Source organism: Carassius carassius, chromosome 21 (genome assembly GCF_963082965.1).
Source record: "Carassius carassius chromosome 21, fCarCar2.1, whole genome shotgun sequence".
NCBI classification, from domain to species: domain Eukaryota; kingdom Metazoa; phylum Chordata; class Actinopteri; order Cypriniformes; family Cyprinidae; genus Carassius; species Carassius carassius.
Window position 1 is genome coordinate 25,643,411 of NC_081775.1, and position 109,908 is coordinate 25,753,318.

General features: G+C 36.2%; 6 protein-coding genes and 1 long non-coding RNA gene across 15 annotated transcripts; 3 read left to right on the forward strand and 4 right to left on the reverse strand.

Annotated features, from left to right (window-relative positions):
* Positions 1 to 8,130: 8,130 nt before the first annotated feature.
* Positions 8,131 to 20,278, reverse strand: sap30bp (SAP30 binding protein). Of its 4 annotated transcripts, none has more exons than XM_059504055.1 (11): positions 20,123 to 20,278; positions 19,473 to 19,591; positions 18,595 to 18,639; positions 16,433 to 16,475; positions 12,828 to 12,916; positions 10,335 to 10,426; positions 10,160 to 10,220; positions 10,014 to 10,065; positions 9,862 to 9,920; positions 9,639 to 9,720; positions 8,131 to 8,829 (listed from the first exon to the last, which is right to left on the reverse strand). In XM_059504055.1, the coding sequence occupies exons 1-11, from the start codon at positions 20,214 to 20,216 to the stop codon at positions 8,651 to 8,653; spliced, it is 915 nt and encodes a 304-aa protein (XP_059360038.1). In that variant the 5' UTR covers positions 20,217 to 20,278; the 3' UTR covers positions 8,131 to 8,650. The 4 variants fall into 4 exon arrangements, with proteins under 4 accessions (XP_059360038.1, XP_059360037.1, XP_059360040.1 ...); XM_059504054.1 differs by having other exon boundaries at positions 8,131 to 8,832; XM_059504057.1 differs by lacking the exon at positions 8,131 to 8,829 and adding an exon at positions 8,842 to 8,867.
* Positions 20,279 to 22,271: 1,993 nt separating this feature from the next.
* Positions 22,272 to 25,006, forward strand: LOC132097993 (uncharacterized). Of its 2 annotated transcripts, none has more exons than XR_009422811.1 (7): positions 22,272 to 23,008; positions 23,175 to 23,336; positions 23,641 to 23,687; positions 23,950 to 24,071; positions 24,333 to 24,465; positions 24,504 to 24,672; positions 24,873 to 25,006. It is a non-coding gene; the product is annotated as an uncharacterized LOC132097993 (long non-coding RNA). The 2 variants fall into 2 exon arrangements; XR_009422810.1 differs by having other exon boundaries at positions 23,953 to 24,071.
* Positions 25,007 to 31,671: 6,665 nt separating this feature from the next.
* On the forward strand, positions 31,672 to 50,416 carry dennd2da (DENN/MADD domain containing 2Da). 2 transcript variants are annotated; one of them, XM_059504058.1, is made up of 16 exons: positions 31,672 to 31,920; positions 39,265 to 39,321; positions 39,435 to 39,512; positions 39,638 to 39,712; positions 41,295 to 41,390; positions 42,346 to 42,521; positions 44,441 to 44,553; positions 44,644 to 44,713; positions 45,003 to 45,080; positions 46,010 to 46,150; positions 47,498 to 47,646; positions 47,754 to 47,925; positions 48,019 to 48,069; positions 48,176 to 48,257; positions 49,342 to 49,590; positions 49,912 to 50,416. In XM_059504058.1, exons 2-16 carry the CDS (start codon positions 39,273 to 39,275, stop codon positions 49,974 to 49,976), a joined length of 1,644 nt encoding a protein of 547 aa, XP_059360041.1. In that variant the 5' UTR covers positions 31,672 to 31,920; positions 39,265 to 39,272; the 3' UTR covers positions 49,977 to 50,416. The 2 variants fall into 2 exon arrangements, with proteins under 2 accessions (XP_059360041.1, XP_059360042.1); XM_059504059.1 differs by lacking the exons at positions 31,672 to 31,920; positions 39,265 to 39,321; positions 39,435 to 39,512; positions 39,638 to 39,712 and adding an exon at positions 40,493 to 40,685.
* On the reverse strand, positions 50,064 to 54,390 carry LOC132097995 (DNA damage-regulated autophagy modulator protein 2). The gene is made up of 7 exons (XM_059504060.1): positions 53,808 to 54,390; positions 53,427 to 53,494; positions 52,401 to 52,543; positions 52,147 to 52,324; positions 51,944 to 52,026; positions 50,859 to 50,951; positions 50,064 to 50,708 (listed from the first exon to the last, which is right to left on the reverse strand). The coding sequence occupies exons 1-7, from the start codon at positions 53,936 to 53,938 to the stop codon at positions 50,586 to 50,588; spliced, it is 819 nt and encodes a 272-aa protein (XP_059360043.1). The 5' UTR covers positions 53,939 to 54,390; the 3' UTR covers positions 50,064 to 50,585.
* Positions 54,391 to 55,640: 1,250 nt separating this feature from the next.
* On the reverse strand, positions 55,641 to 67,192 carry LOC132097996 (choline/ethanolaminephosphotransferase 1-like). Its single transcript, XM_059504061.1, has 10 exons — positions 66,997 to 67,192; positions 66,773 to 66,875; positions 65,258 to 65,665; positions 63,680 to 63,827; positions 60,450 to 60,591; positions 60,127 to 60,211; positions 59,792 to 59,923; positions 59,171 to 59,329; positions 58,724 to 58,849; positions 55,641 to 57,373 (listed from the first exon to the last, which is right to left on the reverse strand). The coding sequence occupies exons 3-10, from the start codon at positions 65,606 to 65,608 to the stop codon at positions 57,236 to 57,238; spliced, it is 1,281 nt and encodes a 426-aa protein (XP_059360044.1). The 5' UTR covers positions 65,609 to 65,665; positions 66,773 to 66,875; positions 66,997 to 67,192; the 3' UTR covers positions 55,641 to 57,235.
* Positions 67,193 to 68,591: 1,399 nt separating this feature from the next.
* On the reverse strand, positions 68,592 to 91,659 carry LOC132097997 (kinesin-like protein KIF2A). Of its 4 annotated transcripts, none has more exons than XM_059504064.1 (22): positions 91,437 to 91,659; positions 82,222 to 82,303; positions 82,020 to 82,114; positions 81,657 to 81,779; positions 81,514 to 81,568; positions 80,423 to 80,551; positions 78,560 to 78,660; positions 78,362 to 78,457; positions 77,907 to 77,961; positions 77,667 to 77,829; positions 77,465 to 77,555; positions 77,304 to 77,367; positions 77,128 to 77,219; positions 76,890 to 77,032; positions 74,712 to 74,916; positions 74,487 to 74,597; positions 74,322 to 74,389; positions 74,012 to 74,095; positions 71,291 to 71,441; positions 70,029 to 70,130; positions 69,711 to 69,846; positions 68,592 to 69,624 (listed from the first exon to the last, which is right to left on the reverse strand). In XM_059504064.1, the coding sequence occupies exons 3-22, from the start codon at positions 82,095 to 82,097 to the stop codon at positions 69,539 to 69,541; spliced, it is 2,133 nt and encodes a 710-aa protein (XP_059360047.1). In that variant the 5' UTR covers positions 82,098 to 82,114; positions 82,222 to 82,303; positions 91,437 to 91,659; the 3' UTR covers positions 68,592 to 69,538. The 4 variants fall into 4 exon arrangements, with proteins under 4 accessions (XP_059360047.1, XP_059360046.1, XP_059360045.1 ...); XM_059504063.1 differs by having other exon boundaries at positions 82,222 to 82,279; positions 91,437 to 91,454; XM_059504062.1 differs by lacking the exon at positions 82,222 to 82,303.
* Positions 91,660 to 92,592: 933 nt separating this feature from the next.
* LOC132097999 (solute carrier family 2, facilitated glucose transporter member 6-like) lies at positions 92,593 to 96,523 on the forward strand. The gene is made up of 10 exons (XM_059504066.1): positions 92,593 to 92,723; positions 92,830 to 92,983; positions 93,069 to 93,275; positions 94,005 to 94,104; positions 94,249 to 94,460; positions 94,748 to 94,894; positions 94,986 to 95,094; positions 95,193 to 95,369; positions 95,633 to 95,778; positions 96,047 to 96,523. The coding sequence occupies exons 1-10, from the start codon at positions 92,665 to 92,667 to the stop codon at positions 96,206 to 96,208; spliced, it is 1,473 nt and encodes a 490-aa protein (XP_059360049.1). The 5' UTR covers positions 92,593 to 92,664; the 3' UTR covers positions 96,209 to 96,523.
* Positions 96,524 to 109,908: the final 13,385 nt, after the last annotated feature.

Below are 109,908 nucleotides of genomic sequence, written 5' to 3' on the forward strand. Positions count from 1 at the left end.
TCAACAGCTCACACAAAAATGTCTTTCAAATGTCACTGCCACTAAAATGTGCCCTAATTCAAGAGGGAAAAGAGAGAGTGAGACAGCAAGAGATGAAGAAAGAGATACAGAAAACAGACAGGGAGAGAGGTGGAGAGAAAGTGGTGAAAACATGCATTCCTGTGCGGTAGGAACAAAGCAAAAGTTTCCAGAACGACCTCTATTAACAACTTGACCAGGTCAGTGACCTCAGCCAGACCAGCTTAGAGAAAGAGAGAGAGAGAGAGAGAGAGAGAGAGAGAGAGAGAGAGAGAGAGAGAGAGAAAGAGAGAGAGAGAGAGAGAGAGAGGGGATAAATAGAATGATAGAATGAGACATAATGACAGACAGACAGACAGACAGATAGATAGATAGATAGATAGATAGATAGATAGATAGATAGATAGATAGATAGATAGATAGATAGATAGATAGATAGATAGATAGATAGATAGATAGATAGAAAAGCAGACAGACAGACAGACAGACAGACAGACAGACAGACAGACAGACAGACAGATAGATAGATAGATAGATAGATAGATAGATAGATAGATAGATAGATAGATAGATAGATAGATAGATAGATAGATAAAAGAAAACAATCTAGATACCCCAAAACAAACAAAAACACACAGGAAAGTGTACAGACACCATGGCAACGTAAAATCATGGGAAGCACATTCCCGTGGGGCTGATGCACTAACATAACACTAAACACACAATGAGTCAGAAATAAGGTGTGTCCTTCCCTGAGTAACAATCAGACTGCCTGGCACTCAGTAACACGTTAGAAAGGGATGTGTGTGGTACAGCTGTCCCTCGAGAAAGACCTGTGGAAAAACTTAGCTGCTATTATTGCCTGTTCTGACTACCGGACATCAGAAAAGTTCCAACTGCATTTCCTCACATGCTTAAACATTTCCATTTTCTTTTAAACATAAATGTACTTAAAGCATTATTTTAGGGCTGCAACAACTAATCGATAAAATCGATTATTAGCGATAATGAAAATCATCAACAATTCTCATTATCGATTAGTCAGGTCTGCCCACATACAACTGTAGCCGGTCGCGTCAAGTTACAGCACTGAATAACACATTTCTATTGACAAAACTTATATACAAATATTGGAGGAAATATAAGTTCCTGCAGGAAAAGTATGTGATCCAAGCTGCACACAACATGATAAATCTTTATTTTAAGCTTCAAGCTGATGCATTAGCATAATGGCGCTTTTAAAGATATAGCATGTGTGTGTGTCCTCGGTGCATAAAACTTTTAGTTAACGGCCATATTCTTATCTGTAAATATCACAAATTCACAAAAGCCTTTGCATTTCTGCATAAAAAGGCCCACCCTGTATGCGTTAAGTTGAAATCTTTACTGAAAAAGTGGCGGGCGCATGCGTTAAACAGGCGGAACACAGAGAGGCGAAGGAGACAATATTCAGCGCAAAAACATTTATTTTGCTGAAATATCTGTTGCTTAACATTTATATTTAGTTTAAAAATCAATATGCCATGCAAGTAATTTATGAGAGTAGGAACTGTGAAGGGACAGCAGCGTGTAATTGTCTGAATATAAATATCAGACGCTTTTAGAAATGAGGAGACTGACTGTGATCAAAGTGATCCTGACGCATGATCCTGCAGAGCATTACTAAGATTTTATTCGTCTTTATTATCTTTATTGTTTTAACTATTTAAAAATTTTGATTTTTTTTTTTTTAAGCTCAAAAAGGTCAAAAGAAGGTTTTGCATCCAAAATTTGTGTCAGGAATAATTACTATTTACATTTTTGTAATTCATCATAAATAGAAATAAACACTAACAAATGAAAAAACAACAACAAAATAAATTAAAATAGTATTAAAATATTAACTGATAGGTTTGCAAGTTAGCCTATACTAAGCAGCAACAAGAGTCAAGACATTAAAGACATATCATGTGTTACAACTAGTTGCTTATTTTGTTGCTAATTGAATGCTAGACAACATTAAGGCTTCATTAAGGCATTCACTTCTTCATTGAATGCCTTAATGAAGAAGTGTGTAAGAAGCTTTCAGAATCAATTGCTGACTACAAGTAACTAATACCAATTTACCATGGTTACCATTCTTGGCAGGATGTATGAATGGTTCATTCCTTAAAACCTGCAGCATATGTTTTATAACATCGCAGATTTACATAAACACTTCTCCAAAACAAATATTGTTTTCCCCCTCAGCGGTCAAAAAATGTCTCTCAGGCTTCCTCCCGGCAAATCCGACCACCCATAACGCGTATGAAGTCTACAAACAGTTTAAACGTGTTTTTAAAACACTTACAATATTAAAAACTAATTTTATTTGCTCAAAGTGATTTAACTCACCAGTGGAAGTCCGCTGTCGACTACAACCGTCAGGCTGTCAAAAATCTTCGAGCCCCTAGAAAACATCTGTGGGCATCTTAGGCGCGTTCCGAATCGGCTCAAATGTTATGTATCATACTTCCAAATATTCATGCATTTTCAAATTCACATTTTCCAAGCACTGGCAAACGCCCTGGACTGCGTTACGCACATTTCTGGCAACCGCTCTTTTGTGAGGTGAACGGTTCTATCATTTACATGACAAAAGATTCACTCAGAATTGATTACTTTCTTTTGTTATTTGTAATCAAATCGGACAAATGAAAAGGGAAGTCTGTGTCTTTGAAAGCAGACCAAAAACTAGCAAATAAGAAGAGCTAGACAGACTCCAAAGAGCTATTCTAGGCTAGGCTACTCAACTTCCCAAAAAATATATACTATACCACAAACTTGGAAAAGTGCAGTACTGTGAACAGTTGCAGTCATTTGTGTAAAAATGCTGTAAAGTGAGCATGCTTTTAAAAATAAATCCATTAAATAGGCTAGATTTCATTTATTGATTAATTTATATATTAACTAAATCTAATCAACATTTAGTGTGACCACACTTTTTGTTTAAAACAGCTTTTGTCCTGTACATTTTCCAGGTAGCTTTGTAGGAAGGTTAGGAAGGTTTGTTTAAATTTCATGGAGACGTTGCCACAGTTAATTCCAGACTGGATGATGGTGAGATGGTGAGCACTGGCTGTTGTCAGACTCATTGTGAATACAATAATCTCACTGGATTATTACAATTCTATCCTGACAACTCTGAAGATTTTAGCCTGGTAGTGGATATGACGATGTTTATGTATTTGGTGTTGACGGAATATATCTGCTATACTGCTGCTGCTGTTGGTTATTGCTATAGTTGTAGATTATTGCTAGTGCTGCTGCCAGCAGGAACTTGCTTGTCAGAAGATATTTCCTACTGACCCCACCAAAAAAGATAGAAATAACTGGCTCAACACCAGTTTTTTTTTTTGTGTGAAAATACTGCACGCGCACACACGCATAAATATATTACTCTTCAGGGTCACATGATCCTAACATGCCGTTTTGCTTCTCAATGAACACTGTTATTATTATCAGTGTTTTGTTGTTGTAATAATTTATTGTAATAATAACAATAATCTTAATTACGAAAACAAATAGACAAAATTTGTGAGTTCATAAGTTCTTCCTTCACAACTAACACAGGAAGGTAAAAAAAAAATATGGTCAAGCTCTGGGTTTATTCACTGAATCACTATGCATGTTTAAATACTTGGTAGCAACATACAATTATGTGCACTGCATGAGTAAACCGTGTTGCCTGGATTCACAGAAGATCAGTGGAGTCAGGGCCTGTACAGGGTGTGTCTTCAATCTGAGTCACCCTGACGCACAGTCAGCACATACTGCACTCGCACAATCTCTTCTTGCAAACAGTGTTTTTACCTGGGGCCATGCAAAAGTCAAATAATAAAGAAAGCTCCATTTGTTATAACTAAGAAGTCTTGCACTGGATTAAAAATGCCATCTTGGCAGGCCAGAAGAAAAGAGTGGGGTAAGATGTGCCACCAGAATTGCCCTCTAGGCATGAAAAATGACTTGAATTGAGCTGAAACAAATGCACTTAAATATTATAGTATTTTATATATTATAGTATCATACTATTTTATACTATATTATAGTCAATACTTGGGTTGTTGGGTAATCTTTGCCAAACCAGATAAAAACAGATGCCCTGAGGGGAAACTTCCTGTGAGAAAACTTCCTGAGGGGAAACTTTCTGAATGAATTTCAGGACAAACAAAGTACCATAAAAATCATCCAGGTAATAACACAGCATTAAGAACTTTTAAGAAACATTTGAACGGAGTAAAAATGCAACTACTATTTTCTCTTGTGGACTATATGTAAACATCTTTTATGTGTAATATCATATTCAAGTCCTAAATGAAGTAGTAAATAAAAAAATAACATGCATTTTGTATTATGCCTTTTATTTTGGTAAAATAATTAACATTTTGCAGATACTACAAACTAAGCTTGTCAAATCCTGACCACAACTGTAAATGTCTACAGACCAGATGGCATGAGGTAAAGCTGTTTTTGATGTAACTTCAGTCATGTTAGGATTGGACAAAATTTGACCGAGATGCAATTGTTTGAAAATCTGGAATCCGAGGGTGCAAAACAATTTAAACATGGAGAAAATCTCCTTTAAAGTTGTCCAAATGAAGTTCTCAGCAATACATATCACTAATCAATTTTTAAATTAAGATTTGATATATTTACAGTAGGAAATGAACTGAACATGAACTGTTCTTGTCCTATATATACACAAATCAGATTTTAGAGTATTTTTCTTTTTTTTTTAAAGAAAAACATTCAATGACTGACCCTGAAAGGGTTGTTTTTAACCCAGCATTTTTAGAGTGTATATTTATTTAAATATTATAATATGTAATAAGAAATCATCCAACATATTACAGGTAAGTTGAGCCATTTAAAGTGGTAAATTGGGGAATTCTACAGCATTCAAAACTTTAATGTAGATTTTTAAAATAAATTTATCTTTATTTATTAAATTGATCAAAAGTGACAGTAAGGACTTGTCAACTAAACACTGGAGTTTCAAAAGTATGTGAAAAATGTAAAGTTCGTGGCATAGAATCTTTTGAATACGTCCGAGAGTTTTACACACTGGTCTGTTATTGTGGCGACATGTCCATGCCCCAAAACATGACGCTGACCGATTGTTTGACATGTCAATCAAATGGCCTCATGGGTGGGCCTTGGCCAATTAAAGCTGCCATGAATTCCAGACATTCAGTCGTCAGTCTGAAGGTCTGGCTACGCGAGACTAACTAAAAGGTAATACAGATCCTAAGAGTTAAGAGATATTTTGCTCACTGTAGAGGGTGTGCCATTTCATAATGTCTTTCATGCAAAATGCCTTTTGTCTCAAGAGGTTATAAATACATGACCAATGCAAATTCCAATTGTTAATTCCTGTCTCCATCTCGGGGAAGTTTTTCTTGGTCTGAAGTACTTAAAGGGATACTCCACCCAAAAATGAAGATTTTGTCATTAATCACTTACTTCCATGTCCTTTGTCAACGGTCTCCTCTGTGTCTCTCTGCATGCTGTATGCTCTTCTGTATCAGCTGCTAAAAAATATTATGTATTTTTCTAAAAGTCAGGTGTATCTTGCTCTTAGATTCATCTTTGAGAATTTGATGTCTTGTATTGATTTGATATCTTTGAACTTGGTATGTAATTGGTATAATACATTTTTACCTGACTGATTATAAATTGTTACATTTGATTCTATTCTGTTTTACTTTGTAATTATTGATTTACGCTTTATCCTTGTTACTTAATTTCCTGCGTCAGGTTAGTAATGGGACTATAATTCAGTTGAGATGGAGCATAGGGTACACCAACTGTATCTTTAGAGATCCGACTAACAATTGGTATTAGATCAAGTGTACTTAGATTGTAAGGCCTTATAGGGAATTTCCGTTTAACAACTGGATGTTGTTCGACCAACCTAAATAGGGTGAGCCTAACCTGTGTATTGTAATATTACTCTTGTTAAGTGTACATGGGGAAACCATGGCTTGACCATACCAAAACTACTATCAGGGAAAGTAATGTTGGTCATCTTATATCTGTAGTGCTCGGGACCTCCGACTAGAAATAATGTTGATTTTTCAAATGTGTCCAAATCTGTGGGGGCTAATTAAAAGTACTTTTAGAATTAGCAAACATAGATGCGGCCGTCAAAAGTATTAGCCAATTACCTCTGTTTAATAACCAAGACTGATGAGAATGTGACCAAAAGATACACAAAGGCCAAAGCAATATCTTTGAGCGACATGAGCACCTGAATGAACGAGTACAATAATATTAGAGAATAAATAGAAAAATCAAATATCAGAATAATAATTAGAAATTATCAAGCAACCAATTCTAAGCCAATCTACATTCAAGATCATATTAAAATAGAGTCAGATTAGAATTGAACTTAAATTGAATAATATTGCTTGCTGAAAAGTCAGAACATGCAAGAAACCTTTAACCACCACTGGATACCTTACCTTGGGCCAAGTACGTGGACCTGTTCTTTTGAACTTTCTATTCATCAAAGAATCCTTAAAAGATCCACAAAAATAACCAGTAGAACTGTTTTTAACTGATGATAATTATATTTAAAATTGTATTATTTCACAATACTACTGTTATTAGTACTGTATTTTAATTAAATAAACAGAAGACACTTATGTCGAACAGAAGACACTTATGACGAATAAAAGACGTTTCTTTCAAAAAACAAAAATATACTACAAACACAGAACCTTGAATAGAGTAGATAAATTACGGTTTCAAATTCAAAATTGTATTTTTAAATAAGTGTCTAGATCAAGGGTAGAACCAACAAACTTTTGATAACCAAGCCCATTGTGAAAAAAGCCCAACAAAGGTTGTACTTCCTTCGCCAGCTGAGGAAGTTTAACCTGCCACAGGAGCTGCTGAAACAGTTCTACTCAGCCGTCATTGAGTCAGTCCTGTGTACTTCAATTACTGTCTGGTTTGGTTCAGCTACAAAATCAGATATCAGAAGACTACAGAGAACTGTTCGGACTGCTGAAAGGATTATTGGTGCTCCCCTGCCCACCCTCCAAGAACTGTACACATCCAGAGTGAGGAAAAGGACTCAGAAAATCACTCTGGATCCCTCACATCCAAGTCACCCCATCTTTGAACTTTTGCCATCTGGCCGGCGCCTCAGAGCCGCAAATACAAGAACAGCAAGGCACAAGAATAGTTTCTTCCCCCAGGCAATCTACCTCATGAACAGTTAAATGTTTCCCACTTAAACTTATGCTTATGCAAAAATGTGCAATATCCTTATATTTATTTGTTACCCCTCCATCCTAGAACATTCCTGCATCTCACTCGATCCTATTCCATTATCATTTATAGCACAATTGTTTATACACTTATTTATTTGCCAATTTGTAATTCTCCCGTAATTTTTTTTTTTTTTTTTTTTTTTTTTTTTTCTCTGTGTGTTGTTGTGTGTCTGTTTACTGGAAGCTTATGTCACTAAAACAAATTCCTTGTATGCGCAAGCATACTTGGCAATAAAGCTCTTTCTGATTTCTGATTTCAGATCTATAACCACTAGGCTGCACAACCATATTCCCAGCGGATGGTTTTAAATATGACCAAACGAAATGCCATCAATGAACCTCACTGCCCAGCATTTCTTAGCCAAAATGAAAGTTTGGATGGTTCAAGTTTAAAATTAAAAAAAAACGGTATTGGGTGAATATAAATCAAAGATCCATCTAGTAAACACACACTATCTTCCAAATTCAGAACCTGAATACAGATTCCTCAATACTACCTGACATCACATTCTATGGCTGTTCTTCATTCCAGAGGGAGATCCTTTCAGATTTGAATTAAACAAAGAAAGCAGAGTGATTAATGCAATAAAATTCAACAGATTTGTATTTATACAAAAAAAACTTTTATTTTTACACTGCTGAGCTATAGAGAACCCAGAGTCATTTTAATATATACATGTTAAAAAAACTACTTGCATTGCTAAAATGAAATAAAAAGATAGAAATGACAGAAAAAAACTGTAAAAATGAACTTGCTCCAAAATAAGTACATAATAAATGCAATAATACAGTTGGTACAATAATACAGTTGGTGTTCTATGTGACATGACCTATCCAAAGCATTAAAATGGAAACACTGATAGTAGAGAGACCGGACTGAGTATCCATCAAACACTGAACGATTATTTAAGAGAAAAATCAAATTCGCTTATAAGCAATAAATGATTGTAAGTTTCAGTTTTCATACGTTGGACATGAAAGTTTAGATGACTTCACTGCAACAGACAGATATGATCGTTTTTACATACAAGAATCATGACTTCAATGGAAACCATCTGAGCAAAGACAACCAAGAAGTTTAAAACAAAGAATCAGCCATCAGATAAATGCATTTGAAACAGCAAGTCAAAACAACAAAACAGAGATGTCTAATATAAGCTACATCTAGAATTGTCCACTTTCTGAAAAAGAGAAAACACCATCTATTCCAGTTGCCAGACTGTTAAAACCAACTGTTGCTCAAGCAAAAACAGCAGAGCTTATTATGTTTACATGTACAACAGCCATTCATTTCATCTGGCAAACTGAAGTGAAATCCCCCAGCCTTTTTTGTGTCATTGCTTAGCTTTTTTGAGAATGGTTCCCACTGCAGAGATGACTGTGGTCTTGGTGCCGCTGGCTGTTGTGGTCACAGAGACGACTCCAGGGAGGGTGGCTGTGGTGGTGAGGAGGGTGGGTTGTGCCAGGGTCACTGGTACTGCGGAGTCCCACTTGCTCTTCCTCTTCTGAGCATCTGCTAGCTCATCGAACTCAAAATTAATTAAACTAGCACTAACAGTAAATTTGTTATTATAAGCTTGCATAAATGTCACATCCTTTTGAATTTCCAGGCAAAACTTTCCTGAGACCTTCACATAAAAAGCCTATAGGATTAAATTGACAAACTGGGAAGTTGAGCAAATGTATGTTTTTTTTTTTTTTTTTAAGTTTCCTTACTAGCTCTTCACACATTGGCAATACAAAAGTGATTAATGCATGAACATTCACATATATAAAAATTATATAAAGCCTCTTTAAATTCTTTATAAAAGACAACTTTATGTCAACTAAAATCCCCAAAATTAAAATATAAATAAAGTAAGATTTGAACAAGAAAATGAAAGAGATCTCATTTGGTCCAGTTTAGTAATTGATTTTGTAGATTTAGTCGATTTGATCAATGTTTTTAGGAACTGGTACCATCTAAATATTGTCTTGCATTTAATTACATTTAATATGTTATTATTTACTAATAAAAGAGACTAAATTTGCAAAGACAATTTTCATACAGATTAAATATTAAAATATATTTTCATATTTTTCATAATTATATATATATATATATATATATATATATATATACATAATTCGATAATAATAATAATTATATTTAAAAAATAAACAAAATATATAATAGTAATAATAATAGGCTAATAATAATTTATTCTTATTATTATTGAAGGCTATTATCATAAGTAATTTATCTTGTTATAATTTTCTTATTTTAAAGCAGCATTACACCCTCAAGTCCTCATTATCTGTGTCAAACACTTGAAAGTGTACCTGTGGAAGAGGCAGTTGTGTTCGTGGCCAAAGCTGCTGCATTAGTAGTGGTACCTTTTTTGGTGCCCGTCACAAATTCAATCTACAGACACATTGGTAAAAAATAAAAATAAATAAGACCACACATTAACAGTCTGTGATGTTGTGGCCCAGACAGTACAAACAAATGTTGTAATATAATTTTTATTTCTTTTTCATAAGTGGAGTGCCTCAGGGCTCTAACCTTGGTCTTTTCCTTTTTAGCTTTTTCCAGCTTATCCATCTCCACTTTCTGAGCTTTGGCTGTGGAGAGGACAGCACACAAACAGTTAACGGATGTAGTCAATTCAATCCTTATGAGTTTAAACGTCAAACATAATTTAGAGATAAACTTACCTAGTGACTCATAATACGAATCCTCTGACCAACCATGGGGATCAAACATGTCCTGTGGAGAAATAAACACAAAAATATTATTTTTGTAACAGAATAATACACAACATGTATTTTTGTGGTATTAACAGGTAAGCACTACCACCTACTTTTGGATAATTGGTTCCGAGTTCGTCAATACCACAGAACTGGATAAGCTTCTCATAAATACTATAAACACAAACACAAGGTTAGGTTGCAAACAAATAAAACAATATTAAAAGTTAATTTATTTCAGGTTATGTCTGGTGCATTGTGGGTCATAAACACTTCTTATCTCCAGACCTTGGATTGCGAAACTCTTTCTTCTTTTGAATATGGCTGTTTGTATCAAAGTCTCCGTGAAGCTTCCGCTCGTAAAGTTTAAAGATCTTTTCCTACAAACAGAAAAGGAATCATCATTATTATCATTAAGAATCATTATTTTTCCCTATCATTACTGATATTAAATACATGTATAATATTGATAAATGAACAAACTCCATTTTAAGCCCACTTGGGTCCATTTTAAATTCAAAATGTGCTGTACAAAACAAGAGAAAAACTGCCTCTTTGCTCCAAGTGTAGTGAGACCCTAAGAATGAATTAAGTCTTTGTGCTAGTGTGAGTTTCTAGAGCTAGAGGGTGATTTTTGACAACCAGACTCCAAGAAGCACTTGGAGATGTGCCATTTTCAGCTCCTCGATCCGCTTTCCTTCACATTCCAAGTAATCAAATAAATTGAAAAGTCCTTTGTTGACGGTTTAGACACTGATATTAGTTAATTTGTACAAAATGTGCAACAAGAACGTTAGCAGCAAGGCCAACTCAGATGTATAAGGAATGAGGATCATGTCTGAGCAGTGATTGAAGCATAGCCACAGGGACAGGATATTCATCATAACATGGAAAAAGAACCCAGCCCATTTATCAGTACTATGCTGTACTGTACTGGAGTGTGAAAACCACACCCGTGTTCACCTGTCCCGACAGCTCAGGAGAGAGAGAGAGAGCTACAACAGGAAGTGGTAGGATTATTTGGATTTGATAAAAGATATGAATAAATACTACTGCACTTAAACAAACCAAATAATTATAACAAAAATACATTCAAAATAGACCTTGGTTTCAACACGGTCTAACATCACTGACCTCAAAAGTTTGTAACTCTGGACATGTAGTGACAACATGATGCAAGTTGCATGATTTAGGGCAAACTGCCATTCCTTACCTCTGGGTGGGGCAAAACACCTGAAAGACACCTACAACTTTCCACCCCCTCAAGCCCTCCAGTGCCACACCCTGAGATAAAACATGTCAGCCAGGATCTGAACATGTGCTTTAAACAGCTTGCCAAGAACTAAAACAATGAAGCCATAAGAAATCTCCTTTTATGACGGTTGACAAGGAGCAGCAGTCCAACCAAAACAAAGCAGCTGAAAGAATGTTTTTCGGCTGGCATATGGGGAAAAAAAACAGCAGGAAACTGATACTGTTGATAAAAATGTGTTTGCATTAAATTGTGCCAATTTTTAAAAGAATAAGAATAAAAATACTAAAAAAAATACAGATAAGGATAATACACCAACAATTCAACCACTGTTTTACATTCATGTTTCTATTTGCGTCTATTACAGTTTTCTTTTCTCTCTTGCTCTGTTTTTCACAAGTTCAAACAACTGTCATCAATCACGGTAAGTAATGTCTTCTCCTGCTATTGTTATTTGCACTGCTTGCCACATGTACAGTCTAATGAAAGTCGTGACATTGAAAGTCGTACAGTAACATTTGGGAATTGTCAGAAATGTCAGACACTGTAAGATGCTCTGGTCTAGTGGTTGAGTGATATATTGCCAAAGCCAATATATCAGCCATTATTTGGCACTTTTTTTTCATAGTTTGGCTGGTCCTGCGACTTATAGTCAGGTGCGACTTATTTATCAAAATTATTTTGACATGAACCGAGAGAAATGAAACTAGAGAAAACATTACTGTGTGCAGCCGCTGTGTACGGCGCTCTATGCTGCTCAGTGCTCTTGTAGTCTAGACTGAAAACATAGAGCGCCCTCTCGTGGCTGTAGACGGTAATGTTTTCTCTTGGTTCTTGGTTCTAAATAAATGTGACTTATAGTCCAGTGCGACTTATATATGTTTTTTTCCTCGTCATGATGTATTTTTGGACTGATGCGACTTATACTTAGGTGCGACTTATAGTCCGAAAAATACGGTACGTGATGGAAATTTATCGTTGATTACAGAACCGGCTTTACTGACAAGATGCACATTAAATATCGCATGTGATTTATCATGCAGCTCTAGTTCACAGTGGATTAACTAATGTCAATGGACAACCTGTTATTTTAATTAAGTATTAATTAGTTAAAATTAACATAACGCCCCCTTGGAATTATAAGGTTCTATCTGACATTTGTCAAAATTGAGTTATTCCCATATTGTTATTCTGTGACAAATTATTTACATTATGTGATAGATTCGTTTTATGTTGCATACATTATGGGATTTTTATTTAAAAAACAATAAGGTACCATCTACACAGTTGAATGGAATGCAAAAACTTTGAAGCTGAATATCTCAAAACTAGTCGGAATGCAGATAGAACTTTATAATTCCAAGGGGACGATAACCAATATGCACAATGCCAGCCTGGTAATGGTCAGCCGACAAGCTAGCATCTATCAGAAAACAAGCACAGTGAACAAGTGCCCTCAAGATTTCTCTCATTGGAGCCAATGGCAGCAAGTCAAGAACATCTCAAACAGAATACAGCAACCATCTCACCTGCAGATGACTGGAACAACGCCCGGGAGGTTCAGGAGGAATTCTGATCTCATCTGGAGACATATTCCGAACCTTCTCCGAAAACTGTGCTGTGAAGAAGGAAAAAAAAAAACTCAAAGTAAGCAAATACATACAATTTACTTGAAATATAAAATGCTGCAGTGGAGTAAAGATGGTGTAAATACAGCATGTGCATAAAACTAGATTTTTATATTTTCTCAAGAAAACATAGTAGTGCTCAAACATGCAAAAAGAGTATTTTTCTCATGTTGTTAAAATGCAAGCTTATTTATTTTGTTTAATTTTACTTATATATTTTATATATAATAATATTATTTGTTATTTTTTTCCATCAAAATATATAAAAAGTTAAATATTGTTTATTTAATAATTAAATAATAATTATATATATATATATATATATATATATATATATTTTTTTTTTTTTTTGCCTTATTTATATAAACCAAGTTGTGCACTTACATCAGTTTTCTCTGATATATACTTTTACATATTTCATATAGGCAGAAATAAACTAATATAACTATAAAAAAAAAAAAAAAGCACATGAAGCACATTTTATATATAAATAAACATAGAAACCAACTGGGGAAAAAAAATACTCCCATCAGTGGTATGAAGTTTCCAAACAAACATTCTGGATTCTGTATGCAACTTTAACCTCAAGCTATATTTCTTTTTTCTTTTTTTTTATGACACTGAACTACTTCAATTTCGTAAGCATTTGCAATAATTTTTTTTTATTTTATTCCCTCGAACTAGAAGCATCCATCACTAGTCTTTGTCAGACGTCTCTGGAGCGAATTACCAAGAAATGGAATTTGTGGTGGCGTACACATGCAGCAGTGAACACTATTCAAACCATACTGGTTGGAACAGGCTACTGCCGACTTCTCTTTCACCTCAACTCCTCTAGTCTCAATCACACACTCTTCCTCCCCCATCTGCCTCTCTCACACCCCCTGGCTGCTGTTCTGGGCAAGTCTGAGGCAGTGACTGTGGGCCAAAACATGCCACCTTTTGTTAAAACGCATGCTAGACAAACACACACACACACACACACACGCACGCACGCACGCACGCACACAGAAGCAGGGAAGGGCTGGGTGGGGCCCTCTAGATGTGGCATGCTTCCCTAAGCAATGCAGAGTATCACACACAGACATAAAAATTTAAAAAACAAGCCCCTTTAGCAATGGAAACTTGCCGAGGTACTTCGGAAAGGTAAAAGCATTTTTCAGCTAGAACAGCCTTACGTAAACCGTACTTATGAGAAAAACCCTGTGGCAAAACAGATCATGCACACTTGTACTGTACTTATGGGTTAGAGATTTTATACTCCGTGTTAAACTTTAACGCATAGTTCGTCCTTAAATGACACCTCAAATTGTTATCAGAATTATTTTTCACCTGATGGATGCTATAGTTACACTGAAGGAGGTACCTGTGTCATAAAGACTGCAACAATCCCCATCCACTATTTTAGTGGCCTTGGTTTTGGAAAGTATTTTTTCCCATTTATTTTTTCCATAGGGATTTTCAAGTAGTCTTTGCTAAAGCCATGAACCAAACCAACCAACTACGAGGTGAATAACAACATACATTTCAGACAAAAAAAAAGAAAAGTACATTTACATGTATTATTTTAGCAGACACTTTAATACGAAGCAACAGTCGTGTGGGCTCTTTTGACTGCAATTGACCACCCAGAAACCACCCAGAACACCCTAGCAACAAAACCAGAACAACAAAGACAAACACCGCTCAAAAAACTTCAGTATTAAACTGTCATTTTACAAGACAAGAGTGTCTTATTATATTTGTGGCGGTCAAGGATTCAGCTTCATGAATTTGGTCTGAAAGCTGTGTTTTATTAAGCATTAAAGCATATCCTAACAATAACAGTGTGATTAGAGTAAAAGTGGAAGCAGCAGGCAGCAAGTGTGCACAGGAATGCTGGCAAGATGAGGGTCTTCTAAAAAACAAAAACCTCTAAAAACCCCACTGCTGCTTTCAGATTTTCTTTATCCCTGACCTGATTTACACTGTGATCTTAGAATAGTAGATCTCTCTCCATCGGTCTGTTTTTGTCATTTCCTCTTCATCAGAGTAATCATGCGTTGACTGTAAGTGACTCATTTCTCTGGCATCTTCAGGGTCCAGTGTCCACCCAGACAAGTGGCACAATCGCACACAAAGCCCATACACCAACTCCCATCTCCGAAAGACTCCAAAAACGAGAAGGAGGGACAATTAGAGACAAATCTAAAGATCTTCTGTCTAGCAACCACAAAGAAAATCTTTGAGTCTCCGACAAGACCTTTCTTTCTATGGTCTATTCTGATACTTGCACATTTTAATGAGAAGAAAAACAAGACAAAGTGGAACGTTCAGTTACTCGCCCTAGTGTCTTGTTTACTGTATTCATTAAAAAAATAATATTCAGTCTCTAACTGCATCAGAAAGATATGTAGCATTATAAATACAAATTTTACATAAATTGTTAAGAGCCCCACATCACAAATGTCCAGTGCAGCCTCCATGTGTTATGAATGTTAATAATGCTGCTCATTATAAAGCTTTTTTTTCCCCACTCTCTCTATATCAGGCTGAAATAATAATACCAAAAAGACATTAAAGTTGACGTATAGTATATTAAAACAACTTCCTGTTTCAGCTTCATTTACAGAGACAAAGTAATTCATAAGCAAGATTGGTGTGAGACTACTTCTTTCATTCAGAGCTGCTAGTGGCACAGATACTTGCACATGACAGCTTTCAGTACAAAACAAAACATAAAAAAATGATAAATGATAAAATAAATAAAATACAATCTTTGACTACTTTATGAATTGGAAAGGAGACGAATCACAAAGGTCTATTCACACCAAGGATGATAACTATAAAGTTTTAATAACTATTCTAAAGCTAAGAGAAAAGTGAAGCCAATGACACAATTATAATATGATTATCATATTATAATTGTGCCATTGGCTTCACTGTTTTCTAATTGTGTATTATAATTGTAATTATCATTATCATATAATGATTATAACAGAGGAACAGTATTCAAGATTCCACCTGATTTTAAAGTGCTTGAGCATTTAAAGCAGCAGATTACAGAACTGCAAGTTGAGTTTATTATAAAAGGGGCAATATGAAGCACTTTTGCATTGCATTTTTTAATTGTCAGGACTAGATTTATCTGCAAAATACTCCACAGATTACATGATTACTAAAATAATAACAGTCCTAAATAAGAAATCATTGTTGCCAGAATCAACCAGGATTATACTTATTAGGTTTAATATAGAATTGATGATCCTGAGGTCTCACTATTACGTAATCCAACTAATCACACAGGATTTCCATAAAACACGATTGAAGCAATCCAACCTGGATCACTCATTTCCTGGGCACAGTCAATACTCACACACTTCAGCCACTTTCTCACAAGGCGATTACACAATGTTTCCTGGAGCACATATACACATCTGTGCTCTCTACCTTATCTAAGCTAAATTTGGAAAAAATATTTATTTTGAAGATGATTTATGAGTATAATGTATTAATTTTATACTTACCAACAAGCTCATTGGGGTCTTTAACCTCCACTTCAGTGACATCCTACAAAAGAAGAAAAGGTCAAACATGCATAATTGAAAATCAATAACACATTTTACTTCCGATGTTGTTTCAAGTCAGCATGTACGTGTACATAAGATGAATTAAGACAGACCAAGTAAAATATTGGTAGAACGGATTAATACTTGGCCATTTTGACATTATCAGCATGGGCTTATAACAATGTATGCTTGTTCATTTAACAAGTATTAGTGCCCCCTTGTGCCAACTCCAAATCCAACAACAGCAAAGCCAAAGGATACACATTTTATTAATAAAACTGAGTAAAAAAAAAAAAACAACAACAAAAAAAATAATATCCTAATTCGCTACTAGCTGTTCAGATGAGAAATATAGGTTTAATCCTGTGCTGTAAAAAACAACACTTTTAACACACAATATATTTCTCTTGGGAGGCTTAAAAACTGATGGTGATGAAAACAGCATCACAGCGGAAAAGCCCTGAAAATTAAAACTGTGCATAAAAAGTCTCACACATAGTGTCACTCAGCAACAGGATGTGCAGATGGAAGAACGGTCTCGTAAAAGTGCCCAAGTAGAAAATCTGTCTAGGACAGCAGAGAAAGAGCGATGTGACTCATAAGAGATGAATCTCTTGTAGCCAAAAGCACAAATCCTAACAACAGTCCATTCACTTGAAAACCCAACATGGCAAAACAATGCGAGACAAAAAAAGGGCCCATCTATCTCCACTGAGGCGGGGGCCTGCCCTAAAAGAGGTCTTTTTCATTTAGATTAGCCTAAAAATGGGACCAGGGGTTAATGGATCTACTTGCCATTGCACTGGCATGCACTTGCATGCACTTTTACAACAGCGAAGACAAAAAATAGTCTGAATCATAAAGTTATGACACTTAAGTGAAGATTACAGCCTGCATTTAAAGGAATTGTTACGTTCATGTTATTCCAAACCCATATGCTGTTGTTTTTATGCAATAGGGGCATAAAGATTCTTCAAAATTCCCCTTTTTAGGTGATAAATGACATTCAAAAAACCATATCGTCTTGTTTAAAACAACAAGAGAGTGAGTAAATGTGAATTGTAGTTTTTGGGTGAATAACAGTCAAAAGGACAGAAATGAACTGAACCCACATAAAAATAAATAAAAAGCACCATAACTCTTACATTTGAAAAAGCCATTATTAAAAAGCCACAATCAATTTAATCAAATTATTCTATTACAAAACATGCTTTGATGCGCTTTAGCAACAGAATGATGAGCAGTGTTCTGTCTTTGGGGTGTGGCTCTAAATTTATGCAACATCGCAAGCTGATGATAAAAAGTAATGTTAGTGCATGAAATAACTTGCCACTGCAGTGCTTTGCACATTTGAAATCCTTTTAGATGGAATTGGAATTTAGATTCTTGCTCTTGGAACTTATAATCAAAAAAATGTATTATAAAACAACAACATAAATGTGCTTATCGACACTTTCCTGATAGTGCCATATGAATTCCATATAGACTACTGTTGAAAAGTCTGGGGTCAGTAAGTAATGACAAATTAATTCTTTTATACATCAAGGATGTATTAAATTGATAAAAAGTGACAGTCAATACTTTTGTATTGTTGTTCTTTTGATCCATTTCTCAAAGAATACTGGAATTAAATATTTGATTTTTACAAAATACTAAGCAGTACAGATATGAAATGTTTCTTGAGAACCAAATCAATCACTGGAATAATGGCTGCTAAATAATTTTAAATCATACTTTTTTTGTTGTTGCTGCATTATTACTGTTTTGACTGTAGTTTTGATCAAATAACTTTTAAAAACATCTAATACATTCAACTGTCCCCAAAACATTTGAACACGTTTTGTACATTTTAAATGAATGTATAACAAAAGTCACTGTGCATAACCCTCATTTTCCATAAATATGCATGAAAACATTGAGGACATGCTGTATTACTCTCATATGAACCTTCTCTGCAAGTTCAAACACACATGTTGTTCCTCAGTTGGAATGATGCTGTTTTGTGCTCCCTTGGTTTGAGACCAATCATAACACTGCAATAAGCTGAAGAAGGTGTGTCTTGGGTTTGATACCTTGAACCCCAGAGCAGTCAAATAGGGAATTTAGGTGGGGTCACATACCTTCACATCATCTTGGGTCCGCCCCGAGTCGGACTCCTCCTCTTCCTATATAAACACAAATTAACAAGGGTCACCACAGCCACATTAAACCCAAAAGCACACTCAAGAGCTCCCCCTTCAGGTGTACAAAGTTTCAACCATGGTGCTCTGAGAATGACTGTGAATAGTGTTCTGAATGTGGACTTTTTCTGATTAATCGAATTATAGTTGATATCATACCAGTTATATAGGTGATACCATATCAATTATAGCCTGTGCCATATAACATCCTTGACACAGAGAGTACGAAATGGCATTAATCAAATAATCTTTTAGTTTTTTGCAACTAAGCAAACTTTTAACGTTTAATTTAAAAAATATATTTCTACCAAATATCAGAACTACTAAATCATAACCTTTATTCAACAAATCAGTGTGTTGCTAAATTATGGAATTTTTTTTTTACTTTTATATGGCACGCCACTAATCCTATTAGCTGTCAAGAACAATGTGCATTAAAAACTGATTAAAATTTGTATATACTTTATAATTATCTGAAACAATTAAAAAAATGATTTAAATGTTCCTTTTTTTTCTAAAGAGACTTAAAAAACAAATTATATATATATATATATATATATATATATATAATCAAATCAAGTAATATGATCACAATTATTGTTTTGTATTGTTTGTGTAATTATAATTTGTATTCATAATTGTTTGTTTTGCAAAAATGTAGTGTTACTTCCTTTTACTACAACTGGCTATGATCTTCTCTAAATGATAGAAGGTCCATTAAAAATGTGAATTTTGTGAATTACATTCCACGTGAATGTAATGGTCTGACACTTCTAGAAAACCCCTGGCCTGAACTGAAAGTTGTGGTTAAGACTGACCGAATTTCTGGTGCTGTCACCATCACTGTCCTCATTCCCAGAGGGCTTCTCATCTGCCTCCTCCACACGACTCACATCTTCCTCTCCGTAACCAGCCCACACCAATCCACCATGAGATTCTGACAGACAAACATAAAAAAGCTCTTTCAATTCCACCTAGGCCACAGTTACAACTGTATACACCATAGTTAGTTATTAGTTATTGTTGCTACTGTAAATCCATAAAACACTTATATGAGATCTTTTGTTATAATAGCTGAGGCTAACTGTCCTGTCAATGAAGGTTACAAGCGTAAAGTTACATAAAGTATCAATCAGTTACGATACCTTAAGGTAGATTAAAACAAATAAAACACATTGTGCATTCTTTTCTACATTTGAAAACAATAAGAACACAGTATGCTTCTCGTAATTGTGCTAAATCGTTAAAGAACTATTGAAGATTTCCGAGGGTGAATTTCTGACAAAATGTCAAACGTCGAATCAACTTTATATCGGTCTCTAAGATTTATAGAGACGCGTAACGTTACGTTAACTCTAATGTTAATTTAACGTTACCCCTAACGTTACATCGACAACAAAGCCGCCAGCGTTGCAAAGTCCCAATATTAACATGCTTTTCCTAACACTAACGTAAATAGAGTTTATACCTTGATCATCTGTGTCTGGATCTGAATCCTGCTCAGAATCATCTCCATAAGCCGCTAGTGAAGTGAGAATAGCATTCTTTTTACCGCTCGCCATCTTCTGCGCTGGCGCACAATAATGACGTCATGCTATATTCAGTGCGCGCATGCTCGGCGTTTTGAAACGCGCGTCGCAGGGAATACGCAGAGCTGTGTGGTTGCCATAGGTTACCACGAAGATTTTGGAAACTTTGTTACCACATTCAAGTAAAAGAACAACAACTAAAAATAACTTAATGGTCGTATTCATTACATCCGACGTTATACTGACAGTGGAAATAGTGAGTTTAATGAAGTTTGCCCCCCAAACGGAATAAAAGTGCTACTCCATCCGGGTATACTCCAGCTGGGCCAGCTGCTGCTAATAAAAACAGAGAAACAACTCTTACTTCTGTTTAGAGGTAACATATAAATGATCCTCAGGAAACCGTTGTTTCTTCTTCCTCCTCCTCTTCTTCATGTTGTTCTATACATTTTGACCAAATGTGTGACAAAATGTCGATCTCAGTCACCATCCACTTACACTGTATGGGAATATATCAATACGCAATGAAAGTGAATGGTGACTGAGTGACCAGTCACCTATCACTAATCTACTAAACTAAAGTCATACAGGTTTGGAACCACGTGAGAGTGAGTAAATGGTGCCTGATTATCTTTTTGGGTTGAATTATGCTTTTAAATAAAGAAACAGACGTTTATTGCAACCAGGCATGTCAGGAGCAGGGTTAGTTTAGTTCTAACCCTGCTCCAACATACATGCCATGTTGTTTTCAAGTAAGTCTGAAGGACTAGCTGGATCAGATGCATTTAATTCGGATTAACTCTAAACACTGCAGGGCTGTGGCCCTCCAGGACCCGAGTTTGACACCCCGTCATAAGCCCATACAGATTGTTTTCTTTTAATTATTATTAGACAAAAAGTAATGTTTTTCTCCTCTATGACTAGAATGACTGGAAGGCCAGTCTGTCTATGGTGCAGGCAGAAAAAGCAGAGGACGAACAGCTCATCAGCGCCCTCCTTCAGGCAGTCCAGCAGCCCCTGCGCAAGCTCTTCAGTGTTCTGTCCTGGGAGGACACTCTAGAAAAGGTCTGAAATATGGTTTCTGTTCTGTGATAATTCACATTAGATCAGTGTTTCCCAAACGTTTTTTTCTGGGGACCCACATTTTAAAGTCGATAAGTCCTTGTGACCCAATAAACATTAGGCCTATATAGTTCATATATCACAAAGATAATTTATGCATTAACAAAATATGTATGACCATTTTTAAGGTCAGTTAAGCTTCCACTTAACTATTTAAAAGAGATACAGATATTTGACAAAGCACAATTATTTTTTATTTACCTGTTGTTGACAATAAGTAAAATGCAGAGGTGAAATGAGAAAGGAAGAGTTGACAGGGCATCTCATTGTTTTCATATTCTCATCATTACAGTGTACACAATTTATACTTAATGAGACAAAGTGCAAAATAGGGCAGTTAATCATTTATTTTTCTTCCTATCATCAATAAAACCAGACAGAATCAATGCATGCCTTTCATATAACATTCAATGCTTTGCACATCTACCAGAATAATATGAACAAGTTTCTTACTGAAATATTTTTTGAGAACTTTTTTATGCACCCACTGTAATATACACATTTTATAAAGTGCACAGTATGACAGGCTCTCATTTTTTTGTACATGAGGAGAATGCAACACTCTCAAACATATCAGGTGCAGCATTCATTCTATTCCTGTATTTTGTCTTTATTTTTGTGAGAACTGAGAACCCAACTTCACATTCGTATCTAGTTGTAAAAGGAATAAACAACAGTATGCTTGCCTTGCTTAAGACAGGGTATTCAGATGAAATGCTTACCCAAAATGATGATGATGTCATTTTATTGGCTGGTTGCCGAGTGCAGAGCGCAGCTAAAGAAAAAAAAAAAAAAAAAACACGGAAGAAAACGACGACCTCGTGCGGCTAATTGGTGAACTACACATATAAATTTTTAATCAAGAGTATATAGCACACTGAAAAATAGTGCTCGACTTGGCGACCCATACAAAATCTCCCGCGACCCACTTGTGGGGGACCCCGCCTTTGGGAATAACTGCATTAGATCATTAAAAAGTATTATTAATGAAATGTAGATTGGTGTGATAAAAGGAATGACATTTAATTGTGTTAATCTTCTTAATAATGTTTCAGCTTGTGCCAATCAAAAATGATGACATTGCAAAGAGGTATGATGAGCAGAAGGTGAGGGCTTTTTACAAATAGCTCATGTCATAATTATTCTATTCAAATTTACATTGCATATGTGACAACTTCTAATTAAATATATAATGCATACATTTTCTAACATGTCTCAGATGAACAGTAATACAGAATATGTGTATTTAAGGCTATAGAGGATAACGCCCGTGCTAAAGCAGGACTGAGTTCTGCCGGCATGGACTAGGGGGGTAAAGGAGCAGCAAAGGGGAAGAAAGCTGCCGAGCTTCCAGTTCCAACCAAAGACGCCAATCTCAATTTTATTACGGTTATACCTTTCAAATTATATTACACATTGCATGCAGAATACTGTATGCAGGCTAGCTCAAACTTGAAGACTAATGTTATATTTGTATGCACGCAAAATCAAAATTTAAAATCATCCCGTATTAACTTGTCTTGTGTTCAGAAGTAGAGACACTTAAACAAAAGAGGCAGTGGGAGCTAGATGCGTTCTGGAAGCAGCTGGATCAAGTCTTGAACAGTGGAAATATGGGATCCAGGCTCAATGATGTTGTCAAGTTGAACTATAATGTGAAGATTCATTTGCTTCCCCAGGAAAAAGGCAACACTGAAGCAATGGTGAATGGAGAACAATAAGTACACCTTCTACCTGTGATTCAGTTTTTTGTTGTTGTTTCTGTTTAATATGTGTTGTGTGTTGATTGTCATAATATATCTTAAACCCCTTGTTTATAAAAAGGGGTTGCACATATTACATTCCTTTATCTACCACTACTGTCTATAGCTGGCATTTGGAGCTGCTATATTTGAGGGGGTGGCATGCCTTGTATATGACAGCATGGACTAGAGGAGACAGTACAGCCATTATCTCAGCTGTATAAGGTTTATCCAGGTACCAGAGGCCTGCAGATCCACCCAGCAGTCCCGTCCGCAGAGCTCCACTGAGGTACACATCAGCCTTTATTAGTGTTATTAATATGATAAGGCCTTTCCACAATTTATGGCATTCAGTTGATAAAGTCATGACATTAAATGCTGCATGCATTGCAAAAAATGAATACCTTCTTAAATTTTCTTTAGTTGGTCTGTAAAAAAAGTCTAAATTTTACAATCAAAAAACCTGCAGAAACCCTTACTGTAGCAAGTGCATTTTTTTTTCTTAAATGCAGTACCTTTCAGTAGATACTTCTTGTGGCAGGATGTTCATGTTGTCTTTTTGGTGATGATATTTTTTGTGGTTTATGTTTTAGTTTGTACAAACCCCAAGGAAGAAAATTAGCATCAGAGGAAGACCCAAGTAATAGACATGATACACTATTAATGAGCTTTGGTTTTACATATAAAATAAAATCACAATATAAAAATTTACATAGAAATGTAAGATTTAAGTTACACCTTCTTCCATGGATGTTCATGCAAAATGTAATCAACAACAATAACATTTATTAAAGTTTTAATTTAATTAATGCTATGTCATTTAAAGTCAGACCACAAAATCCTGTGCAAACCCGCATATAATTTTCACATGGTGTCAAAATTGAGCCTTTGGGTTTCCTCAGCAGAGCCAGAGTCTCCTGTTCTGAGCACAGAGGTAGATATGAGATTCTACTGTGACCTTCTGGACAGGATTCCTACTGAAATCACATCTGTGCCTTTTATATTGCATTGCATGCTAGAGCAGGTAAGGGCACTTTATAGGATTCAACATAGTCTTCAATTCGAAATAATAAAAGACTGTTGATTGCATCACTGTATGAGCATACAGACTTTCTAAAAATAATAAAAAATTTGCTACTTTTTTTTTTTTTTTTTATTAACATTTGCACACAGGTTTTACACTCAAATGGGAACACATGCCGTTCTGAATGAGGCACATCTACTACAAGATGTATATTTCTTTGAAGATTTAGCTACTCAATTTGTCTTCCTGTGTGATTTTTAGGTGTTGGCTTCAGAACAGGAAGGATCTGTAAATTCAGAAAAGGACTGTGATAAAACACATCAAGATCTAATCAGTTATATGCTCTCATCTGTGCTGAGTCTGCCACAGGATGAAGAAGACAAAAAGGTAAAATGTAGATCACACCAAAGCTACAAAAGCAAAAAGTCACAGAGTTTCAAAATCGAACTAAATTTTGTTTTTATTATTTATTATGCTTGTGTAATAGCAGGATCTCATGAATGATCTTGAGATGCAGAACATCTCAAAGAATACTGATCAGAAACACCCGCTCCTGCTCAGTCACCATGATGAGAGAGCGAGAAGACTCCATCAGCTTCCTGTGAGCATGTGAACATATATTCACAAGGTTCATAACAAAAATGTTTGAAAGCACACACAAATGTTTTATTCTGTGCATTAGCCTTCTTGGATACACTGATAATGCTTTAACCCTAAAGGCTACTGCATCATATTAAGGCAAATTTCTAAGGCCTATAAATTATCAACCAAAAGTATTGTACACTTATGCATATTTTACAGGTCCTAGATGGTTTTGATGTCATCAGAATTGAAGCAGACATCATGAAGAAAAGCCATGTGTGGACCAACCTGATGTCCAGATACGCTGAGAGCACCATTGATAGACTGACCAGATCACAGGAACTACTGCATTTCTGCACTGACAGGTAGGAGCAACGACAATGAATTACTGTTTTTATATTAACTTCTGGTCCAATTCTTCCTAAAGTAAAATCTTAACGTTTATCTTCAGAGTCAATGAGCTGGTCTGAGCTACAGAGGCTTCTCCAGCTGTTTGTGTTTGAGAGTGTGCCGTTGACTACAGTAGATGAGAACGGCTGTATTAAAGGATCTCAATCAGATCCTCCTAAACCCACACCATGAGACAACCCTGTTGAATTCACCAAATGCCTGTACTTGAGCAACAGAAGGACACCAGGTGTGACGAGAGCACAAGAGCAGCCATTACATTTTAATTCAAGTGATACACATACATTTAAAATCCAAACAAATATTTTTAAAGCAATGTTGAAGTCTTTTGTTGTACACATCAGTTGTTTTATGTTTTATGTGTGTTTGTATATATGTGTGTGTATATATATATATATATATATATATATATATATATATCTATCTCTATCTATCTGGTCTACTCATTGTTTTGCCCAATCCAGATGCTAATGGAGTCAAACCAGATTGTGAGACCGATGAATTTTGAGACTAGTTCACCCAAAAATGAAAATTATGTAATTAATAACTAACCCTCATGTCATTCCAAACCAGTTAGACCTCCGTTTATCTTCGGAACACAGTTTAAGATATTTTAGATTTAGTCCGAGAGCTCTCAGTCCCTCCATTGTGTACGGTCTAAAATTATGTAATTTTATATCTCTCTTCACAGCAGTTCAGTCAGTGTACTGTTTGAGTAAATGAATTACTCCGGGATATTGGTTTGTTTTAACTCAGAGGGAGTGTCAGCCACATGAAAAAAGTTAACAGTTTAAGTCATTTGTGGATTAATGCATATTAGAGATGCGAACCGTTTAAAACGATTCAGTTTGATTTGGTGAACTGTTTCAAAAAGATCCGGTTACATCGAATGATTCGTTCGCGAACCGGATATGACAAACTGCTTTGTTTTGAATTCTCTCACAACAGACACGGAAGAGAAGACAATGCTGAATAAAGTCGTAGTTTTTTCTATTTTTGGACCAAAATGTATTTTCGATGCTTCAAAAAATTCTAACTGACCCTCTGATGTCACATGGACTACTTTGATGATGTTTTTCTTACCTTTCTGGACATGGATAGTAGACCGTACACACAGCTTCAATGGAGGGACTGAGAGCTCTCGGACTAAGTCTAAAATATCTTAAACCATGTTCCAAAAATAAACAGAGGTCTTACGGGTTTGGAACAACATGAGGGTAAGTTATTAATGACATCATTTTGCAAATTTGCCGAACTAACCCTTTAATGCAGTAACATTATAAAAGGTTCTTACAGTGTTGACAAAAATAGTGATTTCAGGAGAGAAACTGGTTCGTGTGGAAAAAGCTGAATTTGCAACGGTTGTAATGGACTATGAGGGAAGAGCATGTGTTGTTATTTTCGGGGATGGCACCTCCATCAGTGCAACTGCGCATGGATCATATAAAGTAAGAGGATGGATGGAAGAATAGGCCTATGTGAGATTTATGTGTCAACATCATGTGTAAAACCTCTCCTCTCTTCAAATTAATTGTAGGTATATCCTCATGGTGGAGATGTTCTTCTTATTGATAAGGATGGTGGGGTGGTGTACACATCTAAGCAGTCTCAAGAGCGACCAGAGAGGAACCCACTAGGCCAATATGTGATGAACCACAGAGCAGATGTGCTATGTCATGTGACAGACCCTGAGGGCAACCACTTTTAAGTACTTTCCATGAAATGTCTATTGTGAATATGTATTTTTCTACTTAAGGTCAGCTTTAAAATACTTGAGTATAATGGTTTCTGTAAGTGCAAATTTAATTTAACAGATGGTCAGGTCACTATCACGGCTAATGGAACAGAAACAGCTTCACCAGAATGCTGGCTTTAAAACACACCCACCCTGGTAATTCCCTTTAGAATACACACCCAAGGTCACTTAAAGTAGATTTTCTTAGAGATTATGGAAATTTTACTGTAAAGTTAAAATCCTAGACATGAAACTAGCATAGCTTTGTAGGATATCAGGAAGAGGGTCATTAGAAAAAATATTGACTGGCAAAACGAGTATTATAAAAAAGACGTGTAATCCAGTTAGTTATTTTTATGCAGTTATTTAATGTAATGCTATATTCCCACACACACACACCTGTTGTGAAGTCATTGGCCTTTCTCTCCGTGTCTAAATACAGTACTGTACAAATATATTTAAAGCAGTTAGATTTGTTTTGGAAAAGAATTCATACTTTTAATAAGCAAGTATGAAATAAGGTCAGAAGTGAGAGTAAAGACATTTATAATGTTACAAAAGATTTGTATTTCCAATAAATCAAAGAATCCTGAAAAAATAGATCACAGTATCCTTAAAAATATTATGCAGCACAACTGTTTTCAACATAAGAAATGTTTCAGGAAGAGCTAATCAGCATTTTAGAATGATCTCTGAATGACATTGAAGACTGGAGTAATGGCAGCTTTGCATAACAGAAGTAAACCACATGTTAAAATAGACAACAGTTGTTTTCCATTGTAATTATATTTCATAATATTGTTTTCCTGCTTTTTCGATCAAATACAGTCTGATCAGTCTTGATGGGTGTAAGAGACTTCTTGAAAAACATTAAAGAATCAAAACTTTTAAACAGTAGTGCATTTGCTTGAAAAAAAAAATCGAATTGCATTTTGTTTGCTTTCCAAGTGACGTTTAAAATTGAATAACTGTTGTGTTTCTGAGGTTGTTTGTGGTGCATGACTGTTCAGCCTCAGAGCTGCTGAGAGCTCAAGATGAGGAATATCTCCTACAGAAGGCTTACTGTGACTCTTCTGTCGCCATCCACACTGAGCCACTACCAGACTCACAACGTCAGGACACTTTGCATTCATCCTGTGCATTATGTTACTGACCATCCTTTTGAAATGCAAGTTTACACAAATGCAGCAAGTAAAAATACTTCAAGTATTGTTCTCCTGATTGATTTCTCTTCAGAATCATTTGGCATATCTCTGCTAAGGCCCTTCCCAGGCATCAACAAACATTGGCTCTCATCCATGCCAGAGGATGACATCATGACCACACACCTCAAATCCAGGAAATGGGAGTCATTCCCTGCATCTGAGGTAATTCATAATCATTGTAAGTGTAAACATCCTTTTTGTATTAACCTGCTGTGGCACAAAGAACTCATTTGCTTTATATTCTCAAAACAAATCCACATTAAATATCCAATCATGTTTTTGCTCCCAAACATGTTTGGAAACGTCTCTGTGTTTTAAGCATGCAGTTTAGTATGGATTATTAACTTTAATGCCTCAATGGTTTGTTTTCATGACTGGTGTTTAGAAGAAGAGTCCAGGACCCCCTTTTGGGACTACTCTTGGTTGTAGTCTTGAGTTGAAGGAAAAACCACCAAAGTCTAGTTCCATCCGCATGCATCCGGTTTTGGAGTGCCCTGATGTGCTGCTAGTGCTTTAAGATTACCCAGCATCCACCTGTTACTGAAGCACTGCGCAGGAACCTGCAAGACAAAGTCAAGGTGCCCTAATTCCTATAACACATACTACTTTAAAATAAGTATGGTTTAAAGTTAGGTTAACTTTTTATAACTTTTCTGTGATAGTATAGTGTGAAAGTAAAACCACAATATTTTCACTTCCCTTCATATACATTGTTTTGCAACTGACCAGCTACTGACTGTGATTTAGTTTTTTTTACATAGTGGTTTAAATATACACATTTATATCTATGCATATTTATATATCATTATATTCCCATATGGTATTTTTTCTGTCCAGAATATATTTTAAATATATGTGAAATATGCATGGCTTTATGGCCCAAAATATATGAGGAAATACAAGTAACTAAAAAGTATTAAAATATTTATTTCTGTAAATATATTTTCAAAGAGCAATATGATTTTTTTGCATATTTTAAAATATACTAGAAATATACCTGAAATTATATTTTTTGCTCCATGGGTTTTATCAAACAGACGTATTTGGAGCAGCTGCTGCAGAGAGAGAATCAGTGGGAGAAGATGGAGCTGAAGGACCCCCATACAGCAGAGGAGAAAGTTCATCAGAACCATTTACTGCAGTTTGTACTGGTCAGACGGGAACTACATTTTTTATTTATTAATGATTTAATATTCAGATGTCTATAGGTCATATTTATATATTGTATATGCTGGCTTGACTTTAAATACATTTAAAATGTAACGTTTGTTTTAGCCCCTGCCTGATGCTGTAGATCCTACAGTTGCAATGGAGATAAGGCCTCTGTCAGGTGAGAAAATTTAAATAAGAAAATTTATTAATTTTTTTCTGAATATTTAATTTAAATAATTTAAATTTATTTTAACTCTTAATTTATAGTTATTCCTCTGATGTACAGATTACTAAAAATGTAAACACTAATAATGATCAAAATATAATCCTCAGAGGTGTTTAAATTATGAATTATGAAAAACATGTTCACTGCAATATTAGTTACACTCTCTGGAAAAAATGGTACAAAAGCTGTCACTGGAGTGGTACCCTTTTAAAAGGTTCTAATATGTACTTTTAAAGTACTAATATAGCTTTAAGGCACTAATATGTATCATTTAGGGGTAAATTAAATTACAAAGACCCAGTGACAGCTTTTTTTCTGAGAGTGTAGTAAATAGCAATAAAAAAAAAGTAAATAAGTAGTGACGTTCTCACTGTTTGCCAGTTTTTGTTTCCTGTGGCAGCTGATGTGGCTTCTCTATACTCAACCAGTGCGAACAGCTCTAAATACCCACAAGCTAATGGAAAAGAGAGAAGAGAAAGTTACCAAGTGGTAATCTCCTGTCTTATCTACCATGTAAAATATACACCAGAATAAGTTATTAATAATATACTTATTGTGAGTTAATTAGCTCAGCCAATGAACTGGTATTTGTAGATAAAAAAGCAGACCACAGATAGTGTTACAGAAGGTGTGAAAGAGCATATAGTGACTAATTGCTTTTACACTGTTTGCTTTCAACTTCTCCTTTTGCAGTGTCAAAAAAAAATAAGACAAATTACTGTGGGAAAACAGGATTAATCAGCACAGGTAAACAGTTATTCTGTTCTTCTAATGGTTTCGTTTTCAGAAGGAAAGAGGGCGATGCATAGATGTTTTGTTTGGCCAACCTTCAGGCAAGAACTCCAGGAGCAGAGAAGACACAGAAACGCACTCAGACACCATATTGTTACGCCATACTTTCACCCTGAGCTGAAGGAAATGCCACTCTTTACACATGAGGCTAGTACAACCACCTGAATGTTTCTTAAGAGCTTAATAGCAACCAGTTTGTCTGCATTGTTTATTTAGATCAAAGATTCCTAAACATTTTTATCAGTCAAACCCTAAAATATTTGCTTTAATATTTACCTTCAAAAATGTAACGCATTTGCATTTTCATGATTCTTGTATGTTAGTAAATTGCCACGTGTCATACAGGTAAACAAATGAAATAAATATGTTTTATTTGTTAATTATTTATTTTAATCTTACATTTTTATGATTTTATGATTAGTTCTCACAAAACCCCTCTATATCAGAAACCCTTGTATATACATGGCCATATTGACATCTATAACATATATCATTATATCACCATTCTAGTCTTCTGTTAGGATCTAGTCTTGAGCTCACTCTCCCTGGATCTTCCACCGTTCCCCAGAGCGCAGCGGTTCTCCACGGCCTCCTCATCAGGAGGAAGTAGTTCATGTGAGCTTTAAAGAATAACAATAATATTTAAGTTTTATTTTTAATGGAAACTCTTCATAAACTTTGAGTACTTTAGATGATTCTGCAAATACTGATGCATTTAAAAACTTGTGACAGCTTTGCCAAGGCATCTGTTATTATTCAACATTTGCTGGAAATATCTCACTCCAAAAATAGTGCAAAAATAGTGAAGTGCATAAGCCATTAAAATACCAAATCAAAAGTTACACAAAATAAGTAGATATTTTTTAATCCCACACCGATCCTCTCAATAAAAAAATATATGCAAATATTTCGACCCAGAAATATGCAACTGCAATTGTTTAATGCCAAGGGCAACATGATAAAGTACTACTAAAATTTCTTCACCAATAGTTGTTCTCAGACACCGTATTTATTGCAATAATGGAAGCAGGTCTGTCAATATATGAATAATAACAGCATCTTAGGGAAAAACTCTAGGGGAGAATTAATAATGAAAATGAAAACCTTCACTTTTAAAAGTTCTTAAGAAAAAAAGAAATCATTACGTGGGTGTGAACGGAAATGCTTATTAAGCATGTGGTAAAGGATGATTCAGCAGTTGTTTAAAAAATGCTTGCTGTTCTGTTAACCAGTTTGTATGCCCACAAAATGCAGTTGTTTAAATCACCTCTCAGTGATGGTAATATTTTTATCATCTGTGAGAAAACTTTGTGTGGTACAGTTTCGTTTATTTCCGTAGGTACACCTGTAAGGGAAAGGCCTGATGGACACTAGAGTTTAAAATTAGGAAATCCCCTCCCTGCTGTTTGACAGTTCACTTCAGCTCTTCTGTTTTATGAACACTTCCTCTAAATGAAAGCAGAAGACTTGTACACCAAAGCAAACACACCCACAAGACAGGAGCTGTATAGTGACTTAGAAAGGACAAAGACAGAGTGAAAAGAATCGCATGGTGGTGAGAGCTTGCCTGGTTCCAGGAGGGTGAGGAGAAAGTAAATAGACGAAACTGGTTCAGCAGGTTAACTGGCACTGAACGGCAGTTGAGGACTGCTAGCACGCTCAAGTGATGTGGTAAATATTTAATCAAACCAAAGATTTCCAACCTTCTCAAGCTACAAATTGGAGACACGAGAGAAAGTTAGCACTGTGGTAAGTCACCTTGAACGTGTTGTGTTTCTATACTAAAAAACCACGAGTGTGATGTCCTTTCACGTCTATAATGCTGCTAGCTTTCATTCTGTAGAAACACCTGTTAGCTGTTGGTACACCGCCTGAAGGTTACTGTAAATGAACAAGTTGTGCTTATAACTGATAAACATGAAACATTAAAATTTTTATAAGAACAGGTGCACAGCAAAACTTTTGAAATTCAAACAAATGTAGAAGCAGAAATCGTGTTCACATATACCTGAAACAACATATGTGCCACAATAAGTGCATTTTTATAAAATAATAAACATTTATTGACAATGTTCAATGTTTTAAATACACACACACACACACGTATATATATATATATATATATGTATATATATATATATGTATATTGGATACATATAGAGAGAGAGAAACATTTGCAAATAAATTTTACATGCAAAATTAAGTATTTGCCTATTTTACGAGATGCAGCATTTATGGAGAAACAGCCTGATGAAAGACTTGAGTTTCCTGAGTTTCAGACATGGTAAAGTCAAACTAGCCAAAATAACTGATTCAGCGTATGAAAATAACAAAATACATAGGTTATGATATAAATAAATTAGTATAATTTCATTATTTATTTTTTTTAATTAAAAACTTTTTTTTTTTCGTCTTACATGTGTTACTCTCACTATGTGGCTTTTTTTATTTCCTGTGGTGAAAACTGCGCAAGTATAATAACTTCCTTATAAGATAAAACGTATAGTGTTTATTCTAGAAGCTCACTGTACACTGTAGTGGACTTATAAAGAAGTGGAAAATAATTCGTATAACATTGCAGGATCTCAAAAGGCACTTTCCATCGATATCCCTACTAGCTCCTTCATGTATAAAAGTTTGTTACCTGACAAAACTCAAAATAATGGAAAATAAGAACATAAAGTAGCTCAAGTCATATGCTATAATGTGCTATATTGCCCTCTAGAGGTTGGAGCAAGCTGGTCCTGTGTTTCTTTAGTGTTTAGGGTAGTCTAAAGTAAGTAGTCTAAAAAACTAATTTCAGTCACCTTTCTAGATCTATAAGGTAAGAGAGCTTATTGTAAAGTTAAGTACTGGCCTAGACTATTTTTGAGACCTAAAATGAGACTGGGGTGAAATGCAAGAATTATGTCCTGTTACAAGAAGGATCTTTACACATAAGTGTATAAAACACTAAACATATGACCTGATTTAGTCTGTACCGTGTTGAACAACAGCCCTCCTGTACAGAAAGGAGACACTCTCATTAAATAATAACCCGTTTTAAGGTAAGGGCGTGTAGTGTGCACGTGTTGATGCTTGTCTGGTTGACATTAACCGCTGCATTGCACAGTCAATCCAGAGAAGATCTCACATTCCAGTTTAGTTTGTTTCGGTTCTGTGACCGAGTACAAATCTGTATGCATATACCTGTACATTAAAAGCTCCATGTCAGTCAGCAATCATTATATAACGTAGACAAACTGATTTTGTTGTTGATGTTGTTGGTTGTCGGGGTTACTTGGGGAAAAAATGAAACGGGACAAAAATGTTATTTTTGCTTTCTCTCGCAAACCTTTTCCTCCTAGAAACATTCGCTCGTAAAACCTGTCATTTCATTCAGTGCTTTAAGAGTGGATATTTCTTCTATGAAACAAATTTTGCAGTATCCCCAGATTGACATCAAATAAAACATTATTGTGAATGAAAATACAACAACTTTCTAAAACATAACCAAACATTTTTACCAAAGGACTTGTGCCCTCTTTACACACAAAAAAAGTCGAAAGAAATGTGTGAGCAATCCCTTTAACTGCTAAAAGTTCAAACTTAAACCTAATCACAAAAAGCATTACCACCTGGTTAAAGTGCTTCTAAATGAACATGTTGTTCTAGTAAATGTCTTTTTAAGGGTCAGAGTGTGTTTCTGTTGTATGAGACAATCAGGAACATCTGTTTTTTAAGCCTTCTTTAAAAGAGAATTGCACTCCTCTGAAGTATTCTTGAGTCAACTTTACCTTTCACAAGACTGAGTCTAGGTCAGATCTAGTCATCAAATTTTCAGTCATTGATGCAATACAGAGTGATTTGTATTTTGATAAGAGACAACAACTGGAGAAAAAGGAATAAAAGTAGTTTGAGAACAATGATGAGGAGCTGTTTAAAACAGCTGTGCAGTGCAAAAAGATGTCAGCTACTGTCCCACCACATCCATCACATGATGAATAATGAGAGAGAGAGAGTGAGTGAATGAAGAGTTAATGACTGATTGATGTGTGAGGGAGGAGTCATGGAGGAGCATATTCTCCTTTTCCCAGCAGCCAGCACAGCCTCTTGTCTGTCTATTCAGTTCCAAGCCATAAAGTACACCAGAAAAAAAAAAAAGGATTCTCGGACACCTTTATTTTATTATTAATTGTTATTTTAAACATTCAACAGGGTTCTGTTTTATAGGAATGGTGGAAAACTCTATCCAATTTCTGATGTACACTGAAATTAAGGCTCCGAACAGCATTTATGTAACTATCTGGATCTGAAAGAACATAAATGGCCCAAAGAGGCCCAAATCTACTAAAGGTTGGAACAACAGCTACATACAAAAGTCGTGAAGTGCATCCTCAAAATATTCCCACATAACTGCTGAGACAGAGTCACTGGGGCAACAGGAAGGCCTACTGATGACCCGAGGTCGTCCTGTGGGGAATACAGTCAGCTATAAAAAGACTCCGAGTATACTAACGACCACGTCTATCACGAAAACATGGCAATAAACCTATGGGAGAGGATAGAGATTCATGTTTGAAGACTGTGAGTAAACATGAGTTTTATCAGGACCGAGTTCTTGACAAGGCACAATTAACTATATATTAATAGATGACACAACTTTAAATTATTATTCAGTTATTAAAATAAATATTAACAATAATATAGTGAAAATATTTCAGGTATTTTCGAAAATAGTTATTTTTATTGAACTATAGTTTACAGTAAATTACTAGTTGCATATAACAAGTCACAGTTAGCTTAAAGGGTTAGTTAAGCCAAATATGAAAATTACCCCATGATTTACTTAACCTCAGACCATTCTTTTCTTTCAGACGAATAAAATCTGAGTTTTATTAAATAATGTTCAGGAAAATCCATGCATTATAATGGGAGTGGATGGTAGCCCAAAATGTAAACGCTAAAATATTGCACTCATCCATTATAAAAGAAGTCCACACGCCCCCAGGGGGTTACCAAAGGCGTTCCGAAGCGAAGCAAAGAAATGCATTTGTGTAAGAAAAATATCCATATTTACAACTTTATAAACTTTAATCTCTAACTTTTGCTAACTGTCTTACATGCGTTCACTATAGAGTGGCGTCCATGCAGGCATAGCGCAAACTACAATGACAATATGCTAATCTCGCGAGAAACAAGTTTTGTTAACAACAAAGGAAATTCAGTGTCCTCTTGGCTTATATTGAAATCCAATGGCATTTTTCTTTGCAAATCCTCGTTTTGTACTGTAAGGTCCACGCACTCTGTCCAAGAAAGGTATCCTGTGCTGGCTGAAGGATTCTTGCGTGTTTGGTCTTTTCAGCGCGCAAAAAGTTATTCAGTTTAATTTACAATCAAATCTGACTTCATATACGTATGACCTTGAATTTAGGTTGAAAGGCAAATTGGTTGCTTGACCATTTCTAATTATTATTATTCTGATATTTGATTATTCTATTTATTCTCTACACACTTCATACCAAGGGTTCATTCCAGCTACAGAAGGTCCTGATCCTTTTTTTACTGCAATCCTTTAAATAACAAACCAAGAAAAAACATCCCCTAAATGGAGGCATGTACAAACAATTGGAATTTGCATTAACCCAGATCCCAGACAGGAGTAGTTTACACCTCAAAGGGAACAGAAGTTAATTTACATGGAAGACCCTGCAAGGGCACTCCCATTACAGTAAGCCAAATATCTCTTAACTTTTAGGATATCTTTTAGTCTACTTTTGTGAGATTGAGACCATTGTACCACTTGCCCTGAGACTATTCAAATACCAGACATGACTGTAAATATCACTTACATTAATGTAGATTTAGATTCTACTATTAACCAGGTTGGGGATGAGGAGGAACCAGTGCTTATGTGAGAGATGTGTTTCCTGCACCTCCACTCTGTGGGGTGTCTCGAAGATATGTCCGTGTAAGTTTGTATTGTCTGTTTCTCGAGAGATCAAGGAACTGTTGCATTTGGAGAGAGGCTTTTCCACATTTTCTCTCAGTGAGATGTAGGAAAAGATGTCTGTATGTTAATGCACTTTGTGTCTTTTGTATGTCTCAGAAGATCAAAGTATCTGAGTTTCTTTTATTCTTACAGTACTAGGGGAGACCAGGGACAGTTGTAACAGGGGACGGTTGTAACACCTTGAATTCCTCCAATCAGAAACAACCTAGAGTGATGACACTCACTGTGCACATGCTCAGTTAGTTTCCCTCCATTTTTGCCATAAAGGGAGCCACATTTGAATCTTCCTGACGGAGTTATCTACAAAAGATTGTTTCTGATGTAAAAAAAATATTTTTCTTTCTGATGTACTTTTTTGGATGCTGTTATAGGATCAAATGTCTATGAATTCAAACAAGTATTATTAGAATCACTGTTTTGTAAGCTAAAAATAGAAATGGCTAACAAGTGTCAAACTAGCAGTCAAGCTAGCTCACAGGAGATGAAAACATGTTTGGTGGTACTGGGACGGTTGTAACGCCCCGTTACAACTGTCCCAGTATCACCAACCAAGTTTCATTTATATTTTAAAAACTAATCAAGCTTAAAAAAAACTGTATAGTTTCCCTTCAATGTGCAAATTAAAAGTAAAATGTACAATGTGCATTGCAAATTAAATGTAAAATGTCATCAAATCACATTTTAAAGTAATTATCTTTTTTTATATAAAGATTGTCAGTGTGATAGACAGCATGCCAAATATCAGAAAGAGGAAGACAGACAGGGGAGTCCCATTTCCTGTGCTGGAAAAGGCTTCCGATGAAATCAGACAGGGAAAGTCAGTCAGGGGAGTGGCCAAATCATATGGCATTTTCCATGTGACCCTGCACAGATTCCACAAGAAGAGGAGCCAGGGATCAAAGACACTTTCTAGAGTACTGGACTCCATTTTTACACTTGCCACAACTGTGACTCAGACTAGGCCTACCAAGCCCACCCTCTCTGTTTTTGAGAATGTTTGAGTTCATGTTTAACCTTTTTTGAGGTGTTCTACCCAATAAACAATTTTCTTGCATTATAATTTGACAGTTTCATCCTCTTTTTGTGTGTTATTTGTGTGAAAAAGGTAATCATTACTTAAAAACATGAAATGAATAGTCACAATAACATGACTGATAAATAATATTTTCTATTTTGAGTATATGATTGATTCATTATGTATATTTTAGACATGTTACAACCGTCCCTGACATGTGTTACAACCGTCCCTGTACACTGGGACGGTTGTAACAGTGGAGAGACTGTATTAAAATCAATTTTGCAACCTGTACATATTTCATAAAACCACTTAAATACATTGTTTCAGAAGTTGACAGATTGAAGTTTATAATATAACAAATTGGTTATTCCAGTATAAATGGTTTTTGATGTATTGCTAAAATGGCAAAAAGTGTTACAACTGTCCCTGGTCTCTACTAATTCGTGAACGGAGTTTTGCTCTCTCCTCTGCATTTCCACATTCATCACTTCCGCGTTTGTTGCCTACGTCATCCACTGGATGCCTCTCTTTTGTAAATGTGCGTATAACAGTTAGCGGAAGAGATTAAGATTCATTCGTTGTAAATATGGAAATTTTTCTTATGCAAGCGCATCGCATTGCATCGCGTCGCTTTAGAAGGCCTTTACCCCCCTGGAGCCGTGTGGACTTATTTTATAATAGATTGGTTTAATTTTTTTGGATTTCAAATTTTGGGCTACCATCAACTGCCATTATAAAGCTTGGAAGAGCCAGGATTTTTTTTTATATAACGCCAATCGTATTCGTCTGAAAGAAGAATGTCATATACACCTAGGATAGCTTGAGGATGAATACATCTTGGGCTAATTTTCATTTTTGGGTGAACTATCCCTTTAATGCAGTACATGTAGAAAGTTTTTTTTTAAATGTATATATATATATTTATATATATATATATATATATATATATATATATATATATATATATATATATATATATATATATATATATATATAAAATAAAAAGAAAACAGATAGAATAGAAAAAGAATAGAGCAAGCTAGTGTTATTTTTATTTTATTTATTTTTTGCTTTTGTTAATTGTGTAATAAATAATGATTTCTTTAAAAAAAAATCCAAACTTTAGAATATTTATCAAAACATTACTTAATAGTTAATATTTTAATGTGATTATTGGAATTATTTTTATTTTGTATATATAAATGTAATTTAAATGTGTTTACATTTCAAATTTTCACTTACAAATATCCATTGAACACATTTTTACTGATGTATTTTTTTCCATCTTATTTCTATTAAAATGATTACATTGCTAGATTATAACTAGATTATTCACACACAAACACAGATAAAACTGCTGTTTTATGCAGATTGTTTTAACAAGTGCATGTTGCTGCATGGCATTGTATATATCATGTTAAAGATGACCATGTGAATAGAAATTCTGGCTTAGATATACACTTAGCGCAAAGTTCATGTGACGCTACTGTTTGACCCCTTTACAACAAAACTACCACAATTCTGATACTTCCTGTCATAGTGTGGCTGTCACAGGAAATAACTTTGAAGAGTGCAAGTACTGCAGTTTATCTAAGCAAAAACATGTTGGTTATATCATTTCGTTAAGCTTGCTTCTCTCTAACTGGTGCAAATAGACTGTTCATAAAGTATGGTTTAGAAGCACAAAATGATTTAGTTATAAGCTTTTCATAAAAAAAAATCTCTTAATACAGGAGTATATGCATAAAAATAGACTTGTTGTTTATTGGCGATGGTGACAATGGAGCAGGTATGAGGTTACACATGTCTGTGATCATGGTCACACGTGCAGTCAAGGGAGTGTCAAGACTTTTTCCATTAATGTCAAAGAGACGGCAAGTTAATATTTACTCAAGGACCCAAAGGACTTTAACCTTGGTCCTTGGGAAAAAACCTTGGAAGTTTCTCACATTTAAGGAGCAACGAACTTGACATAAGGATCTCTTTTGTTAAATTGAGATGAATTTCTTTCTGATTGTGACTGAGATTATAAAATATGGAAGAAACTTGTGAAACTTGATTAAGTGTGTATTTGTTTTTGTAGGTAACACAATGACGTCATCCAGGAAAACCTGGGGATTCTCCTCTATGCGTTCAAAGAGTAAGTCGTTTATGAATTTAAATAAATAAATAGTAAAATATGCTTAAAATCTCAACATATTTGCATTCTGGAAAGATTCCTGATCATTTCAATTGTACTTTTGACCACTATAGCTAGAGCACCACTGGATGAAGGGGAAAATCATTTCAGAAGAAGACTGTTTTCTTCTTTTAGAAGTGATCGACGTGAACGTGAGTCACTCACACACCTTGCCATCCAAATTTGCTCTGCTATGTAAATAAACTGCAAGTGTACAGACGAATTAACACTTCTAGGTACTAGCACAAACTTCAGTTGTCTCCGTCTTGGTCTACAGAAAGATCTCAAGAAGAGGAAGATGACACAGATAAGAGAAGAACTCTCTCAGATACAGAAATTGAGACCAACAGTGGTAAGACTTCTTATAAGCCTACTGAAGTTTTCAACCAATGCATTTTTTCCCCCATCATTTGATATGTGCAATAAATACTGTTTTCACTATGCTTGCACTGGTAGATCTGTGAACCAGTTTATTCAGAAATAAAACTATTTTAGGCAATACAAATGAGGCTGTAACTCTCTGAGAATTATCTTAGGATGAAGCAAGCAGATGCGTTATTAGCAAGTGTTAATAAGTTAGCAAACTTATTAAGTGAACTCATTGAGATTAATTTTTTTTTTTTTTTTACAAGAGTCACCTGATAATGAAGGCATCAAAAGACTAACAAACGCGGACTTGCAAAGTATAGTGTCATATAAATTATGTAATTTACTATATATATATATATATATATATATATATATATATATATATATATATATATATATATATATATTCTGGCCTAGCTGCACTGAAGAGCACTCCCACCGACTAAAGAAGATATTTTACATCGTTTGAAGTGTCTTCCGAGCTGCTTTTCACGTCTTTTCACTGATTCGGTTTGTTCTGACAGTTTAGTTCAATAAATCATATGGTTTTAGTGACTTTACCAAGGCGCCCCGCACTGTATCGTTATACAAACAGACGTGTTTGTATAAATATATGTATCACTATATTTTCGAATTCGTTTTAGAAATCAAACTGTTTGACTCTCACGAACGGTTTGCGATTCGGTTCGAATGAACGGACGTTTTCAAAAGAACCATTGGTCGGCGAATCAGACATCAGCAGCCTGAGCGCGCCCACACATGTTGGTCGAACACGAACACGCTCAGTCTCTACAGAGCAGAGATCTTGCGCGTCCATGGGAAAGATTTCTGTGAGAAAACGACATAAATATCACTTTAATTGACAAACTTCACGCAAAGAGATTCGAACATGAACGGAATTGCTTCCTCGAATGTCAAAAGAAGAGAAAAGAAGGCAAACTCACGTAAACACCGAAGTAAGTTCAAACAAACTGTGCTTTAGTGATTCTGTATAAATTGTTCATATATTAATATTCTTATTTAATAATATGAGATTATAAAATTTTTCAATTTATAAACTTTTTCCTTATATTTTTTTAATGTGCAATTACTTACATTCTATCTATCTATCTATCTATCTATCTATCTATCTATCTATCTATCTATCTATCTATCTATCTATCTGCATGCATGTCTAAATCATTAATAGTTTTGTTAGTTAGATTTATCATGCTGTTGAACTTGTTGAATAGTTGCTGTCACAATATAGAATTGGGGATATTGATTCTTTACAGTTAACTATCTGGTATGGTATTTAGATGACAAACAAAGCAGGATAAGCAAGAGTCTTTGTGGTTTCTTGAGGAACTCCTGAAAATATAGTCACGCAGGAAAGAATCAATTACATTCGTTGAATTCACAGTTTACATTTCAGCTGTCAAAGCGAACCTCTTTGGCTAAGGAAGAGAATAACCAAACATGAGTTAGCGATCAAGCCATTTCTGGTAACATTTCTGAACTTTTTGAGCATTTCTGTGCGGTTGCATGTAGATTAATTGTTCTGTTTTCTGCATTTTATTTCTCAGGTGTCTTTCTTTCAGGTGAAGATCAATCAGACATGGGAGCCATGAAGAGGTTCAGTACCTTATTTTCGTCCTTCCGAGGAAAGATCAGCAAAGACAGTGAGAAACCTCATTTAAGTACTGCTTTATAAAACACATACCTTGCTTGCTACTTAAAGAATCTCTTCAGATCTGTTTTGAAGTTTTAAGTGACAAAAAAAAGCGTCTTCAATGAAAGCACAACAAAACTTGACTTTGTAAAAACGTTATCTTTAGCTGTGGACTTTATATTGCATGTAAAAGTAGTTAACCTTGTCAAAACATTTCAGCATGACTCATTCCGGTCTCGTAGTGTAAGTAGGGCAAAATGCCTAAACGAATTACCAACTATTATACCAATTATTAAGCTATTATATTATTAATATAATTAATATAATTAACTATTATACCAATTATTAAAACTTCAGTTTTCTGCTCAAATATTCCAAATTCAAGATATTTAGAAAGATTTGTAATATGTTGTTCATTTAAAATTCATTTATGAAGTCACAAGGAGGTTCACAAAGTCAGTCAAAGCACACAATCTGCATCAGTCCTTTAGTGCACGTCTTGTCTTTTCATTCACAAGCAGCAGTTATTGTTCTGTCCTTTATAGAAAGGCACATTGAAGGTTGTCATGGTGAGGCAAGTCAAGCTAGTACAAGACTTTGTGACCTTGTGGACTCCTATGGTATTCCTCTCGGCTTTATTTGCTCTGTGTTGGGGGAGGCTGCCAAAAAGCAGGCCCAAAAGGAAATGTTAAGGAAATTCACAGAAGAGCTCTGTCTTTCTCATCTCTAATTTGTTTGTACTTGTTCGAGGTTCGGCATTCCCTGTTTGATCAGTATTTCAAGTGCTCTTTCTGAAGAGCAACATTTTTAGATCGTTCAGAAATCAAACATTTATAAACAGCTGGTTTGGTAGTACTGTATATCCTCTTCATTGGATTGAAAACAGTGTCGGAGCATTTGTGTTGATTTGTTTTTAAAAAGTGGTAAACATCACAGAAACTAACGTGTGTGTGTGTGTTTTGTAGGAACTGGTAAGGAACCAGATCTGCCTGCTAGCACAGAGCTCTCTTCCGTGGAAGAAAAGGCAAAGGAGCAGCGATACTCTAGCGGGCAGTTTTTCTTTGAATATCTGGTGGTGGTTCGGCCTAAAAAGACCAAAGATGGAATATACGAGCCACAGATCATCTATCAGTTCCCTAAGGTGACATACAAACCCTGTGATCCGAATGCAGCCACATGTAGCCTTCAGAATGTATTCAGTGCTTCTGCAGCATCATAGCATTATTTACATTCAATAACAATTCAGTAATTTTTTTTAATGCTTGCATTACATTTATTGCATTAGTAAATGTTTAATTCACATTATTATGGCTTCATTAGAAAGTGCGATTGCATCTTCAGTTGTTTTTCGAAGATTGTGTTTAAAGACACAATTTATGTTTGGAGTAAAATTTGGGTGTTAGGACAAACTTCATCAGAACTTTTGTAGTATAAATCTTGCAAAAGGATTTACTGCTTATACGTTTTAAGTGTATCTATTTTGAAGTTAAAGTTTTTCAATTTTAAAGTATATTAAATTGATAGATTAAGTCATGCAGATGTTATATAAATATCTTTTTTTAAATGTATATATTATTTATTTGATTTTTTTATTTTATTATTTTATATTGGCCTAGTTCTTAAGATGAAATAAGGTAACCAGTTATAGTAAAAATTTATAATGCAGTAACCCCAAAAATATAAGTAGAGGTTGCCATAAGTTAAATTGTATTATTGGACTTTTATATCAGAAAAATACCATATTTTTGTTTGGTTAATTGCATCATACATTATATCACATATAACTGCATTGTAGAAATCCTTCAATTATTATTTATAAATTGCTATATATATATTGCTATATGCTATATATAATCTTTTTTTTTATGCATTTAGCGGACGCTTTTATCCAAAGTGACTTACAGTGCATTCAGGCTATCAATTTTTACCTATCATGTGTTCCCGGGGAATCGAACCCCCAACCTTGCAATGCTCTACCAATTGAGCTACAGGAACACATATATATGTAAGGATGAAAGAACCTCAGATTCTTTGATCTCCTGAGAAACAGACAATACAAACATACACGAGCATCTTCGAGACACCCCACAGAGTGGAGGTGCAGGGAACACCTCTCTCATGTATGTTATCAGTTCCTTCTCATCACCTTCCTTACCCATCCTCCCTCCACTTGGTTCCCTAAGAACGATCAATAGTATAATGTTCTACATGAATGCAAGTGATATTTACAGTCATGTTTGGTATCATTTGAATAATTCTCTGAATAATAATAATTAAATAATTTCAATAAATACAATGGTCATAATCATACAAATGTAGATTAAAAGATAGTACAGATCCTAAGAGTTAGTTCCTAAGATATTTGGCTTACTGTAATGGGAGTGCCCTTTTCCAGGGTCTTCCATGTAAATCACTTTCTGTTCCCATTGAGGTGTAAACTACTCCTGTCTGGGATCTGGGTTAATGCAAATTCCAATTGTTTGTACATGCATACATTTGGGGGATGTTTTTATCTTGGTGTTGTATTTAAAGTATTGCAACAAAAGTGTGGGGGCGATTCTGTAGCCAGAAAGCCCATAGTGTGGCGTGTGTCTCTGCACTCCATACTAAAGTTGGAGGTGGTCTAAAGTATTAGCCACTTACCTCTGTTTAATAACCAAGACTCACGAGAATGTGACCGTAAGATACGATATACCTTACTTTGGGCCAAGTGCATGGACCTTACATACATATTATATATATATAAATATATATATATATATATATATGTTAGTCCTGTCAAACGATTAATCACATCCAAAATAAAAGTTTTTGTTTACATAATATATGTGTGTGTACTGTGTATATTTATTATGTATATGTACATACACTCGCATACAGCATACATTTGTGAAAATATGTTTCATATGTGTGAAAATAAACAGTTTATATAGCTATATTGTCATTCTCATATTGATGAGACCTATATGAATGAAAAAGACCATTTGAATTTTCTGTTCCTGATGCATATTAATGTAGTCTTATTCTCCATTTGTCTTTTTCTCTTTCTATTGAGTACAGAAGGATGGAATGGTGCGATTTCAGAAGGAGGAGGAAGAGAAGACATTAAAAGCGCTCACACTCTTTTGCTTTCCAGAGGGGGTAAACTGGGCACCCTTAACAGAATATCCCAGGTACTTTAACCACGCGCATCGTTTCTCCCAGCATACCTTTTTAAGGCAGAAACTGTATTTTCATCAACTCTCTTTTTCTCTATTTCTCAGTGAAACATTCTCTTTCGTGCTTACTGATGTTGATGGGACAAGGAAGAATGGATACTGTAGGAGGCTTCTGGTAAATAATGACTGGGCTCATTAGTGATACTTCCTGTTATTTATGCTCCTACTCATCACTGCCCATAACTCATTCGAATAAAGCCCTATTCCTATCAATGCACTAACAACACTCTCGAAAAAGGGAAAGCACCACTTACCTTTTCTTCAGAAAATTTCGTTATTTTGTAATGCATGAAAAGATGAGATAAGGTCAACTCTTTCCAAAGAACTCTCACTCACATGCAGTTAAAGTGTTTTATAGTGTTTCTAAAGCTTGCTTCTCTTGTCATTGCTCTTTTCTTAATTAGCCTGATGGGAAGGGGGCTCGTCTGCCTGAGGCCTACTGTATCATCAGTAACGTAGCCTGTTTTGGACTCTTTTCCAAGGTAAACATCTTAATTTATTGCACAGTCATCTATAACTGCCTTTGGGCTTTTTATGATTCGCATTTAAGAGAATTGACTTTTGTTTTTCTTGATTTGTATTAATTCAGAATTGATTGTCTGTTAATATGAAGTAATTTACTTGTCTGAAAAGGGTTGTCTAATGATTGATCTCTTCGTTAAACTTTCCGTTTGCTGTCCAAGCTTAACGCTAGTTATTGGACTGTATTTTGTTTGTTTGAGCTGAACTTTGTTCAGGTACTTTTTTTTTTTTAGGTGAATGCTTTCTCATGACTGGAAATGAGTTTGTTTGTTCAGGACAAACATCAAAGACTAATGTGATGTGACTAATGTGATCTTAAAGAAATGGACATATTCAGAATTAGGGTGTTTGTTGATGCTTATGCATTAATAATATGTGGTGTTATGTGTTTACTGCTCTCCCAAATAGATTGCACATAAACTAAGGCTGCATTTATTTGATCAAAATCACAGGGAAATATGGAGAATACTGGGAAATGTTACTACAATTTAATAATAACTTTTCTATTTACATAGATTTTAAATGTAATTTATTCCTCCGTTGCCTTTACACATTACTCCAGTCTTCAGTGTGATACGATGCTTCAGAAATAATCTTTATATACTGATTTTGTACGCACTTATTATTATTTTACAAAATTGAAACAGTTGTGTTGCTTAATATTTATGTGGAATAGAAATCTTTTGTAACATTATAACTGTATTTTGATACATTTTTGGTCATTTTTAATGTATCCTTTCTAAATAAAAGTAATTATTCAATCAAAAGAAATCCAGCCTTTTGAACTATACTGTATATTTCAGTTTTTCCCTGTTATTTCCATTAAAAGCAATATCTTTTCTTTCTTGAAGTTTTCCTATTTGTTCAATCTGTCCGCTTGGTGTTTTAGATCTTTGATGAGGTGGAGCAGCGCAGAAAAATCTCAATGGCAATGATTTACCCATTTATGCAAAGCCTGAGGGAATCTGCGTTTCCTGCCCCTGGACACACTGTTAATATCAAAAGTTTTATTCCAGAAAGAGGCACTGAAGTAAGTTTTTCAAAATCTTGAGGGTTGTCTGAATGGCTCGTCAGTCTGAAGGGAAAGCCCTTGTATCTTTAAATCCATCCCCTTATTTAAAAAAATAAATAAATAAACACCATCTGGTTAAGACTATGTTTGGAGGGTTTCCATATTGTACATGCCACACTATTACTCCTGACATCGCTGTCTGAACAATGACTCACAACAATTGTGGTTGTTGTAAGATATGACTTCCAGATGCAGTGTCGGGAAAGCCAGCAGCTGTTTCACTTTCCATTGATTTCCACTGTATTTGCAGCAGTTGAGTCAACAGGAAAAAAAAACTGATGTTAGCCCGTCATTTCATGTTAAACACAAAAAAGAGGAAAAGGAAGTTGATTGAGGGTGTGAAATCTTGGAAGAGAATAAAAACTGGTTTTCCATGTATTTTTCCCAGTAATTTTAAACCATAGAGTGTAAAGTAATACGTATCCAATTCCAAACAAGCGGCAGAGCAGGCAGGCAGAGACATGCTGTCCACAAACACACACCTCCTAAGCTCTGAGAAAAGAGCAGGAAATTGAAGTGAGTGAAGTAATAGCTCAGGGAAAGGGTCAAAGATGAGTTTCTTCATGCAGGTATGTCCTCATGCTTTGTACCAACTTGATTTAGTTCTGCTTGAACTTCTCCTTCATTACATTTTCTATGTAACATTCCAATCAAGTGATCTATCTATTTGAAGGTACTCAATTTGAAGAAAAGTTAGTCTGCTGCATATATGACTATGAGAAAAAAAGAGGATCGCAATTAGGTTGAAAACATCAAACAAACATTTTACACTAAATACAACTAATAAAACTAAGAAACAACCCCAATTTACATCACTGTATGGAAAATATATGGACTAAAACATTAGCAATGATTCAAATTAATCGCTTGTTTATTGGAATAAAATGTCAGAGCACACAAAATTGCTATGAATGAATAAATGATTTTTTTTTAAGGTTTATTGCCTCCGTTCACTCTGTAAACCATAGTCACATATTGTAAAAGGCTAGAAAAATGGTTAAATTAGTAGCAGTTACTAATAAGAACAAACTCCTAAAGATAGGAAATCAGCCATTGATAAGTCATCTTATGCACTTGCATTTGGTTGTTTTTTATTGTATCATAAAGTTGATATGTCTTGTCTTTTGTTAATGGGTTTGTGCTATATACGCACCAACCACTGTGGAAACAAATTTCCTCCCTGAGGACCAATAAATTATGTGTCTGTCTACTTCTAGTTAGTTATCCCCAAACTGTTTTTTTTCTTTTTTTAATAATAAAATATGTACTGTAGCTATAATAAAGTATCTGTATGTTTCTCTGTAGATCATCAGTTTGACTCGTCCGACAGACTCCTGGCTGGAGCATGTAGATTTTCGCACATTGTTCAAATGCCTGTCAGATGATGAGGTGCTCAAGGTGTTTGCTGCTACTGTGCTAGAGCGGAGGATCGTCTTCATCGCTGACGAGCTTGGGTACTAAAACAGACATACATGCACGCACACACACAAGTGTTAGGTCTTGCTTTGATTTATATCCATATGTATAACCCATATTAATCAAAACCATGCCATCTCTGCAGGACGTTGTCTCAGGTGATCCATGCAGTGGCTGTTCTCCTGTATCCATTCATCTGGCAGCACACGCTCATTTCCATCGTTCCCGAAATCCTAATCGACGTCGTCATGGCACCCACACCATACCTGCTGGGTGTCCAGAAAAGTCTTGCAGAACAGGCCACTGACCAGACCGAGGTGAGTGGCCAGACTCGTGACAATGTTGAAATATTGCAACGATTTACATTTCAAATGCTGCAAGCTGACATCTAAATTCATCTACTCACCCAGCTGCTAGTCGTTGACTTGTCAGAAGGCAGGAAGGAGACATTCATCAAGAGTGTAAGTTCACATTTAAATCATAGAGAGCATCTTTTAAATTGTTGCCTTGAAAAGTGACTGATGGATATAGTGTGGGTGACTGTGGTTGAAATGTTTCTCCAAACAGATGGGAGATGAGGACACAATATTACCTCACAAACTCAAAGATGAAATCAAGCAGGCCCTCAGTGCCAAAAATGAGAATTCAAGTGAGTTTAGTCCATTTTCTCATTGCTCATAAGTAGTGTTGTATTTGAACAAACCCCAAATAAGGGCCAGATATATTTTGTTTTAAAACTTGTTCTGTTTTGCGCACAGTTGACTGTAAGTGCGGATGGATGCAGCTGGTGAATGTACACTATCTAGTAGAGCTATCTTTTTAAGTGCTCAATCACTCGAATTTGCAATGGAAAGACTGGATCGTTTTACTGGCTTCATCTATGAATCTTACTGAGCCAAATCAGGCTAAATTTTTAATCAGGTCATTTTGTTCATTTGAGAGTGGTATATTTTCAATAATCATATTCGACATACACAATCTTGGACGATATTTCGAATTAGGAAATCAGTGTAAAGCAGCCAAGGATAAATGAGAACAACAACAAAAAGTATAATTACTTTCCCCAAATCTTTCATTCGTCATTTGACAGACGTAAAGAACAAATCACTATTGCATGAATGTTTTACTTAAACGCTGGCATGTGACTTTGTTCTATATCATTGGTGCTATGGACACGAATGATCAAATCTGCCCAAATATTTTATGGTCTTAAGATCGTTGCCAGATTTCACTAGAAAACCCAGCATCTGTTTCTAACAACATAGCTGAAAAATAAGCTCCTTGGCACTAGCCACTGCAAATAAACCAAAATTATCTGAAATATGCAGCTCAAAAATGCAATCCGCAATTGGTAATATCTACAAGAGATATTACAAAAAATAATCCCAAAAAACGTATATTAAGCAGAGATGGCAACACTGCATATGCTGCATTATAACCATAAACAAAACACAGTGCCTCTGTCACTATTAGAAATGTTTGGACATATTATGTGTCTTCATTCGCTAATATTACTTTTTGAAAAAGTATACTAATATGTTGTCGTTAATGTTTCACCTTCATAGCTGCAAAACACCTTGACATTGCAATGTAAATAATCGCAGGGGCACCTCAGAAACAGCATATCATTTTCTCAGAACGATAACAGAAATGTCAAAATCTAGTTTATTCAGATCAAGTATTTAAAACTAATAATAACCCATATATTTTTATATTATTTATCATCCCTTCAGGTCTTGAGGAGTTGAACCGGGTGGTCCCAGAAGCTTTCCTGCCGTTCTTTATCAAGACTGTTGGTCACTTCCAGAAGTACATAGTGCGGAACGGTAAAGACCAGGGGGCCGAGTTCCAGCGAACAAATTTCTGTAAAGCATTAGAATCCAAGAGCACACGACGGTTTGTGAAGAAATTTGTACAGACACAGATGTTCGATCTCTTCGTTCAAGAAATGGAACAGAGACCTGCCTCTCAGGATGGCACAGGTGAGACACACACTGTGACCTAACATTAAAATTCATATTCATAAATAGATTTTCACATTGAATCTGAAATTAATGTAGAAACGACAAAAAATATAAAATAAGAAATAATTTAAATGGATCTCCGTTAAATGGATTTGTTTAATTTAAGTGAACTTAAAACAATCTTCACATAAACCCATTATAATAAATGTCATAATTTAAGTTTTAATCTTAATGACTTGAACTTTGATTTACTTTTGCATAAGAAGAGAATTTACACATTTTCTTGAATAGTAATAAAACGTATGGTTAATATCGTCTCACTTTTCCCTCTTTTTCCAGGTTTTTTTGACAAAAAGATTGCTGAATACAACAAAAAGATGAGGGAGAAAGCCAAGAAACACTAGTAGAAGCACTCTCCAAAGTAGCTGGTTGTAAATCTTGTGTGAAATAAATCAGTCAGTAGTAAATAATTGTAAGGAATGTAGATAGAATTAAATGTCAGATTGTTTTTATTTATGTTGTCATACTTATACATCTGTTTTATCATTTGTGTCAGGGTCTTGTTGGGGGTCATGGGTAACTGTATTGTGATAAGCTGCTGTATTTAATGCACATAAGGCTTGTTTCAACTAGAAGCGTTTTGACCAGAAGGTTCGATGTCACAGAAACTGAGCCAGTGGAAACATGCTGAATTCAACAACAAAACAGATCCAGTGAATGAAATGAAATCAAACAAAAACAATACATTTCATCTCCATATTTCAAGAATAATTGTAAAAGCACTGAAATGTGTCAAAATATTGTTTCTTTTCAAATTAAAAGGAAAACGTAGTGTGATACTGTATTGACTTGGCTTGTGTAAAAATGTTTTTACATAACTAGACTTTTAGTCAATATTCTCAGAATAAGGCATAAAGCTTATAGTGTACAGAAGCTTCTCTTGAACGTGAAAAGTTTGTGTCCACTGAATATGACTGCAGTGCTGGATGTCAGACACACAGTGGCAGTGTCTCTCACATGGCACCAGCCAGCAGAGGTGAGCGTTCTCCATGCTGCATGTGCTCTCTCTCTTCATAGTGAGGATAGTCGTAGAGATGGTTACTCTGGAGAACAGGCTGAACACGCAGAGTGATTTTCTGGAGCAAAAGAGATTTAAACAGGTGGCAAACTGTCTGCAAATTGTATTTTATGCACATACTAATAATAGACAAAAATATGTAGAATTGTACATTATACAATAAATTGTGATTAATTCATTCATGAACCACCATAGTAATAGATCATACCTGGAAATCATGTATGTATGTGAGGAAGAAGCAGATGAAGGAGAATGCCAAAGACCACTCAGCTGCAGCACTGACCTGGTGTGCTAAAAAACCCTAGAATACAGTACAGTTCTTGACATTTACATCTTTACGCACCCATTAATAATGCAGCAGAACTGTAGTTTTAGGCCAGTTTCAGAAACGGGAAGATGTGATGCTGAAGCAGGTATAGGGGCCACATCACCACTCAAAGAAATATGATTATTTTGTGTATATATATATATTATTTTATATATATATATATATAAATTATTTTAACATTTATGTTACAAAAGATTATATTTCAAAATACATTTATTTTGAATTTTTTATTCATCAAAGAATCTTGACAAATGTTTTTGCAAAAAGCAAAAACTTTTAACATGAATAACATTGAGATGCATTATTAATAACTGAGCCCCAAAAATAATTGAGCAGCAGATTTCTGAAAGATCATGTGTCACTGAAGACTGGAGTAATGATGCTGAAAATTCTGCTTTGCATCTCAGAAATAGATTACATCTTAAAATATATTAACATAGAAGATAGTTATTTCAAACTGTAATAATATTTAACAATATAACTGTTTTTTGTGCATTTTATATCAAATAAATGCAGCCATAGAGACATACCGTTTCCATCAGAATTATTTTCGTCATACCCAAACTTGCCTACACAACACTAAACTAATTAAATTTTTCCTCAAATTAAACTTATGAATTATTATTACATATTATTGCTGTATTATATTAAACCAGTGTATTTTTCTGAAAGCTTAACTTTCCTTATATTATGTTGACTTAATGTGATTTTTTTACATTCACATACCTTCACAAATGCAGTTAAAGTACATACACCCCACCAAAAAAAGGAAAGTGCATTAGGATTTGGGATTTCTATTCCACAAAAAAGCGCCTTCTCTTGTACAATGCATAATTTGGCAATTATAGTAAGTAATTTCCATGCAGAAAATTTGCATAGAGGTGCATTATATATGTAAGTACTATGGTTGAAATATTAAAAGACACTGAACAGTAATTTCAAATCAAGCGTATCATCTGTCTTACTCTCTCTCCGGGCTGCCAGTGTAACTTATTAGCTACATCCACGCCAGGCAGTTCATCATACATTAACACCGAAGATATGAAAACTGACAGATTCAGTCAAAGAAGCAGAAAAGTTATAAGAGTACTGACACAACTGGACTATAAGGAATATAGAGAATCATTACAAATGGAGACAAATGCACATATATTGAGAAAAAGGATACGTGTAATGATGCTAATGAGCGACCACATTCCCACAGTCATGCGCGCCCACAGAATATCTCTGCCGTGGAAACGCGGCTGCATGCGGTATGAAATGCCAGTCTGGACCAGGATATACAACGTCCCAGGACCAAAGGTCAGGCCTGTTCCGAGAAGATGGATGGATGTCATATCTGTTTTCTGGAGGAATATAAAAACAGTTTCAGAGAACTTAATACTAAACACTCAGATCAGAGAATGAAATTATGGGTGTCACCTGAAAGTTGGCCACAACACACATCCCAACAGTGCTGGCGATGCCCATCAAGAGACCTGTGTAGTTCAGCAGCTGTAAGCCCGACTCAGAGGACGAAATCAAAGCCTGAACTTGTTTATGTCGAACATACATGGTGCCCAACCCTGCAAACACACATACAGGAGAGCAGGGATGAATCAGTCTTCTACATCTTCCCAAAATAACCACAGACTAAATTTTATTTATATATATATATATATATATATATATACACAAATTATATTACAAAGAAACAGAACAAACTGAGAACTGTGGCAACATCTCCAGTTAGTATTTTTATTTATCCCCTATTAACTTTTAGCTAACATCTTTCCTACCTATCTTGACTGCCTGTGATATAAATCCCCCCCCCCCCCCCACATACATTTTTTCAAAACACCGGTACCCTTAATTTTCTACCTGAAAGCAAACTCATTATACAGTGGGTGCCTATTATCAGATATAATTTTCAATGTAGTCCTACAATTGTTTGTGTACATAATAAACAGTAAGGGTGAGAGGACACAACCTTGTGGGGAACTAGGTACCCACACACATTCGTTGAACTCGGTTATTTAATAAATCCTGCAGAGATATCATCAGATAATCTTTCAACCAGAACAGATGGCACAATACTATTAAAGGCAGAAATAAAATCAGCAAAATGAATTTACACATGATTTTCAGGTGTGAGTAAACAATATGCAACAATGTTAAAATAGAATCATCTTCTCACTTGTTTGACTGACAAGCAAACTGAAAATGATCCAGTAAATGCTGTTTATATATATATATATATATATATATATATATATATATATATATATATATATATATTTGTTCATTTCAAAATCTCCATAAAAAATAACTGGGGACCTCTAGTTGACTTGACATGCAATGAGCCAAAAATGTAATAAATGTGATGGAACTATGCATTAAACAGCATTGGCTTTTCAAATTCATTCTGAGACAAAATACAGAACTCAGAATGAAAAAATGCAGATTTACCTAGGAAACCTGAGATTGACAGCATGAAGCCAAACACACAGCGTTCGGGAACCTCAGTGCCCGTGTCACTACAAACAAAATGATAAATGCACAGTTTGACAGATGAATGAAAAAATGCAGGGTTCTGAATCTTGTGTTTAAAAACAAGTATAAAACAAAGTATGATTTTAATGCAGTCGACTAAAGCTGAAAGATTAAGATGGTATCTCACAGAATGTCCCTGATTCTACAGCCATCAAAGTGATATTACATTTAAAAAAATGATTTATTTTCACCTAGTACATTCCAAGTATTCAAGGTCTCTCTTCATAATGTTTCTCCAAGCCTAAAATGATGCATGACTGGCAGGACACCTAGTACAAATGTAACTGAAAAACGTACCTTATGTATGGAACGAGTAGGTCGGCATGGCCCAACACGACTGCTGTGGCATAAGAGATGAGGAATGTAGCAGATGACCAGATCACCAGAGTCACCGGGAGAGCACAAAGCCCCCGCTGAAACCACCACATGCTGCCCTCACATACAGATATTCACTCCCAGAGATCACCAACATCAAGAACAATCAGTAGCACATGCAACATCAGCTTAAAGGTCAAATCAAACCAACAAACAGAAAGTTATACATAGACATACACACACACTGAGGGGAGGATCCACATCAAAACGGAACAAACACAAGATTCAGAACCCTCTCATGCAAACAGAAATAAGGCGACATGTGGTCAGCTGAGACTCAGCATCACCCAATCAAATGGACATCAACATCATCTGAAGCCGAATTAGTCACACAGAAATGAATGTACACAAACACGGACATATAAAGAGAAAGATCAGACGTGTGGAGAGTGGGTTAGTGCCTGAATCGGAATAATCGCATGAGGTTTTTGTGATGCTTTCCCTAAAGTCCTGTGACCAAAGTCAGCTGACATTCATTCAGCGTGATTTCACTTTCTGCGCTCACAAAATGTAAAAGTGTCCTCTGTCCTCTGCACATGGTGGCTTACATATTAGGATGAACTTAAATATACTTAAACAATAACATGTACAACAATATAAAGATAAAAATAAGATATTATATTTTGCACAAACAAAATTGAAGGACCATAACATTCTTTTGCATGGTGATATTATTTTCATGGCAATTTAACAATAAACATACCCATTTCATTTATGTATAACCGACAAATATGCATTCTCATTAAGTTTATTACTTCAGAACCTAAATATTGGCCTAAACATTTCAGGACATAAAAAAAAATGTATGAAACTTTTTTTTTTTTTTTATTACAGGTATGCAAACATATATTATATATTTTTTAAATGATTCTATTAAAAGTATTTTTGGAAGTACAATTTTAAGCACACCAGGGAAGAATTTTATACGATTTTACTTATGTAATATAGGTAATATTTTTTCTTTTCATGCAAATAATTTTGTTGATTTAGTAATTTTCATTATTTTGTTTTTATTCGCTCGATTATGTCTGTATAGTGTTTATTATTTCAGTTAGTTATTTGAGAAATTTTGTTTTGCCAACTAGCTGAAATAAACAAAACTTAAGATTTATTTTTTTATTTTATTTGAAGTAACATTTTTTTTCCCTTATAGTTAACTTTAATAACCCAGATGGTTTTAATAATAACAATAAAAACAAAACAAGATGCATTACAGAAGTGAGAATTATAGATTGACAAGCCCCATTTGGAAAGAGCCACTTTGGTCAGAAAAGCCACACCAAAAACTGGTTAGAGTTCGGAGGCGATAAAGAACAAATTAACTGCTGCACAATAGAGATGATTCATTATTGAATACTGTATGACTGTATCTGAAAGATACGCTGTTCATTTACAAAAAGCACAGCACTGGAGTTCTTATAAAATACTTAAGGGGTTATGAAATTACCAATGTGACTTAAAGAGAATATTTACAGATTTTCTAAGCATATATGTTGCTCCAAAATTTACTTCACAGAAATACATTACTACTATGCAGTGTTATTTTAATATCATTGATTAAATATTACTAAAAACTGCTAATTTCTTTCAAGTTTTTACAATTTTGTTTTGTCTTTATATTAATTTAATGTGTCTATATAGTTTTTATAATTATTTTAAATTAATTTGAAAGGTTTTAGTTATGGCATGTCCAAAACCATGGTACATTTTTGCTAACATAACTATATTAAAAATAAACTGAATCAAAAAAATCTGTTAACATAAATATGACAATCTTTATTTCATGGTCATTAGTCTATTACAAAGTAAAGCTTTTGCTGTAAATCAACAAACAAAAATTATACATGTTTTGCAGATGCAGTGACAGACAATTTTATTTAACTATGTGTGTATTGCAGCTTTGGTTGACCTCAGAGCGGCCCGGGTGAACGGGTGACATATTTTATCAAAGGAGAAACACAAATACACAGGAACCCACTCAAATAACGTTCACAACAGGATTAAAACATTTTCAATAAAAGTCTCAAACCGAGAGACTAAAATAACATGTACAAGCAACTGCTCAGAGGTAGATGCAAAACATATCTTGAGAAATTTGCATGGAGTTCGACCGCTCTATTCATATTCTACGCTTGGAAGCACCCCATACAGTACCGCATTGTTTTGCAATATAAATCTGTCAAAAAAATTCCAGTTTTCTCTAAAACTAATTGGCATGAAGGTAAAAAAAAATTACATAATGACTGATTTCAGAATACTAATTTAATAACGCAACACACAGGAATATGAAATTGCATCCATGTTGAGTATGATACTTAGAAACAAAATATGATTTACACAAGAGGTTAAAAAAAATATCAAAATCGCTGAGTCCAACTTATACTGTGCATAGAGGAGTAAACCGACAAGGCACAAAAATAAATTAGCACGAGTTCACATCAACTAACTATTTAGACCATAAACACTGATTTTTAGGTTTTAATGTCTGTTATTAAGGGTTCATATGTGTACAGTGTACTCACTTATAACCACTCTAGATGCCTATCTTAGCCCCAGTTATTATTAGGAAAATACAGCACCATCTAAATACTGTTTATAATACAGTTTTTATCATTTAGTGACATTGGCATGCCTAAATAATAATAATAATAATAATCAAAACACTACAAACACAAAGTAACAAATGCATAGAAAGAAAAAAAGATTCATACTGTATAGATTAGTTTACTGAATGACATCAGAGGAGAGGCTGAATTTAAATTCTTGAATTTCTGAAACATTGATGGAAAAAAACTCTTGGGCCTGTTTTCTTGTCATAAGGTCTGATGTTATCTCTTACCTCTCTCCGAATGCTCTCTGCTCCTCTCAGACAACAGCACAGCTTTGTACTGGCAACAGTGACACTGGCGTTTAAGTTTAAATCTTGACATTTCATTTTGTTTCCAGTTAACGCCTATAGCGTTCTAGAATTACGAAACGACATTCAGATGGATTGTTGTCTGTTAATGGAAAGGATTCTACACTGCTGGGCAAAACACTAGGTGCAAAAAAAAACAAAATGAAACAAAAACATTTAAACTGTAAAATAATTTTTTTCAACATTCATAGTTGTGACCTCTGTGGCAAATCATCTAACTATGGCAAACAAAACTGGTCATGTAACAACAAAATACTGACAACTGAATGCCTGAATTCAAACCGTAGGATGCATATTCTATTTAATATTCCCTTTCGTCCTTCAAATATGCTCGCTCTTCATTATGAGAAGTTCATAACTTCAACCATTTGGTCTCTGTGAGCTGTGTTTTACATTCTCTGAAGTGCGTGACCTACTGGAGGTGTTTGTTAGGTTAGTGGTGATTTCTGCTGTCTGCCTGAACTCTGGATGGAGACGGAGGCTGGATGCTGAACACACAGATGTTTAAGTGTGTGGCGATCTGGTTACAGACACTCACACAGTACCGCACCAGATCAAACGCTGACAGCACCTACAAACACAAAGCAAAAAGCTAAAGCATGGCAAATGCATTTTTGATAAGTCAAGATGAAAATTTTAAAAGCAGCGAATTGCATGAGCTTTTTTAAGAGGTATGCTTTTTTAGGTTAAAGGAACACTCCAGTTTTTTTATATATATATAATTTTCCAACTCCCCTAGAGTTAAACATTTGAGTTTTACGGTTTTCGAATCCATTCAGCTGATCTCTGGGTCTGGCAGTAGCACTTTTAGCTTAGCTTAGCATAGATCATTAAATCTGATCTCGCTCAGAAATGACCAAAGAGTTTCTATATTTTTCATATTTAAAACTTTACTCTTCTGTAGTTACATCGTGTACTAAGACCGATGAAAGAGAATGAGAGGTTGCCATTTTCTAGGCCAATATGGCTTAGAACTATACTCTCATTCCGGTGTAATAATCAAGAAACTTTGCTCCCGTTCCATGGGTGTAGCAGCGCAGTGGTATTACGCAGCGCCTGAAAATAGTACCCGGAAACTCTGCAACTACACAAACTAGCTGGGTATTGGAAAATTAGCCTATTTTCAAGTGGAGTGTTCCTTTAAATAAAGGTGAAGGTCATGCACTGTGTACAGTTAAAAAGTACAGTTTTTCCACCCGCTTTGACCCTTAGCTATATCCTACTATAACTTTAGGACATTTTTTTTTCACAGAATTGCATGATATAATGCAAGTTTATATTATAAAAAAAGTCTGAATTGCAAGATGTTAAGTTGCACCTGCATTTTTATTCATTGTTCGGAAGCCAATGAAGTCAGAATTGTGAGATATAAAGTTGCTATTGCATGTTTCAGTCTTTTTTATTAAGAGTTTAAATCAGGCAATTCTGATGTTTTTCCTAGTGATTGCAAATTTATAACTCTGCAATTCTGAGTTTACATTTCACATTTCTGACTTTATAAAATCACAATTGTAGAAAAAAAGCTGCAATATTTTCATTCAATGGCAGAAACGGGCTTCCATACATACCTCAATGTGTTTGTTTCAGAGGAAGAGCAGCAGGAAGAGTTATTATATTATAGATTTCTTTTTACATTTGAAATGATGTGCATAATTGCGCATAATATGACCAGGAAAGTTTAAGAATGTAAATCGTGGCAATTCTGATATCATGTTGACTTGAATGTGCTTGTTATTGTGACGTCACGACCATGAGAGTTTCTGAATGACCTTTGTTTCAACTTCGTTTCAATAACTAGTCACAGCAGACTGTGTAAGAAGCCATGCGATGTGAAAATCAAAGTAGATCTACATACTACACTGAGCTCTTTATATCAAAAGAGCAAGGAAAATCCATGTTTTCAGACAGATGTCACACATACCAGAGCGACCCATAGAAGACAGTACTCATTGATGAAACTGTTGAAGTACTGGTTCAGGAACAGCAGAGCTGGTCCGGTGAAGGCCAGGTCGTTACAATGCATTTCACTCTTTGTCATATGAGCAACCTAGAAAACAAAGCAGATGTGACTGTAGAGACCTTTACACTAATTAATGCTAATGTGGTTTGAGTGTGACAGGTGTCTAACTCCAGACAACAACGTTTAGTCTTTATATCAAAATATGCATAAAATCTTACCAACAATATATTTATGCTTGCATGCAAGCCATAATTCTTCCTACCAGCTATAAAAACCATGCAAAGTCTTAATGTTCAGGTAGAGATATATCAATAATCTGCCAACAGTATTCATACAGAATGTCTTAAAAGCAGTTTATTTAGTAAAGCTGAATTAAATACAGTATACTAATGTCATTCGGGATCTTACCACCAGTCTGTTGGTGAGTTTGGCTGAGACACAACCAAACGCTAAGATGTAGAGACAGGGATGTCTCTCGAATAGCTGCACTGATGACTTCTTATAGATCATTAGAGCAAGTGTGATTACCACTCCTATATGGAAGGATGGAGACAAAACGCTTGTCCCCTAATAAAAGAAAAACAGTTGTGTGATTCATTTAGAGAGATATGTAGTAACAAGATTTGTTTTGATAATCACATCATGTATGTTTAATAATGCATACGTCTGATCCATACTAGATTAAAAAATGTCTAAAACATATTACATGAAAAAAATATGCTTATTCATCATTTCACAGCAGTTTTCAGTCACTCATTACACAATGATATTTCATACTTAACATGCTTTAGCTGAAAAAAAAAAAAAAATATATATATATATATATATATATATATAGACATTTAGGTCGGTCCAGTCGACTTAAGTAAACAATTTTATTTCAATTAAACTTTTAGAATTAAAAATACATTAAATAACACAAAATTATGAATTTTTTACATTCAAGTGTTTGTCACTATGAATTTTGTCATTTTTCTTTTTCATTTGTTTAGTAGTGTAAAAACCACCCACACTTTGGTTTTAACTTACCGCGATAGTAGATCCATTTTTGCCCATTCCGCCTGTAAATATAACCCGGAAATAGTTTGTGCAGGAGAAAATGGCACCCAGAAGAGTCAAAAGGCCGGGTATTTTTTTAACCTGGATATTTATCACAGGGATCTGAAAGACATTTAAAACAAATCTCTCATTTCCTGTTCCCAGTCATCACATTTATGAGAGCTTTTCATTGGGATTCTGCATTTCACTGAACACATGAAGCATGCAAGAAAATCAGAGTTCCTGACTGACCATGATATGCAGATTTAACATTTGGTCTAATCATATGACCAAAACATGAAAGAATTAAGATTGATTTAAATTACCACAGATTGCCAAAAAGCCGTTCCTCCAATGGCAGCCAGTAAGTAAATGATTATAATGTAGATTTGAACCTCAGTCACATCAATTCTGCACAAGCAAAAAAGTGATTAAAAGATTAAATAAAATTTGTTAATTATTTTGTTATTAATCTGACTCAATTCTTGATTTTCCTGTTCTATCTGTAGTACTTTATCTACCATACAACAGCTGTCTGAAAGCTGCTGGTTTCCCATGAGCAGAACTGAATGTTCAAATATAATATCTGTGAACTGAACGTGAAGTACAGGTGCCACTGATTATGATTAGGAGGATAGGTTTTACTCACATGCCAAAGCGCATCGTTCCAGAAACATACGTCTGCCAGTGAGCACAATAAAACATGAAGATGCCCACAAAACAACAGAAAAACATCCAGTCAGGGTGAGTGCCCAGCTGCACTGCTATACAGGTGCCCAGGACCACAAACACTGCATCAGAGAAAGACAGAAAACAACTGTTATTTTAACATCCGACAACAGAATCTTTCAGATAATAAACATGTGCGTACATGTGAAATTGGAGCTAATAAAATTGTACATTAAGATGGATGATACAATGCTGAAAAAAAAGTCTAAACTATTATTACACAATATTTTTTTTAAATAGAACACCAGTACATGTTATTTTAAATAGTAAAAATATTTAATAACATTACTGCTTTTGCTGTATCTTGGATCAAATAAAGATCGCGCCCTGCGCCTTCGGGTCGGGGATAGGTCTCTCACTGTCGTTTGTGCCTACGGGCCGAACGGCAATGCAGAGTACCCAGCCTTCTTGGAGTCTCTGGGAGGGGTGCTGGAAAGTGCTCCGACTGGGGACTCCGTCGTTTTACTGGGGGACTTCAACGCCCACGTGGGCAACGACAGTGACACCTGGAGGGGCGTGATTGGGAGGAACGGCCCCCCTGATCTGAACCCGAGCGGTGTTCAGTTATTGGACTTCTGTGCTAGTTACAGCTTGTCCATAACGAACACCATGTTCAAGCATAAGGGTGTCCATCAGTACACGTGGCACCAGGACACCCTAGGCCGTAGGTCGATGATCTACTTTGTGGTCGTTTCATCCGACCTCCGGCCGTATGTCTTGGACACTCGGGTGAAGAGAGGGGCGGAGCTGTCAACCGATCACCACCTGGTGGTGAGTTGGATCCGATGGCGGGGGAGGAAGCTGGACAGACTCGGCAGACCCAAACGTACTGTGAGGGTCTGCTGGGAACGTTTGGCCGAGTCTCCTGTCAGAGAGATCTTCAACTCCCACCTCCGGCAGAGCTTCGACCGGATCCCGAGGGAGGCTGGAGATATTGAGTCCGAGTGGACCATGTTCTCCACCTCCATTGTCGAAACGGCCGCTCGGAGCTGTGGCCGTAAGGTTTCCGGTGCCTGTCGAGGCGGCAATCCCCGAACCCGGTGGTGGACACCGGAAGTAAGGGATGCCGTCAAGCTGAAGAAGGAGTCCTATCGGGCCTGGTTGGCTTGTGGGACTCCAGAGGCAGCTGACAGGTACCGGCAGGCCAAGCGGACTACAGCCCGGGTGGTTGTGGAGGCAAAAACTCGGGCCTGGGAGGAGTTCGGTGAGGCCATGGAGAAGGACTATCGGTCAGCCTCGAAGAGATTCTGGCAAACCGTCCGGCGCCTCAGGAGAGGGAAGAAGTGCCCTACCAACGCTGTTTACAGTAGAGGTGGGGAGCTGTTGACCTCAACTGGGGATGTCGTTGGACGGTGGAAGGAATACTTCGAGGATCTCCTCAATCCCGGTGTCACGTCTTCCATTGAGGAAGCAGAGGCTGAGGGCTCAGATGTGGACTCGTCCATAACCCAAGCTGAAGTCACCGAGGTAGTCAAGAAACTCCTCGGTGGCAAGGCACCGGGGGTGGATGAGATCCGCCCTGAGTACCTCAAGTCTCTGGATGTTGTGGGGCTGTCTTGGCTGACACGCCTCTGCAGCATCGCGTGGCAGTCGGGGACGGTGCCTCTGGGATGGCAGACCGGGGTGGTGGTCCCTCTTTTTAAGAAGGGGGACCGGAGGGTGTGTTCCAACTACAGGGGGATCACACTTCTCAGCCTCCCTGGGAAAGTCTATGCCAGGGTACTGGTGAGGAGAATCCGGCCGATAGTAGAACCTCGGATTCAGGAGGAACAGTGTGGTTTTCGTCCAGGCCGTGGAACACTGGACCAGCTCTATACCCTCTACAGGGTGCTGGAGGGTTCATGGGAGTATGCCCAACCAGTCCACATGTGCTTTGTGGATTTGGAGAAGGCATTCGACTGTGTCCCTCGCGGCGGCCTGTGGAGGGTTCTCCGGGAGTATGGGGTCCGGGGCCCTTTGCTAAGGGCTATCCGGTCCCTGTACGAACGGAGCAGGAGCTTGGTTCGTATTGCCAGCTGTAAGTCAGACTTGTTCCCGGTGCGTGTTGGACTCCGGCAGGGCTGCCCTTTGTCGCCGGTTCTGTTCATGATTTTTATGGACAGAATTTCTAGGCGCAGCCAGGGGCCGGAGGGGGTCAGGTTTGGTGACAACACGATTTCGTCTCTGCTCTTTGCGGATGATGTTGTCGTGTTGGCCTCATCAGGCCAGGACCTTCAGCATGCACTGGGACGGTTTGCAGCCGAGTGTGAAGCGGCTGGGATGAGAATCAGCACCTCCAAATCCGAGGCCATGGTCCTCAGTCGGAAAAGGGTGGCTTGCCCACTTCAGGTTGGTGGAGAGTTCCTGCCTCAAGTGGAGGAGTTTAAGTATCTTGGGGTCTTGTTCACGAGTGAGGGAAGGATGGAACGGGAGATTGACAGACGGATCTGTGCAGCTTCTGCAGTAATGCGGTCGATGTACCGGTCTGTCGTGGTGAAGAAAGAGCTGAGCCGCAAGGCGAAGCTCTCGATTTACCGGTCAATCTACGTTCCTACTCTCACCTATGGTCATGAGCTTTGGGTCATGACCGAAAGGACAAGATCCCGGATACAGGCGGCCGAAATGTGCTTTCTCCGCAGGGTGGCTGGGCGATCCCTTAGAGATAGGGTGAGAAGCTCAGTCACCCGGGAGGAGCTCAGAGTAGAGCCGCTGCTCCTCCACATCGAGAGGGGTCAGCTGAGGTGGCTCGGGCATCTGTTCCGGATGCCTCCTGGACGCCTTCCCGGGAAGGTGTTCCGGGCACATCCCACTGGGAGGAGACCCCGGGGGAGACCTAGGACACGCTGGAGAGACTATGTCTCCCGGCTGGCCTGGGAACGCCTCGGTGTCCCCCCAGAAGAGCTGGAGGAAGTGTCTAGGGAGAGGGAAGTCTGGGGTTCTCTGCTTAGACTGCTGCCCCCGCGACCCGGCCCCGGATAAGCGGTAGAAGATGGATGGATGGATCAAATAAATGCACATCAAATTTTTAAATTTTAAACAATTATTTTACCTGTTAGTGTATAGAGCTCAATCTTTTAAATAAATGTAATAATAAAGTAATAAAACATAGTGCCATGGATCTAAGTGTAATATAGTAGCTGACTGTATTTGCATACACAGACGTGAGCAGACCTGTAGAGAGAGAGTCACAGCCATGGTCAAAGAGCTCTCCAAGTGGTGTGCTGCTGTTGGTCCGTCGTGCCTGCTTTCCATCTATGGCATCCAATGATTGATAAATGAACAGACCCAAAGCACAGGCTAAGTATGTCCACGTCGGTGCCTGAAAAAGATAAAACAGGCTTAAATTTCGGTCCACGATGATGCTTTGCACTGCACTAATGATTAACATGCAACTTCATACTTAATGCCACAAATGTGGATACGAATGTGTTCTCTATATCTATAAGCCTTATTGTGAATACAAATGATATGGAGAGAGAGGGTGTCTTATTGCAGACTTAAACAATGCAGATGCTTTCCATAACAGCAGGAACCATAAGACAGTTATAGCTGATAAACACAGGCTGTTACAGCGGACAGAACAAGCGATCTCTGACAATACACTGTGTCTTAGTGCACTGTTTAAACAGACCACAGCAATTATCTCCTCTGGAGAGCTCAAAATATACTAAATTATGGCCTTCATAAACTATATGCAAGGCAGGGTAAGAAGAACAGCCTAGAATTTACCACAATTGCAACTTAATAATTACAGTTACACTTAGACTGATATTAAAAACTAGCAAAAAAGACCACATCCTACTGCATAAGAAAAACGAAACTGATTTTAAAGTAGATTAAAGATCATGTCCATAATGGTAACTGCTACAAGTGAACCAAATCTAATCCTGATGCATAAATCAACAAAGAAGACTGATGACCATTGTAACAGCTGTTACATTTTAATAATCAAATAAAACTCATTTTAAATAATCAAAAAGGTCATGCTCTAATGGTGACCACTGTAATAGCTACTAAACATATAAATAGATTAAAAAGGTATCTTAAATCTGATTAATTATAAGTAATCAACAACAACAAAACATATGATACTGTAATAGATATTATATACTGAACATTTTACTAAACTGATAATTAAACCAAAAAAAAAAAACAATGATGATGACCACTTTAATAACTTAACACTAAAGCTAAAAACTAAACTAAAACCAATATTGCAACAGCTGTTAAATATTCATAATTAAAATATAATCGATTTAAAAAAAAATAATAATTAAAAATACCAGAAATCTACTGTATAAACTACTTAGAATTCTTAAATTGACTGAACTGATATTAAAAGCAATAACAATAAAAAGCATCCTGATAGTGGTCACTGACTCACTGCAAAAGCTACTAAACATTCGATTAAAAACCGATAATAAAATCAACAAGAAGAAACTATCTTGATAATGACCACTGTAACTGCTGTTTGATTCTAAATATTCATAATTACTTTCAAACCGATATTAAAACCAGCAAAAATGACCAGTGTAACTGCTGCTGCTAAATAATAATAACTACACTAAAACCGCTATATTAAAATAATGAATAATAATTAAAATAACTGCTACATATTTTTCTCATTGACATTAATTTGAATCTGTACTATACCACTGTTAGCAAGTGAAAATAAAATGAATGAGGGTTTGCAGCTGATCTGTTTAAACCAGTATTGAAATCTAGTGAAGCAGTGGAAGTGCACGATACCTGTTCGGTGGCAGTAGGGCAGTAGTATACCAGCATCAGAGTACTGATAATATTAGTAGCGAGTCCCACCATGGTGATGAGGTTCGGTGCCACCCAGAGAGGCACTTTGCTCACAAGCCAGCACCAGAACCTCTGCATGAAGGGCTCCAGGAGGGACTGTCCCGCACTGCTGTACCGATGCTCCTCCAGCCTTTTGAGCTGCTGCCGGGACAGACGAGCTACGGGGAGCTCCATCAGCTTGGTCAGGAGCCCGGGGCCCTCTTCCACACCTGGTGCGTTCAGGTCATGGGCCACGGAGAAATTGTTGTCTGAATCGGGCCGAGCCCGGACAGGTCTCTTGTGTGAGCTCATGCTTCTCTGTGTGGACGTGGTGAACGTTGAATCCACAATGAGATTATGGGATTAGATCTATGGGAGAAAATCCAGTTGCATGCATAAATTATTTCCGAACAAGAACTCTGACACTAATGAAAAACTGGAATTTATAATTAACAATGTTTTTACGTGGTGGTGTAATAGTTACTTCGTTAACTGCTATTTAGTAAATGATTTCTATACACTACAGTCAAGCTACACTACAGTCTGGAACAATCAACAAGCTAAATGTATTGCTCAAGGACAACAGAGAATTTTAAAGATCAGATGAGACGAGACGAGGACTGTTTTCTCCCACTAAAACAAAATTATCTGTATATTCTATTTGAATTCAATTATAATCAATAGCAAATGCATAATTAAAATGCATTTTAAAATTTAAATAAAAATTACAGGCTATGAATATTTCATTACATTCTAGCAGATGTTCTACCAGTGCTTTTATACTTTAGAAAATTTTTACAGAATAAAATGATAAGCAATATTAGATAAATATAGAATCATAAGCTGATATAATACTTAATTTTATTTAAATATGTTTTCATTTTAAAATGATCTAAATGAAAATTATTGGAAGAATATTCAATAATAGTATAGCAGATATTTTACTGATGGTTTTCTACTTTATTTGATGCCTTTTAATATATTTTAATAAAATTATAAGCAAACATATACTTTATATAAATTTATACTTTGATGCCCTTTTAAAATACTTTGCTCTGTCTTCAACCTTAACTTAAAGATTTTGTCAGCTTTAATGTGTACAGAAGTATATAGTTGATCTCACAGCTATAAAACAAAGAACATTATTTTTGTAATTTAATAGGGGTTTCAGTCTCCATAACATTTTACTTACATTTTATTTTAGGCATAACAAAATATAGATGCAACTATACTATAAAAATATTTTTGCAACTATAATTATATTAAACCCATTTTAGAGGAGGTGTGATTAATACAGTTCGTCTGTGATCAACAGTAACGTTACTTGAGTTCACCCAGCTCCCTAAAATACACCTGCCAGTACAGGAAGAGGGCAGTTACAGGAAAGAAAGATAAGAGCACGATGCACTGGGATTTAATAAAACCAAACCATTAAACTATGGCATTGATCTGTCGTATGTTTTATGACGTACTCACCTGTTAACTCTATTCATAAGATTTATAACAGCCCTTTAAAATCTGGAGGATGACGTCAGCTGGATAACAATCCCAAGAGTGACGTCGGCAGTTTGATAGCAATCTGTCAAACGTGTCAGACAAGATTATAAATGTGGTATACGTGTTCAATTTTAATTATGTTAAATAAGTTTTTAGAGGCAACGTGATTAATGAAGTTGGGATGTGATAAATAGTAACGTTACCTTTGTTTACGTCGTGAAGATGTCTTTTCTCCCCGCAGCATTACACTGGAGATGTCCGTGTGATGCCAAAAGATGAATTCTTAAAATGAATTATAGATAAATAAAAATGCCGGGACGAAGAAGGTGAAGGATGGTTAACCGACCGGGTAAACGGCGTGAATGAGAAGCGGAGGTGCGAAACGCGCTTCAACAACGCAACTACAACGCCTTCCTGAAGTAAGCATTTCAAAATAAAAGCAAGCGATAAAATATGTTATATGGTTTTTTTTCTTTCTTTTTTTTACATTAATCATATGTGTTAATTTTATCAAATCCAATTATTTAAATTTGGAATAATAATGAACAGTCCTTCATTAAACCCATAGACTGTATAGATTACGCCCCGGTGTCCTGGCCAAATTGCCTGCACTGGCCCTTGTCAATCATGGCCATCCACTGAATTGGCTCTATTTCAATACATTTGTATTGCCAAAGCAGTTGCAAGTGGGCTGCTTACAAATAGTGCACATACAGTATGTATTAACAGGAAGAAAAATAATAAAAGTAATAGTAATAATAAAAATAATAAAAAAGTATTAAGCATGTAGTGCAAAATGAATTCGTGTATAAGTTAGAAATAAAATAAGATAAAGTATTAGAATTACAGAGGCAAAATATACATCTCAGTATTATAATAGAGTAATATGGTATAATATAATCTACATGTGTTGGAAACATCGGATCAGGGCAGATTGAGTGTTTTCTCTTCTATGGTGACAGACACACATTGAGCAGCAAACACAGCAGTTCTTGTGTTCTCCTAACAGATACAGCAGTTTCTCCTGGTTTGAAAGAGTTTTAAATGTCTGATGGATCTGCTGTATTTTATCATAGAACACTGTCAGTGTATTTGGAGCATTCTGTTAGGAAGTACAGTTCTGTTTCAACCTGATTCAGATCACAGTGTGAACACAATCTCTGCTCCGGTGTCAGCCATGTTTTCCTGTGTCTGCCCGTCTCTATCATCAGCTTGTGATTGCTGAGTCTGTATTATAACTGGTCAACATGCTTCTTGGTTTCTTTATCTGACATGGTGTGCAGATGCTCTGCCATACTGTACTCTCTCTTTAGGGCCAAATAGCATTGCATTTTACTGTTGTTGTGTTTGGGTGCACCAGTGAGTGATGTAATCCTGTTTGTTTTGTGCAGTGATCTGATTGATTCTGATGTTGTGATTCAGAACAGAAAGGCCTCTGTCTCTCTCTCCTCTCCACATGCAGCTGGTGTGTGATGAGCGCACTGGCACCGTTGTGCTGTGGCTGCCGTGGCATCATCCAGGTGGATGCTGCACACTGCTGGTGGTTGAGGAGAGAGCCCCCTTATATGATCATAAAGCACTTTGGGTGTAACAACAATACACAATGAAGCGCTATATAAAGTCAAACTTACTTATTATTAAACTTTTATACTTTCAGTCTAAACCTCTTGGACAAAATGTTTTAATAAAACTTTTTTTAAATAAAACATTTTACAAACATAAGAAATCACGATTTCAGTACTCAAAAACAGGAATAAAAAAATAATAATAATAAAGTCAGGAAACAGGATAAAAAGGATTTTGTTGAATCATTCTTTATTTAGCAACTGCTGAATTGAGAGGTGCCAACACTGAAAACCTCAGTAGCAGGTAAGTGGTGTTCCCTATTTGTTATTAGAATCTTGCTGAAAGTTATAATATTGTACAAATATTAATATGAGATGTGAGAATGTTGGGATGTTTTAAAAGCAAAACACTAGGTTGGTGGACAGTTAACTTCTTTTCTACAAGGAAACATGATATGGCACGAAAGCATTCTACAGATGAACAGAGAGAGACGGTAAAGAGAATATCATGTGGAAAAGTGACAGCAGTCATTAATAAAACAACAAAACTAACTGCTGACAATTCTCACATTCATTTACATAACCTCAAGATTTTCTCAGAGAGCATTTTATGCCTCTTCGAGAACTTATTTAACTTCACCTATTAAGCCTTCAAGAAATGGCAAAGTGAAATAGAGCTAAATGCTGTATCAGCCAATCAACAGAAACATACACCGTGCCAATTATAGTAAACGGACCCCAAAAATAAGGTTATTTAAAGTGCAGATGAACCAAGTCAGTCATGCTAGGAACGGAGTGATAAACTGTTGCAGAGTGTTCATGCATACAATTTAGAACAACTTCAAAGGAAGGATTTCAGTGGTACAAAAAACAAGAAATCCCAAAGGGTAGAAACGTGAGTATCAACTGATACAAGTCTGTACCCTTAACCTACAATTAAAAAGTAAATAAATAAAATCGATACTAATAAAAAAATTCTAAAGCTTTCCTCTCAATCATTCAAGGGTTGTATTGATCAGAAAAATCCCCTTATTTTAACTTCTGCTGATTTGTAAGAGAATTACCTAACGCTTTATTTCACATGTGAAAGTAGGAAAGGTTTCTTCAGAATACTTCTGAATACTATCAAGAAGCCTAAAGGACTCTTGTGTTTGTTGTTTCTCCAAAAGAGTGTTCCAGGCTACAGCGCGCGGGGTCGCTTGGGGTTAATCTGCTTGCTGGCTTGTTCCTCCTCTTGGAGAGTAGAACGGAATGACCTCACTTTATCTGACAATAGAGCAGACACACATCCATTAATAATCATTTCATCAGGGGAAAACTAAAAGGAAAGAAAATTCTAGAGGATGCTTTACCTCTGAGCTCAATAAGAATATCAATCTTCTGGTCAAGAATCTGCTCCAGCTGAGACGAGTAGGAGTCCACGTCGTAGTCCACCTCCTCAGTCATCTCCAGGAGAACCTTCTCATCCTCAAGCCACCTAATAGACTCCTGTCAGCACATATAGTGTGAACATCATCACTAGCAATTCCCTTTTTCAGTTTTGGGACTGAACTTTATCGAAGTACAAACGAAAGTAAAAAGTTCAGAACAAAGAAGCACAACAAACCAAACACTGACGTCAACTGGGCAAAAAAACGCTAGTGTGAAAGGGACCTCAGAGGAATAAAGACCTGAAACACAGCCCTGTGGTCTTCCAGAACCTGCTCCTCCATCTCCACCAGCTGAGACACCGCCTCGTGGAAAGTGAAGAGCTGAGGGGAGACTTCCTCTTCCTGTCAATATTCAAACATCAGCTTTTATCCTCCCTACATTAAAAAGCCACAATATCTAAAACAACAAATCGATTGCCCTTCTAATTTTCCTGTTTATGGTTTCAGCCTTATGCTTATAAATGATATGCAATATATTAAGCATGAATACACTGATAACAAAAAATAAAGCCTTTATAGGCACATACAGTTGAGGTCAAAAGTTTAGATCCCCCTTTTAGAATCTGCAAAATGTTAATTATTTTACCAAAATAAGAGGGATCATACAAAATGCATGTTATTGTTTATTTAGTACTGACCTGAATAAGATATTTCACATAAAAGATGTCTACATAGTCCACAAGAGAAAGAAAATGACCCCGTTTAGATGTTTACTGCGTTGTTACCTGAATGATTCCCAGCTGTTTTTTGTTTTGTGATAGTTGTTCGTGAGTCCCTTGTTCGTCCTGAACAGTTCAACTGCCTGCTGTTCTTCAGAAAAATCCTTTAGGTCCCACAAATTATTTGTTTTTTTCAGCATTTTTGTGTATTTGCCTTTCCAACAATGACTGTATGATTTTGAGAACAATCTTTTCTCCCTGAGGATTAATGAGAGACTCATATGCATCTATTACAGAAGGTTCAAATGCTCACTGATGCTCTAGAAGGAAAAAAATATGCATTAAGAGTAAACTAAAATAAAATTACACATTTCCATTCTGTTCTGTTCGGCTCTTCATGCATGGTTTTTCCTTCTGGAACATCAGTGAGCATTTGAACATCTTTCATGTGAAGTATCTTATTCAGGTCAGTTCTAAATAAACAATAACATGCATTTTGTATGGTCCCTCTTATTTTGGTAAAATAACATTTTGCAGATTCTGAAAGGGGGATGTAAACTTTTTACCTCAATTGTATAAATGTATGAACCTGCACATAAAACAAAAAAGTATAATTAGTTGGAAAGCTACAGTGTTAGGAGGGTTTTTCTTTCTTTCCTTTTCTTTTTATAAAGTAATATTTTGCAAGGATGTATTTAATATATCAAGTAACATTTAAAATATAATTTATGTAAAAAGTAATAGACACAAATTGCACTTCTAAAACAAATGTATCTACATTACTGTATCAACATGCATATATTTTAAAGCAGAGGAAGTACTAGGAACAGATGTTTTTTTTACATTCTGTTCACAGAGCAGTTTGAGGTCATCTCTCTGAGGGGAGTTTCCCAAATCCCATTCCTCATCCATGATGTTCAGCTGGTTGATGGCGTTGACATTGGGGCGGCCTCCCTCTGTCACAGCATTGGGATCCACGGTCAGCTCCTTCACTCTAAATGCACAGATTGACAGCATTTATGATGATGTTTTTAGAGCAATCATGCTGACATGATAAATGACACCATGCACAGGTCACAGAACTCTTATTTTGTGCTTGTTTTGGCTGCGACACTACATACTCCTACCTTATTTTTTTAAAACAGCCTTACATTACGTAATTCAAAAACATTTATGCTTTAATAAGCATTTTATGACAAAAGAGCAGTTTGTTTTTTAATACAACTAAATATTACAGACATCAAAATTCCCATAGGTACACTTGGGCATATAAATTGCAGCAATTTGTGCAGCTAACACAACTGTTTATGGTGTCATCTCATTTTTATTCATTTAGTACAGTGTTTGTGTGTATTAATATTCATATTATGAAATATTTCTAAAGGAAAAGTAAGGACGACAGCACTACAGACATGCCAGACATTCCCAGGGTTAGAGAAATGAAATGACAGCAGATCAGAGGGGAAATGAAAAATGTTTACACCAAAAGCACAGCCATTAGTCTGAGACGTGAGTGCAGCCAGTGTTTCTAATAAAATGAAACAGACTGTGGTTATATACACTGCAGTGCATGAGTATTTCCATGCATTGGTTGCAAGCCAATGCGGGATGTTGGTTGCCTACTGAGCAGTGCTGGGGAAGCTACATTGAAATTGATGGCCAAGCTACAGTATAATGTAAAACATTTTCCCTACACTACTAAGTTAGTAACAAACAATAAAAACAATAAAACGATAAAAAAAAGAAAGAAAGAGTGAAGCTATTTAAGATGGAAATATATGTATAACTATGGAACTTTAATAATAATAATAAATGTATCTATATTTGAAATCAGAGCATAACTAAAACAATAAACATTTCAAGGTCACAACAAGCACTAATACTGTATATCTAATAGCACCCTTTTTTTTTTTAAACAACTCTATTGAAAACATGAATAAACAGCATCTGAAAGGGTCATATGATGCAATTTCAAGTTTTCCTATCTCTTTGGAGTGTTACAAGCTGTTAATGTATAGATAAAATCCCTAAAGTTGCAAAGACTAAAGTCTCAAACCCAAAGAGATATTCTTTATAAAAAGACAAGACTCATCCACTCCCTCCTAAAATGCCTCGTTTAAATACGCCCACCCCATATCTACGTCACTGTGTGGGAAGATTTGCATAACACCGGCCAAATGTTCACGCAAAAAAGGAGTAACTTTGATTGTCGCTGTGGTATTGTTGCTGCCGCCACCATGTCGTAGAGACACTGTGTGTTTCATTGTGAAAGTGAAACTAGTTTGTTTGGCCTTCCAAAAGAGGACACAACTAGAAATCAGTTGTATTTACAACACTGTTTCAGAACGGTTCAACTCAAATATTATGTGTGCCACACATTTTACGGAGGACTTTATCCTGAACCTGGTAAGGCTGTGCACAAAGGTTATTTCTATAAAGTGAGGCGATTTCAACTTTGCAAGGACAGTCAGGCGCTTCTGACTCACAGCCTGTTTCTCCAACTACAAATGCAGACATAGTTTTAGGTTTACGCAGCGTGATACACAACGTGTAAAAAGACAGTATAAGTCCCACTGGAGGCAACAAATTCCTCGTTTGAAATGGGTTTTATTATTTTTGTCACGTCGAGCTGGGACTCGGCATCACAGTATGGTAAGGGGAATAACATTTCTGTCACACGCTTCAGGTATTCGGCCAATCACAATGCACTGGGTAGCTGGCCAATCAGCATACACCTCTCTTTTCAGAGCGATGAGCTTTGTAAAAAATCGACACGTTTCAGGAAGGCGGGGCACAGGGGAGCAAGAATAATGTACAGTATGTGGAAAACTTTTAACTTTTTACCTTAAACAGCATAAACACATTGCATTACACCAAATACACAAAAATATGTTCTTTTTAGCAATGTCATATGACTCCTTTAACTAAACATATGGACAAACACAAGTTAAAAAAATTTTATACAGAAATTACTAAGTAAATAAGTAAACAATTTTTTTTTTTTTTTTTTTTAAGTAGTTCACTGAAAGTGATCTAAGGCTGTGATGACACACAACTTTAAGGTTCTCTGGTTTTCATAAAGTTTAGTAGTTGATCAAATAGTCAATAATATTTTTTAAGTAGTGATACTTTTTGATATCCTCATAAAGCGATTTTTTTCTAGCTGATGAATGATAAAAACATTGACAGCCGATCAGAATCCATCCTGCTTAAAAGAGTTTGAGTATTTAAAGTGGCAGAAGACATAACTGCACTGCGTGCTTATAATAAACGCATCAGTATCATGTGAAGTTGTGGACACTAATATAGTTATTATTGTTATTGGTGTGATGGGCCTCTATAAAGTGTAACAAAAAGAAAGATTTAGGGGTTTGTCTTTTTTCACTGCTTGTTGAGAGGGAAAGGATTTTTGTTTGTGTAAAAGCTAATGTTCAAAAGAGTTTGGTTACTATTACGCTACTGAAAAATGTTAGTAACTTCTATTACTAGTCTTAGTTAGTCCCCAACACTGCTGCAGTGTATCTGACTAAGAAGGTGGGAAGCTGCATAGACATGTGCTCATACTCATAGGTAGGAGAGGGTTCAGAGCGACTTCCTCCCCCCTGAGAGAAGGGGATGTCAGAGGGGCTAATCCCAAACTCCTTTACTCTGAAGACAGTCAAGACAGAACAGAGAAAACAGCAAGACAGAGAGAAGAGCACAGCCAATCAGGATAGATATGAAAATACTTTTTCCCATTGGCACTAGCTTGTCAACTCATTGGTTAATACAACAACTTGACTGAGATTGCCTTAAACAGTTAGAAGCTACATTGGGCAAGAGTTCTACTCAACTTCTGTTTTCATAAATGCACAACAGAGTGCCATGTCCTAACCTGTTGGCATATCTCAGAGTGTTCAGCGTGTTCTCACAGGAAGCCATGCCAGGAGAAATGGTGGCGATCTGATCAGACAGAAGTCACAATTAGAGCTGTACAAACAGGCAAAAGTAAACTTAACCAAATCCCAATGTTCAAGAAGGATAGCTTAATCAAACTTACCATACATGTCCTGGAGTTCTCGCCAATGAATGAGTCTCTGAGGACCTGTGTGAGCTTGCTCGCTCTAAATGGGGTATGAGGCTTATTACGGCCCAGAGCCCTGATACATTCCTAATACACGGGACATGCAAGATCACAGTGATTTACTAGGCAATTTCAAAATGACACTTCATGACCAAATGGTTGCTGACCCCTGCTCTTGGGTGGTATTTTTAAGGTGCTGACCTTAAGTGCCAAAAGACTCTTGTTGATTTCGGCTCCCTCTAAACGAGTCTGCCGATCAGCGCTGGACGTGTCCGCTCCACGTTCGTTACCCGCCAGATCAATGAGTGAGAATTTGCCATGCATCTTGCCCTTCTTTCGTAGAATGATTTGGAAGACGGCATGGCTACGGGATGAGTGGGCATTGGCTGAGGTCTGACCTGAGGTCCTAAAATTGAAGATAAGCAGGTGAAATTTAAGTCAGGAGTGTCTGACTTATGTACCAAGACACTGAGTGGACTAATTACAGATCATCAAAAATCCTGAATTGTTAAAGGGTTAGTTCACGCCCCCAAAAATTCTGTCATTAATTACTCACCCTCATGTCATTCCAAACCCGTAAGACCTGTGTCATCTTCAGGAACACAAATTAAGATTTTTTTTTTTTAATAATCTGAGAGCTCTCTTATTCTCTATAGACTGCAAAGATAGTAGGATACGATCACGATCAACTCGCAAAAACGTGGCAAGGACCAGGATTCGTACATAAACTGCTAAATTAAATTCCAGGTCTTTCAAGGACTTTTCAACCACTACTTTTTTGGTTTTCAAAGACTACAATCAGGGTTCACAATATAGTTATCATCTTTCAAATTCTAATAAATAAATAAAACAAAATGGTACAAATAAAGTGCAGTACATGCAAAGCTTGCAATGACTGTGGCAACTTTACCATTTGAAAGGATAGTATGGCAAAGTTACCAATTTCCTTATTCAAGGTGATGTTTTTTTCATGAATATATGATTAACCTGAAGAGTAAAAGCTTCATCGTGCACAAATAATGAAATATATCATAGTTCATGGACACTAGGGGTGTGACAATACATTTAGCTCACAAGATGAGACAAAATACAGATACTTGGTTCACTAGAACGAGATATTTTAATACTATTTTTAAGAATTTTTCAATGACAAAATGTTTGTCTTTTAATCACAAAAGGCAAAACGCTGAGCTCCGCAAAATAATTTAGTTGCATTTTGAAATATTTTAACTAATCTAGAGCTGTAACTAACAATTATTTTGGTAATCAAGTGATATACTGATTATTTTGACAATTGAGTAATCTGATATTTTTTTTGTAATAAAAATAGATTTAAGAGAAAAACAGCTTTAAGACTACATTTAGATATATTAAACTAATGATGAGACAATAATAACTGGCTCGAATAAAGTATCAAAACCAAGTAACAACATGGTCCACTTTCTTACAAAGTTTAGCTCCAACCCTAATCAAACAAACCTACCTGTGATTTTCTAATGATCCTGAAGACATTGATTAGCAAACTCAGGTGTGTTTGATTAGGGTTAGGGCTAAACTTTGCAGGAAAGTGGATCTCGCAAGCCAGATTTGAGGATCACTGCTTTACAGCGTGATTCAACAATGTTTAAATACATATAATTTCAATATTTCGTTACATGCAAACTCAAAGCGATGGTTGAAACTTTTATTTTGAAATCAAGATGTACTACAAATCACATACAGATATATGTTGAGGTATTCTCCAGTGTTGGCATAGGTTTCTAAATGATTTACGTGATAAATCTAGTGAGATAATGTGCACTGTTTTCCCAGATAAACGCTAAGCAAACCGAACTCACAGCATATGCAGAGGAAGAGTTTGTGGACTGAGCGGCTGAGATCGAGATGCGCTTGTAAATGATGACAGTGCAGCACAAAGCACGTCAGTCTATATATGCGTTCCCAAACGGAATCCAAAATAACAACCCATGCAATAAAGACAGAACAATATAATGCAAGCAATATCAAAGGTTTTACCACAAATTCAACTTTAAACTGATATCGCGAGACCGATTTGCACCTCAAGGAGTAACACCACAAGATCTTGTGCGCTCCTGAAAGCCAGGTGAAATGGTTCTGTATTTAAATCAGACACGCTGCATTGTTAATTTTACAAGAAAGCATTGTTTTATGGAAAACAAATTAACACCAATTTCATAATCAACATAATATGCGTGGTTTACGTTCAGTAGAAAGTGTGTGCATGGAATGACATGAGGGTGAGTAATTAATGATAGAATTTCCATTTTTGTGTGCACTAACAATTTAAAGGAAAGATACAGCAGCAAACAACTAGAGCACTATTCAGTGAACATGATTGTTTTACCCATCAGGTTTTACCTGCAGCTGTTCCCCATTTCAATGAGTTTGAGCACATCCTCGGTGCATCTGACCTCACGCTCCTGAAGCCCAACCACCTGGACCTGCTGCTTTCCATCTTCTAGCACACGTAGCTTAGCCTTATGATTCAACAGATCAAATACCTAAAGAAAAAAAGACTTTGAAAGGCTTGTCCTATTTTTTAAATAGGCTTTAGTTTTTCACAGCCATTAGTCATCAATTTTGCCTTTCCACTTGCCTTTCCACTGTAAATTTCAAAGAATGTTGCGTAAACCTGAAGATCCAGCTTCTTATAGTTTGGTTTCTTCAGCATGAGAAAAACATCTCGAGCTGTTTGTGTAAAACATGTACATGAATGAGTTTGTTTGAAATCAAAAGACTAAAGAAATCACAGGACCAAAAAACATAATTTACCAGCTAATGCATAGATTCCTTTTGAACAATCCTGGTTCTTTCCTGAAAAATCTCCACCCATGGTCTAAAACACAAACCATTTCTTATTACTCTAATATATGAAAAAAGTTTTGGCCATTTTCAGTAAAAATAATAAAAAATAGTAAATAAATCTCAATTACATGAGTTTTTCCACTTCCTGTTTGGCCATAAGCAAAGCATGTGGCCATTCCTCTATCAAAGATGGTTTCCACAAGGGGTCTTGCAGTAAACCTGTGAAGAAAACAGTTGAAAGATTTTTTTCCTCCAACAGTGACTAATTCCTGACATAATTTTAAGTTAATGATTAATGTATAATGAACAACGAAGGGAATCATCCTCTACCTGTAAACCATTTCATTTGTTGTGCTGTCATCAAAGGCATAATCGAAGCGGAATGTTTGGTTCTCTAGGTATCGAGTCAGGTCCACCTTCTGTTTTGGTTCATGGACCATGACAACATCTTTACTTGGAATAGTGATCACATCTAGGTCCTTTACAGTCAACTCTACAACACAAATGAGAAATAAATTACAATATACGAAGTGCAATCAAAAAATAATATACAAATGTCTAAAGAATTACCTTTTTTATTGAGGGGACGTTTCCTAACACAAACGCATATTCTGTGCTCCTCAATCTGTCGAAAAAATTAATTCCTCTTAAAAAAAAGTTTTACTTCACATCCAAAAATGAAGTACTTTTTTCTTACTAATAATGTTTTAAATATATTATTAATGTAATTTTTTGTATTTCTATTATTATCATCATAAAAAGGTGGATCTCAAATGTATGAACATGAACATGTCTGGGTTACATTCCCCCCAAAGCTCATGAAGAAAAAAATCAGCATGAATAAACATTATAATAAAAACAAAATAATGAAGAAAAAAAAAAACTAACAATAATAATAATATAAATATTGGGGAAAATGATGATATGGGATGGCTGTGTTTGTTCAATTAAATTTCATTAAATAATTAATTCTTGTATTTATTATATTTTAAATATGACCCAGACATTAATTCATCAGTACCTACCAAATCTGTCGTGGTTAGCGGTCGGTAGTCCAAACTTGCTCTGAAGTCTCGGATCATCTGCAGTATTTCATAGTTTGGAATCGTTGTATCAGTTTCCTTTAAAACAAAACAAGCACATCAAACCTGACAAAAACATCATAATTAAAAGCTGAGAGAAAATGCAGAGGGATATAATGACAGAAAGATGAGAAGTCTTACCTGTGCTCGCTTTTCTCTCAGTTCCTGTTGCTGTAGCCTGCGTCTCTCCCTCTTCTCCTGCAATTTTTCCACTTCCTTCACACAGTTCGACTTCCTCCTTGCTGTTCGAGAGCAGAACAACACACAATTCCATTTTTTCAAAGGCAACAACCATTTCCTCTCTTTCAGCCCTCCTCCTCCTCCTCCCACCCTGTATCTCTCTCTCTAATATAAGTGTGTATGTGTGCAGACAGAGTGGCTATAGAGGCAAGCCAGAGCCTCTGGCAGCTGGCACATGGCAGCGCCAACAGCCCTCTCCATCTTAGAGAGCTCTATTCTCTGAGCAGACCTTTTCCAAAGTCATTTATCTATGCACTCAGGCTGTCTGCAACACACCCTGCTACTATTACTTTACTACTTGCTACATTACTATTAATTGCAAACAATGCCATATCATCAGAATCATCAGAACATGGATTAAAAGATAATAAAGGCATTAATATTCATCTGACTGATTCATTTAATCTTCCCAAGACAGTGTGTAGTTTGAACACTGACTCGTCTCCACCAAACACCAAAATGGGGTGGGAATCTTTAAACTAGATTTGATTAGAAAGAATAGTTAAACCCAAAATTAAAAATGTATCCATCCACGAAGTAGGTGAGTTTGTTTCTTCATGGGAACAGTTTTGGAGAAATTTAGCGTTAAATCTTTCACTAATGGATTCTCTGCAGTGAATAGGTGTCCTAAAATGTCCAAACAGCTCATAAAAACATCAACAATTTACAAATAATCCACATGACTTCAGTTCATCAATGAACATCTTGTAAAGCAAAAAGCTGAGTTTTTGTAAGAAACAATTCTTTAATCTGTTTTTAACTTCAAATGAGTCCTATAACCATAATATTGCATACTTCAAGTGAAAAAGTCTAAATTAGGAGATAAATATTCACAGATCAAGCACCATTTACAAATGAAAACATTCCAAAACAGTTCTAAACAAATGTGTTGAAGGATTTTGATGCGGGAGGACAACAGGGAATGGAGTTTTTCACTGGAGGAAGTGTTAATTTGTTATTATGGACTCGTATTTTGAATAGATGTGACAGTTTAAAGTTAAAACATTAATGATGGATTTGTTTATTACAACCATGCAGCTTTTCACTTTACAAGATGTTAACTGATGGACTGGAGTCATGTAGACTACTTGTGGATTATTGTGATGTTTTTTTCAGCAGTTTGGACTCATTCTGACGGCACCCATTCAGAGTGCAGAGGATCCACTGGTGAGCAAGTGTTATGTATATTATCCCAAATCTGTTCTGATGAAGAAATAAACTCATCTACATCTTGGATGGGCTGAGGGTAAGTAAATTTTAAGCAGATTTTCATTCTTGGGTGAACTGTAATTCCAAGAAAGAGTTACAACATATCTGAAACATCTTTGCCCCAAACGCGCACTAAATAAGCAAATTAAACAGAACAATTGTTTTCCACCCAAAGGATGGGCAGCATCATGCTGCACATAGAAAACAGATTCCAGATTAATTCAGCAGACAGACTCTTGTAAGCTTCATAAATTCAAAGCAAGAGGATTAGTCAGGAAGGTTCAGAGTCAGGACAAGCCTGCCCAGTCACAAACAGTCACTGACATTCAGAGGGGCGGCTGGGGGTAGCCAAACCACACCCCACAGATTTGAGCCAAGATACAGACAGATGAGCAAGGTTTAGGTTTGCTGCAAAATTCAGTCTCTAAAAGGTTGCTTTCTCTTTATGCATTATACGCATCCTGCGCAGGAGGCCTCAGTCTTTTCAGTGTTTTCCTGTGGGGAAAAGGGGGTTGACAGGAACACATTGAAAAGCACTGAGGAGTGTCATATTACCGTTTTGTTGTTGCTGAGCTATCTGACTTTGGGTCTGGCTCTGTGTAGGCTGAGAGGGCTGTTGTACTGGTGGAGGGGGTGCTGATTCTGGCTGTTGCTGCTGGGCCAGCCGTCCCCTAGTCGAGCCAACTTCAAAACAGAACACATAAGAGTCAGCAAAATACAACAGGACAAACAGAAGGCATAACAGGAGACTCAAACATGCCTACGATGGACAAAAATCCTGCTTAAAAAGAGCTCCCCAACTTTTCAAACACAGTCATCTTAGCATGCGAAGTCATGCGTAGTAAAACAGTCACTATAAGTAAAACACTCTGGCTCTTTTAAAACATCACACTATTTGTTTGAGCAAGCCGACTCAGCAAATTTGTGACTATTTTGGCTATGACTAAAATTTCTTTCAAGGTCACAACAGATCTTTTCTTCCATATTGTAACTTACTTTCAAGTAAAATGGAATATAGAAGAAAAAATGATTGAAGAACTTGGTTCAATCCATCAGTTGTTAACAGCACAGAAGCAGATCTGAATGCAATACTTCAATCAACTGCAAGAAAGCGGCAGGGTTTAAGCCGTCTAAATGACTGAAGAAGTCCGGAAAATGTTATCAGAAAGAGAATATTTTGCACTGGAAGACTGACATTTTCATAAAAATTACTGTCAATAAAAAATAAATGTGTGCATAAATGTATCGTTCACAATAAGATCAATAAAATGCATTTAGAAAATAGATGAAGAGGTGGAACAAAATTACAAAAACAAAACAACAAAAGTTGCATAGTAACATTTAGCACTATAAATGTCTAGAACTGGGCAAACGAGGAAATAAAGTTGTTCCCAGTACATGTAATAACAAATTCAGAGTACCCTGTTAAAATGAAGTGCTTGTGGAGTGTGCGCTCTCTGAAAACACTGCATCATGAGCCTGACACGTACATGTGCCACCCCTTCATTCTGAAGTACCCAGCACGTGCATGCTACTTTTTTTTCCACTTTTGCAGATTAATAATTGCAAATGGCCATACTGCATTTCATAACTTATTTTAATTTATTGTGCAGCCCTATTTCTGAGTCATATAACAACAAATATACCTCTGTTGTCTCTGGATGGGATTTCACTCCTTCCCGGTGCAATAGTTCTACGATTCTGCACACAAACAAATGTACAAAAAGGTTCAAAAGTTGCAAAACAATTAAAATGCAAGTTCAACATTTAACTCTGGCCTCATACAAACCTTAGGGATTTTGTTGACCTTGACAGAGCTGGGTGTAGGAGGCGGTGGTGTAACAGGGCTCAAGGAAATCTCCTCCTCTGGACCAACATCTGGATTTAGTGAGAATATGCACTCCAAATCAATCTGTTACGAAAAAATGAACAAGCTGTTAACACTGCAAGAAATGTGATCTTTTTTCCAACACATGTAGGATATCCTAAAGAGAAAAATGGTACAGGGTACATGACAACATAATTCATATTTGTAAAAACACAGCATGTGTCCACATAATATCTGAAAGTTTCATACTGTACCCTAACAACACCTGAATGCTATTCTATCCATTATTAATAACACAAGCAGCTGAGAGGCTGCTAGACTTACCTCTTTTCCTTTAGTGTCTCCATTTTCTATCCATTCCACAGTAACACTTTCATTATCTTCGTTTAAAGATGTCACCATGGCCTGGTGTACTCGCCCTGTAAGAAACCCAACACCTCTCAGTGTAAAAGACAAATTGAAAACATTCATGTATCCATTTTGAAATTTTACACATCTAATTGGAACTTGAAAAGAGTTTACGTACAAGTTGGCAAGTCAACAGCAATCTGCTTCTGAGGACACTTCAGAAGTTGCGCTAATAGCTATTGAAAAGTATCAGAGCATCACTGAAAACAAACAGCCACAGTTCCGTATCTATTATTCAGAGCTATTCCTACTCACACGTCGACATCCCTGCAATTATTCAACAGCGGCATCAGCAAGAAAAGGCACATATTATCCTGACATAAAACAAGCTATTTAAAACCCCTGCATGCAACATCAGGCCAAAAGAAAAGTTGAGACCCAGTTTGAAGTAAAGGCACATCTTTATGACATTAGAGACCTCATCTTTTTTTAAGATGTCACAAGCACTCTTCATCTTCAGAGAGCATGTCAAGAGTGGTCACTATTATGCAATAAATGAAACTTCCCAAAGAGACAGGAGTGGATTGTCTAACAAGTCAAAAGACCCAGGCTCACTTGTTTCTTTGCTACAAGCTGAAGTTAAATATAACACAGCCTTCTCAAAGAGATAAAATCATAACCTCTTCTGACAGTCTTGCAAATTGTATTGATGCCAATACCAATGAGAAGCAACTGAATGCTAGGGCTGGGTACCGAACTTCGATGCTTTTATGGTATCGAACGAAAAACTTTGATACTATGAGTATCGAAAAATTATTTATCTTTCGATGCCAAATTTCGGTTCCAAAAGCCAAGTGGCCGGTTTTTGTTTTGTTTTGCCAAGCGTCTGTGTCTGTGTGAGCTTGTAGCATACGTGCATGTAAGGACCTAAATTCGCCGTGATTGGCTGTCCACCACCACGTGACGTGATGGGGAGGATTTCTGAAGATACTCGCAGTCACACAACACAACTGTAGTTGTTTTTTCTCAAAACGTTTCCGTTTTACAATGCCAAAGAGGTCTAAAGTGTGGCTACACTTTATAAAAGTGGATGCCGAGTCAGCAAAGTGCAAAATATGCGATAAGAGTATTGCAACCAAAGCCGGTGTTAATGAAGCATTTGTTTGCATGAAGCATGAGTGTTTTGCCCTCCCTCCCTGTTTAGTTTGGTCTACTCTATTGCGTATCTCGAAAAACACGCCCCCTTTCATGTCGTCTAAAAAACAGAGAGAGAGAGACAGATTTATCCGGTACAGCGAATTTCTCTAAGCAGCAGGCCACTGTATACGTTCACTTAAAACATAACTGACTGTGTTTATGAGAATACTTGCAGAGACAATTATTTTGATATAATTGTGTGTGTGTGTGTTCATTCAGAAGTTACGATACGCGAAAGATGAATTAATTCTCTGTACGCGCATTGTCTGAAATGCAGGTTGAAAAGCGCGTGCTTTCAATGAGTGAGCGCAAGCTACGAACGCGCGCAAATTGTTTAAAACGCTTGAATCAGCAATATTTAGAAACAACGATCAGCTACGATCCGTTTCACCCCTTCAAGCGAGTTAACAACGCGAAGCAGGTTAGGAATTTTACATCACTTTTCACGATACCCCATCGGACTGGAAAACACAATAGCCCCGGGACGTCAGGATATTGATTTTGCGAGCCCTGCACCTCAGATCTATCCAGTTTGTGAAACATTGGTTTCCACACTGGTTTCGTTAAACAAAATAAATTATTATTTTAAAAGATTTGACTCAAAAGAATCATCGGTTCACTAATCGGATCATGAACTTGTATTACCGAGCCAAAGATTTCTATTAATGAACATCTCGAATGAATAAAGGCCTATGGAATCACCAATAATCAAAAAAATATACTTTCAAACATACTGATAAACTAACGTTAAATTAGGTAATACGTAAAATATATATCTCGATATTGTCAAATTTTTTACGATATTCGATATATATCTCGATATGTTTGCATTTGCATTTAAATAATAAAAAATAAAACATGATTTTCTTTTGCCAGTGAAGAGTCTTGGGAGATGGTACGACGGGGATCTAAAGGACACAGTTCGTGTGGGAGAAGTTAGACAACAAGCAGTGGAAGGGTTGAAGAGCATAGACAGCTGCGCTCTACCAGGCAAACTAAAACTCTGGTGCTTTCAGTTTGGTCTACTGCCGAGGTTGCTGTGGCCACTGACTGTGTATGAGGTTTCTTTGACAACAGTAGAGAAGCTGGAAGCTTTAATCAGTTCATACATCAGGAAATGGTTGGGAGTTCCACGCTGCCTCAGCAGAGTGGGACTTTATGGTAAAGGAATTCTGCAGCTACCAGTCTCCGCTCTAACCGAGGAGTTTAAGTGCGCCAAGGTCAGACTGGAAATGACATTAGTAGAGTCACGCGACAAATGCGTAAGGGAAGCAGCACCTGTGTTGAAAACTGGAAGAAAGTGGGCGGCAAAGAAAGCTGTGCAAGATGCAAAGGCTGCCCTTCGAATTGGTGATATCATTGGGCAAGTTCAGCATGGAAGAGGGGGTCTTGGTCTCAGTTCAGCTCCTCCTACATGGCACAAGGCAGCCCCAGCTCAAAGGAGTAAGTTGGTAGTCAACGAGGTGCAAAAGCAGGAGGAGAGGATGAGGTGTGTAAAGGCCATTTCCCAGGCCAAGCAGGGAGAATGGATGAGGTGGGAGAGTGTGGAACAACGCAAGATTGGCTGGCAAGACCTATGGTCAATGGAACAGAGCAGGATCAGTTTCCTCATCAGGTCAACATATGATGTTCTCCCATCACCACAGAACCTAAACATCTGGGTAGGAGAGGATCCCTCATGTCCTTTGTGTTCATCACCTGCAACATTAAGGCATATTTTGACAGGATGTAAGGTGGCTCTTAGCCAAGGACGGTTTACTTGGCGCCATGACCAGGTGCTGCGATGTTTGGCCTTAGCATTGGAAGACAAGCGTAACATGACCAATAAGTTGCCACCTGTTCCATCAAAACATTACACCCAAAAGACAACATTCCTACGCCCAGGAGAGCAACCACCAAGAAAAGGTGTTAAAACCAATTCTCGCCCAGGACAACTGGAAGCTGCTAGAGACTGGAAAATGCTGGCAGATGTTGGTCAACGGCTTATTTTTCCACCTGAGATTGCCACCACTAACCTTCGACCAGATATTGTCTTGTGGTCTGGATCAGCACGCCTCGTTCACCTGATAGAGTTAACAGTGCCATGGGAGGATGCTGTAGATGAGGCGTATGAGAGGAAGAAACTGCGGTATGCTCAACTAGCCACTGAAGCGGAACAGCGAGGATGGAGAGTCCGGGTTTACCCAGTGGAAGTGGGTTGTCGAGGATTTGTGGCACACTCTACAACCCGGTTTCTCAGAGACGTCGGATTCAGCGGCCAAGAGTTGCGTCGCACAGTGAAGAACTTAGCTGAAGCAGCAGAGAGGAGCAGCAACTGGCTGTGGTTGAGACGAAAAGATTCTGGCTGGGGATCTCAAGCACAATAGAAAGAAAGAAACGCTGATGTACAGGAAAGTAAGCTGGGCTGAGTTGAGTGGGGGACGGAGGGGGGTGATGCTGGGACGCCAGCATCACCGTCGAGCCCTCTTGAGGTGTCGTGGGCTAGTCGACGAAACACTGAGGATGGAAGGTGCCCACTTGAAGACCCCAGAGATGTACCCTACTTAGCTCAATCCAGACAGTTGTCATGGTAATGCGCTGGGGAGGCCGCAATATGGTTGATCCCGGAGCCAGCATCGCAGCCGTTGTGTGTGCTGATGCGCCAGGGAGGCAAAATAAGCTGATCCCTGGAGCCAGCATTACACTTCAGCCGTCAATACCAAACAGAAGGATATCTATCATCATATGGAAGGAAACATAAATGGATGGAGACACATATGGATCACATTAGTTTACTGTAAAGCTACGTCTTAGTTGGTGCTTATCTTGGCGAGAGCCAAGTTCAAATCAGCATGAAGTTTTAACATCTACTCTCGTGTAATGGAAATCATGCCCATTAAAAAAAACAAAAAAAAAACATTTAGATTAAACAGCTAATTTAAGCAGTTAAAAAATCTAGACCAAGAGATCACTTACTGCTTTTTATTAAATGAATACATGTAGGCCTATATGTAACTGAAGCAGTGCATATTAAGTAACAGAAAGTGCATTCTGTCAACTTTTTAGTGCATGCAATTCACAATTTAAACTATGCAACTGGGATAAGTATTTTATTTTAATTTTTTTAACAAGTTTTTAAGCTAAGAACACAAGTCTGTCAACTGTCTGTGATTTTAAGAGAAGCTCTGTGGCATGAAACTATGTTCCTACTGACACTAAAAACCCTCTTAGATGGGGAGCTAGTTGCTGAAGCACATAGCTATTTCTTATATATAAATATATATAAATGAATACCAAAGACTTTTGCATTTTCTCTGTCTATATTATGGAAACTGGTAAACATATCAGTGAAATTCCCCAATAGTAATTCCAAATGGCCATAGACTATGTTTCTCTATTCAAACATCAGCGGTTGAGTAAGTGCATTTATTTTGCGATCACAAATGCAAACAATACAGTTGAGATCTCACGACAGAACACAGACCGGCTGAACTACGCTTTCATTAGATCGCTCAATTCCAGCTTGTTAGTGTTTTCAGATTATCGGCGGCGGCTCTTCCGCAATGAGGAGTGAGCACGTGCGCATGGTTGCCAGATTGCTTAAAATAAGCAAACACCGGGCAGAAAATGTATCCTTGTAACAGTGGAGCTCTGATTCGGAGATTTAAACTCTTGTTATCCGGCAACCGCTATCATTACAGCTCTCGTAGTAGAGGGGCGTAGAGCAGTCAGCAGTTACAGGTTCTTTTTTTGGACATTCGGCGCGTTCTTTTGGGAAAGTATGCTTGAATTTGAAATATTCGATATTCCCGATATATTCAAATTGTACATCGTCGTCAAAATTATTCCGATATTATCGCTAATATTCAATATATCGCCCAGCCCTACGTTAAATATAAAAACTGTATTTTAAATAGCTAGTTCACATAATGTCGGGCGCAACTGTCATATCGCGTGTCCTGTGATAAATTTGCCGCATCTGCACATGGAAGTTATCAGACTAAATGTTCTGCAAAATCAGGCAACAGTGAAAATCAATAGTAGATTTCATTTAAAGTCCAGCAGTTTAACACTAATATTGGGCATAAACAGACACGTTAAATATAAAGTATTCAAAACAGGTAAGTTCATATATTTGGAGTAAAGTTGAATTGAACTGATGCATCAGTCATACAGTGCTCTGGACCGCGCGCCTCATGACTAGACCGACGCACCGGCACAGAAACAAGAATGCATTCTGACATAACTGTGGCATTAAACTCAGTTAGTGAGGGCTTGTTTAAAATATTGCACATATATAGGCCGTTCAGATTACTTGTTAAAGTGCAATGAAATACCTTATATCTGCAGATGATGTACGTCTGTTTGTGAATGGAGACTTTGTAACGGTCAAAACTCTGTATTTTGCATGCATCACATTATAGTGCGGGGTGCATGAAAATAATAACAAGGCGACAGAGCGAACTTATCATCCAGTGGTTCTCACGTAGTCCTTCTACGTAGGGCTGTGACGGTGGCAGATTTTTAACACCGCGGTAGTCATGGACCAACAACCGCCGGTGGCACGGTGTTTGAAAAAAAAACCTAAATATTAATAAATAAATAAATATATAACATTAGTGTCAAAATTTGCTCGTTAACGAAGGCGATCATTTTTTTCCAGTTTAACGTAGGGGCAGGGATGGCCATTCACTGCGAAATAAACTAATATGCAAGCAGTGTCGTGGTCAGTTAATTCATGGAATTACCAAAAAAGGGTGATTAAAGCTGACTTAAACTGTGCATGCATGTAATATATTTTATATATATTATATACAGGATATATTTATATGTATGCACGTCTAGAAATCACTCATCTAACACATCCTATTTAATTCGTCAGTTCGTGTTTGAGCACTTCTGTCAGTGAACGCCGCCTGCAAAACACTAAAATAAATATCAAAGAAATAATGCTTATTTAGGCTACAAGAAAGTAGCCTAAATAAGAAAGTTAAATACACCCTGTCTAACGGACGCGAGCGACGCAGTGCGACAAAATACTCATTATAATCAGTGATGCTAAACTGGATGCAGCACAACACGACATGATAAATCCCCCGTCCGGTCTGTGAGGTACTGACACGGAGTTCAAATGTCCTGTATAAACACTAGACAGACTAAACCTGTCGCAACGCGGTTGTGTTGCGTCCGGTTTACTTTTCCGCCACCAAGCAAGCTCAGTAGCTAACTCCTCATCTGCACGCGCTCTCTTTGAAATAGGAATCCATTGGCATATTTCTTGTTACCATCTTTTATTTATCGCTGTCTCGTTTGTATTTGGCCAGTTTGGAGAAAGCCTCACCAAACCTGACCAGCCAGCGTTTGCGATCACGAGAACTTGTGCAAACGCTGATGGGTGACATGAATGAAGATGACCACAGATCGGTGATGTGGTATTTGCTTTCCCAACAAGATCCATCGCCCAACACTAAACTAATTTGCTGAATGCATAAACTGTATTTTCCTGCGCTCAAATCTTCCAATCTAAAGGAAACGCTGTGTTTGAGGTAATTTGTTAATTACCATAGACTTAGAATTTGGAACTATTACAGTTATTACACTTATATACAAAACTTTGTATTATGCTTGCTATAGAGTTTGTGACGTCACGTGCACTACCGCGGGTGGCAGTAGACAACCGCGGTAGCAACCGACCACCGCGGTGACACGGTTGTCATGGCAACCGTCACAGCCCTACTTCTACGTCATCACACATAGTGAGTGTTATTAGTTAAGTGATCAGTTTTTAAGAGAAGGACTACGTGAGAACCACTATGGATGATAAATTCGCTCTGCCGCCTTGTTATTACTTTGTCTTTACTTTATTTGTAAGCCAAGAAAGAGATAATCTCTCATGTTTGAGAAGAGTGCAATGTCGTGTAACAGCCATTAAATGTGTGGGACACCATCTCCTCGTTTTCTATCCCTTTCATTTCATGGATTTAACGAGTTATCCGAGTCATAGTGGACACTTCAGCGACTACAGGCTCTAATCCGCCTGTGCTCACACGCACAGTGTGTGTGTGTGTGTGTGTGTGTGTGTAAGAGAGAGAGAGAGAGAGAGAGAGAAATGCGGTGCTGAAGTGAAATTGCAGGGCAGTTTGATAGCCGAATTATAATAAGCAGTCTGATAAAAATAATAGTTATTATTATTATAATCTAATACATTAATAGGAAAATTTGCCTAATATTGTCTTGATTATCGACAGAGAAATCTGCTTATGTTGATATCTCTGACTATCGTCTATACACGATACCATCGTCTATCGGCACAACCCTAGTGTGAAGTGTTACCAGAATTTGTTTTAATTAAGGTGTAAAATAAAAGTTTTGTGTTTAATGTATTTGTGTTGATGTTGAAATGGATTTTAAAACATGGTATCGAAAAAAGTATCGTTAGGAACCGGTATCGAAACTGAGGTATCGAAATTGGCACCGGATCGAAAGATTTTGAACAATACCCAGCCCTACTGAATGCTCACGAGACACTAGATTTACGAACTCTGTACCGAGACATCATTAGGCCTGTCATGATAACAACTTTTTGTTGTGCAATATACTGTATGACCCAAGAAATAAATGCGATAAGTCATATTATTGTCATTTTAAAGACCATTTTATGCCACTGAATATATAATCATGACATCACAGCATAATAACAGAAGAAGGCCTACACATTTCCAAATGACAACAAACTTTAAATTTTTAAGAATATTTAGATATTTAGACTTAAAAAGTGCAAATTAACAAGAACAAAAAAAATGCACAAAGAACTTGTTTGGATTTTTTTTTTTTTTTTTTTTTTTTTGTAGATGAAACTTTTTTTTGTAGAAGCATTTTTTTACATTTGTACTTACATCTCATGTTATATACAAGAAGCTGCAAAAGACACAGGTGCAAATGGAATGTGAAATATAATGGGTGATATATTGCATCACCAAAAATTATTAAGGTCATGTACATATATTACGCGATATATTGATTATTGCGACAGGCCTAGACATCATTAGCAGAGATTGATACTTTGATCCTTAAACACATTCAGAACAAGTGTGTTTATCTTCTGCTTTTGATTAACTAAATTACAATTAACTTACACATATTTAAAACTTAATATTCAGTGAATGATGTACTACTATTAATGATAATAAAAACAACAATAATGATGATTAGAGCAAGTAATATTAGTAGAATTGCTACTGCTGTTATTTAAAGTGGTTGTGGTTGTTAGTTTTCTAAATGGAAAGATGTTTTCATCTTTGTATTTAATCAATTATTACACTTTCTAACCAAAAAAAAGTTTGTTACTTAGAAATGTAAGTAGTTGTCCAAACAGTATATCAAACAGGTTATTTCACATCTGAAAGCTAGAGTTTGGTGCCATTTTTGAGAGACCGGAGTGTGAATATTGGTAATGTATTTATATACATCTGATAATAATAATAATAATATGCATCTAATCCCAAGCAGTTAATATTTCCTTTGGCCATTAGGGTGGAGTTTAATCTCTGAATCCAAAGAATGACACATCTCATAACTTCAAGGAATTTACTTGTAATCTTCAAAGCATTAACGTTACTTACGAACCAGTCAAATTTTTACAACTACGGATACTCTCTAACGTCACTATAATCTCAAATGAGTGACTAATGTGAAGTGAGTGGCATCCAAACTTAAACAGACCAGCTGGTTTGAATGAAACCAGCAACTTCCCTCTGTCCACACTTATTTACAACCAATCTGTAAAATAAAACATTAATTTGCAAGTGACTTAAGATGGCTAACCAGCATTAATCCAGAATCTAAAGTACTTGCATGATTATATTCCTTACCAAAACAATACACAAATAATTCCCCACTAATCTTCATTATACTGGGTTGAAGTAAAATACCATCGCACACATTATGAATCTAAAACAAACTCCACCCGGGTTTAGCAGGTGGCTAACGTAAAGCGTAAAACCGACAGTTGCACTGTTGAGTGACACAAGCTCGTTAACTACCCCGGCAACCAACACCAACAGACCAAACTTAACGCCTATATCGATTTAAACAAGGCCCGACCACCTTAAACTATCTTTTCTGTCAGGATTTTTGAGTGGTAACGTTAGCATCCGTTAGCCGAACCGGGGAAACGACTTTAACTGACGGTTACAAGCGACCCAAATATGAACTCACCATCGCTGCGCTTTATCTCCACATAAATCCCCACGACGATCTTGCCGAAGTTCACCGACATGGCTCATTCATGGGACAAAGGGAATACTCAAATACACTGGCGTGATGGAACTATAAACAGTGTTTGTGTTTGAATTTTTCACATTTGTTGTTCCGTGTTGCTCAAAACCGGGAGGCGGCCACAGCTACAGACATAAAAGAAGGGGAGAATACAGGGCGCGTGCGCGCGGGAAGCTCGACTTGCGCGTTTTTTTCCCTTCATAAGCCCCGCCTCCTGTGTCAGGATTGGCTAGAAGCAGCTGAGCTCAGCTCAGACAGTTGACCATAGCAACCATAATAAGCCGAGGAAGCCGGGAGCTCATTGCTGTATGGCAAAAATTAAAAAAATGTTGATGGCTGTGCTCTTTTTGTTGACAGTAGGCACACTGAACTTAGTTTTCAGCCAACAAGATCAACATATAAAACTACCAAATGTCTCTTAAATTACTATTAGTTTGATCACACCAGTTGCGGGATGATAAACTATGAATGCAGAAAACATTCCTCTATGAAACTGCTTTGCAGTGATTTTATCGTGAAAAGCAAATAAACGTGACTTGAACTGAATCAGTTAAAAAGGCTCGAAGTAGGCATCATCAATCCGCTGGTCAAAATTATACAGTTTTGTAGCTTTTGGAATGAATAGTGCTGAATTTAATATTCAGTGTTTCATATAAAATCACTTGAACAAAAAGGAGAAAATGCAACGAGCATGGCTGACAGACAGACGTATATGTATATGTATGTGGTAGACATTTGAATAAAATAGCCCATAATACTTATTTCGTTCGTGAAAGACTCATTTTTAATGAATCATTTTAGCGAGCGATTCACTGAATCACTTTTAATACTAAAGAACTGCTCCGAGGGGCCAGCAAATGAATCTTTTTTTAATTAATTGATTAAAAAGATTCGAATAACCCTGGATGATTCAAAGGTCACACCAATCACGCGAAAGTAGTGTGTCAAAACTCTTTCTGAATGGCGTTGTGGCCGCGGCTGGAAATCTCAGGTTGCTTAACACATCACTCTAACTGAGTTGAGGAAGTTCTGACGTTTGCTTCCTTAATCTTTGTCCCTATCTAGAAATTCCAGGATTACGAAAATGGGCTTTTACTTTCACTTGCTGGAAGTTATACCCATTCAAGCATTAAAAGCAGTTCATTCTGAAGGGTGAAGCGGAGGAGAGATGGGAGACAGTCCGGATGAAACCACCGCATTAATTAAAAACAAACCAGCTCGACTCAGGTGACTCAATCGTTCATTTGTCCTTGTTTGTTTTTGATGTATGATGTCTCAATCCAACTTTATTTTATGGGTTTCGTGCATTCATTCAACTGTTTTTACTTTCTAGAAATGGAAAGCTCTTCCTTGCGGTGTTTTCAGCTGTTCTGGGCAATTTCAATTTTGGGTATGCCTTAGTGTTCCCCTCCCCTGTCATCCCCCAGCTTCAAAAGGGTGATGACCCTCGGCTACAAATTGACACCCATCAGATATCATGGTTTGGTGTAAGATCATTAATGTGTCTAAAGATATGGTTTTTACATACAGTAAAAGTACATATTTGTAACTAGTTTCTCTTCTGTTTATTAGTCAATTTTTACCCTTGGAGCTGCCTTAGGGGGTGTTAGTGCCATGTTTCTGACTGACAGAGTTGGGAGAAAAATAAGCATCATGTTGTCAGGAATACCATCTGTTGTAGGTCTCCTTGTGATGGGGGCCGCACAAAACTTTTGGATGTTATTATGGGGCCGATTTCTGACTGGCATCGCTGGTGGTATCACTGCTGGATCTATTCCTGTAAGTTTTCTGTTAGTCTATCTTGTTTATAAAGATATCAATATTAATTCTACAGCGCCACTCCAAAAAGTAATTTTTTTTGTGAGTTTTCAGTCTGATTTTAAATCTTATGAGATAAAATGCTGGATGGCATTTATTAATGATAATATTCTCAATAAGCATGTCTGTTGGCTGCATGCAAGAACAATTTTATTTAACATTTTATTTTAAAATATTCAATTTATGAACAAATGAGAACTGAATGAATCATTCAACTCCCAGAGACTTAAATGTGTGAGTTATTTCTGCAGGTTTTAATAAGGGTCTTAAATCAGAGCAGAAAGTATTAAATTGATAAAACCATGGCATTAAATGTTGATTGCATTGCTTAAAATGTATCTCTTTCTGCAGTATTTTTCCCTTTCTTTCTAATATAAATATATAAACATCTTGAGATTTAAAATAAAGAAAATAAGTTTTGTTTTGTGAAAAATTTAGTTTGTTTAAATCTATCTAAATTGTAAGTTGCTTTGGATAAATGAATAAATGTAAATGTAATTAGCTAAATCCATGAGATCTGATTCCCTTACTGACTGCATGTTTGTGTGACGTGTTGTCAGATATAGCCTACATATAAGAATTTCATTGTAACATATGGGATTTTGATTAAAGAATCATCATAATACATTAGCGGTTGCAGTTTTGTGCCTAATGGATCTCATTAACATCAGCTGATATCTTTTTACACAGGTGTATGTGTCAGAGATTTCACACCCGTCTGTGAGGGGTGCGCTGGGTTCATGTCCTCAGATCACAGCTGTCTTTGGAAGTCTGGCACTTTACGCTTTTGGTGAGAGAGCTAATATTTCTCGGGTTGTTTTGGGTGTATGATGAAACACACTTTCTCCATCACATTCAAGAATTTCCAAGCATTTTTCAGATACATTATCCTATATGTCCTTTAGAATTATGGTATTTTATCTTCTCTCTCCAGGCTTGGTTTTGCCGTGGAGGTGGCTGGCTGTGGCTGGAGAGATCCCTGTCGTTATCATGATGCTTTTGCTTTGCTTCATGCCGACTTCCCCACGTTACCACATAATGAAAGGAAACAGAGAAAGAGCAGTTAAATCACTAGAATGGCTCAGAGGCCCCGATTCTGATTACATGACCGAGTTCAGTAAGATTGAGCGCAGTATCAATTCTCAGGTAAAAGGATTACATCATGTTATCAGGGAGGTTTGCCATAGCATTAAAAGGTCATGCAGATAGAATTCAATAAGAGAAAATAGGATCAATTGTATTTCACAGATTTTTAAATCAGATTTTTTTTGTTGCATATTAATATAGCATGACTTATATCCTATTTCAAAGATGTTGGTAGTTTGCTGCAGTATTGCAGGGGGTTGCCAAATATTACTTGGAATAAAATAAAAATGTAAATATGCATTATCTAAAAATAGAATATTTAATGACTTGAATGTTCTCTCCAACAGGGGGTTCAATGGAGTGATCTTAAAAAACCTTCATACTATAAACCAATACTGATATCAGTCGTCATGAGATTCCTGCAGCAGATGACTGGTATAACCCCAATTCTGGTATATCTGGAGCCCATCTTCCAATTGACAGCTATATCACTGGTATGTCTCAAAGATTCATTCACCCTCACTGTGAAATACCTGAAAGCACATTTATCCATCTAAACAATTATATTTTTTCATTGCCATTCAGGAACCGAAATATGACGCGGCATTAGTGGGAGCTGTAAGATTGATGTCTGTTGCTATTGCAGCCAGTTTGATGGACAAAGCAGGTCGAAAAGCTCTACTGTTCACCTCAGGTTTGTGTAGAATTAACAATAAAAGTATTACAGTATATTTGGTAAATGTAATTGCTCGGAAAAAATACCTAAAACACAGTCATCTTTTATTCCTTCAGGATTTTTGATGTATCTAGCCACGCTTTCAATGACTATGTACACTCACAAAGCACCATGCAGCCATGTCAATCTTACTGTAACTGAGGGCTTGAAGAGCACTTATGGAGGCTTAACAGGCCCTGCGTTCGATCCAATAACTCTTATTCCTCTAATAAGCTCTATGGTCATCATATTTGGTGAGTTTCACTTTGACTTACTGTAAAATGTTTTTGTGGATCTCATAAATGACAAATAAGGAACCTGTTGATTATTACGACACTTCAGTTAGAATGAATAAAGTGACACATAAAAATGGTGAAATGGCTTAAAATTGATTTTTTTTTTTAAATAGAGAAACAATCATTTTGGCAACAGTAGTGGATTACATCACTTTTAGAAATAGTTCTAGTTTTATTTCCTCTTGTAAAATAACATAACGTCACTGAAATCTCCCATGCAGGTTATGCTATGGGTTGGGGTCCAATCACATGGCTGCTAATGTCAGAGATTCTACCTTTGGGTGCACGTGGTGTAGCATCGGGTTTGTGCGTTGGTGTAAGCTGGATCACAGCCTTTGTTCTGACACAACTCTTCATGCATGTGGTGGTGAGCTAATGTTCTTTTTAACAGATTGAAACAGGAATTGGAAAAACACCTATCTTTTACTTACCTAATAGCACATAATACATGATCACTGAAAGATAATACAAGCTTCTCTTGAGAATACTCATGTTATACATGATTATGTTTCTTCCGATTTTTTTTTCTTTCTGATGGTTTCATTTTCTATTATTTTTCATATACACAGTTGTGCAAGCTTTTCCTAAGTATAGCTATAAAACGCAAACTTGATAACATATATCTTTTCATATAGGAGGCCTATGGACTCTTTGCACCTTTCCTGTTCTTCTCTGTCATCTCTGTAGTGAATATAATTTTCACTGCTAAATGTGTGCCAGAAACTAAAGGCCGGACTCTGGAGGAGATAGAGAACTTTTTCAGGACTGGCCGAACCTTCACCATTATTGATTCTTGAAATGTCCATTTTGGACTTAGTGGCAATGCTGTGGCACTATTTAATCTACAGAGCCATGACAAAAGAAATGATGTTTTACTCAAGATGTGAATGTGATGAGATAAAAGGACTGGGTGATGCTAAATAATACACATATTATGTATATTTAGATATATGAGCTACATAATGGCTTTATGAATGTTACTCTGATGTAAATACATTAATATGTAAAATATGTTCAATGTACATTTATTATAAGGATGTACTACTGTATATGAGTGCACACTCATGTAAAGTATATCAATAAATGTTTGTATGTATATACTGAATATATAAGTTCTCTATCATTCTCTCAGTTATATGAACATGTGACTGGACACTTCACTTCTCTTTCATTGTTCCGCATTGTTTTTATCAGTGTGACCATGACCAAACTAAACCTATATTGCACAAAATGTGTTTGTCCAGGAACAAAAGTACAATGACACAGAGAAGTTCCTATGGGTGTGGACCATTTAGAATTGAGCAAGACTTCAGCTAAATAAATTCTGGCCTTTGTCATGTGCTGATACATACATAAAGATTTTTGATCATTAACTGTTTATCACTTGTACTTAATGTTATAGTTAAAATAATTATCTATTATTTATATTTACAGTTTTTTTTTCAAAACATTAAATTATTATCCAACCTCCTTACCAATTCATTATATATGCTTTCTTATCAGTAAGCATATTAATTAAACAAAACTTTTCAGTTTGAAAGAGAACAATGTTTCATTTCATAAACAGGATTGATTAGATTCATATAGTATGATGCCGCAGTGCTTCCTGTCAGTCAACACTAAACCAATGCTGTGCACATGTTACATATTTGTACATGCTGAAAAATTGTCAAAACACCTATGCAGTGCATTATTTATCTAATAGATGAATATACATAAAGCTCAGACACTGAACTGGTTTCCTTAAACCGATGAATTCCAGATTTAGGCACAGGCAATATAATATTTTTAATATATTGTTACATTTTAAATTATATATATATATATATATATATATATATATATATATATATATATATATATATATATATATATATATATATATATATATATATATATATATATATATAATGTATAAGAAATACAAGTTATTAACTATTATTTATTGGGAAATAATAAAAAAGTTTGACCTCAATATCTCAATGGCTCTTATCCAAGAGTTAAGTTGCTTACATGCACAAAAAGCCTTTTAGGAAAAATCATGTGATAAATGTTTGGTTTTAAGCTGATTTATTGGTTTCCATTTAGTGAAGGGTTCCCAAAAATGTTAATATATAACAACGTGCATAAGACATTATATATGAGTTTTAGGCTATAAGGATGTTATTTCTTACATTACCAAACATTTCATGTATATTAACAGGGGTATATATAATTTATTTATCCATAGTGAATGTCTTAATGTTTTATTTATAAATATATTGTTTCTTCATGCGGTGTGAGTGAACATTTTAATTAATTTTGAAACTTACGTTGTGAATATTAATAAAATAAATGTTGATTTAAATAAATTATGATTTAAAAGTCTAATAACTTATTTTTAAAAGCACTACACGTCTAAAACCTCATGAAAATCACTATTCCGCTGTTTGCTGATGTCCTGGCTTCACGAACTCAACGGATTGGGTCCCACTTGAACGTTTTTATTCCCGTTGATTTTTACGTAACACTCAGTAGAAAGTGGCTGCAGCCAGAAGAACATGAAGTTGCCATCAGCAGCAGCGGGTTACTCAACAGCACTGAGGAACCCCTCCAGTGAGTTTCATAATTAGGTTGTGTAAGGGCACGTTACGTATGAGGACTTTAGAAGCCGGCGGGCTATGCAGTTCCTTGCCGCACTGAAAACATTGATTTAACCGCCAACTCGAACTGTGAACCAACCATGAAAACGAACAGGGAGAAAGTAATTGGAAGTCAAGTAATTTCAGCCGAGCTTGTGGCTGGACTACTGCTCAGCATGGCGTATAGGATGTGTTCCAGTTTGGCTTTTTCCTTAAAGGTGGGTCTTTACGTGTGTAAAATCATGGGATAATATAATGTGTTGTTTGTAAATGTAAATAAGCGAAAAGGAAAAAAAATGTTTTGTTTGAAAACTTAAAATATTACTTGGGGGTCTGAATGGAACAGAACGGATGGGTCTCGAGAGACGCGTTGTTAAACGCGACGCGTTCCATCTCCAAATCGAGACGGAGCTGCTAAGAAGTTCATATTGTCTATGTTATTTTAAAATGTTTATTATATATGTTTTTGTAGTAGACATAAATTATTGGGCATCTTGGCGTAAATTATTGTTAGTGTGATAATACTTTTGTAACGCTTTTGTGTTCCAGGGGGAAAACGTAAGCGTCAGTGACGCAAGCGCGCAGTTTGAAGTAACGCGCTCACTCGTATGTGTATGGGTTGCCAGTAATATTAAGTTCATTTTCATCAAAAGCAATAACCATCCACGTTCTCTGTCTGCTCATTCCGTCTCGAGGCTTGTTGTAAGTGCAATGCAAATACACACACATATCATATGTCTGCATATATTCTCTTCTCTTCTGAAGATCTACAATGTACTTCATATGGTTTTATTCGAATTAAAATATTATTTAAAGTTGGGACTTTACTCCTTACAGTTATTCAAGGCAAGTTTATTTATATAGCACATCTCGTACACAATGGTAATTCAAATTGCTTTACATAAAAGTGTGTAAAATAATTATAAAAAAACTATCACAAAAATAAAGCAAGGAATTTAAAAACTTTGAAAATGAATAAAACATTTATTTTAAATTAATTTAAGGCTGGTGTTAGTAAGGTATTTTTTTAAAATAAAAAATAATACTTTTATTTATCAAGGATGCATTAAATTAATCAAAAGTGATTTCTGATGGATCATGTGAGACTGAAGAGTAACAGGGTAATGACTGCTGAAAATTCATCTTTGCTTGACAGGAATAAATTACATTTAAAAATATATTATAACAGTACATTACAGTACACAATATTTCCCAATATTACTGTTTTAATCAAATAAATGCAAGTTTCATAAGCATAGGAGAAACATTACAAAACTTTTGAAGTGTACATATTAAAGTGTTGCATTATTGCACCAGTTTGATATTTATTGTGACCTTTTGTTAACATTTTGAAATATAAATTAAATGAACGTTTTTAAATGTCTTTCTATACAGGCCTTCCTTTCACTGTTGGGAGTCTGCAGAGAGGCACATATTCAAGGAACAGACTCCAGACATGTGTGTACTGTAACATGATGTGTGCATTTTAATATATTAAGTCATTTTGGTATAGTAATCATCTAAATATAAATGTAAAATGCAGTGCTCTCTGCTGTAATGCCGTAAAACATCAAATGTCTGTTACATGCCGGTTAAATCCATAAATCTTGACTTTTTTTCTCTAGCTTCCCATGGTGGATGTGGCGGTGTTCTTGTTCTTTCTTCTAAGCAGTTTGATTCTTTTGATCTTGGATCACAATCAGTTGAAAGGCTCTTTGAAACGATCTGAACTGCTGCTCACTAAGCCACAGAGGTTTTTCTTTCAAATGGATTTTTTTGCCAACTGCATTTGTGGCCTCATGTGGTTGGTTTTTCCAGGATGGCTTCTTGGGTCACAGGTAAAAATGTAACTTAAACGCAACCGTTGTAAAAACTTGGACTATATTTGACACAAATATATAAATTATAGTAAAAGTGGTCATGTTGGCTAAAATGCTTCTAGGTGGCATTACCCATCAATGCATTGTGTATTCATCCATTGTAGATGAATGGATCTGAAGATAATCTTTATCTCACTCGAGCATTTGGAGCCATGATGGTTGGAGACAGCTTTGCTTCTTTCACCACACAGAAACAAATGGGAACCAATGAGGTATCTGTCTTCAGCAGCCGGGCTGTGGTATGTCATATCAGCAGATCATATTACAACTTTTTTAACATTGATTTAGCTCCAACATGATTACATATGATTAACAATCATTTTGTGTTCAAACACTGGGTACAACTTCTTGGGGGTCAAAATGACTTCCATTGGTTTCCATTCAATTACCAAAAATCAGCACTATGAAAAATTCTAAAAAGTCATCTAAAAACTCAGACCTCTATCGTTGCTTGTCAGAGACTAAAAAATATAAAATATGCAAGAAATGTAATAAGTATCTTCTATTTTTATGGTGTTATTTCTGTTGTGTTAGGGGCAATTATTTATTATACAGTATATATTGCATACATTATTTAATAGTCATGATTACATGTAGCGACTGCAAATAATTGCATTATTTGTACTTAATGTAAGTAGTTTGTTGTCTGTTTTGTGTGGAACTCTTGTGTGGAAAAAAAATGGTTTCTCACACCTTCCTCAGTGCTACAACAGTCCAGTGTTGGGGAAAGTTACTTTTAAAGTAATGCATTACAATATTGCTTTATAATTATGTTACTTAGTTACTTTTTATGGAAAGTAATGGGTTGCGTTACGTTACTATTGTGTTACGTTTTAAATATGGGCATGCTTAATTGTTTTTATTATAAGAAGTTCTATTTATATCAAATATTAAGTAAAACCAAAAAGTGTTATGAATAAACCTCAGGCAGAAGGAAAAGTAAATTAATGTCTGTTTAGTATAACACAGGAGAAGAAGGTTCAACACTCTTTGGCAATAAAAAAAAGAAAGAAAATGAAGCACAATTGTTAGCTCATTTAAAGTCATTTTAGCTTATTAGTTTGGTTGAACTGGATCATCAAAGGTCAGCAGCAAAGACATTTAGTTAATAAAATGGGATTAGACGCATTTGTTTTATTTAAAATTATTGCAGGTTTGCGTCATATTTTGAGTTTGTGTTTTTTACCAATGGGGCTCAAAGGTTGCAACAATTGTCCAGCCTTTCCAAAACACTTATATTTGGTTAAAACTTAGCATGCACATTCATGACCTTAAATGAAAAGTATTCACAAAATTTCAAGAGGAAATTAATAGCTTAACCAATATTTCAAGCATTTTGAAAAAGTGTGGGACAAATGAACCTCAACACAACAAAAGGGTTAAGCTTGTATGAATCTGTACTCCTTTAGGGAACTTCGGCGGTTGTCATGTTCATGATCCACACCCAGCTCACGACATCGGCATGGAAAACCCCACATCTCTGTTTGGGTCTAGTAGGGGTCAGTCTCTGGGCTGGAAACTCCATCCTTGGCTACCTGAGCTCCAAAGACACGACGGCTGAGTCAGTGAATGATTTATACTGGCGTGCTGTACATAGAAAAGACAGATGACTTTATGTTCAATAGATATTTTGTCATATGCAGATTGACGTATTATGACATCATTGTGTGAATTTCAATGGTTTATGTTTTTGGCAAACTAGACTGTAAATATAGTTGTTTTATGAAAATTAAATAGATGTATTATTTTGTAAATGATGGTTCTTTATAATTTGTGCTCATAAATATTGTAAACATTTAAAATATCACTTTCAGTATGCAATGTAGATATGCAAATAAAGACAGAGTTGTCTGGTGACTTGAACGGCACTTCATATAAAGTAAAAGTGCTTTGTCAGCTGCATATGAAGTGCCTCCTTTCACACATTTAGGTGTTGAGTCATTCTCCTGCAATATGCACTGAACCATTTGTTTTATAACTTTGGATGCAACATTTAATGTTCCCACAAACACAAAACTGAAAATATATGAACTGTGCATCAGAATCTTCTATCTCTCTCTATTTTTTATTTAACATCCTGTAGTTATTTAAATGTATGTTTTGCTATTTAGTATTATTTTAAATGTGTTCCTCTCAAAATGTTCTTTTATCAAAATTGCCAGAGAACATTCACTGTGTTCTTTCTTTCTTTCTTTCTTGCCTCGGGCCAAGTGTCTCCATCTTCTATGGTCTCATTCTTGAGTTGATTGTCACTGGCAGCTTTACAAGTGTTTGGCAGTTGTTAGGTCTCTTTGGCAAGACCTGTGTGAGCAGTAACATTGACCTTAATTGAACTTTATTCCTCCTGCAATGGCCATGATGTTGTCCAACTTAACAAGGCTGTGCAACACCAAATAAATAGCTTTACTGTGCAGCTGAGATCTATTAACACCTCTAACAAACTGCCCAGTGCCTTGCACAAGAAATCTGCTTCAAGAGCACAATGTGTTTTATATATGACCACTTGATGGTGCTGTATACACGGAGATTAAAGTTTCTGGTGTTCCTAAAAACATCAAGATGATAACATTTCTGGTAAATATACCATGAACTGCTGTTATTAAAATGTCATTTCTAAATTACAGTTGGATAATCAGGACCAAAACTACTTTTTGCTGTAGCATAATTATCCTAATAAGCTCTATATCTTAGAAAATTAAGCAGTAAGATGGTTTTAAAGGCTTGGTTCAAGTTAGCTGTTAAATATAGCCCCTCTCTTTCTCATACATCTAAAAAAAAAAAAATCTATCAGTTACTCTCGTTTTGTTCCAATTTTTTTTCTTCTGTAGAACACGAGGAAAACTTGCTGACGACTGAAGCTTTCAAGCTTCAAAGTGCACAAAGAACCTTAAAAGTACCATAAAAGTAGTCTATACAAGTCTTCTGAAGCCATACAATAGAAAATGAATGTTGATGGAAAGTAGATAAACAAGAAGCGATTATAAATGTATTATCGATTTACATGAGGAAACAATACATTCAGTTTGGCCAGGCATTGTAAAAAACTCCAAATGTAATATTGCATTTATGTTGTATTTAAAAATATAATATTTTATATATTTTATGTATGTATTTTATGTATGTACTTTATATATGTACTGATATTTATACTAATATATATTGATATCTATATCTAATAATTAATATTTAATCAGATATGCTGTATTCATGATCGACCCCTACAGATAAATCTACTTGTGATTTCTCCCCCACAAAAACAAGCCCCTTTAAGATTAATTGCATTAATCTCATGCATCATATTTTCTCCAAAGGACAGCAGGTTCCCACAAATCTTTCTTTGTGCAACAGCTCCAAATTCCTTCCTGATTTGTATTTAACCCTTTAACGGAGCACCCAGCCAATTTTCCACTTGCAAAGGATGTTGTAAAGAATTACAACACATTTACTATTTTACTATTTAGTCAATTTTATAGTTACTGACTTTTTAACAAGACCTATAAGAAATCATTCGGGCACCCTGCATCTCTTCTCCACTGTTACATGGAACTAGATCGCTTTTTGGTGTTGATTTAAACAGCTTTGCAGGCCTGCCTCCACATATAGCATGTTAAAGGGGTGGACCAGACAATTGAGAGGTGTGTCTTGATTGGATGGCCGGGAGACCTGTGATACAAATAAGTGTTAGAGAAATACCAGCACTTTTAAAGCACTGGGTGACACTTTTGTCTCAATGGGATAATATAGTTTAATTCACCTATGCAAACCAAAATTTCAAGGATGTGATCCTTTCAGTGTGCAATCACATTTCATTTATTTATAGCTGCATATTTACACCTACAGTTCTACATTTTTTTATGAAAACAGTTCTTAGAATTTTTCAAGTCACGGCCCCAAAGTTGGAATTCTTGGATATTCTTCAATAAATCTGTAATGTTTTGTTATGTAAATACAGGATGGAATCAGGCAGTCAAGCACAAGCTGTCTGTTTGGACAGTGTGGCCACAGATCCAGTGCACAGCCATAACTAAACCTCTCCATGAGAACAACAAAATGACTTTGGCTGGAGAGTCCAATCTCTATCAGATTAAAGTCTTCACTCTAACTGCTGAGCTCAGAAAGGGAAAGATTCATAAAGTCCAGCCAAAGCTGACATCAACAAAAAAGAGAAACAGTAGGCCACAATGTGTTTGTTTCAAAGTGGCTTTAACTGACTTTTTATGTTTTATTTAAAATAATTTATTCTCAAACTTCTGTATAAGACCAAAACATTGTTTTTAGGAGACTACTTGAGAATAGACTTAGACAAGACTTAGAGAAAAGACAAAGTAAAGAATAAATAAATGAATGAATGAATTAAATAAATAATAAAAATCAGTATATATAAAAGTATGTGTTGTTCCTGTTGATCAACAGAGGGCGCTGGTTGATGAAGCGGTTAAGTAATATCGTTCGTCATCTTCCACTAACTAACAGTTAGCTAGTTTGCGCAAAGTCCTTTTTTTTATCTTTTTTTTTTATCTTTTTTTTTTATCTTTTTTTTTTTTATATAGTCTTTGGTTTGCACTAGTTTTGGCATTGGCAGTTGAATATGTATTAAAGTGAACGATCATAACAAGAACAATTTTATAATGTAAGATACTGTTATCAGTTTTTATATACGCAACTATCATTTGAAATGCGATTGGCTGATTTTCGTTGTTTTACATGACAGAAAGTGCGCGACGGAAGTTCAATGGTGCCTAGAGTGTCAAGTTAAGAATAATCAAAACCCTCTCCGAGAATTATGTGTTTGTTGCATTCTTTCACACTCCATTTAATAATTGTTGTTAATTCAAAAACGTATGTGCGCCCGATATGAATATTTGAATATCAGGTTTTGTAATCTTTTTCTAAATGAACAATATTTATTTCTAAATAATTATTAATGTACCACACCCTTAAAATATAAGCAACTCTTCCCTTTATGCCAATAAATTGGGCGAACATTGTGTCACTTAATTAATATTCATGAGCAAATCCTTGTAATTGCGAGGTAGTGTGGTCTTCAGAAGCTATACTCAGGGCCGTAGCTGGGGTTTGTGGGGCCCTAGTGCTGTTTGTACCAGTGGGCCCTGTTTGAAATAGTTTCATTTGTATCTTCATTCTGTTTATTTATTGGTACTATTAACACAACATTTACGTTTTTTCAAGTTTGTAGCTGTCCATTAAAGGTAAAATAGCACTGCATATACTTCACTGTAAAAATTAAATATACAGTCAAACCAAAATGTATTCAGACACCTTCAACACTTCTCACATTATCACAGTTTATTTGCTTTAAATTAGAAAATGTTAATAAAATATGACATGAGCTCAGAGTTAAACTGTGTCAGAACAAATTCATCTTGATAATGTCAGATAACTTTGATAGAAAATTATGTAATGATCAACTAAAAATGTTGATAACTGTTAGTATGACAATATTTACACAACTATCAATATTTTGTTGTTGACCAATTGCCAAGCAATGTTTGATTTTGCTATATTCACTTACATAAATGAACTATAGTGTCCTGCAACCACTAGTAAAATAAAAAAAAAAGAATTTGATTGTTTTGAATGTTTAAATAGGCAAGGCTTAAAAACACGTGCAAATGATAAGCTTGATACATAGCCGTGGCCCATCAACTGCCCTGAGAGCGTTTTAGGCTGGCCTCAGCCAGTCGGTTTCAGATCTCCTTGGGCCCCCCCCCTCCGCCATGGGCCCCTATAATCATCACCACCTTTCACGCCAGCTACGGCCCTGGCTATACTGCTCGTAGAAGCTATACTATAATATATTATAAGCTATTAAATGCTTGTCATGTTATCATTTAATTTTTTTTTTTTAGAAAATAACATAAGAAAATAAAATAAGAAAATAATTTTTTATTAAATATTACCACATTTTATAAGACTTGAGTGTTTTGTCACACATTTGAATTTGGTGTATGAAATTTTGTTTATTCTCACAATTCACAATGCTATTTCAGTTTTCCCAAACAGTTTTTCAGCATGTTATTTCTGGTTATCCGCTGGTCATTTTCTGACTCAGGAGGTAGAAAAACGATTCAAAATTAGACCATAATTTTTCATGGAATTGCTTTTTAAAATGGCAACCTTCGTGGTTCTTTGACACTGTGCGACCTGACAAAATGAATGAAAATCAAATTGTGCAAAAGTGTGCAAACAAATTGGTCACTCACAACAAGGTTGATTTTTATGACAGCGAGCAGCTTCTAATTGATCTCTGGTGATTTCCACTTTAGTCATCCATTTATGTCCTTTCAATCGGATGGATTTATGCACACCGTTTTATCACAGCTGTGGATGTCTAGTGGCACATGAATCCGATTCAGAAATATTCTTGTCAAATTGCAGGTATTGGTGGCAAAGCGCTTCAATTAGAAATGCACAGTTGGCTGACCTTGTGTCAGTACAGCTTTTGACTGTAAGAGTGAGAAATGTTTTTCAGTAGACTATTCACCCTCCATGGTTGACTCCTTATTTCATAATTAATAAGCTCTGTTTCCCAAACCTAGTGAGCTGCCACTGTAGCAGCGTTTTAAGGAATCTTAGAACTAAAACCTGTTCCAAAATGGCAGATTATTAAAGGAATATTTCACCTAAAGATAAAAGTTGGCTGAAAGTTTATTTCTTCATCAGAACAGCTTTGGAGAAATTACATCACTTGCTCACTACCGTATCCTCTGCAGTAAATGGGTACCGTCAGAATGAGAGCCCATAGTGCTGATAAAAACAGTAACCCATAAATATCCATAAATATACCATCGGTACTGTCTTGTAAGTTCCTTTAGTGAAAAAGTCAATCCCCTGTTGTCCTTTTACATCAAAATACAATGACATGTTTGTTTATTACTTTTTTTTTGCTTGCTTGTGCTTGATCTGTGCATATGTCTCTCCTGATTCAGACAAGATTACTTTTTTTTACTGGAGGAAGCTATACTATGGGTAGAGGACTTATATTATGGTCGAAGGCAACAGTTTTAAGAAAAACAACACGTTACTTCTGAATTATTGTGATGTTTTTATCAGTTGTTTAAACTCTCATACTGACGGCACCCATTCACTGCAGAGGATCCACTGTTGAGCAAGTGATGTAATGCTAAATTTCTCCCAAGTTTTTTTTGATAAACTAATTTACAAAAAAATAATTTTTAGGTGAAGTTTCATAAATATGCCATTCTGTAGAATATAACATTCTACAGTAGAAGCTTAAAAACAAAAAGTGATGCCTGTCATGAGTCATGAGTATTTGTTGTCAATCTTGTTCATCTCATTTCTTGTTCATCAAATTTCTTTCTTTGGCTCCACATCAAATATACTTCCTTCGAAGCTTATTGACTGTTCAATATCACCAAGGAGCACATTTCCTGTAAAGCTGCTTCTTTCAGGGCTACGGTTATGTCCTTCTTTGCAAGCAGTAGTCCAAAATAAATAAATACAGCTGTAGGTTTTTTTTTTCTGCATGGGAAAGGAAGTGAATTGGTGATAGTTTTACTAGAGATAAGGAATGAGTTGTCTTTTTTTTGGTCTGTGAAAGAAGGATCCCCTGAGTCAAGATGTGCTTTTCTTGATAACATCCGTTATAGTGTTCACCTCACATATCTCCAGATGTCATCCAACAATGCAGATCTTAGATAATTGGTAAATAAAATCGTGATCAAATCACAACACAAAATCCAGCTCATGTTCCACTTCAAGAAACATGAGCAGTATGAATTTCAACACTGAAGAATTCATGCTTAGATTGAGTAAATAACAATATCTATTACAATGTATTTGATGTAAAATCAGCAGACCAATTTGCCTTCCTCCAAGTATGCACTGGGGCATGGATAATTCTGCTTGCAGTGTTTGACCGTTGGCTAGTTTTATTTACAGTTGTTGGTTTTAATGTCATGTTTATTAATGTGTAGTCTTTTGATGTTAGGATGAGCCTGTTTCTCTACTTAAAGGGATAGTTCACCCAAAAATGAAAATTCTATCTTGAATTACTCACCCTCATGTCGTTCCAAACCCCTATGACCTTTGTTCATCTTCAGAAGACAAACTAAGATATTTAAATTTTTTTGACCCTGCATAGACAGCAATGGAACCACGGTCAACACCCAGAAGAATACATTTTTTGGACAAAGAAAGAACAAAGGTCTTACGGGTTTGGAACAACATGAGGGTGAGTAATTCATGGTAGAATTTTCATTTTTGGGTGAACTATCCCTTTATCCCTTTGAAATTTAGTTAATTCCCACTCGTTAGTGCTGAAGTCTTTGTGTGGCGTTTTAAGAGTACTTTTGTCTTATAGGATGTCATAATACAGTACTGTGATTTTTAAGTAACTTAATGGGATAGTAGACCGATAAATTCAAATTTTGTCATTACTCACTCATGTCATTCCAGACCTGTATGACTTTTTTTTTTTTTTTGGCAGAACACAAAAGAAGATATTTTTGTATTTGTGTATGATCTCCATGACATATATTCTTAATAAAGTAAATAAGATAATGGGGGGGAAAAGTCAGCATAGAGATGTTTAAAACATTCTTAAAAGCTAATGTAGTTTGTGATGGCAATTTCACGTTTTAAGTTCAGTTAACATTTACTACCAGGATATCAGTTAGTTAAGCTAAACCTACACAGACTATATATGCCTATATATATATATATATCTTTTAAGTTCTACACAAATGTCACTTTCGTAAGTTTGTTAGTTTCCCCAATCAAAAACTTTTCTTATGTAAATTGTTGCATTTAATTAAATGTGACAATGCGAAGAATGCATTTACAAATTTAAATATACTCTCCTCTTGTTTTATGAATGAGGCCCTTAAATTTTATATCAAAATAAATGTATTTACTGCAATCCGACTGGTCTCTCGAGAACGTGATGATCCTTGCAAAACCACTTGCAATGTTTACATTAGAACTAAGCGATTAATCATTTAAAGATCACAATCTTGATCTGTTTCACATTGTGAGCATCAGTGGCGCGTGAGAAGCACGTTTTTTCAGAACCACCAGTAAATTATGTTATTTTGTTCAGTTTTCTAATCTTTTTTTCTTCAAAATCTTAAGAGAATCGTGATCTCCAATTTATATATATATAAAATACTATTTTCCCCTATATATTTCATCAATGAGGATTTGATGAAAATATACAATTTTGAATTTATTAAATATATATTTTGAGTCTAAAAATCTCATCTCGTCTAGTTCTCCTGAACCCAGTCCTGTGTCTCGTCTCATGGGATAAGTGTCTCGTCACACCCCTAATCTGTATACAACTGAGCAACTGAGTTTTTCGATCAGAAACAATACAAGAAGGAAGCTGCTTGTATTAAAATGCCATTTGCAAAGGCAGCACAACCAATAGCCACAATCACTGGCAGTGTCCAAAACAATGCCCACAGATTAGCCTTTAATAGTCATTAGGCTTTGTTGGCTCTTGAAAGCCCCAGTGTGTTATGGGATTTCATGCGGCTGCCGGGAATTTTCCCAGTGTCAGCAGAAGGGGGGCACTTTTTTGTAAGCCGGACAACAGTAAACAGATTAGCAGACAAACAACAGAAAGTGTTCCTAACTGATCACCTCATTACAGAGGAATAACAAGGGCAACTAAGATTAGCAGCGGGGGAATGAGAACTTGATTGTGGTGGTATTACAGAGGTCCCTTAACCCGTACTGCTTATTAGCCGTAGGTTGAAACGCTCCTGTGTGGGTTTTAAACGGAGTCGGGCTCCTCCTGTAGGCAGGCTGTAGACGTTCCCTCAGTGGGATCACATTAACCCTCGCTGTGAGCAGCATGGCTGCCCTACAGAGCTTTGAAAGTAGGACTGCTAATTTAGCTTATTATAATTCAAAGACGTATTTCACCGGTTGCTTGGTTACCGAGAGAGCTCACTGCATGACCAAGACCTTGTTTTATTTAAATCAACATTTGCACACTTTGTGCCATTT

Excerpts from the sequence above, each read along its gene's own strand:
- LOC132097995 (XM_059504060.1), bottom strand. The coding sequence starts at position 53,938 with ATGTGGTGGTTTCAGCGGGGGCTTTGTGCTCTCCCGGTGACTCTGGTG. Across the intron at positions 52,027-52,146 it reads GCTCATTAGCATCATTACAC|TTTTCATATCTTCGGTGTTA; the intron begins GTATCCTTTTTC and ends TGAATCTGTCAG. Across the intron at positions 50,952-51,943 it reads ACTGGCAGCCCGGAGAGAGA|GGTTTTTTAGCACACCAGGT; the intron begins GTAAGACAGATG and ends ACTGTATTCTAG.
- sap30bp (XM_059504054.1), bottom strand. The coding sequence starts at position 20,216 with ATGGCGAGCGGTAAAAAGAATGCTATTCTCACTTCACTAGCGGCTTAT. Across the intron at positions 16,476-18,594 it reads GGACCCAAGATGATGTGAAG|GATGTCACTGAAGTGGAGGT; the intron begins GTATGTGACCCC and ends CTTCTTTTGTAG. Across the intron at positions 9,921-10,013 it reads TTCGTATTATGAGTCACTAG|CCAAAGCTCAGAAAGTGGAG; the intron begins GTAAGTTTATCT and ends TCCTCTCCACAG.
- LOC132097996 (XM_059504061.1), bottom strand. The coding sequence starts at position 65,608 with ATGAGCTCACACAAGAGACCTGTCCGGGCTCGGCCCGATTCAGACAAC. Across the intron at positions 60,592-63,679 it reads CTGTGACTCTCTCTCTACAG|TGTTTGTGGTCCTGGGCACC; the intron begins GTCTGCTCACGT and ends TCTCTGATGCAG. Across the intron at positions 59,330-59,791 it reads AAAATGGATCTACTATCGCG|GGGACAAGCGTTTTGTCTCC; the intron begins GTAAGTTAAAAC and ends TTCTTTTATTAG.
- dennd2da (XM_059504058.1), top strand. The coding sequence starts at position 39,273 with ATGACGTCATCCAGGAAAACCTGGGGATTCTCCTCTATGCGTTCAAAG. Across the intron at positions 42,522-44,440 it reads TCATCTATCAGTTCCCTAAG|AAGGATGGAATGGTGCGATT; the intron begins GTGACATACAAA and ends TATTGAGTACAG. Across the intron at positions 45,081-46,009 it reads GTTTTGGACTCTTTTCCAAG|ATCTTTGATGAGGTGGAGCA; the intron begins GTAAACATCTTA and ends TTGGTGTTTTAG.
- LOC132097999 (XM_059504066.1), top strand. The coding sequence starts at position 92,665 with ATGGGAGACAGTCCGGATGAAACCACCGCATTAATTAAAAACAAACCA. Across the intron at positions 94,461-94,747 it reads AGCGCAGTATCAATTCTCAG|GGGGTTCAATGGAGTGATCT; the intron begins GTAAAAGGATTA and ends TCTCTCCAACAG. Across the intron at positions 95,370-95,632 it reads CTCTATGGTCATCATATTTG|GTTATGCTATGGGTTGGGGT; the intron begins GTGAGTTTCACT and ends TCTCCCATGCAG.
- LOC132097997 (XM_059504062.1), bottom strand. The coding sequence starts at position 91,497 with ATGTCGGTGAACTTCGGCAAGATCGTCGTGGGGATTTATGTGGAGATA. Across the intron at positions 80,552-81,513 it reads CCCATCCAGAGACAACAGAG|TTGGCTCGACTAGGGGACGG; the intron begins GTATATTTGTTG and ends TCTGTTTTGAAG. Across the intron at positions 69,847-70,028 it reads ACCACAGGGCTGTGTTTCAG|GAGTCTATTAGGTGGCTTGA; the intron begins GTCTTTATTCCT and ends ATGTGCTGACAG.